This window comes from Schistocerca nitens, chromosome 11 (genome assembly GCF_023898315.1).
Source record: "Schistocerca nitens isolate TAMUIC-IGC-003100 chromosome 11, iqSchNite1.1, whole genome shotgun sequence".
Taxonomy (NCBI): Eukaryota; Metazoa; Arthropoda; class Insecta; order Orthoptera; family Acrididae; genus Schistocerca; species Schistocerca nitens.
The window spans coordinates 38,144,621-38,288,799 of NC_064624.1; the positions used below are offsets into that span (position 1 = coordinate 38,144,621).

The 144,179-nt window shown below is 40.0% G+C and overlaps 1 protein-coding gene across 6 annotated transcripts; it reads left to right on the forward strand.

Annotated features, from left to right (window-relative positions):
• Positions 1-6,974: 6,974 nt before the first annotated feature.
• LOC126213319 (zinc finger protein 726-like) lies at positions 6,975-120,376 on the forward strand. Of its 6 annotated transcripts, none has more exons than XM_049941007.1 (7): positions 6,975-7,193; positions 8,615-8,703; positions 23,847-23,909; positions 34,409-34,501; positions 35,412-35,492; positions 88,184-88,221; positions 116,549-120,369. In XM_049941007.1, exons 2-7 carry the CDS (start codon positions 8,632-8,634, stop codon positions 118,224-118,226), a joined length of 2,025 nt encoding a protein of 674 aa, XP_049796964.1. In that variant the 5' UTR covers positions 6,975-7,193; positions 8,615-8,631; the 3' UTR covers positions 118,227-120,369. The 6 variants fall into 6 exon arrangements, with proteins under 6 accessions (XP_049796964.1, XP_049796963.1, XP_049796962.1 ...); XM_049941006.1 differs by having other exon boundaries at positions 6,975-7,121; positions 116,549-120,367; XM_049941005.1 differs by lacking the exon at positions 6,975-7,193 and adding an exon at positions 7,500-7,603 and having other exon boundaries at positions 116,549-120,370.
• Positions 120,377-144,179: the final 23,803 nt, after the last annotated feature.

Genomic DNA, 144,179 nt, shown 5'->3' on the forward strand with positions numbered 1-144,179 from the left:
ATGAACAGAGACATCAGTCAACGAACGGAAAGATCATAACTATGCGAAAATAAAAAAAGTAAAATTTTCACTTGAGGAAGGACTTGAACCAAGGACCTCCTCTTCCGCAGCTACTGACGCTAACCACGAGACCACGGCGCTCCTGTAGTAACATTCTCCTTGATGATGGATATCTTGAGCATGGACTACTCAGTTTGTATATTTTGCTTATTTTTTTCATAGTTTCACACAACTTCTTCCTGTTTTCTCGATTGATATGTGTTCAGTTTTTCAAGGCCTATCCACTGTGCCAACTTATAACTAAATCTGAGGGGGGTGCGATGGGGAGATTCCCTTGTTAGAACATTGCTTAGATCTGTGTGGGACTCATGCCACATAGGATAAAAAGGGAAAACTGAACATACAAATTGAGAAAGGCAGTGGCACAAATGGGCACACTTTTGTGTGATCCACAGGACAGCACCTCAGAAAGGTTGATACACCTGAAGTGGCAGACTCCAGAAGGCAGCTGCAATTTATCTCATTAAATCCTCTTTAACAAATTTCCAGAAACACTGTTACATGAAGACTCCAAAGATACTTTCAACTCCCTACATTTCACTTCCATAGGACCCATGAACATAAAATCAGACTAATTAGAGCATGCACCAAGCCATTTAAACAGTCACTTTCATACTCAGTGCATGTGAGAAGAAATAAATGATCCAGCAGACAACAAGGCAGAGCATTTGCACAAACTAAGGCACATAAAGGTGAAACTCATCAACATGCAAAAAGAAGAAACAGAAGAAATCGAAACAAGAAGCCAACAGATGCAGACGACGAATGAAGTGCTGGCCACAATGCACCATATCAGCAGGATAATTGCAAAAACAAGACAAAAAAGAAATTAAGGAACTCCAAATAGAACTACAACAGCAACATCAGAAATCCTGGAGCAGGTACATAAATACCTCAGCCAGCTGTTTGAGACAGAGGAACAGAGCGACGTCATAACAGATGTCCTCATATACATCTTGCATGTCATTCTGACAGACAAAGACAAATTGAACCTGGAAAGAAGTATGGAAAAAGATGATGTCCATACCACCGTTAAATCCAGCACAGCTAGAAAATCAACAGGATGGATGGGATTCTCACTGAATTCTACCATACATACTGGGATATCGTCAGGTGGTCAAAAAATACCAGAAAACTTCAAAACGTAACACACTGTCTTAATGCTGAAGAAAGCAGCATTGTGAAAAATAGAGGATTACAGACCTATCACACTGACTACCATATAGCAGCACAATGCATGGCAGACAAATTAAAAGTGCTGATGAAGAAAATGATACACCCTCACCAGACATGCGCCGTGCCTAGAAGGGCCACCTATGAGGCTTTCGCCGAATATAGAGAAGTCATAGGCATTACAGCAGTAAACAAATCCGACGCTACGATTGTGCCAGTGGACTTTGATAAGGCCTTCACTAGAGTGAACCATGGTTATCCTTACAAGATTCTAGAAAAACTATGCTTGAATAATAATGAATATACTTAAGAGCACCACCTCCAGGCCATAAATAGACAGCCGTAACACAAAACTAATGGAAGTTCAGAGGTCGGTGAGACAAGGTTGCCCACTCTCAGTGGCATTATTTGCCATGGCCCTGGATCCACTTCAGCGGAAGACCAACACCATCACCGGAATTAAGTTGCCCGGCACTACAGTGAAATGTAAAGCTTACACTGACAACATAGGATCCTTTATAGAGACAAGACAGACTTTCCAAGAATACAATAAGCCCTCCAAAATTTTGAAGAAGCAGCAGGGTAAAAAATAAATCCACACAAAACGGCACTCGTATGAATCGCAAACCAGAAACTTAACAAAGGGAGCACATGGTACTTGAGACACACAAATGCCAGTGAAAACGTCAGCCCAATACTGGCAATCAGCTCTACACAAAATAAGGGAAATTGCAAGATCAAACGGAAACAGACTGATGAACCTATTCCAGAATGCAAGTCTCATCAGCGAACAACTACTCTCAAAAGTGTGGTTTCTGGCTGTCAAACCACCTACTGCTACCGACCAGCACTTCAAAGATCAGCGAAATTGTAATGTCCTTCTTCTATGCCCAGGCAGTATTCTTCACTTCGTCGAGGTACGTGAAAGGGAGGCGACACAGAACTGTCTGCTATTGCAGTCAATATTTGTTGATAATGTCTGCTCTTGGCACTTATGTGAGTCTGTAGTTGGGGTTACAAAATCAAATCTCTTTAGCAAGCAAGCTTAGATTCAAATTATTACTATCAGCTAGTTGCATTGTTCAGTGTTTGCCACCAAAGTTGATCATTAACAGATACTAGGTGGTCAATTCACATTTCAAAATGAAATGATATCTTTAATTGGCATAGCACATGTACAATGAATTCCATCAAAAGACACAGGCTTCAGTTAACACAGCATGATGTTTTGTCCATTGAAAATTATTCCCTTTAATATTAATGTGGAATACATCATCATCATCATCATCATCATCATCATCATCATCATCGTTATTCTTATTGTCCAGGGATATTCCATACATGGTTCACTTCTTGTGATGTTTGGTTCAAAATTGTAGGACACTACAGTTTTTCCTTAACTCGGTTTCTATTAACAGTGTTTCTTTGATATGATTCAGTACTATGAATGCCCACACTTGTTTCTGTCGCATGATGCAGAACAAAATTGACCAACTGAGCTGTATACAAAATAACAATTTCAGAACCTACCCTCCGAATAAATTTCTGTGGCCAATCACTGTCTCGTCTGCCCTTTGTCCTTTAACTGTTGTTGTTGAGTACTCTTTTCATGTTCTGCCGCTCACCAGGTACTGTTGATGAGTTTGAGCACAGCTTGTGGGTTTTCCTTGAGCTCTATTGATGAGTTAACTCAAGCCATCCTGCTGTCCCCTGGCCACTAATGACAAGTATAATTGTGCAACTTTGCAGGCAGCTGTGTACTGTTCATGAATTTTAGTGCACAATAGATCTTTGAACCATTTTTTAGCAGTTTCTCACAGTTCTGGCTGCTAAGTTGGTAGTAGTACTGTGTCTACTATGATCTTATTTCACTGCATCCAATTTTACTTCATCTTACTGTTCATTAAGATTAGAATAAAAATGTTTGGGATTACAGAAATGTCCGATACCACCCCGTATGCCTTGTCCAATAACGTCACCAATATGGCAGACTGAACCATTCACAACGTCTCCAGTACGGCACCTATGACATTATGTAAACAAGATTACAAACACAAAAATATACAAAAAAAGAACACACACATCTTAATCTATAAATATAATCAAAGTAACAGGACGAGTGTGGGAAATTGAAGGTTTTTGGGTGGGGACAAACTAAATACAAACACCTACAAACACACACCACGATCCCAAACCAAACACGACAATGACACAAAACCAATCAAAATTTCCCCAATTCCACTACACTCACAATATCCACAGGTATGTGTCACTTCCTTTCACCTACATAGCTCAACAGCAATTGCCATTACCACAAAAGAAAAACTGACAGCTCAAAAAATAACAACACTGCGACTACCCATATCATCAAAAATTGGAATCTGACACTTCACTTGACCTATATAGGTCAATCGCAGCTCACGATACCAAAACACGTAGCTACGACACCTCATTGGAATTGGTCACTTCCCTTGACCTATATACACCAGCAGCAGCTCACGATACCAAAATACCTACGAAGACAAATTGGATCCGGACACTTCCCTTGACCTCCTACATTGGTCAACAGCAGCAAAAGATACCAAAACACAGCTACGATGACAAATTAGAATCAGACACTTGGTCTTGACAAACGTATCTCAAATAAACTGGCGATACCAAAAAAATTGAAACAGAGTGCTTCCCCTAAGATACGCAAATCAACCACAAGTGCCGATACCAAAACACCAGCAACCAACACATGCAGTAAATAACACCGACCCAGCAACACACAAATACCCCACCAATCATCATCATAATATGCGAACAATAGATAAAAAAACGGCTGCTTACCACAAAAAAGTTCCAGCGTTACATACTAGGTCAGCCACCCCAATCCCCCCACGCCCGACAAACACACATCCAAAACAAACTCCCCCCCCCCCCCGCGCGCACAACCTTCACCCAATTAAACTTAGAAAACATATCCATACCTATCAAAAGAAGCTACAAATTAAATTAAATGACTTACCACACGACAAACAGCAAGCGACACCACAATAACATAAACACAACACAAACTTAACTCTTTACTCACTGAAACCAATTTCTGTTGTTCTATAAGAGTCACGACCAATAAATGCACACTTCAAGCAGTGATACCCAAATGAACCCAATACACCACATAATACGCGGACCACCACTTGAGGACACCACCAACCGCAACAAGAAGACATCTACAAACACAACACACTCAAACTAAAGTCCGCGTTGTCATGACGTCACTCACCACAACATCCTTACGTCACAGGTCAAAACTAATACGTGGGATTGGATGCCTCCATTGATCCAAATGTTTATATTTTCAACCCTTCAATTGAGGAAGAAATTGTGAAGATTCGGCATGACAGTGGGGATGAATTATTCAATGTTGATATAAGTGGTAACTCCTTCACAGATTCTGACAGTGAGAGTCTTGAAGTCATGTACCTCAATAAGTGTAACACACAGTCTTGTGTCAACAAGATGTAATTGATAGTCTGTCTGAGGAAGAAAGGGTGGTGACAAATTTCACTAGAAGAAAAATCATTTTAGTCCACTTAATCACGCATTTGAAGACGTCATGAGGATACAGCAGTCAGCCATGGAATGATCCAAGCACTCTGTCATTCTTCATGTTACTTTTGAGAGAAGCTACTGTACTGACTAATACACAAACAGGAGGTCTGGAGTCCCTGGATGTCTGTTTTACATGTGTGAAGTGCACAGGAGTGAAAGTACCGCATACACTCCATCAGACAGACAAAAATTATAAATGATCATCTGTTTATGGTATTGAAATATTCATAAATTAATAAAGATATTTCATACACCTGTATTTCATTGCTTTGCATATTTTGTTGCACAATTGGCATAAACCAGACCATTTTCTTTCATTTCATGAACTGATGGATTTAAAGTTTCCTTGAGGTGTATGAGTCTGAGCTTTATCTTTGATAATGATAGAAGCTGAAGAAATTAATTAAAATTTGTATTACAGCCATGACTTGAACCTTTTTTTTTAAACTTTATTCAATTGACTGTATACATACAAATAGAGCACATTAATAAGAAATGACACATTATATTTAATTTCAGATTTTATTTTTAAAAATTTCTCCTTTATTTCATTTTTGTTGACTATCTCTTCAGTGTTTGGAGTTCATTTTGTTTTTACACTTAGGATATTTTTCCACGTGTGTGTTTCTGTAATGCTTTCAGTCTTTTTGTGCAGTTTTTGAGTTAGGTTTTTTGACCACTTTCCTCATTGATGATTAATGTCAGCAAATAAACAGTTTTATGTTACTAGTGTAGGTCGGTTCAGTGACAGAGAGTTGTGACTCCCCCCCTGCACATCTAGTACTGCAGAGCCTGCCCCCAGGCACCCCATTTCCACCGCCTCTGATGGTGGCACTCTGGAGTCTGTTGACTGTGGCCAACAAAGCTTCAAGCTGCGTTTGGACTGTGGCTAACTCCTCCTGCATCTGCACACAACAGACAGTCCCTATCCATCTAGCTAATATGCGATTTACTATAAGAAACTTAAGGAAACCTACTGCCACCCAAGGTAAACAACTACACTCTAGTTGGCAGAAAGGGCACTCAACAATGAAAAACAATAAAAATCTATGGTAGAAGCTAGATCTGGTGCTTATTTTGCTGCTAGGGGCTATCAGGTAAATACTACAGGAAAAAACAGTGACCTACAGTAAACTGCTAGGGGCTATCTAGTGAATATTATTTAAAATATTAAACAGTAACCAACGGTGAGATACACCTAGTGATAATTCCTCGCATTTACAGTGTAAACAAACGTTTACGTACACGCGAAAATGACCTAATAAAACTATAAAAACGGCTACATTCACTGTATAGAGTCTAAATGACACAAATAAACCTAAATACTGACTATTGTACACTGACAGATGCAGGTACAAAACGAAACCATTAGCTAACAATAAGAGTTCAGAATGTAAAGCACAAATACGGACTCTACTTTATAGGAACCGATGGGCTTACAGTACACGATCACTAATGTCCACAACAGCTAAGGAATTTAAGCAGACAGCGAGGTGACTATTGGCTTTCTGCTACCTAAACTGTATGTACGAACTTACCGCGTATTTTACGTTTGCTTAACTGTTAACGGTCGCAGGTTGCGCTGGTCAAACGTATGCAAGTGAGCTTAGAATTCACTGTCAGTATGACTTTTCACAATAAAACGTGTAAAAACTGCTACTTTCAATGTAACAAAGCTAAATGACACTAATAAACGTGAATACTGAGTATTCAACACTAACTTAAAATGATTAACCTTCGTATTTACAATGTAAACAAACGTTTACGTACAGGCGAAAAATGACCTAATAAAACGTATAGAAACTGGTTTCATGAATATATCGAGTCTAAATGACACTAATAAACTTAAATACTGAGTACTGTGCACTGACTTAATTGATAATGCCGCGCATTTAACAATGTAATTTAAGAATGTAAACAAACGTTTGCGTACACGCGAAACTGTCCTTAACAGAAACTTCGCTTTTCCTATTCAGAAGCAAATAAAAACTAAAACCTTCAATTTATCAAGTCTATCTGAAACTAATGCACGTAAAAACTATAGAAGATACGGCAAAAACAATTAATTACATATCTCGTAACACTCTCTGAAGAAGACGTAAAATTCTGCTGTAAGCTGATGTCCCAACGAGCAACAAGAAGCATGGAGTACCCTCTCCTGCGCATGTCGGATTCACGCTAGTATTGAATGCATCTGCTGGTGTAGCGATACTGGCACTCTTCGTGACGTCTACTGTGAAGTCAGTTGCAACCTCATAGTGTTATGTAAATTTGTGTGTGACATTCTCCAGGTAATTTATAAGCGTTTATAAACAGCAAGCAGGAATAAGTGAAGAAATGTGTTTCGGAAGTAAATTAACATGGTACTTAATTTGTATCACAGTAACACTTGAGTTTGATGAGTGAGTGTAATAGTTCGCGAATATCTTGTGATGACTGATGTTTGAGGCTGCTGTCTTTTTTATGTTTTAATGTTTAATGGGTACATAAGGATGAGATTTTATTCTGTATTTAATTGAGATCACATCACCTAGTGTGCTCTGTGATGGTGTGTGAATGTTGTAATTTTTCAGGTTATGTTCATAACAACTAAATACCGAGTTGATAGTGCTTGTTTTTGGCCTGTCCGGTAAAATCGCTACGTGTATCTTCGTAAAAGAAACGGCTGAGAGTGTAACGTGTTGTCAGGAGCAGTTCGTCATTGCAGTGATCTCCTTCATGTACTTCGTGACTAACGATAAAAGGCGGACAGTGAAATCCAAACATTCGCTATGTTAGTACGGTTATGTTGACTTACTTAGCAGTAATAATGATTGTGATGATAATTTTCTGTGATGTGATGTAGACATATAGCGGCTCCAGATTGTAGGGCTAATGTAAGCACTATTTCAAGTGCCCACAGTTTCTACATCATTTCGTGGTTTGAGTATGTTCGCATGAAAGGAAATGCTGTAATTCTGTTGCATTTTGTTAGTTTTCACTGTGCTTTGATTACTCGTGTCGCTAGTATTCGTCTAATCATGTGTTAATACCAGTTTGTTGTAGTGTGTGGGTTTTAATGGAGTTCTGTATTAGAGTACTGTAACATTATTTACGAACTGGCGAATTACAAGGTACAGATTAACTGTAATTTGTCTAACATAAAGCATTACATGTCATCGAAACTCAATAGATCATTCATCGTAGTTACAGTTAGTATGAAGTCGTTTCAGTAAATCAGTTTTGTAAGAACATACTAACCAACGTTTAATCTTGATGGTAATCAAGAATGAGAACTTACGCATTGCAGTGTGCTGTCTACGGTACAGGTATATGGTTATCTTTAATAGCAGGTACAGATTCTAAAACGATGATGCTTACTGTAAATTGAGCATACATCCGTGAAAGAATACAGATGAAGGAAGTTTCGAGGTAGTGCCTATGTTGGAAATGCATATTCACTGATAAACAATCCGTATATACTAATTTTCATCATGTCCCTATCACACTGAAATTAACACAATGAACCAAGTGTAGAATGAAATATTCGGTGTTATTAAGTAATATTGCTGCAATTTATTGACCGCTTTGATTGTTTGTAACGCTGAAGTTATTTTACGATTGTTCACCCTTCATGACCTGAGAAATGTAAATGAGTTTATATCACTAAGCACACTTTTCCTCGGCCACTTTGAATCTGTTTCCTGTGTAATCAGCCATTTACTGCATGCAATAGATGAGTGAAAATACTGCCTTTGAGCTATACCTCGTGTACTTTTCTTATCTGATTGCTTTTTCTTTTCAGACTGTAGAACTGAAGCCATGGACCAGGAGCCAACTATGTGGATAAAAAAAGAGGGAACAGATGAAGGACAAACTGAGTTATGCTTCATGGTAAGTGGCTTACTTGTATTTCTTAATTGTTTCATTAATTTCTGTGTCCAGTATGATGTGTGAATACATACAATTGATGTCATACAGTTGGAAACATGAATAATTCTGTTTACTAAACTGATGAACTTTGTCTTAAATATGACATTTTGCACAGTACATTGAAATAAGACTCGTATTAAACCTCACATAGAACTGAGCAAGAGTTTTAATTTAATGTTTACTAAACATGGAAAACTTTTTTAATGCACAACCCAATTATACTGATAAACTGGTTGCCATAAAGTGGGTATATTCTGCTCTGATACACTTCTTTTAAATGACAACCTTAATGTGCAACTTAAGAATAAATATGACTATAGTGAATCTTAGCAGTACCATTAAATTTATAAATGGTATGGCTGCAGTTAATGCATTATTGCAGTGTATTGTGGTATGGAATGAGAATTGTAATTTATTTGTTGATAATGTAAAATAAATTATTTATAAATAATTTTGAAGTGACACTCGCATGGTCACTAATCTGAGAAGTACATTTTGTTTACTTTGAATATGTGAACAATATGTAAGTGGAACTGTCAGCAGTAAAGTTAGATTTCAGACAAATATCACATGGAAGCATAAATTGTTACACAGCAGAATGAATTTGTATGTTGGCAGCAAAGTTTTGATGGAGCCATGGGGTTACACATCAAATATTGACAGGTTTGTTCATAACCACTTTCTGCATTTGCTGCACATTGTTATGCATATTGTTTGTGAAACTGCCACAATGTTAAAGTTGCTGGTGTAAATAATCTTACATATACATGTCACTTAAAATCTGATGCAGCGCAACCGTTTGTAGGGTATTCACCTATCAGCAGCAAATAACTTCACTTGGTGCCACTAGTATTTTTATCCTGCCAACCAGAATTGAGGGTACTGACACAATCTCACAAACTACTTGTGTACTGTCTATGCTGAACAAGTCTGCTTCAACATCCATCTTAGGTGCAACTGCAGAAGTACTGTGATAGCATTACTGCAGTATTTGCATTTGAATATATATGAGTGCTTCATTATAGTTCATACAAACTATGTGATCAGCTTGAATTCATTTGACACGCAGTATCACAACACTAATCCTAAACCATCACTTTGAGGAAACGGTAGGAAAGTAAATACACGAAATTTTATGAAATACAGTAAAAGAGCGGTTAGACCCAACGTAGTTCAGTCTTTGGCTTTCACCGCTGACGTTGTGGTGTCACAGCCAGACACCACACGTGCTAGGTGGTAGCTTAAATCGGCCGCGGTCCTGTAGTACATGTCGGACCCGCGTGTCGCCACTGTGTGATCGCAAACCTAGCGCCACCACAAGGCAGGTCTCGAGAGACTGACTCGAACTCAGCCCAGTTGTACGGACGACAGAGCTAGCGACTAGACGTACAAAGCCTTTCTCTCTCATTAGCCGAGAGACAGAATAGCCTTCAGCTAAGTTAATGGCTATGAACTAGCAAGGCGCCATTAGCCTTAAAGTGATTGTAATTAAAGTCTCCTTTGTGCGATGTACCACAATGCTTGAGTAAAGATAAGTATTATACCAGCTACGTACTTTTCTTCATAGCATTAATTACGTATCCTGTTCCAGTACTTCACGCCCGTCTGCGTTAGTTTAGCGTGCCTTTTAAGCCACCTCTATCTACAAGGTGTTGGCCCAGCTGCCGACACATCAGACGTAATAATGGTTTGGCATACAGAATGATATGTATGCACAACACACGTCATGTAAATGAAAAGCAATTTGAAGAGTCATTGACCTTGGACCTAAACTGGAGAACTATTCAAAGGCTACAAGGTTAAAATGTGGTGCTAGACCCACTCCCCCTTTAAATATTGGTTGTGGTGGGAGTCTGATTTATAGTGCATCTCAAGGCCTAGCCTATGTTCGAAGGTGGCAGTGTGGCTGTGAGCTGACCAAGCCTAGATATATGAAAGCTAAGTAACCGATGTGGTAACAAATTGACCAGTAGCACAGCCCAATGTTTACCAAACAATCCAAATGGTGCCTAGAATGTAACTTTTACGTACAAGAAGACTTCTCTTACATTGTGTGCTGTGTTAGTGGGACTGAACTTCCTATGACCTTAAGAGATGCATGTAGACATTATATTAATTGAAAGCCACCTTCTTTGCCAAATCAATTAAATGTTAATTTTTAATTGGTATATATTTTGGGCATGAGCACATGCGGGAAAGTAATGACACAAAATTTTTATTCGGAAATTACTGAAGCATTTTAATTAAAAGAATCTTAACATTTAATGTATTTATTCTTCATGTTTTTATATTTATTTCAAACACAGTCACTGTGGCACTGAACACCTTTCTCCCAGTGAGACACCAGGTTGTTGGTGTCGTCACTGTAGAATGCTTGACTTCATTGGCAGACCCACAGCCTCACCTACGCTCACACTAATTCATCACTATCAAACTTGAGTTCCTGAAGGTGTTCTTTAGGTTTTGCAAACAGTTGAAAATTCAACCTGCCCCAACCTGCAATGTCGCTTATGCTCCTTGATCCTGGTGTTAATGGATCGTCCAGTCATCCCGACATAAACTTTTCCGCATGTGCATGGTATGCGGTATATTCCCGACATTGAAAGTGGGTCTCTTTTCTCCTTCGCCGATCTAAGACACTCTTTGATCTTCCTTGTCGGTTTGAAGATCGTCTTTACGCCATGTTTGCGCAATATACGGCCGATTCTGTCCGTCACTCTGGGAATGTATGGCAGAAAGGCCGTACCCGACATTTCTTTTTCTGGTTCCTTACTTCGCCGAGTGTTTGGCTCAGTTACACTTCTAATATAATTTGTGGAGTACCCATTGCTCCTCAGGACTGTTTCCAGGTGTTGCATTTCTCGTTTGAGGTGTTGCGGCTCACATATTCGTCCTGCTCTCGTTGTTTTGATGTTGTTTCGTTATTTACGAAAGTGCCACTCAGTGACGCTCTGGAGCACATCGGTTCCATTTTCCCGCTAGACATCAGAAAGCTCTTCCATGCATGTCTCACCACGAGCTATTTCACGTGGAATGGCGACTTCTACGAACAGCTGGAAGGCGTCGCCATGGGTAGTCCTCTCAGTCCAGTGGTGGCCAACTTCTTCATGGAACAATTCGAAGCACAGGCACTGGACTCGGCCACTTGCAAACCTAAGGTGTGGTACAGGTACGTCGATGATACTTTCGTGGTGTGGAGCCATGGTGAAGAACAGCTCGGTGACTTCCTAAGACACTTGAACAGCCTCCATGCCAACATAACATTTACCATGGAAGTAGAAAAGGACAAGAAACTGCCATTTCTAGATGTGCTGGTCACAAGGGACGGCGAAAACCTGGGACACAGCGTGTATCGAAAACCGACTCACACGGACCGATACCTGCACAAACTGTCAAACCACCACCCGAGCCAGAAAAGGGGCATGATTAGTACGCTCGTAACGAGAGCAGGACGAATATGTGAGCCGCAACACCTCAAACGAGAAATGCAACACCTGGAAACAGTCCTGAGGAGCAATGGGTACTCCACAAATTATATTAGAAGTGTAACTGAGCCAAACACTCGGCGAAGTAAGGAACCAGAAAAAGAAATGTCGGGTACGGCCTTTCTGCCATACATTCCCAGAGTGACGGACAGAATCGGCCGTATATTGCGCAAACATGGCGTAAAGACGATCTTCAAACCGACAAGGAAGATCAAAGAGTGTCTTAGATCGGCGAAGGAGAAAAGAGACCCACTTTCAATGTCGGGAATATACCGCATACCATGCACATGCGGAAAAGTTTATGTCGGGATGACTGGACGATCCATTAACACCAGGATCAAGGAGCATAAGCGACATTGCAGGTTGGGGCAGGTGGAGAAATCGGTCGTGGCAGAACACGCACTGAATGAGACCGACCACGTAATAAAATTCGCCGACACGGAAGTTCTGGCTGTAGAGAACCACTATCACACGCGCTTGTTCAGAGAAGCTGTAGAAATACAAAAACACGCGAACAGTTAGAACAAGAAAGAGGAAAGCCTTAAGGTCAACGGATCCTGGCTTCCCGTACTGCAGCGAACGACCGTCGCAGGTAGCAAGAGGAGAACCGCACCGGAAATGACCGCGGAGAAGCCCTCGGACGTTGGCGCGCCAGGTACATATAGTCTGCGCCCGCGAGCTCGGCTCCAGTTCACCACCGGCAATGGAGGGTGAAGCTTTGACAATGCCAGCCACTCGTGCTGGCGAAACGTCAGAAAAATCATTAGATGAACGTCGGCCGAAGAACCCGAGACAGAAGCCAATAGGCAGTTTGTCAACAAGTGGCCACGAAAGCCTCAACAATTTTGTAGTTGAAAATTCATTGGCTCAAACTGGGCCAGTATTGAGGATGATCAATAATAATGAATCAAAGGTGTCAGACTGTTGCAGGTGCAAAAAAAAAGTTGTGTATGGTCTGGCATTGTCATGCTGAAGGAGAGGGTGCTCCACATGTGGATGAACTATTTTAATTGGTGCTCTGTTGTCTGAGGGTTTTCTCACGTGCTGACACAGTTAAATAACACACACACACACACACACACACACACACACACACACACACGTTACACCCTGCAGTTCAGAACTCTTCAGCAGGAGGGTGCTGCATATTGTGTCAGCAAAGTGGTAACATCAACGTGTCGACAGAAGCGTCTGATCCCACATGTCAGCTTTGACCCGTGACGTAAGGGTGTTGTCGTGTGTGACGTCATGACAGTGCGGAGTTTGGTTTGTGAGTGTGGCGTGTTTGTAAATGTCGTCGTGTTGTGGTTTGTTGTGCTCTCGGGTGGTACGTTCAGGGTTTTCGTTTGTGTGGTATAATGGGCTCAGGTTGCTTTTGCTCATTATCCAGAATTGTTCGAGTGTCGGCTGTGTTTCTAGTGGAATTCGTTTCAGTGAGTTAACGATTTTGTGCGAAGGTTAATTTAGTGTTGTTCGCTGTACATCGTGTGGTAATTTAAGTAAAATTAATCGGTTGTTTTTTTGTTCAGGAATGGATACGATGGATAAAATTGACAGTTGAGCAATATAGGCCAAGGGAAGTGTCTGATTCCAGATGAGGAGGATTTTTTTTTTGGGAGTTTTGTGATGTCGGTTTGTTTTGTCATTTTGTGTGGTTTTGTATGTGGGTGTGTGTCTAAATTTGTTTATATTTAGTTTGCCCCCACCCAAAAACACCCCATTTCGTGCGCTTGTCCCGTTAGTGTCATTAGGCTATTTGTGGAAAGTGTGTGTGTTTGTTTTTTGATGTATTTTCATGCTTGTAATGTGTACGTACTGATTTTATATGCGCCATATTGGAATCGTGGTTTATGGTCGTGTCCGCCATATTTGTAACGTCATGGGTCAAAGCAGATGAGTGGGATCGGACGCTTCCGTATTTCCACATCAACAGTGTAATATGCATGACAACTGATATTAAGAACAGAATCAAAATTTTGGAGGCATTATTTTCTGGTACACCCTCGTAATAAATTGATGCATTTTACAATTGCCTCAAATGTTGCAGAATGGTTCCCTTGGCATTGCCCAGCATCCAGTTGGAAGTCATAATACTAAATCCATATACACAGCAGCCAAAACATTATGATCACTGATCTACTATCAGTATAAACTCATCCAGGCAATAGCATCTCACCTTGTCTTCTAGTCAGATACACGCACGTTGCATGGAGTATCAGTGAGCATCTTGTCTTGTTGTAAAATAGGGAATGCACACAATCTGAGTTTGACCGAGAGCAGATTTTGATGGCCTGAAAGCTCGGTATGAGCATTTTGGAAGCTGCACAGATTGCCGGGTGTTGAAGAAGTACTGTGGCAGTTGTCTTCAACACATGGCAAAACAAAGGTGAGACCATGGCCAGTCGTTATGGGGTTGGGCAAGTACTCCTCATGACAGATGGTAGACATCATAGGCTGGGCAGACTGTTAAAACAAGACAGGCAACAAACTGTGGTGTAACTAACATCAGACATTAATGCTGGGCAGAGTACAATTGTGTCTGGATGCACAATAATCCAAATACTCCTAATGATGAGTCTATGCAGCTGATGACCCACGCCATGACATCGACAACAACTGAAATAGGTATGTAACTATTGGCGCTGGATGTTGACACAATGGCAGAGCACTGTGTGGTCTGATAAATCCTGATACCTTCATCATGCCTTTGGGAGGGCGCATTTCCGTCACCCGCAAGGGGAACAGCCCCTTGACTCCTGTACTGTCGGAGCCTCCATTATACTCGGGGAAACAACCACGTGGGCACCCGTGGGTCCAGTGGAGCTTGTGTGAGGCACTGTGACACAAAAGAAGTATTGTAAACTGGTTGCAAAGCACATCCACCCCTTCTGTTGTTGTTGTGCTCTTCAGTGCCGAGACTGGATTGATGCAGCTCTCCATGCTACTCTATGCTGTGCAAGCTTCTTCATCCCCGAGTAACTACTGCAACCGACATCCTCCTGAATCTGTTTAGTGTATTCATGCCTTGGTCTTCCTCTATGATTTTCACCCTCTACCCTTCCCTCCAATACTAAGTCGATGATCCCTTGATGGCTCAGAACCTGTCCTACCAACCAGTCCCTTCTTCTATAGGGTGGCGCACGAAATTTGTTACCATTTTGATTTTGAATATAAACTTTATTGTCAATACAATCTGAAAGGAACATATACTACAATGAAGAGCTGTCCATGGAGATTTGATCTAACTCAGTACATGCTCAGTATGTCCACCATTTCGTTTCCTAACTTCCTTCAAACGAACACTGAAGTTAGTGAGTACCCTACGGCACATGTCTTCCATAATTTCACTGCAAGCTTAAAGAATAAGTCTTCTGAGCTCCATTAAATCACGTGGACGTTTCAGGAAATTTTTTTCCTTTATGTACCCCCAACGAAAAGAGTCACATGGATTGAGGTCTGGACTATTGGGGGGCCAATTTTGTCCGTCATTGAAGCGACCTGGCAACCTGAGTGAAATGATCTGCATGTCGAAATGCTCATGTAAAAACTCCAACACAGTGTTTGCAGTATGTGGCCTTGCTCCATCTTGCATGAATCACTGTGTGTTGGAGGGCAAGGCAGTAGCAAGAAGGTGTGGAATGAATCTATTGCGAAGCATGCTCAAATAATGTTCACTGTTCAGTTTCTTGAAAGAAAAAGGGTCCAGTAAGTCTGTGACTGGAAATTGCTGCCCACGCTGTAATCCTCGGAGCATAATGTCATTCATGAAGCACTTGTGGGTTTTCAGTGGCCCAAAAGCGTACATTTTATTTGTTAACCACACCATCTAAATGAAAATGCGCCTCATCTGAAAACCAAACATTGTTGAGAGTTTCTTCCCTATCCTCCACCCACTGAGCAAACACTAGTCTCTGCTGCTTGTGTTCTTCAGTGAGCTTCTGTGCACAGGTCATCTTGTATGGGTACAAGTGGAGGTCACTTTTAAGAATGCATTGAATGGAGCGATTGGATATTCCCAGTTGCACTGCTGCCTTTCCACACAATTTCCCGGGACTTCTCTGTACAGCAACTCGTACTGCTTCAATATTCTCCGGCGAACAAACAGGCTTAGGCCGAGGTCGCTTTGGATCCAATACTGTTCCTTCCTGTACAAATTTATCGTACAACCCGTGAATGGTCTTCGTCCAAGGGACCCATCGTGTGTTAAACTGTTGTCGAAAATGCCTCTGAGTCACAACAAGGCTTTTAGTTTCATGAAAAAGTAACACAATTGCCGATCGTTGCTGTGTCATCAGTCTTCCATTGTCAGTCATTGCTAGTCTCCTAGTGGCTGTATCGTGAATTACATGTCATTTCGTAACTCATTTGTTTTTCCAAGCTCTGCTGGTACTGCTGTAGAGATCCCAGCAGAGTATCTAATATGCGTCTTAAATTGTAAAACAAACAATTGGTAACACATTTCGTACGCCACTCTGTAGTTAAGTTGTGCCACAAATTCCTCTTCTCCCCAATTCTATTCAGTATCTCCTGGTTAGTCACATAATCTACCCATCTAATCTTCAACATTCTTCTGTAGCACCACGTTTCGAAAGCTTCTGTTCTCCTCTCGTCTAAACTATTTATCGTCCATGTTTCACTTCCATACATGGATACACTCAATGTAAATACTTTCAGACTTGGGTTGTGCAGTGTTCAATATAAAATTGAGCCACATTGTGTGAGCCTTGTTGTGAAAGATAAGCACAGCCTTCAACTTGCAGTTCACCTGGTCAGCAAAGTTAATTTCATTGTCAAAGCAGAACCTCGCAAATAGCTGGGAAACAGAAGCTATCAAGCATCCTCAGTTGCCTGAAACAGAAAAAATTCATAACAAATGCTGGCCAGCTGCCAGGAATGTCATTTCTCTGCTCGGAATGTGTCAAAAAAACGAGAAAAGTCATCCATGATAACTAGTAGGTGCCTAATACACACACACACACACACACACACACACACACACACACATACATACACACATGAGGAAGTGGACCTATATAATCCATACAAAGTTAATCCATCAGGCATTCCTAACAGGTAGACTCTAAAAGCCCCTTGAGCGAATTCAGGTTGGGCTCAGCTCCCTTACGGCTCTCTCACTCCTCCACCAACCTCTGGACAGCCTTATTCAGGGAGGACCAGGTGACATGTTGAGTGATCTTGACCCCACCAACCTCCAGGCTTGCTTATACTGGGAGGACCAGGTGATGTGTTGTCTGATCTTGACAACAGTTTTATAAATGCCTAAGAGGGTATTATGGAAATTATGAGCCAAAACCTAACTAAGAGCTTGATTGTCAGTCTCTAAACAAAATTCCTCGTGTTCAAAATAAAATCTGAATTTCTTAAGGGCAAACATAACCGCCAAGGCTTCCCATTCATACATAGGATATTTCATCTCCGCAGGTGAAAGTGATCCGGTGCATTGCTATAGGGCATCAACATACAACACCCCTGCCATTCTGTTCCTGCAGGAGGACAGCTACCAGTTTCTACTCCAGAAGAATTAGGTGTCTGTCTGCAAGAAGAACATGACCTCAAAATTGGGTTTGTCTAATACTAGTGGGTTACTAAGCACCACCTTAATGGCTTCAGAAGATTCTGGATGACTTTCATCCCATATGAAATTTCTTAAATCGTTAAGGCACCCCACTAATTTAATAAAATTCGGCACAGACTTTCGAAAACAAATTTGTCATGCCTATGAACCGTGCCACACCTTTCTTATTTCTAGGAACTAGAAATTTTCGCAAATCACTAGTATGCTCCTGGTCAATTTCAATCCAATCAGTGAAACTAAAATGTCCCAAGGATGAAACCTATGTGCCAGTGTCATTTTAGATGGTTTCACAGTAAGTCCCACCTCCCTCTGGTAAACCAGAACTGCCTCTAGATATCGCAGGTGTTCAGACAGACTAGAACTGTAAACAACCATGCCATCTAGGTAATTAGACACACACTTGAATGTGAAATCACCCATAACGCAATCTAGAAGGCAAGACATAATGGTAACTCCTGTTGACAAACCATAGGGCACCCTGTTAAAATTGTGGAGGCTCCAATCTGTACAGCAGGCAGTAATATACTTGGAATCCTCTGTTAACATGATCTGATAATATGCGAGATTGAGATCCAGGACAGCAAAATACTGAGCCTGACTGAACCATAAAAGAATTATGCAGATTGGGAAGTGGCACAGATTCCAAAACTACGTTTTCATTAACTGCACGATAACCCACAACAGGATGAAACACCCCACTGCTGCCCATAGGTACTGAGAATATGGTAGAAGCATAGGCTGAAGTTGAGGGCCTTATGACCCCATTGAACAACACATTATTAATCAAAACACATATACATTTCATCTTTGATGGAGAAAACCTCTCTGGAATGTCATTTTTAAGGCAAATATTGTACTGGATTTTATCGGTGATGTCCAATCTGTTAGTTACCATCTGCAGTAACCGATCAAAAACTTCCAGTACCAGCATCACCTGTACTGGATGAAGGTGACTGAGCTGAAATGGCAAACATTGCGGTAACACACTATGAATTCCTGTGGCAACCTGACAGGAGCACAATGTGAATGTTTCAGCTGGGTTAAATTTAAAATAAACAACCCTGCCTTGACAAACTAGCACAAACTCACTACCACTTATAAAAACACACTGCAAAATTAACTGAAAGATTTTTAGTTACTATCCACTCCACATGCCAAGAAAATTTTCCAATACTCAGTTTTGCCAACCAGAGGCAACATGTGCCCAGTGAGAGCTCAACATTGGGAGGACAGATGCAAACAAGGCAATTCACAGGTATGACGGAACTTCAAATGCCACAGATAATCTAAATGAGAAACTGAACTACCAGAGTTGAGGAGGGCACATATTCGTTCCTGGTTAAGTTGTACCCAAAGACAAGGCAGGGGTTCCCGTACCTCGGACTTGGCACAGATCCAGCCCTTAGGCAGTAGAACACTACCGTGCCTCTGCCATTCTGTGTGATGTCGGCTGTTTGATTCTCCTTCCATGTAACCAGACATCGCCATACAAAATGCCCCTCTTTGTTACACTGGAAACACATCCTACACTTTTTCCTTATGGGTGGTCCCCTTTTAAATTGCTTGGAATCTCGATCCCCATCCTGATAATGACACTTAAACCCCCATCACTGCTGGTCTGCGAAACTCAGACTTCAATAGCGGACACCAAAGCCTCTAATTCAGTAAAAGATGTGCATTTATTACTAAAGGTAATCCATGAACAGTCCTGTGGCCGCATTTTCTGTAATATATTATTGAGTATTTGTATCTCTGTGACTTGCAATTCCAGGTATGGAATGGTCATATGCATTCATCTATGAACCTAGGGAAAGGTTCATGAGGAAACTGCAATAGCCAAAAATGTTTATGCCTGAGTAGCCTCTTAATACGAGGTGACAATTTCAGGCCAACAATTGATTTTTACAACTCCCTTGATGTTGCACTTTCATGTAAAATTTGATTGAAAACGTGGCTTAACACAGGGGGTACAGCATCTGAACAACAACATTGTCAGTGATGGCCAAAGTGTCAGCATGAAACATAAATTTGACCATGATCCATATGATGGATTTTACCTGTCTTTAAATTCTACATTGAAAGTTCCATTATAGCTTGCAGCAGTAACATTATTTGGTACGGTAATTTCCCAAATGAATTCTCCTGAGGTCCTTAAAGGTCTCCGTAGCATTCCTACTACTTCCAGCAGTTATGTGTTGGTGGGAGAATCTTGTTCACCACCTATTGCTCCTAATTTGTCTAAATCAAGGCAGCTGTCCCTGTAACTGCAGAGCTAATGTAATCTGCTCAGAATAGAGATTACATTGTGCAATACCGCACAAGTGATTATCCCAATGGATCAATTGTGCCTGAATTTTAAGTATTTGCTTATGATGGTGCTGATTACTTTCTAAACACAGTACATTCTGACACAAGATTGTCATGGCCAGAGCTCAGGCAGCTAGTGCAACATATACCTCCATGGTGCAGTTGGTACTAATCACCAAGGGGTGGTCCACAAGTTTGGCAACACTGCCCTTACATGGAAGCTGACAAACTTTTAATTCGTAGATAAACTGTTGATTTTTCAGTGAGGACAAACTGGGACAGTTGTGGGACCCCATGTTCAGCAGTGGATACCTGCACACACACACCTCATGGTGAATGACAGTATGACACCTTCCCCCTTTACTTCCAGGAAAATAACCATCCTCTGTTTCCAACCAAACATCCAGCAGGAAAAGGGGAAATTAAGTGGAAGGACTGGATGGATTGGGGTTCACATCAGTCTCCATTGTTTATTAAAATGTTTTTATTTAAGAAAAATAACTAAAGTCAGATACATTAGCAGGATTACAAACAACACTCAGAACCTTCAAATTTAAGACATTACACACCTTAGTTTAGTGACAATTTAAATAAGGCAATAGTTAACGACTAAAGCTGTGTCTGACACCAGTTCTTAGATTTTAGATTCAAAATTTCCATCTTCAGAAACCGCAAATGAGCAAATGCTTCAACAAATGAACAAATAATTATCTGGAAACAGATGTCTCTTTAAGACAACACAGAAGCCTAACTCATCTCAAAGGTTAAAACTGAATAGCTATACTGGAAGACAGAGCAATTTATAGCTGCCTCGGGACTCCTAGAAAAAGGAAATTCTTAAAATACACCTCCAAGTGCATCTAGATAATTTAATAAAGTAAACAGGTGCACTGAGTTCTAGAGCTACCTTCAGGCAGACAGACAGAGCAAGTCTCTTTAAATCTTGCACCAGTGAGCAGTTAAGTAATTAACAAGAGAATGAGCATGCACAGATCGATATAACTGGCTTCAGACACAGTAAAAATTCTAAGGCATACTGTAGAAAATCCCTAAGTGATTCAGTATGTGAATGTGCATGCATAGCAGCTCAAGAACACCCTTTAAAAAGGAAAACCAGTAATTAGTAGTCAGAACCAACTTGTAGCAGTAAATAAATAACAGGTGAGAAAAGGTCACTCCATGACAACTTTAAAATAACAAACACTTGAACAATTAAATCTGGTAATCAGTAACTCGCCCTGAGGTGGAATAAATTTCTTTCACTCACCACCTCACAAATGGCCAGTGAACGAACACAAAAAACATTCAGTGCTCAGTAACACTTGATGGTTTTACACATTTTGCTTGTTACAGTCTGTGAGCATCAAATGTGCCTGTTACTTACCAACAGCCTATATTTTCACAAGTCTGGATGACATCTGAATGTGACGTGTGATTCACATAGAGATGATCAGCATGTGACCATTCTAACAGTGCTCGACAGTATGTACAACAAAGGCACTCGACCCAACGAACCCCCCAAAAAATCAAAATGTACAAAATTTTAGTACAAATTTCGAATAGTGATTTACGTAACTTGAGTGAAGGCAGCCCATCGGTAGCTGGCAGTGGTGAATTCCAAGAGGCTGATGTACAGAGGCAATGTTAAGAGCCATAGCTTGATAAGCATGCCCTGAGTCCAAGTCCAAAACAATCAAAGTGTGCCACAACAGTAGAAAACTGGAGCAGACTAAGGAGCATCTAAATTCCACTGTCATTCTCACTTAATACAACTGCACGGCCACGATAGTTGGGTAGATCAATTCGTCAGATGATTCTCATCAAAAACTCGGTCTAAGGCTAAACATGGTCACACTTAAAACAGTATTCAGGATTACCAAATCATCGAATCCACTGCTGAACATGGGGAATAGAATAGCAATAACAAGCTTGTCTAGTTGCTAGACACTACCCTAACCCCTTCCAAGGCAATGCCACAAGGTACTAAGTCATGCAACACAACTGAAATCGAGCAGTTTTTCAGATGAGAAAGCTTGTTGCATAATGTGACTTCCACAGAGAACAAAAAATAGCAAATACAGATAGCCAAGACCACACCAATGTAGTGTCTTATGTTAACACCTGTGCCTGCAATTATTAACTTGACAGAACTTTTGAAGGGCTACTAGTCACTCCATTCTGTCAATTTTGTCTGAATGGCAAATACTGCCGACGTACCCTGTGTGGCTCTATCGTGCCCCATGGCACCACGAGCTCCAAGCCAAAGAAGTGACATCACCAGGTGCAGGATGGGAATTCAAAGAGGTAGCCCGCCATGCCTCAGATAGTAATAATAATAAAATCATAATCATCATTATTTGTACTAGTATATTAGTATTATTGTAGGCAGTTAATTAATACAAAGGTCAATTAATAACATGTTGCTGTTTTCTTTCTATCTTCTGCCCAGCATCTCTCTTCAAGGCATCTTCTTTGCGTACACCATTTTGCTTCATTATTTTGTCGATATGCTCTTTCTGAAAGTTAAGTAGTCTTCTTTGTTTCTATCAGTAAGATGATTTCCAATAAAAAATTATTCTTTGGCTGCTAATTATCTAACATCCTCAACAGATCCCAATATCAGTTTAATGATTTTCTTCCTATGCTATTACTGTTTCATTTGTTCTCATTCCAGCACTTCCTTTGACATTATGGGTTTTTCAGTCTTGATATGCTGGTGCTGTTCCATAAATAATCTTTCCAGAACTTTGTCTTCTTTTGAGATCAGCAAGTAAACCCGTAGTTCAGATCCACAGAATAGGACTGGTGTAGCCTGTAGCTTACTCTCTCTTTTTGTACTGTTAGAAACATGCTTGTCCCAACAAAAGGAATTCATGAAGTTAGAATAGTATTAAGGAATGTGCCAAGGTAGGGTGTGTGTGTTTAATAATTTTATCATAAATAAGCATTCAGTGCAACAAGGTTTTGATGTAACTGTTCTAGACATTTTATGATTCTGGTCATAAAAGTAGTATGAGTGATGTGGTACTTGACAGTCCAGTTTCTGCTCCCCCACACAGTTGGTGTAAACTGCATTGTAATTTGATATGAACAACATCGATTTTATGAACAACATTGAAGTCATTGTTTCAGGTAGTAGCTGTGTTATTTTACTTGATTACACTACCATTATATGTATATGTAGATAATCAAGCTAGAAAATATGATTGAAAACAATAGCATAGGGAGAAGGCTGAAATGAAAGATCATAATGAATTTTCAAAGGCATTGTTATTAATCAGTCTTACAGTATTTTGCTGCCTCCCAGTGAACTATACCATAGTGAACTCATCACTGAGAATTTTGAACTCAAAAGAGAACACTTAACAATAACTACTATTTAAATGTGAATGTATGCTTTCCCGGCATATACAGCTGGCGAAGAGTTCTCGGGCTTCCAGCCGGGTGGCGGTGTCTTCAAACTGCGACGTTTCGACGAGTGACATACTCATCATCTTCTGGAGAAGTGCCAGAAGATGATGAATATGTCACTCGTCAAAACGTCTCAGTTTGAAGACACCGCCACCTGGCTGGAAGCCCGAGAACTCTTCGCCAACTACTATTTAGATATAAAGTAGTGTGACGGTTGGGGTTTATCTGTGTGATACATTTTATATAGTATGGGAGGACTGTGACTGCTTAAAAATACTTATTACAGTTTGTTATTTTTGCCACAGGCCCAAGTTTACCCATGCAGCATGAATGTAAAAGAAGAGTTGGAGAAGGGTGTGAATAAAAAGGTAATTTTAGAATTTATATGACTACATGGAAGTAATCTTGCTGAGCTGTGGTGAAAATAATGAGATGGTAATCAATTGTGTGTGTATCCACTTTAGCAGTCCTGTTTTTACTTTAGGGTAAAGATGACAGTGTTACAGTATTACAGTATGCTCCAGGTTGGAAACGAGGAAACAGGTAAAATAGAATATTTTGTTACACTTTACCCATATGGATTTAAACATTATCTTTGAGCAGGTGAAGTAGTTTAGCTTGTGTTTGTAGAATTGCTTCTTTACGTTATAAGCACAAATAAAAATTAAATGAGATAGCATTGATGAAGTCATATGAAAATTGGTACCAAGTCCCAAGACTCAAGCTGTGATTTCCTGTTTTAATGAGTAGTTCCCTTAATGGTTCCGTGTATGTGAACTCCAGCATTGGATGTTTTTATTCGCCATGTGATACTGCTGTGACAGTTACAGAATCATTCAAGAAAAATCTACACAAAGTAGTGCAGAAAAAGTAGGTGATCCTAACCTACTGAGTAGAGACTAAGATGTCTGTGCATACATTGCAAGTGGTATGGACAGGCAGTCTTGTGAAGTGCTTTTGAACAGTTTCCTGAAAGCTGTCGTAAGGTGCTAGTTTAACAGCCCATACAAAATTGAAATAGTTGAAACACTGCAACTATAAACAGGCTTGTCCTTACAGATGGTATTAGTAGAGAGAGGGGCTAGTGGCCATGATGCCAGCACAGCAACAATGGTAAATGAAACTTCTTGGCAGATTAAAACTGTGTGCTGGACTGAGACTCGAACTCAGGACCTTTGCCTTTCACGGCAATTGCTCTACCATCTGAGCTACCCAAGCACGACTCACACCCCGTCCTCGTAGCTTTACTTCTGCAAGGTTCGCAGGAGAGCTTCTGTAAAGTTTGGAAGGTAGGAGACGAAGTACTGGCAGAAGTAAAGCTGTGAGGAGGGGGCGTGAGTGGTGCTTGGGTAATTCAGATGGCAGAGCACTTGCCCGCGAAAGGCAAAGGTCCTGAGTTCGAGTCTTGGTCCGGCACACAGTTTTAATCTAACATGAAGTTTTATATCAGCACACACTCTGCTGCAGAGTGAAAATCTCATTCTGGATGGTAAATGAAGTTAATGAATCCTTTAAGAAGGCTAGGTGAATAGATTTGCTAGAAAGAGCAGGTAAGTAGTTGTTAGCATCCCATTTAAACAATGAGAATGTCATTTACTTCCAATATGATTTACATAGAGGAAGATGGGCAAACACTAAATGGACTGTAAATCACACACTGAATAAGTATGTGGTGAGTAACTGGATTACAGACAGAAAAGACCCACTGTGGTTTCATGTTAGAATTCGGAAAACACTGAGGAAGCAGACTGTTGTTCACTCGGTTCAAAAAAGTATGCACAGTGGTGACAGGCAAGTGCTAATGGAAATTCTTCTGTCTGTAAAAAGATCTATGCGTGAAGCATACAACTACCACCATCATACGTGAGCAACAGATTTTACAGAGAACATGAGACATTTCTGGTCAAAGACTTCTATCCAGGCAGTCACTGACCAATCTGGTGTGGCCTTGGAGGAAAGCAGATGATGATCACTAACCCCTCTCTGTATTGAGTTTTCAAGTTTGTGCAGGAGGATCATACAAACATATTGTTCTTTCACTGTCACACAGACTCCTGTATTGGGAACATAGTAATAGGATCCCTGGAGTAGAGAAACAACTGGAAGAGTTGAAAACATAATAGTTGCCATGTCCAAACAGAATCACAAATCATTTGTCCAGAGAGTACTCTACAGCATTGGCCTCGTACTTAGCTTGCATTTATTGCAAATCTCTCACCTAGTGCAAAGACCCAGGCAGCTGGGAAAAAGTTCAGGTGGCTTCTGTATATAAGAATGGTGAAAGAACGTACTTGCAAAATTACAGAACAATATCATAATGCTTATTTGCTCCAGAGTTCCTGAACATATCCTCAGTTCAAATGTAATTAATTTCTTTAAGACAGAAAAGTTTCTATCCACAAATCAGCATTGATTTTGTGCAATACTCATCTTGGTCCTCTGTAAAATTACATACTGTGAACCATGGATGATGGGAAACAGACTAGATTCCACATTCCTATATTTCCGGATAGCATTTGAACAGTGCACCACTGCATACGTTAAATAGAGGTATGAGCATATGGAATAGGTTCCCCGATATATGAATGGCGCAAAGACCTCTCAAGTAACAGAGGCCAGTACTTTGATCTCAACAGCGACTGTTTTCTCAGAGCCAAGAGTATCATCAATAGTGCCACAGAGAATGGTGCCATATCTATATATGAAATGATCTGATGAGCAGCAATCTGTGTCTGTTTGTTAATGGCATTGTGTGTTGGGAAGGGTCATCACTGAGTGACTATGAGGATACAAAATGACTTGGACAAACTTTTTATTTGGTGTGATGAATGGCAGGTGTAGATTTATTTTATTTATTTATTTATTTAGCGTATGGCAATGTACAAATCACGTATGAAAAATCTAAAAGTACATGACACACAAAACAGTTACAATATCACAAACAAACATCTAGGTTAGAAATATAATCGATTGCACTGTTAGTCGCATCCATGAAGTCCCTTGTTGGCCCAGGGTAGGCCCTCAGAGGGCATTCTGCCACGATATGGTGAATTGTCTGCCTGTCAGCGCAGCAGTCGCACTGTGGTGATGGCACTATGCTCCATTTGTGCAAGGAGTCCGCACAACGGCCGTGGCTCGTCCTGATCCTGTTAAGGGTAGACCAGATTTTGCGGGGCAAATCAAAACCCAGGTGTAGAAATATTCAAGTAAATGCAGATGAGTAGGAAAAACAATCCCATAATGTTAGAATACAACATCAGTACTCTACAGATAGACAGTCTGGTCAATAAAATGTTTAGGTATAACATTGCAGGGGCCGGCCGGATTGGCCGAGCGGTTCTAGGTGCTACAGTCTGGAACCGTGCGTCCGCTACGGTCGCAGGTTCTAATCCCGCCTTGGGCATGGATGTGTGTGATGTCCTTAGGTTAGTTAGGTTTAAGTAGTTCTAAGTTCTAGGGGACTGATGACCTCAGAAGCTAAGTCTCATAGTGCTCAGAGCCATTTGAACCAGAACATTGCAAAGTGATATGAAGTGGAACAAGCACATAAGGATGGTAGTAGGATGGGGAATGATCAACTTTTTTTGTATTGGGAAAACTGTGGTTCAGTTGTAAGGGACACTACATATAGAACACCATAGAATTGCCTAGTAGTAGTAGTAGTAGTTGTTGTTGTTGTTGTTGTTGTTGTTGTTGTGGTAATAGATGCCATCCACGATGCACCGTTTAGTGGCTTGCACAGTTTTAATGCAAATGTACATCCACAGCAGCCAGAAAGAAGATAAGCAAGCTGCAGATTCCATGTGAAATGCATTCTCAAGCTTTATAAGTTTGGAAAGCCCGTTTGTAAGGCTAATAAGTTGTTAACTGGCGTATCTGACAGAGCCAAGGATCGGTCATGTGCTTGTGTCAAGAAGAGAATACATGAAAGAAAGGTAAACATAAAATTAAACTAGAGGTGAAGCTGTCATCAGCCTGGAGGTTTTGAACACTGGAGTTCTCCATTGCACACCGTCCTGCTGACTACCATTTGCTGTTACCCTCTTTCCACCTCTGAACTGATTTACCCAACTAGTTACAAACTACCTGTCGTTCAGTGATCAAGGACCTTTGGATATGTAGTACCACAATTACCCATTGAGCCACCAAGTACTAGAAAAAGGCAGAAGCATTTAGCAGTAAAGTCCAGAGTTATAATCCATATAATTCCATATGGAATGCACTCCAAAAGTAGATGATGAACACACCAGAGGTCACATGACCATAAAGTGTAGTTAGCAGATTCAGTTACACAAAAAACGGTGCTGAACTGAGACCTCTCTGCCATCCGAATTGTTCATTTATGGGACAGTGGTTTGCACATGTATATAAACAGGCGAAGGTCATTCCAGTTTGTAAGAAAAGTCACAGGAAATACGTGCAAAACTACAGACATACCTAGTTGGTGCAAAAATCTTCTTGGATGATTTTGTGATCCTGTATGATGGCTCTTGAAAAAAATCAATTCATTTGCAAGAATGGAAATGGATCCCATAATTACTGGTCATGTGAAACTGTTTAGTCTGCTTCTCCACAGTGCTGCCACAATGTAGTCAGCCTGTAAAATGAGACCATAGTCTGAAGCAGTATCTGTGGGAAAGCTAGCAAAGTTGATGTGCCTTTCAATGACTCAGCACTTCTGCTATGCAGTTAGTCATTACTTTATGCTTTAAATTATATGAAAACAGTAAGATACATTAGAACTGAATGGTACAAATGGATAGGTGTGATGTACCTGCCATTACCACATTGTAAACTATACAAGTACCTTCTCTTGTGATGGTGTCCAACAGTCATAGCTAACCCACAAAACATATGGAATGAAAATGAATGTTTGCATAACTGCCTACTTATTTGTGGCAAAAAGTATTTTAAGTATAGTTATATGTTGGCAATATAAGAATACTATTGAGTCTGAGAATCCTACTTTCACTACTGTTTGGGGGTTACCACCAATAGCATGCGCTTTAATTTATTGCACAAATTTCATCCATATTCATTCTTGTCCTTTGTCTCCCTTCCACTCTTCTGACGCTACCATCCCAGAGGTGTGTCATCTGTCTCTTCAGTGTACATTCCATGGCTTGCTAAATATTTCAAGGGTTTCTGCTCAAGGTTTCAGTCAGCTTTGGTCCAAGAGTATTTTGATCATGACAACTTTCTTGGAGGGCATTACATTCAGGAACTACAACTACATCAAGAATTTACTGTTAACATGTTGATGGTAGTATGGTCTTCACTTTGTATGCAGTCTGACTAGCGTGCATTCATCAGAGGATCTCAAACAACTGCCTAGCCTAAGAAACGCTTGCTTTGTGTAGTGCACCACTGACCCATCAAGTATTCCTACAATTCTCCACCTCAGAACGCATTTCCAACAGTCTGCAGTTTGGGCAGTCAGAGAATCGATGAAGCCTTTGGTTGAGACCCTCCACTCACGCCAAACCAAAGGACTTGAATCAATTCTGGGAATTCTGATACAAACTGTATGTGCTACATGCACTCATGTGTGACACAGGGGATCTTCGCCATTTGTGCTACCTCTCAATATAAACTGAAGATGGCCTCAGAACCCAAACAATGGGTATCATTGGCACCAACATCAGCCACAACTTGTAGACAGCCACACCCTGTGTGTTTCGTGGCCACAGGCAGGATATTTTCCACATCTCAGATGAGGCTCCATGGCAGACATATTCAGTACACATAGGATTCATTTCCAGTCCTGGATGCTATTTCCCTAAGGAGCTCCATAACGCATTTGACGTTGGAGGTCCTGATTAACTAGAAAACTTCTCTCCACTTGGGCCTGTCTGGACCCTGATGAATGAACACCTGCCAGTCCACTCGCAGGGCCAATGGGTGAGGCAGCCTCCACATTCACTCTCTGCCTCAAACAGCACTAACTGTTACGACCCATTCCTCACCATTTGGTGAGGACAACTCAGCCACATTGGGTACACCACAAGGTGTTTTGACTGCAGAGCCCGTGGGCAAAATAGGTGGCACCTTAGGCATCCCATGTGATGAGACAGATTCTCGGCCCCCACTACTACAATAGGCAGCAGCCTGAATACTGCTGAACGTGGCAAAAAGCATCTTCAGCTGTTCGTGAACTGAGGCCAGCTCCTCCATCTGCACACAGTGTGCACACATTATATCCATTCCAGTACTACTATTCAAGAATTAACAGTAAAACACACAGAGAAAGCAATATATTTAGCTTGCTATTGTTCTGATGTTTCACCAGTGGAGGCTACTGCATTATTGCGCTGTGTAGATTTTAATTAAAAGAATTAAGAGCTGTGCAACAGACCACGAATACACTTTAAAGTTACTAAGATATGGGATTGCACCTCTTGACTACAAAAGCATGGAAGGAATGTAATCATAAAACGAGACGGGGAGAGGGAGGGAGGGAGAGGGAGAGAGAGAGCTACATATGAAGGGCTTATTTCAATAGTGGTACAAGTCCATTATCTTCACTTTTCTGCCTATAATGCTTCTGAAATTAATGATCCAAACAAAGAGAAAGAAAGATTCATGTCTAGCAAGAAGCCATATGCTTGAATATTTGTGGTACAACTGCAGATTTTTCAGCACTCATTTAACTTTAGGACTCTGTATCTCAAGATGAACAAAAATGGACTTGTACCACAATTGAAATAAGCCCGTCATATGTAACTTGATTCTGAAACAACCCTGATTAAATTACAGTATTGTTAGCAGTCAAATAATGTACAGGCTTCACCTTTGTTTCAAGTAATGGTAACCTAATGCATACATGCAAATTGATTTTGAGCGCTATGGGTGTTATTTCAGGCAGAATTTGGCTGCTCAGTAATGCATGGATGGAGTCACCATCACTGCAAAATAAATTTTTGTTCATATCTAATCTCAACATGTCAAATATGCATGTGTTGTCTGTTCTTTTGGACATGTCCAAGGGGACAGACAGTATTTTGATCCTGCAGCCACAGTGACTCAGGGAAAAAGGAAGTAGAGACATTAGTTGTCTGTGAGCATTAATTTACATCAATGGGGAGGGTTGAAAATTTGTGCTGGACCAGGAATTGAACCCAAGTCTCATGCGGACTGGGCATTGGCAGTGATGACTATGCCATCTGGACACAGTGGTCATCACATCTGCGTGGACTACTCTAGCATGCTTCCTGTCAGACCCAAATTCTGAACTTACACACCACTGATGCAGTGCTCATGCTCATGAACTTCCTTACACATGGTGTCTCACTGGTTCCTGTAAGAGTTAATGTGGTGTGCATCTACACTGAAAGGATCATTGGCTGACATCACCTTAATTATATATGTGGTGTCCATTCTTATCATTTAGCCAGCGTTGTGGACATGAATGTGTAATATCGGCATTCCCTATTTGTGATCATTTCTTGGTAAAAACAATTGTCACAATATGGTATAATTTTGCTTGCTGGGATCAACCCACAACAATGGGGACAAACATTCAGCCAGTGTGATATTCCTCCTCTCACTGTGCCATTATGGTCAACACTCACTCATTGTGTAGCTTCATCACTGCATCTGAAAGGGGCAACAATGCATACTGGGAGCATTAAGTGATTGACTATTGATACCTTGTATTTTCTACTGGTTTGAATAAAATATGCTTACCTTTCAGTAGGTAATTATGCATCCCCTACTGTGTTCTGCTGGTGTCGCATACTGCAGTTTGAGCCCCTGAGACAAGCAGTTGCTGGCCATTCAAAACAAACAAAAGACAACTCTGTAATATACGGGCACAAATCTATGCATTAAAGTTTAGTAAATGTGAGATTACATCTCTGAAACTTACTCATTGCTGCTACATAGGGACCCTACCATTTTCCAGAGATCAAAAACTAATAAAAGGTCTGATCTGAGTCTTAAACTCGGCTCAAACTTAGGTGATAGTAGTTCATCCACAGCTTGACTCTACAAATTAAAAGATGTTCTCTTGCCTCACTAAGAAATGTTCATTGCCTCTTCAGCCAACAGCCAAAAAGTGAGCCTAGGATGTCCTCTGAGCCCAACCAACAGATTTTGTTGTTGCACACGAACCACAGTCCACAGCTGGCCAATAGAACTTTACACCATATCTCAAATGAAACAGTGGCGGATACAGAAAAACCTCAAGGAGGGCTCACTAAAAATATCTTGAGCTACCTTTACTTCTACTGTAATAAAAGCTAATCAAGTCATATGGAAAGTGTAAGAAAGTTTTATTTAAACTGATTATACACATATACAAGACAATGCCATCTTTTGATATAAAAAAGTTAGAATTGTGGTTCTGTACATTAAATGATGAATTCTATGCACCTGTTCTTCCTGACAAATTGGTTAATTACATTGTCAGCAGGACAAGCAATGTCAGGGTCAGTGTCCAACAGAGCTAACCCATTAAGTCGATCCTCCTTCATTGTTGACCTCAGCCATGTCTTTGTACACCGCAGTGTTGAAAAACTTCTTTCTACTGTAGCAATAGACAAATATTTGGTACAGCGTGTGCAAAGTAGTCAGATCTAGGACAAAGAGACAAATCTTGCATAACAAAATCACAATCATTAAGGGCATTTATGCTCGTTGTATGTATTGAAGAGTCTGTCCCATTAGTCTCTTTTTAATCACAAAGTGTGAGTCGTCTTCAAAATACAGTAGTTCAGTTAAGCACTGGTTTAGTTTATGCACCAGATCATTACCATCATGTTCCAGTAGTTGTGATGAAAAAAGGATGTTGAATTTAAAATCATAAATATATTTTTCAGCAAAATGGTCTCTCATGCCAGTTGTAACATGGTCCAGTGTTGGAATAAAAAGTTTCTTTCCAATATGTCACAGATCCATTATTATGATCGCATTATGCTGAACGTCGAATATAATTTTGCTTTAGCCATTGCCCAATGTCCAAGATATGGTCTTGTAAGATTCTGCTGACTGGATATGTTATGCGCATGTCACATAGTGAAAATAGATTGATAAGAAACTTCCCCCCCTCTAACCTTCTCTCCCCCCCACCTTCTCTCCCCCCCACCTTCTCTCCCCCCACCTTCTCTCCCCCCACCTTCTCTCCCCCCCACCTTCTCTCCCCCCCCACCTTCTCTCCCCCCCACCTTCTCTCCCCCCCACCTTCTCTCCCCCCCACCTTCTCTCCCCCCCACCTTCTCTCCCCCCACCTTCTCTCCCCCCACCTTCTCTCCCCCCCACCTTCTCTCCCCCCCACCTTCCTCCCCCACCTTCTCTCCCCCCCACCTTCTCTCCCCCCACCTTCTCTCCCCCCACCTTCTCCCTCCCACCTTCTCCCCCCACACCTTCTCTCCCCCCCACACCTCTCCCCCCCACACCTTCTCTCCCCCCCACACCTTCTCTCCCCCCCACACCTTCTCTCCCCCCCACACCTTCTCTCCCCCCCACACCTTCTCTCCCCCCCACACCTTCTCTCCCCCCCACACCTTCTCTCCCCCCCACACCTTCTCTCCCCCCCCACACCTTCTCTCCCTCCCCACACCTTCTCTCCCTCCCCACACCTTCTCTCCCCCCCACACCTTCTCTCCCCCCCCACACCTTCTCTCCCCCCCCACACCTTCTCTCCCCCCCACACACCTTCTCTCCCCCCCCCCACACCTTCTCTCCCCCCCACACCTTCTCTCACCCCCCACACCTTCTCTCACCCCCCACACCTTCTCTCCCCCCCACACCTTCTCTCCCCCCCACACCTCTCCCCCGCACACCTTCTCTCCCCCGCACACCTTCTCTCCCCCGCACACCTTCTCTCCCCCGCACACCTTCTCTCCCCCCCCCACACCTTCTCTCCCCCCCACACCTTCTCTCCCCCCCACACCTTCTCTCCCCCCCACACCTTCTCTCCCCCCCACACCTTCTCTCCCCCCCACACCTTCTCTCCCCCCCCACACCTTCTCTCCCCCCCCACACCTTCTCTCCCCCCACACCTTCTCCCCCGCCCCACCTTCTCTCCCCCCACCCTCTCTCCCCCAATGTCTCTCCCCCCAACCTCTCCCCCCACCCACCCTGTCGCACCCAAACTGACCACCCTGTCTCCCCCGCCCCAACCGACCACCCTGTCTCCCCCGCCCCAACCGACCACCCTGTCTCCCCCGCCCCAACCGACCACCCTGTCTCCCCTGCCCCAACCGACCACCCTGTCTCCCCCGCCCCAACCGACCACCCTGTCTCCCCCGCCCCAACCGACCACCCTGTCTCCCCCGCCCCAACCGACCACCCTGTCTCCCCCGCCCCAACCGACCACCCTGTCTCCCCCGCCCCAACCGACCACCCTGTCTCCCCCGCCCCAACCGACCACCCTGTCTCCCCCGCCCCAACCGACCACCCTGTCTCCCCCGCCCCAACCGACCACCCTGTCTCCCCCGCCCCAACCGACCACCCTGTCTCCCCCGCCCCAACCGACCACCCTGTCTCCCCCGCCCCAACCGACCACCCTGTCTCCCCCGCACCAACCGACCACCCTGTGTCCCCCGCCCCAACCGACCACCCTGTGTCCCCCGCCCCAACCGACCACCCTGTGTCCCCCGCCCCAACCGACCACCCTGTGTCCCCCGCCCCAACCGACCACCCGGTTTCCCCCGCCCCAATCTACCACCCCGTCTTCCTCTCACACCTCTCCTCCCACCCCAATCTCTCTACCCTCCCACCCCTCTTCTCCCCTTTCTCTCTTCCCTCCCAGCCCCCTTCCCCCCTCTTCCCTCCCACCTCTCTTTTCCCCCTCTTCCTCTATATGACAGTGTCATGTAGGAACAAGACACAGATGCCCTGATACGTCACTCTCTTCGTTTTTCAGTTTCTTGAAGACCCATTAAGGGCTGATGACCCTAGTGTTTGGGTAAAGCAAGATCCCGAACTGAAACACCATGCTGCCGGATCTGAGCATAATGTAAGTTTTCACACAAGTGCTCTATTGTGTAGGAAGTGTAGTAAGAAACTCTAGTTAGATATGTTATTTATAGGGTATTACCAATAGCATTTTAACAGCACTTGTAACAAGCATATCTTTATGAACCATTACCCTTGCATTAATTTTTTATTGTGATTCTATGTAATGAATGCCGTAAGTACATATTTGGTGTCAACGGAGCAAGGAAGACTTCCTCTTGGAAGTAATTGTTAATCTTGTTACGTGTCTGTGTCACAGAGGTGTAACATGTGAAATTATGAAATGTGATGGGTATATATTCTAGAGTTCCCAGTCACTATTCACTGTAGTATTTACATCATTACTGAAATCCTGCTGTGGAATTCCTTATGATTTTCCCCCAGTACACATGACATAAATTTGCATTGTTCCCTAAAGAGCAGGCACTGAAAATACATTATGATATGGCAAGAAGCTGTGTAAATAACATTAAATTTGGGTAATTTTGATGCTAATGTGTGGAATGCCACATTCATTTGATTAATGACCAAAAATTCCTCTTGTTTATGGGTTTACTGTTGGAAGATTACTTGCATCTCTATATTATCTGAGTTTAATTTTGAAATGTTGCCACACACGTATATCAAATTTGTATATGGGACTACGACCATCTGATAGAGTAGGCCATAGTGCCTCTGAAACCAGAGTGGATTATGTAACAGGTTAAGAAAGTGAAAGTATGCCAAATAAATACTGCACAATGGCTGATAGCAAAATCAGGGGCAATAGAACTGATTTGGATGCATTCTGACACACTCTCCTCCCAATTGATAAGTTGGATGATACTAATGAGAAAGGAATATTGAGAGCTGTCATATACACACAGAAGATAGCAAGCAGTTATAATTCACAGATTGTTTTCTTCTTTCAGTCTGTTGAAGATCCATTGGGAATGTATTGGCCCAATAATTTTATCAAGGAGGATCCTGAATTAAATATAACTGAGAATACTGTAAGTATTTACATCTCTGATGTATTGCATGTATTCAACTAGTAAGTCTTTTGTTAAGTGTGTAGAGTAAAAGATGCATTGCAGTGGAATTGTCACATATTGTCAGTTTTCTGGAATTTGTTGCTGTTCGTAATTGTTGAGTACTCTTGTACTCCTGCACTTGACTTTCATATCACCTCTCACGTTCTGACTGTTTTAAATAGAAGTGGTTGGGGACTAGTAGCTGGTATAATCCTGTTCTCTGTAGCCCTTGTTGATATCAACTACATTGTATAATGGTTGTTTGTGATGGTCACGAAATTCGCATTTAGATGAAGTGTAAGTTCTAATAGTGTAGGTGATTTGAGAAATATTCCTACTTTCAACAACTTCTGATAAATAGAATTCAAAAGAACACTGGTGGTTCTTATATTTTGTGTGAATCATAGTTATTCTTGAGTTTGTCCTAAAATTTTTGTGGGATTTGAAAAACAGAGATGAAATTTGTGGGTTCTAGATCAGCCCCGATATGTTGACCACAACCTGTACATATTGTGGCAGCTTCTGTGGTACCTGTTGTATTACTTATAAAATTTTCATTCATAGAAAAACTCTGTGTATGTCTTATGTCTTTTGGTGAATGATTGTACATAGCTGAAGCCATGTATGACCTCACCATTTGAGTCCTGGCAGATCTAAAGAAGAAAGATTATTTTTTAAATATGCTTTATGACCTTGCTAAGGGAAGGAGAAGCTCACATTGATAAACGTGTCACAGGAATGAAATTAGACAAGTATTGGGGAGCATTCAACACACATTTGCGAAGGTTGGGTACTGGCTCACTCTTGATCTCATTGTTCATAAACAAACTTGCAGTTACAAAGCATTCTTCAGGCACGAAATGTTGGCTTCTTCAACACAGAAATGTGTGGTGGTTATACAAGCATACAGGTCAAGGAACCAAATGATCATGCTAGGGACAGCTCAGAGAGTGTGTAGAGGAGAGTAGCTGATTCACAGCTAACAGGCCAAGACTTTGTCACAGAGATTCATGTTGTGCCATTTTAAACAAATGAAAGGGATGCATTGGCATCGAAAGTAGACAGGACAGTAAGTGAAACAGTAGTAGTGTTGTTCCACAAGAAGGGTTTTACAGAAATGAGAATGCCATGCATAGTAGTCAGGGATGTGCATATGAGGAGTTTGGCTAAAACAGTGATCTGTAGTGTGTCCTAGGGCATAGCTGTAGTTATCAAAGTGGCTGGATTGCCATGAAAATACAAAAGGCCGTACTGGCCTTTGTATGCAGCCCAAGAGATCACAAGCCGAGCAATATGTCTCCATGGCACCAGGGCCCGAGGTTCAGGGATAGTGTCGACTGCATGGAGTGCTGCTCCCATAGCAAGCGTTCAGAACAGTGTGTTGCTGATTGTGTGGTCCGGAATACCATGTCATGTGGTTGGCACTGAAATCACTGACGTGTACCCCACTTGTTACTTTGAAAATATGTAACTTAGATTAACCCTTTCCACTCCAATGTCGAGTGCCACTCGACATCGCGAAATTTGTTTTCCGCTCGGATGTCGAGCCTCATTCAACATGACTTTTCTAAGCTCTCAGATGTATTTTGAGTCTACTAGGCATTATTGCTGCAGTGTGCTGCCATCTAGGAGAACTAGTGTTAACTCTGTCTCGAACAGTAGCAGCTGTGTTAAGTCAAAGATTGTAATTATTACGTTCAAGTCCACGCGCTCAAAATGGCTAGTTCTTCACGTAGTCCTTTCTGAGGAAGAGATTTTAGATCTTTTGGAGCACTCGTAAGTGAAAACGAGAGTGAAAATGATTTTGATTATGATAGTGATTCTTTTCAAAACAATTCGAGTGACAATGACAAAGAAAACAGTGACAATGTGCATGTTTCTAGTGATTCAGCAGAGGATTTGTGGCGAATGTGGAGCGACACTGACACTGAATTCACAGATTTTCCTTTTGACGAATCAAAGTGGGGTTTTATAACAGAAAGTAGTTCTGTTCCATCATCGCCCATCGGATTCTTTCAATTAATTTTTACAGATAACATATTTCAACAAATAGCAGATGAAACGAATAGGTATCCTACATCAAAAATACGTAAAGTGATACCACTTCCACAACATTCTGCATGATGGGACTGTTACTATGGAAGAAATGAAACGCTTCCATGGTGTGCTGTTGAATATGGCATTACAAAAGTGTAAGAACTTGCAGGATTTTTTTTTCAAGAGAATGGTTACAATCATCCAACTTCTTTCCTGACTGTTTTAGTCGCCAACGATTTATGCAAATTTTCTGGGCACTTCATGTCTTTAATCCGACAAGTGCTACACATGTCAACAGTCAGGTTCAGTCACATCTGAGTAAAGTGACAAATGTACTGAATTACTTGTCTGGCACGTTTCTCGAACTTTATCGACCATATCAGTATTTAGCTGCTGATGAATCTACAGTATCGTTCAAGGGTTGTGTATTATTCAAAATGTACAATCCTCAAAAACCAACAAAATGGGGACTCAGAGTTTATGTAATTTCGGATTCATCAAATGGTTATATCTGCAGTTTGATACCCTATTTTGGCGCTGTAACAACTGAGGCATTGATTTGTCCACACTTGAATTTTTCTGAGAGAATAGTTCTTCAGCTGCTAGCTAATATCGGAAATGCTACAGGGCAATCAGGGTATCATTTGTACACTGACCATTTTTATACAAGTGTTGTATTAGCTTATGAGCTGTTGAAACAGAACATTCATCTCAGGAACGATTTAGGCCAATCGCAAAAACCTTCCAGCTGCAATCAAGAAAGGAGCTCTGTGTCTAAGGAAGCACGAATTAAAATGCCTCTGCAACAACAAAATGATGGTTCTGGCATGGCAAGATAAACTAACAGTTCTCATGCTTTCTACAAAAGCCAATAACTCAGTGTCACTTATAGAAAAGAAACAGAAAGGAAAGGGAAGAAATAAAGAAACCAAATGTGATTATTGATTATACTTGAAAGATGGGTGGAGTTGATCGATCTGACCATTTTACTTCCAGTTACGGTTTTCTAATGAAAAGTCTCAAGTGGTGGCGAAAACTATACTTCTGGCAGTTGGAGGTAGAACTTGTAAACAGCTATTTACTATACAAGAACCATTGTAAGAAAAATAACTTGACAATACCGTCTCACAAAGCATTCTGTAAAAGTGTTATAAGACGATTATTTGTGAAGGAAGAACTCAAGGAGAGAAACGAGGACGTCGTTCAGCTTCTGATGATGAGGAACACTTGAATGGAAAGTTGCACATTATCAACAAGCTTCCTGGGAACAAGCATAAGGACTGTGCAGTGTGCTCAGACAGAAAAAAGAAAGGTGGCAGGTGCGAAACTGTGTATTACTGTGAAACATGCTCAGGAAACCCAGCTCTCCACCCTGAAGAGTGTTTCAAAAAATACCACACAATGGAAAGTTTTGTACTGTAAAAGCTTACGTAAATATATGAATGAAAGCACACATTTTGTTTTAATGTATACCCCAATTGTTTACCAGGGCCACATTGTTTCCACAAAGAAATCCGCGCAAATCTCTGCGGTGCACTGCTGCCCAGGCAGCAGCGATTTAAATAAGAGCACGCGGAGCCGCCATGTGTCTGCCTTATGGAGTGCAAATGGTTAAACAGTGGTAGACATCTGAGAAATCTATGAACAGGCTGTGTGACCATAACAGTGATCCTGAGTAGTACATGCAGTTGTGCAGTGAATATCTTAGCTCTGTCAGCTAGAGGGACATGCAAACTTTGTGGTCTTGGGAGCATAAAATGCAAGAGCTTAATAATGATGCAGATAAATAGGGCTGACCATTTTGATAGTGACACATGGCCAGCAAGATTCTGTATTAATTGTGGAATTGGGAATTTTATTAGGTAATTGCATGAGAAGCTAGAGCAAGCTATCAAGATAACAAAGTAATACTTTGTTGGAGAAGAAATTCAGTGCCAGGCTGTTACATCTGTTACTGGTAGGTTCAAACAACACACAAGTATAACGGACATACTTCAGGAACTCAAATGAGAATTCCCAGAGGGAAGGTGATGTTCCTTCTAGAAACACTATTGAGAAAATTTAGAGAACTGCCATTTGAAGCTGACTGGTGAACGATTTTGTTGTTTCCAACATACACAGCACATAAGGACTATGAAGGTGAAATTTGAGAAGTCAGGGCTGATTGAGAGGCACATATACAGTCTTTTTCACTCATATTTGTGAGTGGAATGGGAATGGAAATGACCAGCAGGGTTATGGGGTACCTTTCGCGATGTGCCATTAAGTGGATAGCGGAGTATAGATGTATGTGGAAATACTTGATAAAATAAGTAGCTGACCAATGTAGTAGGAGCAGCAATGATATTTTTCATAGCAGTAAATGTACATATACATACATAGAAAATAATCTATTACTAGTTCCCTTAATTAGCCATGTGAGTAGATTAGCACTAGTCACAAACAGCTGGTTGTCACTACACTTCACAGAGATAAATCCCTGTGGGAGCTTCTGCCTTAAGATTTTCAGTGTGGCTAATCCCACATCCATCCACATCTTCATTTATGGAATGCAATGTGTAAATTAAAGAATGAACAAATGAATAATGTTCACACCATATCTCTAGCCAGAGCAGAGGTTACAGTGTTGAAAGCAAATTTAATTTTCTGAAAAACATTCTGAAACATTCAACAATAGGTGCAACCCATCAAGACAAATTAAGATCATCATATTTCACTGAAAGAAGTTATACCTGTATAAGCAATTCCTCAGGATGTTTAAAATCAGAAGATTTCGCAAGGCTATAACTTTATTTATTACAAAGGTACAGAATTGGGGTCAGATTTTTACCTCTATACATGCCTGCAAAACCTTTATTTACAAAGGAAACATTATTTTCTCATTGCTCACATTTTGTGTGTGTGCACATACAACATTAAGGTACTTTTCACAGCTGTGTTTAGGACCAGATTCGTCATTTACTGATCACAAATATCAAAATCCTTTTCTACACATTTAAGCATCCAGACAATAGACTTGATCCTTGCATTTGCAAGCATGTCAGTTTAGGAAACTCGCTGCTGTTCCCGTGTAGCATCATAATTCAGCGAGTGTTGTTGGAAGAGGAGGCACATAGGTAGAGCCTTTCACAAACTCCCACCAATAAAAAAGATACCATACTGTGAGATGAAGCAAATTTCATGGTCAGGTCTGCAGCCCCTTTAGCTGATCAATGCAGGTTCCAATGCAGTGGTATACCATCTATATGAAAAATTATATTTCTGATAATTTCCCATCTCTTCTGTTTTTTGGCCATCTATGTGTTTTCTAATATTGTCAACTTTCTTCAGTTTGTTACAGAATTCGCTTCTCTTCAGATTCAGTTCAGTGCTATCTCATCAAACTGTTCATCACATTACTTACGTTTAGTAATAACTCCTGATCACTACCAATGATCACTACCAACAAACTTCCTGCCCCATATTGCACACCACTTTACCCTTATTAATGTTGCAGCTACCAGTTCAAGTCATCCCTTGAAGACTCATTTTATAAGATGGAAAAGCAATCAGAAATGACCTGCTACTGGAAGAAGTAGATACTACTGGTTACACAGTAAATGAAACATACTGCGTACAATTCCTTGGTGTCTGCTTGGGTTTCAATTGAAATGGGGTCCAAAAATTGGTAAACTTGTCAAGTTGATCCCCTCAGCATTACTCATCTACAGGCAATTACGATGGCATCTTTTGGAGTTTTCACTTGTTTTTGGAATTATCTTCTGGGAAAACCAACCATAAATAAATGAAATATTAATGTTATTTAATGTAAAAGGCAATAGGGAGTTCCATAGTGACATGTAGATGCAAAGTGTTCACATCACATTCCTACTACAAGCTTGTATAGGATAAATAGTGTTCATTGCTGCCATGCACTATTAAATTATCCTATAGGCTAGGACTGAGTGAAAGAGTGCTGGGAAGCATTTGTGCATGTAGACACTCTGGAGGAACATTCATTAATTGCAGGGCAGAGAGATATGAGCTTTTTGGTTAACTCGTTCTCATGCTGGTGCCTCCTTAATTTATTATCAATCTGAATGCCTAAGAACTTAACTCGTGGAACCTCATCCAGTGTCTGTCATTGATATCTCCTTGTATCTGTAAGTCATTTGAATTTGTTTGGAATTGCATGATGTACGTTTTTGTAAGTATAAAGGTTGAATTTTTGTGCTGTTGCCTGTAAACCAGTTGCAAGCATGTTCCATTATTCTCCTGGCTGTTTCTAGTATGAATGTGTTTGGCGATTATCAGTGTACTTGTTATCGGCAAGCATTGCAGATTTTGAAGGCATCTCCAATGATTTTAGCACAACATTTATGTAGGTCTGGATAAATCAAGTGCTGAACCCTGTGGGACATCATATGTATTGTTTCCCCATTCTGTATTCAGTTTTCCTCCCAAGGTATCATTTATTACTATGAACCAGTTTATTGTTGCTAAGCTGAGATTCTGTTCTTGTAAGTGTTATTCATTTAACACCACAACACTTGTAGTTTCCCCGAGTAAAGGGAGATAAAGGCTTTAATGTGATGCCAATAAGTTTTCTCCACTTCTACGTGACTTGTACAGTTACAGTACGAAAAAGTCATCCCAGCATTTGGAGACTGCTGTAAATAGTGAAGGAGAACATTTCGTTGATTATTTAAGTCTCTCTTATTTGTATCTGTTATATATTAAAATTTGGGAAATATGCCATGAAATACCAACCAAATAATTGCTGGAAATGGGTACATATGCCTTACCTTTTTTTCATTTTATTGGTAAATTGTGTTTCCTTTCATCTCTGTCTAACCAGTATGTATAATGTTCAAAACAACACTTGGTCTGTTAAGCCCAGTGTCTGAGTACAGATGTTGCAAATACGGATTGGTATTGTACATATCTTTTGAAACACAGTTAACTCAATGGATGTGTGCTAAGTCTTCAAGGATGAATCGTATTGTCTTTAGTTGTTGAATTTATAAAGAATTTAATATTTCCTCAAAATAATTCTGATCTGCAAGTAAGGTTATGGCTGAGTAAATGACAGAACATTCTTAATTTCTTGTCATAAAATGATGTGGCTCTGTCGAGAGGTTAATGTAATCTGTCCACTATTGATTCTCATAATATTTGAGGAGTAGTGTTTGGGTCAGCTGTGTTGTGGCAGTTAACCTACATAAAATCTAATTACTCTTGTTCTGAGGTATCTGTTTAAATAATTTTAATGAACAACCCAAAGGGTGCATTGAAACATAATCAAAAAATGAGCATATATTCTAAAAGTAATTTCATATGAAGAAAATGCGCTGAAGGATTGACAGACCCTGTAAATTAGTTAATAAATTTGTTTACTTCATTGTAGAAATGACTGAACTACTAAATATCCACCAATTGATGTTGGAAATAATTTGATTTTGTTGTATGATCAGTAGGCCTGGTAGTTTCAGTGGATAGAGATACAATTATTTCTTAATGGAATACAACAGTATACTTACACATTAAAGGTCAGTGGAATAAAAAGACAATTCAGCTGAGGAAAGAGTGATTCCAAATTTCCTCTTGGGCAATAACATGTATGAAAAGTGAGTTTCATTCATTGTTATAGTAACAGTTCCTTTTCTAAATGATTGATAATGGGTTCACACAATTTGCTGTGTGGAATTAAAGGTAGCTTCTGAATGAATTTTTTAAAATTATGTTTAAATCATAAATTATTTGAATTGCACCCTTCCTTTAAAATCCAAATACATAAGGAATATGTTAAATTAGGCATGCAATAACTGTATCTAAAACTTGAAATCTTGAAGATAAAAGTCAAAAACTAATTGCATTTGGGACACCATAGATTCTATTCACAGCTCACACAAATAGCATTATTCATAATGCAATTTTTGATACTCAAAAAAACTAAAACTATACATAGATCATACGATTTAAATACATAAGTCTTTCACTTTTTCATCATATTACATTTTCTTCTTAAAAGATTCATCTTGCAACACAGTCATAGGTCCCAATTCTAAAGACATAAGTAATATCTGTTGCTTTTTAAATGATCATTGGCTAATTTATTAATGTTCAAATTTGTTCTTTTCTAATAAAAAGTGCTGTCACTTTTGTATTTTGTGAAAAAATTGTTGCCTTTGGAATGGGTTTCAAAAACATTGTCATAGGTTCTGCATTTTCGGAGATGCCACAGAAATTGTTTTACACCTCTCTCATTTAAAGTTTATACAGTGACATCCAGGATTTATCAGATCAACATGCACATCCTTGACAGCATCTGTTCCAATTGTGTCTTCGTCTGCAGCATTTGATCCCTGCAAGAATCATTTTCCACCTCTGAATTCCAAGCACATCTTTGATGGGGTGCATCCTTAGTTACGCGAAGATGTTTGGTTTTTTCAAGCTTCAGGGTTTTTGTGACAATAATATTATTATAGCTTAAGGTAAAAAACAATAATAGTTTTGAATGTGAGCAAAAATGTTTCAGCTGAATGTGAGTTACACTCACTCAGTTGTCCAGAAACGCATCTTCCAGTACAATAAAACATGGTTTTTACTTGAATCTGAGTTTGTGCTCATTTATAAAAATCTGTAGCTCAACCAGCATACCATTTTCTGTGTTTCATCTGGTTCCACACTCCTCTCCTCATTGTACCATCAATAGCATCCATGATGACTTTACCATGTCATGCAGCAAAGAATAACAGTCCTTTTCCACTTTTAATACTTTTGAACACAAACTGGATAATGTGTACTTGTTTTCAAATAGAGAAGTATGGCCATCTCAACGAATTGTCAACTTTTTTGAGATGCGAGATCTTCTTATTTACATCAGGTATTATTTATAAGACAACACAGCAACAGAAACTGTTTCATGTGTTAGATCTCATTAGTGATGATGGCATGATAAAATGTTCCTGCAGCATCCAGGTGCAACCTGTGAAGCCTGTACTTATTCATGTTATGAATGAGCACTTTGACTTTTGTCTTCGTTAATCATAGACACACTATCTACAAAGTCAGTCTGTAGATCTCCAGATTTAAGAAATCCATTTTGCTCATATCTCCAATTCAGCAAATTGTGAGTTTTCTATGAAGCAGTGAAATATTAAATATAAAATTTCCTTATCAATTTGTAACACTACATCAGTGATGGTACCATTAACTTCTGCATATTTTTGTTGCCTGTCAACATCAATCCATTTTTTCCATTTTACTTATTTGTCAGTCAACTTCATTATTTAATGTGGATTGATGTTTAGGAGCTATAGCTTTTACACTTTATACATTAGTTCGTAGTACACATGAATTAACAATAGACTACATGTTCCAGTAACTCCAAGAGTTGGCATGATACCTTCATACATACATTGAGGTGTATTCAAAACCAACAAAATGTGTAATGAATGAAAGTATTTTTTATTTGTCCTATTTCTGTCTCTGCCTAAAATTGCTTATAAGCTCCCTGAGCTGAAAATACCATGTAGTGTTTTTGCAAAACTCTGTGTATCTTTGTCTTTGGATCTTTAAATATTTATGTCAGGTGCTTCACAGATTGTCACCTCTGCAGTAAAAAAAATAAAAAAATAAAATAAAAATAAAAAAACTGTTTGATTCTCTTTTTCTGACACCTTGTTATCCAGTTTGTGTTGTTAATGTGTGCTTAAACATTATGGAAGTTGTTCCACTGGTACAATTAATTTGTTTGTTACTGCATATTTCCAAGTTGGGGTCTCTGGATGTAGTTATTTCAATCTTTTCCCTGCTTTTCCTAAAGCTTATGGGGATTAGTATGAACATAAATAGGGTTCTGATGATTACACTCCAGTGACATGAGTGGTTGTGCATTTACTTCCTTTGTACATATTCTTCACAACTCTGTTTCCTCTTTATTTTAAATCTAGACATTTGCGAAGTTGTTCTCTTCCCTTTCTTCTGGAGTCTTGTGATATTTTCTTGTCTTTTTCTCTACATTGAACCAATTGTAATTGATTTGCTTATAGTTTTGCAAAATTTCTCTCTCTCTCTCTCTCTCTCTCTCTCTCTCTCTCTCTCTCTCTCTCAAATTTACTATCTGTTATCTTTAACAGAAAGCTAGTAATAATTGATGTGTCGGCAGCTGGGCCAACACCTTGTAGAATGAAGTGGCTGAAAGTGCACGCTAAACTAACGCAGACGGGCGTGAAGTACTGGAACATGAGACTTATTAATGAATAAGAAGAAAAGTACGTAGCTGGAATAATATACTTAACTTTATTCTCTTGTTGGAATACATCTCTTGAATAGTAGTAAGCTATAAGCCCTGATACAAATGGCGCCTTGCTAGGTAGTAGCTATGGCCTAGCTGAAGGCTATTCTATCAGTCTCTCGGCAATTGAGAGGAAGACTTGGTAGGTCTTGTCGCAAGCTATGTCGTCCGTACAACTGGGGCGAGGTCATGTCCGTGTCTTGTGACCTGCCATGTGGTGGCGCTAGGATTGCGATTACACAGTGGCGACACGCGGGTCCGACTTGTACTACAGGACCGCGGCCGATTTAAGTTACCACCTAGCAAGTGTGGTGTCTAGCGGTGACACCACAATAATAATGTGTAACAATGCACTAGCCTTCATATACAGATGTATTACTATGTAAATTATTCAGCAAATGAAACTTATTGTTTCATCCACAAAATTATTCTGTCATAAATTCTTTGCTTTACAGCATATCTTTTTTAAATTGCTTATGTTAAAGTTAACTAACAAAAAATTTAAACATTCTTCCTGACCTACCTTCTGTGTAGTAAGAATCCATGATGTTAAATTCTTCTTTGTATATCACAACTTAATCAGTATTTTTAGTTCCATATCTGGCAGCAAACATGATGAATTTAAACTTAAAATGCTTCTAACACTGTAGCCAAACAAAATGTATTTTGTAACATGGTCTACGCAGTTCAAATCAGCACACAGGAAGTGTCATACTGATCAGTACATCAGGTATGTAATGTGAAGACAAAGATTCTTCATATCATTGTAATTAACTGAGCAACCATCACAGCCTATACCCACACAATTCTCCAGGGACAGAGAAAGGCTTTCCATTCTCCTTAGAATCGTAGTACCTAATATTTCACCAGTAACGCTACGCTCTTCATCTTGACACGTCAGGTTCATCGTCAGTGTTTCCACTACAATCCTTGTCTACATCTACATCTACATGACTACTCTGCAATTCACATTTAAGTGCTTGGCCGAGGGTTCATCGAACCACAATCGTACTATCTCTCTACCATTCCACTCCCGAACAGCGCACGGAAAAAATGAACACCTAAACCTTTCTGTTCAAGCTCTGATTTCTCTTATTTTATTTTGATGATCATTCCTACCTATGTAGGTTGGGCTCAACAAAATATTTTCGCATTCGGAAGAGAAAGTTGGTGACGGAAATTTCGTAAATAGATCTCGCCGCGACGAAAAACGTCTTTGCTTTAATGACTTCCATCCCAATTCGCGTATCATATCTGCCACACTCTCTCCCCTATTACGTGATAATACAAAACGAGCTGCCCTTTTTTGCACCCTTTCGATGTCCTCCGTCAATCCCACGTGGTAAGGATCCCACACCGCGCAGCAATATTCTAACAGAGAACAAACAAGTGTAGTGTAAGCTGTCTCTTTAGCGGACTTGTTGCATCTTCTAAGTGTCCTGCCAATGAAACTCGAAAATCTTTTGTGTAATTTGCCGTCACCATCAACATATCTAGCAGCTAAATTCAGTTGGGCGATGTGCACTATGTACGTAGTCTCATCGAAGATTATGCTTTAATAATGAGAATCTTTGATTTCCTCCAGTAATCTCGATAACATCACTGTTTCACAGCACGAAATAAGTTCGTTACACTTTGTTTTACATATGCAAGTGGCATTCGCTTTAGTGGTCTGAAGGTGATGTTTTAGTTGCAAGTCTCCAGCGTCAGTTCTAAATCTTAGAAGAGCTTAGAAGTTTCCTGTGTTACTCACTATACTCTCACGATCATTATCATTTTCTAATAGACTCCCATCATGTCTAAGCCCCCCCCCCCCTCAGGGGAATATTTTGCTTTCCATGAGATATGATTGTTTTTATTATAGGTACAAGACAGTCTCAGTCTTCCCTAATGTTTTCCATTCTCTGTCTTGACATTGATTTATGACACAAAGTTTGCATTCCTCGTGTTGACAAAAATAATTTTGCATCTGTTGATACTTCAATGTGGTACTTGAGCTGAGAGTGAGTCTCATGGTCACCATCTTTACCAGTAAGTTTGGCAAACTTTGATAGTGGTTCAGTCACAAGTTTCTTGGCGATAGTGGATTTCTTTCCTCCAGCCATTTTATTGTTCACAAAAAGTGAACAGTTAATGCAAAAAAGTCCCTTATTAACTTGGGAGAACACCAGCCACGGATACTGTTTAAAATGATTATCATGCAATTGCCTATGTTCAACCCGCCCTTCCTTGTTGTGCTCAGAAGTAGGAAAGACAATCTTTTCCAGGTTTCCTTGGACCTGTGAGAAGCTTGTGTTTTATATCATCAATAATATCCTGATGGTAATACATCCTATTAATTGCCAATATCTGTGTGATTGAAGGAATCGGTCAATGAACTTCGTTGTGGAAGTTTTGACAAAGTGCTGGGCTGTGCCTTTACATCTGGTGGTGCTTTTGCAGATGAATGCTGACCAGAATCATCAGATGTTTCTACTTTCTTTTCTTTATTACATATCAGTCCATTTTAGTATATTGTTACAATGTAGGTAAATTAGATGCCAATTATTCTCGAATAAATACTTTATTCGCACTGAAAAATGTATCGCTGGTACCCTTAGCACTAATACACACTTGGCGACTCTCCCAGATTTCTAATATCACTGAGCACAATACTGTGTTAATAGCCAGTAATGCAGTTGTTCACGTTTTATCACTTCCAAGTTATCGCGAAGATTGTAGCTTTAAAACTGACTACCTGGCAGCGACTCTGCTTCTCATATATATGTGGGCTCAGTTGTTTTGAGAACATTCGCTGCCAGAATGTCAAATGTACTTTTGGCCACTTCTAAGTCACACTGGTGAAGTTGCCCCCTGAGCTAGGTGTTCAACAGATGCTTGTCTAAGTCACATGGCAGTGGCAGCTACAGCAGGCTTAAGATTAATGACAAAATTAGTAAATGTGGGCAAGGCTCTCACATTCCCACAAACAAGGAAGAGCCAAATACAGATAGAGAAAAGCTTACAATATTGGTTTCCACACAGAAAGACACAGTAAAAGGAAATTATTGACACAAATATATTTATGAACCTGCTAATATTGCTACTGCAGAAGTGCTGTATTTGTTCTGCACACATTGTACCACGCGGTTAGCTTTTTTTTTGACAAGAAATGCCATGAGCATCTTTCAGTTGAGTGGCCCAAAAATGAATTTGTTATGCCACTGCTTTTGTGGGTATAAATTTGTGATACTGGATATGGTGGATGCAGAGAAAGTCCACCCATCAGGTAGGAGATTACAGAAAAATCATGGAAGAACAAATATGGATGTAAAAATAGCGAAATAGCTGTAAACTTAACTTTGGTAGCATGCATAGATATTCACGGACAGCTATAATTGTACCAAGAGTGTGACTGCATCATTAGACCATTTGACTAGGATAAGTGAAGGAGAGTAAACCAGCCATGAGTTTTTACTCTGTTGCACATAAAACAAGTGGTCACTGATTTTTACATCAAAGGCCATTCCTTGTGCCTGTTCATTATCACGGAAAATTTCTCTCTAGTTTTGGGTTCCTAGGACAATGACCATGGGTGTCCAGATAGCATATGTGAGTTGTTTTCTATGACTTATGAAGGATTGCTAGTGGTGCAAGCAAAACAATTATATTTATTTTTATTTGTACAGATTTAGGACAAATTCACAATTACATTCAATTGTGAAATAATTAAATTTGGAACTTACATAGCATCCATAATTCACCCACATCACTACTGGGACTGTGGCACTCGAGGGAAGCAGAAAGTTGTCATGATATGTTACATGTTTTCTATTTTGTACAATAATGATATAGCATTGTTTTGCAGAATGAAGAAATGTTTATTTAAGGAAAAGTAGTGGACTTCTTGGCTTCACCTGGGTGTGCATTTACTCCAGTTCTAACACCCTCGACCTGCATTCCCTTCCACTCCATTCTCTGTCCATTCAGCCCCCCCCCCCACCCCCTCCCCAGGGGCCTTTTAGGGTGATTCATTGACTGAAAAGGTCAAAGTGATGGTATACGGATGCAATGTGAAACCGTAGGTCCCTCCCCCTTCTGGTGCTTAAAGTATCCGGAATTTGGGCACGTCTTTGCATTGCAGCACTATCCTTATCTGTAGAGAGTGTGGATGAGTATCTCTTGCAAATGCCCCGTGTGCCTCTGCCCCCATCTGTGTCCACAGTGGAAAGCACCACACTCCCTGCTCACCAGATTACACTGTTTTCTAGGGAGTGAAGAAGGTACAAGAATACAAGACTCTGGACAAACCTACTGACAAAGAGGCCAAAAGGAAAGCATGTACACCATGTCATATGCTACAGCTACAAAGACATTTCCCTTTTGTTGATGGTATTCATGTCTGTTACTCTTTCTGTAGTGGGCCCTCAGGCCATCCCCCACCCCCTGATGGTTTGACTGCTCCCCTTCTCTTTCCATCCACCAGGGACGTTTGTCTCCACCTCCCAGCCTGAGATGACTAAGCTTCTTCTGGCTTCTCTTGCCAGGAAGGGATCCTTGGGGACACTTCCTTCCCTGGGTTGCACAGATCTACAACTGGACACCAGCAACTGGCTGAAGGCGCCACAGGCTGTTGCTCACACTGCTTTACGATAATCATTTTTATCTGAAACTGATTCAGAGAAGCCCTTGGCATCATCAAAATCCTCTAAGGAGAGAAAAGACAAGAAAAGTAGTTCAAGGAGGAGGACCTTCCAGTGGACCCCCACACTGGCAGATCCCACCTTTTCAACTCCTGTGGCCAAGGCAAAGATTCCAGCAACCCCTGAGGCCCCAGTTTGCTCCACACAATGGAACTCGGAATGGAGTTTGCGCAGATGTTGTGGATACACTGTTTAGCAAACTTTTGCCTCTTGATACACCTTTGGAGGCTGTGGCTGTTTGGGTAAAGTGCATTTCAGCATAGTACTGTCTGCAGTGTTTACATCCCTTCTGATGATAAAGCATCTCATGACATATTGTTTGCATTGGTTTCCCAGCTCCCCTCCCCCCCCCCCCCCCCCCAAAAAAAAAAACTTTCCTAATTTTGGGCAGTTTCAATTAACATAACCCTTTGTAGCTTTTAACTATGATCACTGGCCATCGTAAGGACCTGCAGGCCAGGGTGGCCGTTGGTTCGAGGTGCTACAGTCTGGAACCAAGCAACTGCTACTGTCGCAGGTTTGAATCCTGCCTCAGGCATGGATGTGTGTGGTGTCCTTAGGTTAGTTAGGTTTAAGTAGTTGTAAATTCTATGGATTCATCAGTGTCCTAGCCCTCTGCCCTGATAGAGCACCAGGGCCAGGTCACATTCACAAGCATCGTATCCTTGCCATCTGTAACTGGATCTGGAGCGAGGACCAGTTCCCATTGCAACAATTAGAAAGCATCATTGTGCTGAAAGGGAGTAGGCACCTCTAGAGATGGGCTGTTATCGCCCAGTAAGTTTCACCAATGTTTTCTGTAAATTGCTTGAATGCGCAGAGAGCTGACAGTTGTGTGGCTCTTTGAGTCTTGGACTTCTGGCTGCATCCCAGTGTGATTTTTGCCAAGGCTGTTCCATTACTGATAATATGGTTTGCCTGCAGTCTGCCAGCCAATCAGCTTTTGCCCAATGTCAGCGCATTATAGCTGTCTTCTTTGACCTGCAAAAGCTGTGCGACACCAGGAGGTGACACCATATCTTTGCTGCCTTACACAAGTGGGGTCTGTGGGAGCCACTCCCAATTTTTATCTAGAATTTCCTGTCGCAGTGTATGTTCTGGGTTCTAGTTGGTGCTTCCCACAACACTCCACATATCCAAGAGAATGAAGTCCTGCAGGGCTCTGTACTGAGTGTCCCTATCTTTCCACAAGCCATCAGTGGTCACCTCCAACTGTGAGGTCATCAGTAGCAGAGGTCATGAGTATCACCCTCCTTGTATGCTGACTATTTCTGCCTCTTACTATTGCTCCTCTAGTGTGTGTGTCACTGAATGTAGACTGCAAGGTGGCATACGAAAGACGTGGTCATGGGCACTCGCCCATGGCTTTTCGTTTTCAGCTGCCAAGACCCATGTCATGGTTTTCTGTCAACATTGTATGGTTCATCCACAACCAGAACTTTATTTTGATGACAGACTTCTCAATGAGGCTGGAACTTACTGCTTTTTAGGACTGGTCTTTGATTCTTAGTTGGCATGAATTCCCAATCTTTGGCAGTGTAAGTGAATGTGTTTGCTGCACCTCAGTACACTTTGTCACCTGAGTAACACCAGCAGGGGTGCAGAGTGCACTGCCCTTCTGCAGCTTTACAAAGCCATGATACAACCCTGTCTTGGTAATGGGAGTCTGGCATATGGTTTGGCATGATCCTCAGCCTTGTGGATACAGGATCTGATGCACCACTGTGGGGTTTGATTTGCAACAGGAGCGTTTTGAACTAGTCTTGTAGACAGATTACTCATGGAGGCTGGGGTTCATTCATTGTGGTGTCAGGAGATGATGCCTCAATGGCTGACTTAGTTTTATGTTTAATTCTTGAGGAGGGCTTTTACCACTCTGTTTAAGGGAGGGCAACTTAACCTTATTGCCTCATTGAGGGGTTGGCAGAACACTCTGTTGCCTCCTCCATCTCTCTCTCCCTCTCCCCCCAACCTACCCCCCCTCTCTCTCTCCACCCACTTCCCCTCTCCCTACCCCCCCTCTCTCTCTCTCTCTCTCTCTCTCTCTCTCTCTCTCTCTCTCTCTCTCTCTTACTCCCCACTCTGCCCCCCTCTCTCTGTCTCCCTCCACCCTCTCTCCCCCCTCCATCTCTCTCCCCTCACCCCACACTCTCTCTCCCCTGATTTGGATGCATTCTGACACTCACTCTTCCCAATCGATAAGAATCTCTGCAAAGTTGGATGATAATCATAAGAAAGGAATATTGAGAGCTGTGTCATACACACAGAAGTTAGCAAGCAGTTATAATTCACAGATTGTTTTCTTCTTTCAGTCTGTTAAAAATCCATTGGGAATATCTTGGTCCACTGATTTTATCAAGGAGGATCCTGAATTTAATTTGGAAATGAATATAACTGGGAATATTGTAAGTATTTAAATCTCTGATGTATTGCTTGTAGTTAAATAAGTCTTTTGGTAAGTTTGTAGAGTAAAAGTTGCATTGAAATGGAATTGTCACAGATTGTCAGTTTTCTGGAATTTGTTGCTGTTCGTAATTGTAGAATATTCTTCTGCTCCTGCACTTGACTTTCATATCACCTCTTACGTTCTGACGGTTTTAAATAGACGGGGACTAGTCATTGGTATAATGCTGTTCTGTTGCCCTTGTTGATATCAACTATATTGTATAATGGTTGTCTGTGATGGTCCCTAAATTCACATTTAGATGAAGTGTAAGTTCCAATAGTGTAGGTCATTTGAGAAATATTCCTCCTTTCAATAACATCTGATAAATAAAATTCAAAAGAACATTGACTGTCCTTATCCTTTCCCTAAAAATTAATTGGGTTTTGATAAAGAGATAAAATTTGTGTGTTGTAGATCAGCCCTGATACTTAGGCCGCAACCTGTACATATTGTGGCAGCTTCTGTGGTACCTGTTGTATTACTTATAAAATTTTCATTCATAGAAAAACTCTGTGTATATCTTATGTCTTTTGGTGAATGATTGTACATAGATGAAGCCATCTATGACCTCACCATTCAAGTCCTAGCAGATCTAAAGAAGAAAGATTAATTTTTTAAATATGCTTTATGACCTTGCTAAGGGAAGAAGATGGTCACATTGATAAACATGTCACAGGAATGAAATTAGACAAAGATTGGGGAATGTTCAACACACAATTGCAGAAGGTTAGGTACTGGCTCACTCTCGATCTCATTGTTCATAAACAAACTTCCTGAAGTTATAAAGCATTTTTCAGGCACTGAAATGTTAGCTTCTTCAGACACTGGAATGTGTGGTGATTATACAAGCATACAGGTTGAGGATCCAAACTATCATGCTACGGACAGCTCAGAGAGTATGTAAAGGAGTGTAGCTGATTCACAGCTAACAGGCAAGACTTAAATGTCACAGGGACTCATGTTATGCCATTTTAAACAAATGAAAGGCATGCATTGGCATCACAAGTAGACAGGACAGTAAGTGAAACAGTAGTAGTGTTGTTCCACAAGAAGGGTTTTACAGAAATGAGAACGCCACACATAGTAGTCAGGGATGTGCAAATGAGGAGCTTGCCCACAACAGTGCCCTAGGGCATAGCTGTAGTTGTCAAAGTGGTTGGATTGTAGTTGGTGACCACTTACCATGAAAATACAAAAGGCCATACTGGCCTTTGTATGCAGCCCAAGAGATCACAAGCCGAGCAATATGTCTCCATGGCACCAGGGCCAGAGGTTCAGGGATAGTGTCCACTGCATGGAGTGCTGCTCCCAATGCAAGTGTGCAGAACAGTGTGTTGCTGGTTGTGTGGTCTGGAAAACCACGTCATGTGGTTGGCGCTGAAATCACTGACATGTACCCCACTTGTTACGTTGAAAATATGTAACTTAGATTAAAGAGTGGTAGACACGTGAGAAATCTATGAATAGGATTTTTGACCGTAACAGTTATCCTGAGTAGTACATGAAGTTGTGCAGTGAACATCTTAGCTCTCTCAGCTAGAGTGCCATGAAACCTTTGTGGTCTCGACAGCATAAAATGCGAGGGCTTAATAATGATGCAGAGAAATAGGGCTGATCATTTTGATACTGGCACATGGCCAGCAAGAGTCTGTATTAATTGTGGAATTGGAAATTTTATTAGGTAATTGCATGAGAAGCCAGAGCAAGATAGCAAAGTAATACTTTGTTGGAGAAGCAATTCAGTGCCAGGCTGCTACATCTGTTACTGGTAGGTTCAAACAACACACAAGTATAACGGACATCTTTCAGGAACTCAAATGAGAATTCCCAGTGGGAAGGTGATGCTCTTTTGAGAAATGCCATTGAGAACATTTAGAGAACTGCCATTTGAAGCTGACTGCTGAATGATTTTCTTGTTTCCAACATACATAGCACATAAGGACTATGAAGATAAAATTTGAGAAGTCAGGACTGATAGAGGCACATATACAGTCTCTTTCCCTCATATTTGCGAGTGGAATGGGAACAGAAATGACCAGCAGGGTTATGGGGTACCCTTCGCCATTAGTGCCATTAGGTGCGTAGTATTGTATCCATGTATGTGGAGATACAAGGTAAAATAAGTAGGTGACTAATGTAGTAGGATCAACAGTGATGTTGTTCATAGTAGTAAATGTACATATACATAGATACAAAATAATCTATTAGCAGTTCCCATAATTTGCAATATGACTAGATTAGCACCAGTCACAAACAGCTAGTTGTCACTATACTTCACAGAGGTAAATCCCTGTGGGAGCTTTTGCCTTTAAGATTTGCAGCCTGGCTCATCCCTCATCCATTCACACCCCATCTCTTGCCAGAGCAGAGATTACAGTGTTGAAAGCAAATTTAATTTCATGAAAAAAATTCTGAAACATTCAGTAATAGATGGAACCCATAGAGACAAATTAAGATCTTCATATTTCAATGAAAGAAGTTATACCTGTATAAGCAATTCCTCAGGATGTTTCAAATCATAAATAAAGATACAGAATTGGGGTCAGATTTTTACTTCTATACATGCCTGCAAAGCCTTTATTTACAAAGGAACCATATGATTTTCTCATTGCTTACATTTTATGTGTGTGCACATACAACATTAAGGTGCTTTTCACAGCTGTGTTTAGGGCCAGATTCATCATTTACTGCTCACAAATATCAAAGTTCTTGTCAACACATTTAAGCATCCAGGTATTAGACCTAGTCCATGGATATGCAAGCATATCAGTTTAGTAAACTCACTGCTGTTTCCATGTAGCATCATAGTTCATCCAAAGTTGCTGGAAGAGGAGACACATAGGAGGAGCCTTTCACAAACTCCCACCAATAAAAAAGATACCATACTGTGAGATGAAGCAAATTTCAAGGTCAGTTCTGCAGCCCATTTAGCTGATCAATCCCTCAGGCAGCTTACTGGTAAGAAGTGCTCTTTTGTGCAGGTTCCAATGCAGTGGTATACCATCCATATGAAAAATTATATTTCTGATAATTTTCCATCTCTTCTGTTTTTGGTCCATCTATGTGTTTTGTAATATTGTCAACTTTCTTCAGTTTGTTACAGAATTCCCCTCTCTTCAGATTCAGTTCAGTATTATCTCACTAAACTGTTCATCACATTACTTAAGTTTAATAATAAATCATGATCACTACCAACATATTTTCTTTTTCATATTGCCCAGCACTTTACCCTTATTAACGTTGCAGTTACCAGTTCAAGTCATCCCTTGAAGACTCATTTATAAGATGGAAAAGCAATCAGAAATGACCTGCTACTGGAAGAAGTAGATACTACTGGTTACACACTAAATGAAACATACTGCGGACAATTCCTAGGTGTCTGCTTGGGTTTCAATTGAAATGGGGTCCACAAATTGGTAAACTTGTCAAGTTGATCCCCTCAGCATTACTCACCTACAGGCAATTATGATGGCATCTTTTGGAGTTTTCACTTGTTTTTGGAATTATCTTCTGGGAAAGCCAACTTGAAATAAAAAACAATCTATGTTATTTAACGTAAAAGCCAATAGGGAGTTCCATAGTGACATGTATGTGCAAGTTTCCCTAGGTCAATGGAGAGGTTAATGCAAGGTGTTCACATCACAATCCTGCTACAAGCTTGTATAGGATAAATACTAATTTGTTCATTGCTGCCATGCTGTATAAGATTATCCTATAGGATAGTACTGAGAGAAAGCATGCTAGGAAGCATTTCTGCAAGTTGACATTCTGGAGGAACATTCATTAATTACAGGGCAGAGAGATATGAGCTTTTTGGTTAACTCATTCTCATGCTGGTGCCTCCTAATTTATTATTGATCTGAATGCCCAAGAACTTAACTCATGGATCCTCATCCAGTGTCTGTCATTGATATCTCCTTGTATCTGTAAGTCATTTGGATTTGTTTGGAATTGCATGATGTGTGTTTTTGTAATTATAAATCTAAAAACAAAGATGATGTAACTTACCAAACAAAAGCATTGGCATGTTGACACACACACACACACACACACACACACACACACACACACACATATATACAGACTGTTGCCCATTATCCTTCCCACCACTCCCACAGTGGTATTCCGCCTTCCACTGAACCTACACAATATACTTGTCCATCCTTCCACAACTCCTGCTTCCAACCCCTTACCTCATGGCCCATATTCCTGTAATAGACCTAGATGCAAGAAGTGTTCAATATGTCCTCCACCACCGCCACCGCCACCTACTCTAGTCCAGTCACAAACATCACCTATCCCATCAAAGACAGGGCTACTTGTGAAACCCGTCATGTAACATACAAGCTAAGCTGCAATCACTGCTGTATTCTATGTGGGCATGACAACCAACAAGCTGTCTGTCCACATGAATGGCCACTGACGAACTATGGCCAAGAAACAAGTGGACCACCCTGTTGCTGAGCAAGCTGCCAAACATAACATTCTTCACTTCAGTGACTGCTTCACAGCCTGTGCCATATGAATCCTTCCCACCAACACCAGCTTTTCTGAATTGCACAGCTGGGAACTTTCCCTGCAATACATCTACATTCATGTAACCGTCCTGGCCTCAACCTTCATTAGTCACTGCTCTCACCCATCCAGCCCTTTTCTTGTTCCCAATCCACCACTACGCAGCTGTCATTCCACCATCACACCATGACTTGTACAGTTACATAATGAAAAAGTCATCCCAGCATTGGGAGGCTGCTGTAAATAGTGAAGGAGAACATTTTGTTGATTATTTAAGTCTCTCTTATTTGTATCTGTTGTATATTAAAATTAGGGAAATATGCCATGAACCATATACGAACCAAATAATTGCTGGAAATGGGTACATATGCCTTACCTTTTTTCATTTTATTGGTAAACGTGTTTCCTTTCATCTCTGTCTAACCAGTATATATAATGCTCAAAATAAAACTTGGTCTGTTAAGCCCAGTCTCTGAATACAGATGTTGCAAACACGGATTGGTATTGTACATACCGTTTACAACACAGTTAACTCAGTGGATGTGTGCTAAGTCTTCAGTGATGAATCATATTGTCTTTAGTTGTTGAATTTATAAAGAATTTAATATTTCCTCAAAATAATTCTGATCTGCAAGTAAGGTTATGGCTGAGTAAATGTCAGAACATTCTTAATTTCTTGTCATAAAATGATGTGGCTCTGTTGAGAGGTTAATGTAATCTGTCCACTATTGATTCTCATAATATTTGAGGAGTAGTGTTTGGGTCAGCTGTGTTGTGACAGTTAACCAACATAAAATCTAATTACTCTTGTTCTGAAGTATCGGTTTGAATAATTTTAATGAACAACCCAAAGGGTGCATTGAAATATAATCAAAAAATGAGCATATATTCTAAAAGTAATTTCATATGATTAAAATGCGCTGAAGGATTGACAGACCCTGTAAATTAGTTAATAAATTTGTTTACTTCATTGTAGAAATGACTGAACTACTAAATATCCACCAATTGATGTTGGAAATAATTTGATTTTGTTGTATGATCAGTAGGCCTGGTAGTTTCAGTGGATAGAGATACAATTATTTCTTAATGGAATACAACTGTATACTTACTTATTAAAGGTCAGTTGAATCAAAAGTACAATTCAGCTGAGGAAAGAGTGATTCCAAGTTTCCTCTTGGGCAATAACATGCATGAAAAGTGAGTTTCATTAATTTTTATAGTAACATTCCTTTTCTAATGATTGATAATATGTTCACACAGTTGGCTGTGTGGAATTAAAGACAGCTTCTGAAAGAATTTTTTAAAATTATGTTTAAATCAGAAATTATTTGAATTGCACCCTTCTTTTAAAATCCAAATACATAAGGAATGTGCTAAATTAGGCATGCAATAATTGAATCTAAAACTTTAAATCTTGAGGATAAAAGTGAAAAACTAATTGCATTTGGGACACACGGCTCGCACAAATAGCGTAATTCATAATGCAATTTTTAATACTCTAAAAAACTAAAACTATACATAAATCATACGATTTAAATACGTAGGTCTTTCAGTTTTTCATTATATTACATTTTCTTCTTAAAAGATTCATCTTGCAACACAGTTGTAGGTCCCAATTTTAAAGACATAAGTAATATCTGTTGCTTTTTAAATAGTCATTGGTTAATTTATTAATGTTCAAATTTGTTCAGTTCTAACGAAAAGTACTGTCACTTTTGTATTGTGTGAATAAATTGTAGCCTTTGGAATGGGTTTCAAAAACATTACCATAGGTTCTGCATTTTCAGATATGCCATAGAAATTGTTTTATACCTCTCTCATTTAAAGTTTCTACAGTGACAAACAATCCAGATTTTATCAGATCAACATGCACATCCTTGACAGCATCTGTTCCAATTGTGTCTTCATCTCCAGCATTTGATCCCTGCAAAAATCATTTTCCAACTCTGAATACCAAGCACATCTTTGATGGGTTGCATCCATAGTTACAAGATGATGATTGGTTTTTTCAAGCTTCATGGTTAGTGACAACAATATTATGATAGCTTATGGCTAAAAATAATCATAGTTTTGAATATGAGCAAAAATGTTTCAGCTGAATGTGAGTTACACTCACTCTGTTGTGGTCTTCCAGTACCATTAAACAAGGTTTTTGCTTCAATTTAAGTTTGTGCACACTTATAAAAAATCTGTAGCTCAGTCAGCATATCATTTTCTGTGTTTCATCTGGTTCCACACTTCGTTCCTCATTGTACCACCAGTAGCATCCATGAAAACTTTACCATGTCATGCAGCAAAGAATAACAGTCCTTTTCTTCTTTTAATACTTTTGAACACAAACTGGATAATGTGTACTTGTTTTCAAATAGAGAAGTATGGCCATCTCAACGAATTGTCAACTTTTTTGAGATGCGAGATCTTCTTATTTACATCAGGTATTATTTATAAGACAACACAGCAACAGAAACTGTTTCATGTGTTAGATCTCATTAGTGATGATGGCATGATAAAATGTTCCTGCAGCATCCAGGTGCAACCTGTGAAGCCTGTACTTATTCATGTTATGAATGAGCACTTTGACTTTTGTCTTCGTTAATCATAGACACACTATCTACAAAGTCAGTCTGTAGATCTCCAGATTTAAGAAATCCATTTTGCTCATATCTCCAATTCAGCAAATTGTGAGTTTTCTATGAAGCAGTGAAATATTAAATATAAAATTTCCTTATCAATTTGTAACACTACATCAGTGATGGTACCATTAACTTCTGCATATTTTTGTTGCCTGTCAACATCAATCCATTTTTTCCATTTTACTTATTTGTCAGTCACCTTCATTATTTAATGTGGATTGATGTTTAGGAGCTATAGCTTTTACACTTTATACATTAGTTCGTAGTACACATGAATTAACAATAGACTACATGTTCCAGTAACTCCTTACCTCATAAAAAATGCTCTTTCCATTGTCATTTTTCAGTGCATTCACCAGATAATAAGAGTTAGCATGATACCTTCATATATACATTTAGGTGTATTCAGAAGCAATAAAATGTGTAATGAATGAAAGTATTTTTTATTTGCCCCATTTCTGTGTCTGCCTAGAATTGCTTATAAGCTCCCTGAGCTGAAAGTACCATGTAATGTTTTTACAAAACCCTGTGCATATTTGTCTTCGGATCTTTAAATAATTTAGTATCCCATCTGTCAGGTGCTTGACAGATTGTTATCTCGGTTGTAAAAAAATTAAACTTTCCTTCTCTTTTTCTGAAACCTTGTTATCCAGTTTGAGTTGTTAATGTGTGCTTAAACATTATGGAAATTGTTCCACTGGAACAATTAATTTGTTTGTTACTGCATATTTCTGAGTTGGACTGTCTAGATGTAGCTATCTTTTCACTGCTTTTCCTAAAGTTTATGGTGATTAGTATGAACCTAAATAGGATTCTGATGATTATACTATGGTGACATGAGTGGTTGTGCATTTACTTTCTTCGTACATACTATTCACAGCTCTTTCTTCCTCTCTCTTTTCCTTTATTTTAAATCTAGACATTTGCTAAGTTGCTCTCTTTCCTTTCTTCTGAAGTCTTGTGATATTTTCTTGGCATTTTCCCTGCATTGAACCAATTGTAATTGATTTGCATATAGTTTTGGAAAATCTCTCTCTCTCTCTCTCTCTCTCTCTCTCTCTCTCTCTCTCTCTCAAATTTACTATCCATTATTTTTAACAGAAAGCTAGTATTAATAATGTGTAACAATACACCAGTCTTCATATACAAATGTATTACTCTGTAAATTATTCATCTACAAAATAATTACCCCATAAATTCTTTGCTTTACAGCACATTTAAAAAAAAATTATTTGGGTTGAAGTTAATTAACAAAAAAATGTTAATTTTCTTCCTTACCTACCTTCTGGCATATTTTTTTACCAATTATGGTTGATACACTTCATTGACCTTCTTCTTATCAAGACTCTGTCCCTCGGATTGACCAAACTATGCTACCCATTACACCAGAGTTACTGGCGGCAAATATTTCTGGCCTTATTTCACCTCTTGAGTGTCGTTCTAACAATTGGTTACCTTAACCCTTTCACTGAATCGTAAATTTCCATAGGGCCCCTTGCCCTGCACCTTGACTCAAACACCATGGTAGTAATTTCATTACTATGCTTCTTGCCCAGTTTTTTCTATCTGTCAATTTCCCACTTAAAAGCGAAGATAAGTCGATTATTCTTCATACTATATCACTGTGCATTCTACTTCATTCTTCTGCTTTTATGCTTGGGTTATCGAACTCAGTGGAACCTGAACTATGGCTGGGTCTGTACTCAGTAGTTTTCTTTGTCTTTTTTGTGCCAGAACAACACCAGGCTCAGCAGAACAAGTGCCACTGCAGTGGTTGGTATGACAGTGGTCAGTGTTGTCTCATTCTGGTGCTGATTTTCACAACATGAATTCACATGCTGCAATAACGTTTCCAGGAAGATTGGTCCCTCCTGCTGGTTCAGAAGCATGTTTATAGACTTCATTAGTTTTGGTCTCAGAGTTTGATTTAAGCTGGTTAGATTTGCGGCAGGTGGCACTTCCATGGGGTCTTCTGGCCTGTACAAATGTGGCTGGGAAAGGCGCAAGTGAGTTATACCTGCAATCATGGTGGACAGGCAGAAAGTAGGTTCCATTACATTGCATGCTGTTCCATTTAATAAGAAAGCATTCACCTTTCATTCTACCCTCATTGCTGATCTACCGCTCCACTTGTAAAAACTAGCTGCTACTATCATCTTGTCAAAGCTAGGGTACAGCCTATGTACCTCGACCTGCTGAAAGTACAATTCTGGCTGGACCACTTTTTAATTGCATTCTCTTTCCTCCTTTGTCCCATTACCAATTTCACTGCACAGGAATCCTGCCCCACTGATATTACCATACGCGAACAGACTATGATTTTCTCTCGGTGACATTTTTGTAAATTTGCCTCCTCCACTGCTACATATCTTCCTTTGTCCTTTGTAGTTAATAACAGTTGCTGAGTTTTTACTCTTACAAATTTCTTCAGTATTCCCCATGTGACGAGTTATGCACGAATTATGTAGCACTCGTGATGTGCTTGTTTCCCTGCTACTGTTACAGAAATGAAAATCTAAACTTTTCTTCCATCAGTTCTCATTGATGCTGTGGCTACTCCAAATTAAAGGGCAAGTCTTTGTGCTCAGGTTCTGAAACCAATCTCAACTTCGGTGATAGTTCCTTCTGTACTTTCCTTAGACCGTTTAAATACTGCTCTTCTTGCAACAAATTTACCCCTAGCTGAAACACTATCTTCTACAGACTGCAACCATTTGAATAACTACTTCCCTCTAAGACTTCTACTTGGGTTTGTAGTTCCCTGATATTCGGAGTAATATGTAATACTGCTGCTTTTGTACTTCAGCTTTCTGCATTTCCATGCTGCCAGTCAGTTTTATGCATAAGTTCAAAATCAAATTTGCGTAGTCATGCTGCCCATCCTGTCAGCCTATTGGGAAGGATTCTTTAACCTCAGCAACCATTTTAATGCCACATGATCTATTATTACTCTAAATGTTTCACCATACATATAAATTTGATATATGTGAGTCCATAAATAAGGTTAACATCTCATTCACCATTGCAGAATAATTTCATTCTGCAGAATTCAGCTGCCTTGAGTGTAAGCTACTTGATGTTCTGCAAATTGCACCTCTTTTGATAACACAGCCTGGTGCATGGTTTTATGCATCACATAATAAAACAAATTCTGTATTAAAATCTGGAAGTGCCACAATTGGACTCAATGTTTAAGCTTCTTTTAACTCCTCAAAAGCATGCTGACACTGTTCTGACCACACAAACTTAGTACCCTTCTTTTAACAATTCTGTAACCTACTGGCAATATCCGCATATCCTCTTATCAACCAGTGCTAATAGTTCACAAATGCAGAATGATTTCAACTATTTGCCAGATTATGGTACAGGAAATTCACATACACTCTAATTAACCTTAAGTCTGTCTCAACTCCATCTTGTGATATGTCCTAGGTATGCTATCTATTTCATCACAAAATAGCACTTTTTTGTACTCACTGTTAACTTCACTGCTTTGAACCTTAAGAATACGTCCCTTGATCACTGCATATACTGTTTGCTATCACTTCCATAGACGATTATGTCATCAGGATACATAGCATTTCCATAGTTTCAAACTTCTGAGTATTGCGTCCAACAATCTCTGAAATGTTACAGGTGCATTTTTTAATGATGATGGCATTCTTCTGATTTGGTAGTGTCCCCAGGGTTCCAGAAATGCTGTTTTATGTCAGTCCTGTGATACAGGCTCTATCTGGTGACACTCACTCTACAAATCCATTGTTGAAAAATATTAGCATAGCTCTAAATGATCCATAGTTTCTGTGATGTTTGGCAAAGAGTAGGCATCCATTATGGTTTTCGCATTTAGGTGTCTGTAATCAAACAAAAACCTATATTTTTTGCACAAATATTCCTGCCCACTGTCGACATCAAATTCTTCAATTACTCCATCTTTCTGATGTTGATCGATTTATAACTCCAAAATTGGGTGAAAGTTGCTAGCTATTCTGTACGGATTGTGGTAGACTGATGATTCATTTCATATTGGTATGCAGTGTTGTGTAATATGCAGACCTGACAATGGTCCTTTTGGCAAAAATAAATCATTGAATTCCAAAAGTAGTTTTGTCATCTGTTCCCTATTGCTTCCCTGTAGATGCTTCACTTTTGCTCCTAATACAGTTTCAGTGATGTCTGGCAGTTCTCTGTGGCTGACACCCCACATGTTAGATTCTTCTTCCTCCAAGATATTCACATTGGCACGGTAGCCAGTCCGTTGTGGTGGGGCGGCCATGTACCCTGTTGGTTGTAGCCCCCTGACAACACAGGGATCGCTCTAATGATGCCTGCAGCGTTAACTCCCCACATTGCCAAGTAGTAGATGCCCATCTCCATGGGGCATCAAGACTCCCAGCAATGGCTATCCTGCCAGGTGGCCTTTGCTGTGGCTGGGTTGCGCACGTGGGGGAGGGCCCTTGGTCGGAGTAGGTGGCATCAGGGTGGATGACACGCAATGAAGCGTGGCACATCTTCTCTTGCTGGTGGCCAGCCACCAGCAGTCTCTAAGCATTCAAAATCTCACTTCAAGGCTAACGTGTATGACCCCAAATCATTCCCCTCCCTGGCCCCACCATGGGAGGAACGAAAGGCTATGAATGACAGTGAAAGGTATTTGCCCCGGTATCTCGTCTGTACCAGAGCTGATGGGAAATCGTTTGTGTCCGAGAAGCCTCAGTTCTTTGTAGAATATTTAGAGGACAAGTTCGGGGAGGTGGAGGGCTTGTCCAAAATGTGGTCAGGGTCAGCCTTAATAAAAACAGCATCCTCTATCCAGTGACGAGCCTTGCTCGCTTGTATGAAGCTGGGGGATGTTTCTGTTACTATCATTCCCCATAAAAGCTTAAATATGGTCCAGGGCATTATTTTTCACCGAGATCTACTTTTACAGTCCATTTCATCTGGCACGTCCACCGTGGTCCGAGGGATCATCAAGTTGCCACCAGTGCCTTCTCGCTGTGCTTTCAGCCTCATATGTCGCGATTGTGGCCGACCATCCCATCCTGATACTCCATGTGCCCCACCTCCCATCTGTGTCAACTGTGGAGAGCACCATCCCCCTTGCTCGCTGGACTGTAAGATTCTACAGAAGGAACGGAAAATAATGGAATACAAGACCCTGGATTGACTGACCTACACTGAGGCTAAGCGGATATTTGAACGGCTTCATCCCATGCGCATGATGTCGTCTTATGCCGCCACTGTCACTCCTGCTCCAGTTCCATGAGCTGCACAACATACAGTCAGCTTTCAGAGCCAGAGGACCACACCTGCCCCCTTCTCTCTCTGTTGCTACCGCACCACTTACCTTGGGAGCAGAACCCCCTCAACCACCGGGACACCAGTCCCCACTTCTAAACTGGAGAAGCATAAGTCTTCTTTGGCTTCTCTCGCTCGGAAGGGATCCCTTGGGTTACTCCCTTCTCAGGTTCCTACCAGCCGCCAGCGGCACAGCAGACACCCACCAGTGGCTGAAGAAGCCACAGGTCGCTGGTCGTCGAGCTTCACGATCGTCTTCGGTCCCGGAGACTGACCAAAAAAGCCCTCCAAGCTAGGGCAACCAAAGGAACAGTGAGGGAAAGCGACATTGAAGACCCCTAAGACCAAGGCACCTGCAGTGGCACATACTCCACCGCTACCTACAAGCTCTGCGGATGAGGTGGACATTCTTGCGTCCGCTGAGGACCTCGATCTCGCCGGTCCCTCGGACGCGATGGATGTTGCTCCTGTCAGTCCTCGATCAGTGGCTGCAGATGACCCAGTGACGTAATTTGCCTCCTCAGCCCCTTCACGCCTTTCTCAGCCATGGACAATGTCATCCTCCAGTGGAACTGCGGTGGTTTCTTCCACCATCTTGCTGAGCTCTGACAACTTCTCAGCCTTCACCCTTTCTTCTGCATCGCTCTTCAAGAAACTTGGTTTCCAGCGATGCGAAACCCCGCTCTCCGTGGCTATCAGGGTTATTATAAGAACTGGGCAGCTTATGAAAGGGTATCTGGTGGTGTCTGCATCTATGTCCTTCACTCTCTTCACAGCGAGTGTATCGCTCTACAAACACCTTTAGAGTCTGTCGCTGTTTGGGTGTGGACGCCACAGGCTGTTACTGTCTGCAGTCTCTATCTTCCACTAGATGGTGATTTCCCGCAGCATGTCCTGGCTGCGCTGATAGCCCAATCGCCGCCACCTTTCCTGTTACTGGGCAACTTCAACGCCCATAATGCTCTGTGGGGTGGGTCAGTGGCCACAGGTCGAGGTGCCACCGTTGAGCATGTATTAACACAGCTCGACCTTTCCATTTTAAATGATGGTGCCTTCACACCTTTCAGTGTGGCGCATGGCATGTACTCAGCCATCGACCTTTCAATCTGTAACCCTAGCCTCTTACCGTCTGTCCAATGGAGTGTGCATGACGACCTGTGTGGTAGTGACCACTTCCCGATCTTTCTGTCACTGCCACAGTGTCACTCTTCTGAGTGCCCTTGCAGATGGGCTCTGAATAAGGCTGACTGGGACTTGTTCTCCTCCACTGCCGGCATTGCACCTCTTTCTAATGAAGCTATTGATGCGGTGGTTCACTCGGTCACCACCGGCATCGTTACTGCCGCAGAATCTGCCATTCCCCATTCTTCTGGGTCTCCTCGTCGAAGGACTGTGCCTTGGTGGTCGCCTGTGATCGCAAAGGCGATTAAAGATCGCAGGCGGGCGCTCCAGTGTCACAAGTGGCATCCCTCATTAGAAAACCTCATCGCCTTCAAACGGCTCTGTACGCGGGCCTGCTGCTTCATTTGCCAACACAAGCAGGAGTGCTGGGAACAATATGTCTCCACCATTGGCCTCCATATCTTTCCATTGCTGGTTTGGGCCAAGATTATTTGCCTCTATTCCTATCGGACCCCTGCCAGCGTCCCTGTCCTCTCACTGAATGGAACAGTTTGTACTGACTCCAACATCATTGCAAACCAGTTAGCAGACCATTTTGCTCTGAGTTCTGCTTCTGTAAATTACCCACTGGTCTTCCCCTCCATTAAAGAGCAGTTGGAACGTCGGAACCTTTCATTTCACACCCGCCATCCTGAATAATACAATGTTTCATTTAGTGAGTCAGAATTCCACAGTGCCCTAGCCGCTTGCCCTGCTACAGCTCCCGGGCCAGATTGCATCCACTGTGAGATGCTGAAACACCTCTCAGTGGGCTGCCAGTGACGCCTCCTCGACCTTTACAACCATATCTGGGTCGAGGGTGAGTTTCCGTTGCAATGGCGGGAAAGCATTGTTATCCCCGTTTTGAAACCTGGCAAGAACCCATTGGAGGTGGACAGCTACCGCCCCATTAACCTCACCAACATTCTTTGCAAGTTTCTCAAACACATGGTGAGCCGGCGGCTGAGTTGGGTACTCGAGTCTCGGGGCCTTCTGGCTCCGTCTCAGGGTGGGTTCTGTAAAGGCCGCTTTGGCGCCGACAATCTGGTGAGCCTGGAGTCAGCCATCCGTATGGCCTTTGCCTGCCGTCAGCACCTCATCGCTGTCTTTTTTGACATGCGGAATATGTATGATACGACATGGCGCCATCATATCCTCTCTACGCTTCATGATTGGGGTCTTGGGGGTCCACTGCCGATTTTCCTACAAAGTTTTCCGTCACATCGTACCTTCTGTGTGCAAGTCGCGGCCTCCCATAGTTCCTCCTGAGTTCAGGAGAACGGGGTACCACAGGGATCAGTCCTAAGTGTCTGCCTGTTTTTAATTGCAATTAACGGGCTCACTGTGGCAGTGGGAACATCTGTCTCAGCTTTCTTGTATGCTGACGACTTCTGCCTCTACTTCAGCTCCATTGGCATTGCAGCTGCTGAATGTCAGCTGCAGGGCACTATCCGCAAGGCGCAGTCTTTGGCTGTAGCGTATGGCTTCCAGTTTTCGGCTGCCAAGACCTGCGTTATGCATTTCTCCCGGCGACGAAGAGTTCACCCTGAGCCGTGGCTTTATCTTGCCGGCGAACTTCTTGTGTCGTGGAGACACATCGGTTTTTGGGTGTGGTTTTTCATGCCCTGTTGACTTGGATTCCACATATTCGGCAGCTTAAACAGATGAGTTGGCGGCATCTTAATGCTCTACAATGCTTGAGCCACACCAGCTGGGATGCCGACCGATCTACCCTCTTACGGCTCTACCAGGCGTTAATCCAGTCCTGTCTGTGTTGCGGGTGCTGGACCCAATCCTTCACAGCGTGATCTGACTTGCCGTTGGTGCTTTCCGGACCAGCCCTGTGGACAGCATACTTGTGGAGGCAGGTGTCCCTCCACTGCGTATATGGCGCCAATGTTTACTGGCCGCTTATACTACGCATGTTTGTAGCTTGCCCGGGCATCCTAATTATCGTCTCCTGTTCCCTCGCTATGTCGTCTATCTCCCACAATGTCTGCCCCAGTCGAGTTGTACGATCGCGGTCCGTGTCAGAGAGCTTCTCTCCGGGCTTGGGGATTTCCCTCTTCCACCTCCGTTTCGGACCCCTCTGCGTACAGCCCCGTGGTATGTGCCCTGCCCTTGCCTTCGGCTTGAATTGGCACAGGGCCCGAAGAACTCAGTCGCTCCAGAGGCCTTCTGCCGCCGCTTTCTTTCCATCCTTGCCACGTATCAGGGCTCTGGCGTTGTTTACACTGACGGTTCGATGGTTGCTGGCTGTGTCTGTTATGCTCTCACTCTAGGGGACCACTATGAACAACATTCATTGCCGGCTGGCTGCAGCGTTTTCACTGCTGAGCTGGTCGCCATCTTTCGTGCCCTAGAGTATATCTGCTTCTGCTCAGGTGAATCCTTTGTTATCTGTGGCGACTCCATGAGCAGTTTACGAGCTATCGGCCAGTGCTTCCCTCGCTCTCGTCTGGTGATGGCTGTCCAGGAGTCCCTCCATACTTTTGCCCATTGTGGCCGCTCTGTGGTCTTTGTGTGGACCGCTGGTCATGTCGGCATCCCGGGCAATGAACATGTTGACCGCCTGGCCAAACAGGCCACCAGTGAACCAACTCTGGACATTGGCCTCCCGGAGACTCATTTGTGAGCATTCTTACGCCGCAAAGTTTTCACGCTTTGGGACACTGAATGGCGCGATCTGACCACACCCAACAAACTCCATGCTATCAAGGAGACGACGACTGTGTAGCAGTCATCCATGCGAGCCACTTGCAGGGACTCAGTTGATCTTTGTCGGCTCCGCATTGGTCACACCTGGCTGACGAACAGTTATTTACTGCCTCATGAGGCTCCACCTCTATGTCGCTGTCGGGCGGCTTTGACGGTGGTCTACATTTTGTTGACCTGTCCCCTTTTAGCTGTGCCCAGGCAGACATTTACGCTGCCTGATATACTCCCTGCCCTTTTAACAGGTGACACTGCCATGACAGGCTTAGTTTACGTTTTATCACTTAATCTAAGTGTTTGCCTTTTTTGTGTTGAGTCTGGCCTTCGGCCTAAGATTTTAGACTGAGTTTTTAATGTATTTCTCGGTGGTTGCTTCCCCCTGCTTATACCACCCGAGGAGATCATGAATGTAAAATTAGAGAGATTCGAGCACGCACGGAGGCTTTCAGACAGTCGTTCTTCCCGCGAACCATACGCGACTGGAACAGAAAAGGGAGGTAATGACAGTGGCACGTAAAGTGCCCTCCGCCACTCACCGTTGGGTGGCTTGTGGAGTATAAATGTAGATGTAGATGGCTTGCTTTTCCTTTTTTGTCTGTATGGTCGGCCAACCAGTCACACTCTGTGCAATTTTAATTCCTTTTGTCTGGTCTCTGTCTAAGTCTTTCTTGTCCTGTGTCATCTGCAGTCTTTTCCATTGTTCGTTTTTATTCTTGCGGGTGTTTGAAATTTTGGAAAAAGGGACCAATGACCGTAGCAGTCTGGTCCCTTCAATACCACAATCCAACCAACCAAATGCCCACTTTTAGCCACTCTATGGTGGACTTTTAACCTTCCCAGCACCCTACCTTTGGTTTTGGGTAACAATGTTTCAACAGCAGATTTACTTTTGCGTTTTATTTGTGGGCACTTAGTCTGCTCTCTAAGGTCGTCACCCTCCCTCCATTGTAACTCTGTCACACTTTCTTTGAATTTCTTTGTCTTCGTGGTCGTCTTTTCCCTACGTGTGCTCATCTCGCCTTGTCTTTTTGGGGTGGACATTTTAACGTGTTGCAGAGTGGCTTGCTCATCCTCTTTTATTATTGTGATCAGCCAGCCCAGACTATATGCTCTATGGTTTTAATACTCTCTTCTACTTTTCCTTGTGATGGATGTTTTCTCCACTTTTTGTTCTTTCCATTTGTTTTCTTTTTAGGTGTGGTGTCGGGTATTTCTGTTCCGTGAGCCTTGCTTCTGTCAGGAAAAAGGGACTGATGACCATGTAGTTTTGTCCCTTTATACTCAAAACCAACCAACCAATCAACTTGTTCTTCATAACATTGTTACATTCCATTCTGGATTTTCCATTACTTGTATCTATGAAGACTTGCAAGACATCAGCGCTGTAGTTGATCCGACATTGAAATTTGCCCCATAATTCTAATATTTGGCAGTTATGGCCAATTTAAAGTACAGCTTTTAAAGATGCATGTGCGAAATTTGTCTGTTATTTGACCCCACTTGAATAACAACAAGTACTGAGCAACAAGTACTACACTGTTGAGTGGGTAAAGGGTTTTGGTGTTGCTTTTAACACGTTCAGTAAAAAGTAACACGTTCAGAAGTAGTGGTCTGCACCATGCCATGATAAGAGGACTGTAGAACAATATAAACATAATACGTGATTTAAATGGCAGAGAGGTGGTGTCCGGTGTTACAAGAATTGCATAGTGTAGCAAGGTGACGCTTGCAGCTAGTTGTTTGAAAAGTGCAAATAATACACATAAAAGAAAAATTAACTTGGGGTAGTTGGTGGGATATTAAGAGAGAGACTTCATGGTGGTGGATTGAAACATAAATCACAAAAGGAAAAGTAGTTCCGGCAAAACAGCCACCAACGCAAGTGAGTGGAATAATGTTGGATTGGTTTGATTGGTTTTGTAAAAGGACATATGTCCATAGAATAACATGTGTCCTGAATGGCAACATATGTGCCCTGTGGAGTACATTGCTCTAACAACATACCTTATGTGCATCTTCTGACAATATTACAATAAAAATGAATAACATGGATAAAACTAACTACAGTTCTGTCTTCATCATTGATGAAAAAGTAGAATAAACACTGCTATATTATTAGAAGAGAATGTGGAGTTGAATATTGGGTAGTAATATTGACAGCATGTTTCAAGATCATGTACACAATACAGAAGTGTGTTCAAAAGAAGGATTCTAGGATGTAAATATGTAAATTAAGTTAAAGCTGTATAAAGAATACCATGCCTTGATGCACAATGAAGTCAATTTACTTGATAACTCCACGTAAATAAGCGTACCAGCCAGGCGAAAGGAAGGTAAGACAGACGGTACTTCATGGAAACAAGCTACTTTCAAATATGAAGTCCAGTCAAAAGAAGTGCATCAAAAAACATTGCTTGATGTAGTCTGCATCACCCAGCAATGAAAACTCTCTTCAACATAAACTGGACAGTGGAGTGACCACTCCTGCAAATGGTTGAGGAAAATATTTGTGTAGGCCACATGTCATATCAAATGATGACAGGTCTCTGATTCAGGATCTCAGTTTGAGTTTCTCAAAGTAAGAGTAAATCTTCGAAAGAATGTCTGTGCCACATTCTCAATCTGTGCAGAATGTAATGATTCTTTATGATCGCAGCTTCAGATGAGATACAAATGTACAACATAAAATTTAGTCAGTTGTCATGAAAAAGCAGAGAGCCTACAAACTGCTAAAAAAGCAACACAGAAATGGTTACAAAGGAAAAACAATATATATGTTACATGTGTGGACCTACAACAGGTTCTACTTTGTCATACATTGGCACATTCCATGGTATTCTGCCATAGACAGCTACCGTCATATAATTTCATGGTTCGTGACTATGGTACTTAACTAACACGGTAAATTTAGGGGTTGGATCTGGTGCAAGGTATGGTTCAGCCAAAATAGTTTCCTGTCCGATTAAGTTTGTGATGCTTGAAGAAGGTATGGAACACAAACTAATTATATGGTCTGACCACCATGTTGGGCAGAACAAGAACTGGAGAATTTTAACACTGTATTTCTATCTGGTCAACTGCAAGTACTGTGTAGAAATACATAAAAAGTTTTTATGTTCGAGTCATAGTTTCCTACATTGTGACAGGAACTTCGCAATGATTGAGGAAAGGAAGTGTTAGAAGTTATGGCTCCTTTAGAATGGAAGCATGTCATTGCTTAAGCCTCTGTAGAGCCTTCAAAGTTGACCATTCAGGAGATGATGGAAGAATTCAAGGGAATAGGATCCATTTAGCTGGTTCTCAAAATGCCACCTGCTTTGAAAATTATTGCTGTGCTCTGGTTGAAGCTATGCAGTGATGATCCTCAAGACATAAGTGTGTTTCATCCATGTGAAAGACATTGTATTGTGAAACATAGTTTTGAACATGAAGTAAAAGACATTCTGTTGCATTTTGGTTTTTGGTTGTCTACCATGGGGTACTGAAACTTGTAAGAAGAAGAAAGGCAGTCTGTTGGATGTGACGAAATACAGGGAATCAAAATCCAGGAATTTTATGAAAATATTCATTGTGCCAACTGAGTGTAATGTGCCAGCTTTGGGTCTCACCTTGATAATAAACTCATCTTTTATTACTTTTTTAAGACCAAAGTAATCAGTTTACAATAAATGTTAGTCTGTATCTTGCTATAATTTTTTTTATTTAAAACTTTGAGATTGTAGGCAACCTTATCATTATAGTAGAGTGTGATATACAGTAATGCTGTATATCAGTTGCTGTACACTGTTTTTCCATTTTAATAATTATTTATTTTCTAAAACCTATCTTTAGTGCAATATTAAAAAGCACAACCATTTTCAACAGTCTGCATTTGCAAACAATAAATATCTGCTATTACATTATTATTAACGGTTTTTGTCGATTTCCTAAAATCTTGGAAATGTGCCCTATAGCATTATTCATGCACGTGCTTCATTTTGCTATGATTATGTGCATCTATCAGGTGACAGTAATTGAGAATATGATTGATTGGTGCCTTCTTCCAATCACTAGGAAACTTCAATGGGCTCAGACGTTTGATATGCTGCTGTTGGAGAAGGAACAAGTTCAGTGTAATATGAGCAGTATACAGCCATCTCATATTGTCCAGGTGCCTTTTTTCTATTAAGTGGTTACACAGTATAAATTGAACAGAAATTGATCATCTCAAAATCTGTCATTTTGATGTTGATGTGGTACTGAAAGGAGGAACTCCATTACAATATCCCATAACGAAATAGATTTGAAAGAGCAGATTGAATGTTTTGGCATTGTGTGTCATCTTCAGTTTGTGTGCCAATCACTGATGGTGATTTCAGTCCAGCTACTGACACTGTGAGCTGACTCCTTACTGTGAAAATTCCATCAAGATGTGTAATGTTAATATTCTGAAATTGGTCTTATGATGTATTGAGTTTCAGGGTAGTGTACAAAGCTGATTTCGGAATGTCTCTCTACAGTCCCATGCATGGGTGAAGGCCATCTACCACTGAGCATCTACCCTGTCAAAACCACCAGCTGTCTACAGTAGATTTTGTCAGTCAAGCAACATTGAAAAGTATGAAGTTAGGCATATATTGCAATAGTTAATGTATACTTAAACAAGTTGTTCAAATGAATTTAATGCAGTGAAAACTAAATAATAACTAAATGTAAGCACAGTGGCAAAGTTAAGTTGAATGGTTTATAATGTCAATGTAAGACACAAAAGTAGAAATGGCCAGACTTTAAATCATTAAATTGAATTATATAGGATCACATAGCAAGGTTGAACACTTCAGATTGAAGATAATGCAGTTCAATTATGTGAATAATTACGGATATTTGACAGATTCCCCAGTTACATAAGATAATGTGAAATCAGAACTAAAATCTAAGTTCCAACTGAGTGTTAATCATCAGTGATATGTGGCACTGTCAGTCGAAGTTCAGTACAAAACAGAACTATCAGTTGCGCAAAGTGAAAGTTCAGCAGTCACAAAAACGTACAACAATTGAATGTAATGAGAAAATGCCAAAATCCTCACGTATTGCTCAAAGTCTTATCATCCATGCAACTTTAGAGAGCTGAAATGGCACAACTGGTTGGCTGTCCAGAGACTTCTGTTCAAATACTGTATGCAGACTTAACAGTAACAGTTCACTGGCCCAGACCATGTGAGAAACACAGATACATTATCAAAGACTATGAGGCACAGCAGCACTGCTTATTTAAAACCTCAAGAAACCATACCATGCTAGTCATTTTCAAAACATCTTAAAAAGGTAATTCAAGTAAGTGATTGAAAGTACATTGTTTTTACTGAAACTAATGCAACTTGAAATAAGCACCTTCCCATACTGGTCACTTTGGAAGCTTACCAAACATTCTAAGATAAATATTACATTAAATATCAGTGAAAACATGATAAACTGCCATCATATGCAACTGTTAATGCAACTGTTAAAATAAGTCAATACAAGGAAATATTTATATAGAAACAAGTTAGTCATATCAGATGAAATCATAATTTCCTACTCATTTACATGGTGCTTTAGGTTACTATGTAGCACATACCAAGTTTGAATTACAACCAATTGAACTGGAACCATCTTGATCACACTGCATAATAGTTAATTTGTCAAAAATGCCTGAACACAAATTCACTAAGGATGATGGATTTAATTTGATTTTGGCAGAGAAGCTGAGACACTGCCCGCACCGAAACAGTTTATTGTGCAGTATTGCTCCCTGTATATCTAGTAAAGCCAACCAGTGCCCTTAGATAGTGCAAGGCATCTCCCTACCATTTCTTTGTTAGACACAATTTCTTCACTTCTAGTTACACTGAAAATTCTGTCTCTCTTGCTCTCCAGTGCCATGCATTGGAAATAGGTGTGATGCAATTTCTTCACTCTCATCACAGATGCTACATTTATGGTCTTCAGTTATACCCGTTGTATGTAGGTGTTTTTTGAAATTCCCATGGCTGATCATCAGTCCAACTATGAGTTTAATCTCTTTCCTGTTCAAGCCCAGGATTACAGAGCTTCTTTTAAAACACTGCTTTGGCATCATTACCTTACCATGTTTTTGCTTAGAGATCTTGGTCCAGTATTCTATGTGCTGTCTTCTAAGCCAGTTCCATAGTTCTAGTTTGATCATAGCCTTGGTGATTGTCGGGACAGGTTCCGGTCCAATGAATGGAGTCTTTGGCCCCCATCCTGGCCAACCTGTTGGCTTGTTCTTTGCCACCAATCCCTGAGTGACCAGGGACCCACATTAAGTTTACGCTATTGCTTCCCCTAGCTCCACCAGAACCCTGTGACATTCTGCTATAATCTTATATCTCTTGCAGGAGCTGCCAATGATTTCAGGGCTACCTGGCTGTCTGAATAGAAGTAGATGCTATGGTCCTTGTAGCACCTACATATATTCTCCTCCACATACACTCTGATTGCAGTAATTTCAGGTTGGAATACAGAGGCCAGTTTTCCTAGAGAGATGATGCCCTCCAGTCTTTGCCGAAACCTGTACAACCCAGCCCCAGCGCCTTGGTCTGATTTCGACCCATCAGTGAACCAGACAATGTCCCCTGTATCATGTCAAACTGTTTTCCCATTGCTCCCTGCTTCCAATTATTATATTGTGTAAGGCTTGTTGAAGCAGTTGGGCGTTGTTATAAACACTACTGGCCGATAAAATTGCTACACCATGAAGATGACGTGCTACAGATGCGAAATTTAACCGACAGGAAGAAGATGCTATGATATGCAAATGATCAGCTTTTCAGAGCATTCACACAAGGTTGGCGCCGGTGGCATCACCTACAACGTGCTGACATGAGGAAAGTTTCCAACCGATTTCTCATACATAGACAGCAGTTGGCCGGCGTTGCCTGGTGAAACGTTGTTGAGATGCCTCGTGTAAGGAGGAGAAATGCGTACCATCACGTTTCCGACTTTGATAAAGCTCAGATTGTAGCCTATCGCAATTGCGGCTTATCTTATCGCAACATTGCTGCTCAGGTTGGTCGAGATCCAATGGCTGTTAGCACAATATGGAATCGGTGGGGTCAGGAGGGTAATACGGAACGCCGTGCTGGATCTCGATGGCCTTGTATCACTAGCAGTCGAGATGACAGGCATCTTATCCACATGGCTGTAACGGATCGTGCAGCAATGTCTCGATCCCTGAGGCAACAGATGGGGATGTTTGCAAGACAATAACCATCTGCACGAACAGTTCAATGTCGTTTGCAGCAGCATGGACTATCAGCTTGGAGACCATGGCTGTGGTTACCCTTGACACTGCATCACAGACAGGAGCGCCTGCAATGGTGTACTCAACGACAAACCTTTGTGCACAAATGGCAAAACATAATTTTTTTTGGATGAATCCAGGTTCTGTTTACAGCATCATGATGGTCGCATTCATGTTTGGCGACATTGCAGTGAGCGCACGTTGGAAGCGTGTATTTGGCGTGATGGTATGGGGTGCCATTGGTTACACGTTTCGGTCATCTCTTGTTCGCATTGGCGGCACTTTGAACAGTGGACGTTACATTTCAGATGTGTTACGGCCTGTGGCTCTACCCCTCATTCGATCCCTGGGAAACCCTACATTTCAGCAGGATAATGCACGACCACATGTCTGGATACAGAAAATGTTCAACTGCTGCCCTAGCCAGCACATTCTCCAGATCTCTCACCAATTGAAAACATCTGGTCAATGGTGGCCGAGCAACCGGCTCATCACAACACGCCAGTCAATTCTCTTGATAAACTGTGGTACCATGTTGAAGCTTCATGGGCAGCTGTACCTGTACATGCCATACAAGCTCTCTTTGACTCAATGCCCAGGTGTATCAAGGCCGTGGTTACGGCCAGAGGTGGTCGGTCTGGGTGCTGATTTCTCAGGATCTATGCACCCAAATTGCGTGAACATGTAGTCAAATGTCAGTTCTAGTATAATATATTTGTGCAATGAATATCCGTTTATTATCTGCATTTCTTCTCGTTGTAGCAATTTGAATGGCCAGTAGTGTAGTCGGGCGGCATTTCCCGAGCCATTCCTATATTTGCATCACTGTTTTAGTGTGTGTGTGTGTGTGTGTGTGTGTGTGTGTGTGTGTGCATCTAGATATCCTAATGCAATCCAGTTTTTACCAGTTTTGAGTCTGTATGCACCAGCTGCTGCCTTCATCTTAACCCAAAGATGTAGTGGAGGCATGTCCAGCATGGCTTACGTCCCAGCGATTGGTGTGCTATTAATTCTGCCTGTTACGGCGAAGCAGGTCAGTCTCTGCACCTTAGCAAGCTCCTTAGCTGCAACCTGCTGTTGTACCTTCTTCCACGACAATACGGCCCCATAGGAGATCCTAAGTCTAACTACTGTGGTGTGTGTCCAGTGAATAACTCAGGACCTTAGGCCCGAGTTTTTGTCACAAGCCCTTCTGGTACTCACTAGAGTACAATTCGCCTTGGAGCACATGCTCTTAATGTGAGGGGTCTGTGATAGTTTTTCATCTAAGATTACCCCTAGATATTTCACTACCCCCTTCACAGGTAGAGTGTCATTGAAAAGGTTTCGATTCCAACTTTAGTGTTGGATGTGTTTCTTCGTGATTGATACCACAACAGTCTTGTTAGGATTAACGTTTCGGTCCTATTTAATGTACCAGTCTTACACATTGTCCAATGCATCTTGTACCATATTCCTAACTGTATCAGTAAGTTTGCCAGGTATTACTAAGACAAGTTCATCTGCGTATCCTTGGCAAAAGCATTGCCTGGAATTTAGTTTCTCAATGAGTTCATTCACCACTAGATTCCACAATAAAGTGGACAAAACTCCTCCTTGTGGACAACCTCTAGTGGTGTTAATTACCATTTTTTCATTCATCATGAGGCCTCTACCCTCCTTCCACTAAGCATGGCCCTTGTCCACCTACATATAGTGGTCACTAGGTCATCCACCTCTGTTGCCCTAACCATGGAATCGAAGGTTGTGTTACTAAAAGCCCCCTCGATGCCCAGGAAGATGCAGAGGGCTATTTCTTGAAAACAAAGTCCTTTCTCCACCCTCCCAACAAGTAGATGGAGAGCTGTCTCACTTAATATACCTGGTTGTGTGTGTTGGGGTTTGAATGCAGAGGAGCTCTAGTTAGCCTCCTCTCCCCAACATGTCCATTAACCAGACTGATTGGTCTCATATCCTTGGCCTTCGTATGATCAATTCCCCTGGCTTTGGAATAAAGACAACCTTCACTGCCCTCCAGGCATTGGGAATGACTCCCTCTGCTAGGCTAACCCTGAACAACCTGCACAGGACTCTTACAAGATTCTCTCCTACTTGTTTCAAGAGAGCTGGAAAGATTCAATCTGAGCCAGGTGACTTGACCCATTAGGATGTTCCCACCGCCCACTGGATTTTACTGAGCTTGCCACACTCTCAGTCCTCTCTTTGAGTGCCTGAGAACTATTGTCTTCCAGGGGTTGCATTCTGGTCTATGTTATCCACCAGAGCATATTGAGGAAAATTACTTTTGAGGAGCAGTTCTAGTGTCTCATGTGCTGTCTTTATATATTCCCCATCTTCCTTCCTGAATGTACCTCCTGGATTAGTTGGTACTCTAGTGAGTATTTTGTGAAGCCTGGCTTGAGATAAGCACCTTCCCATGCTGGTCACTTGAGAACCTTACGAAACATTCTAAGATAAATATTACATTAAATATCGGTGAAAACATTATAAACTGCCACCATATGCAACTGTTACAGTAAATAAATACAAGGAAATATTTCTGTATAAACAAATGTGTCATATCAGGTGAGATTGTAATTTCCTGCTCATCTACATGGTGCTTTAGGCTACTATATAGCACATACCAAGTTTGAATTACAACCAGTTGAACTGGACATGTCTTGAACACACTGCATAATAGTTAATTTGTCAAACTATCTAACACACATTCACTAAGGATAAAGATAATGGTGTAGTGTAAAATATGCTGTCTTTTGGTGTGTGGAATTGTGCAGTATATTTAGTTCTGGTCAAATTAATTGAGTAGTTTTAGTCAAATTGTAATACCCTGGATCCAGTTGAGTTCCATATCAACTATGTATTCACTTTACAGTTTGATGTATTGTTTATGCTTTTGGCAGTTTTGGCTTACTGGTAGTACAATTTAGTGGTATTGTAATCAGTTTTTATAAGAATTAATTAATGAAAAACTATACAGTGCTATATTTAACTCCTGAACTTGAGATGCATAGTTTGATATAACACTGTTGAATTTAATTTTAGTGTTTTTCTATGTAATAGTTGTGAATAATATTTTGTAGCTGGAAAGTGACAAATTTGCAGTTGGCTATGCATCTGATTTTTCGACAGATCTGTCAGCAGAGTTAGCATATTTGATTTGTTGAATCCTTTGTTTATTGCTGTCCTTCAATTATTTTGGCCGCATTCATCTTTTTTTTTTTTTTTTGTCAATGAGTTTGAGTATGTTTAAATGTGTGACAAAAATTCTACTTGCCATCAGAGCACTGATCTTGGAAAAGTCCTAAAATTGCTCATAGATACTAGTGCAAAAGTTATATGAATTTGAATTTAAATACTCCCTCATAGTTGTCAGACTTTTCTCACAGGAAAGTAATTCCAATGGATAGTAGGTTATGGGCATTTCTCTTGGCTTAGGAGGAACATAGTTCACCAGAGCAAAATATTAAATGCATAGATGTTAGTGTTTCAGTGTTAAATGGGAAATGTTCAGTGTCAATCAATCCTGTGCACTTGATGTTAGATTCACATTGCTATCTCACTTGTTGTATTTGAAAGTTTGAATGTATAACAAATTTTCAGTTACCTTAATTATTTGTTCAAATTAATTTCCAGTGGTGCTCACAAAGATTTGATACAATATTTGTTTCTTAAAAAAAAAAAAAAAAAAAAAAAAAACTGCCTCCAAAATTGAGGTGTGTTATACTCAAATTTAATATAACAAGTCCAGTGTTTGAGTCAAAATTCCCAGTTGCCTTAAAAATGGCCATATATTCAATGCTGCAGGAAATCTATTTCTATCTAGCAACATTGGGTTCAATTGGCAGCAGCAGTGCACCAGCGCAACGAACATGTTACAGGGATTCACAAGCTTGCTAACAGTGTCTCCCTCATGCCCCACAATAACAAACCCAGAGCACTGTCTAGCCCGTGATGTGTCATTGCTGTCCACAGTGCCAGCGAACTTGAATTGAAAGGATTTGTGTTATTGGAAACAGAAGAATATTCTCTATAGTAGCTAGTTTCACAATGGAAAAAATAAAAGGTATTCATATGATGCAGGCTATAAATAGAAAGTAATATCATATGCTGAACAATGTGGAAACAGATCAGCTGAGCAGCATTTCAGTCCTCCAGCAACAGAAAAAACACTTGCTATTGGCAGGCTAGTAACGGAGAACTGAAAAACATGAGGAAGGTTAAATGTGCAAATAGAGGGCTGAATACAAAATGGTCAAAACTAAAAGACGATGTATTGAAATGGATTTCAATTACTACAAAAATGACTCAAATACATGCTTGTAGGCTAGTGCTGCAGTGGAACTTAACAGATATTAAGGGTGAAAATGTTTGGTGCTACAGGTTTATGAAGCGTCATGGACTTAGCATGCAAACCAAGACCTAAACATCTCATAAAATGCCATAAGAGTATGAAGAGAGAGTATTATCGTTCTGTCACATTATTATACAACATTAAAAGAAAACTAATGTGGAACTAAGTTAAATAGTGAATAAAGACTTGATGTGCCAAGTAACAAAATTTTTACCATGAAAGGCGATAAAACAGGAACTATAAAAACAGTGAACATGAAAAAAATGCACTACACTGATGTTCTTTCGTGTTGTGTTGATGGTACTAAACTTAATCCAGTGACCATTTTCAAGTGCTGAACAATGTCGAAACCTGAAATACTACCAGGTGTTGTTAGCATACGTGACAAGGGTTGGATGAATGAGGCTGGTATGATATTATGGATTAACATTGTGTTGAAGCGAAGGAAAGTCATTTCACTGAAGAAGAGTTCTCTTCTTGTGCTAAATCACTTTAGTAGTAATTTATAAAATTCCGTGAAAGAGAAATTGAGACAGTTAAATACAGAACTTGCTGTTGTTGCAGGACGACTTACTACACAATTGCAACTTCTTGATGTCTTGACAAATACACTAGACTGAGGAGCCAAAGAAGCTGGTACACCTGCCTAATATCGTGCAAGGCCCCAGTGAGCATGCAGAAGTGCCGCAACACGACATGGCATGGACTCGGCTAATGTCTGAAGTAGTGCTGGGGGAGGATTGATACCCTGAATCTTGCAGGGCTGATAAATCAGAAAGAATATAAGGGAGTGGAGATCTTTTCTGAAGAGCTTGTTGCAAGACATCGCAGATATGCTCAATAATGTTGTCCTTTGGCTCCAAATGGCCATATCAGTGATGTTTTGCTGAATGGTTTGCACACTGAAACTTTTTGATGGCCCAACATTGAAACCTGGAGCAAGGATTTCACTTCCATCATGTTGAATGATTCTCTTCATTTGTTCTTCGTCTCGTTCCTGCAGTACCTTTTTCTGGCCACAGCGATGTCAGATATTTTATATTTTAATGGATTCCTGATATTCACGGTACACTCGTGAAATGGTCATATGGGAAGATCACCACTTCATTGCTACCTCAGAAATGTTGTATCCCATCCTCCTGCTCTGGCTATAACACCACATTCAGACTTGATTAAATCTTAATTATCTGCCATTGTTGCAGCAGTAAGTGATACAACAGCTACATCCTGCACTTGTTGTCTTATATAGGCATTGCCGACCGCAGTGTCATATTCTGTTTGTTTACATATATCTATCTTTGAATATGCATGCTTATACCAGTTTCCATGGCATTTCAGTGTATTTAAATTGTATATGGAAGAGGATTGGAACAAATGGATGATACATTACGCCCAACATGAATTCATGACAAAGGGAGTTCTAAAATGATCTACAAACAAGCAACCATGTCAGTCAATAAAGCAGTTGTGATGTAGGGTGAGAGAAAACATCATTGTTAAGTCTATCAATGGGTCAGCATAAATAATGCTCTTAATGGTAGAGAAGACCATCTTATATATAAAGAGGACAATGATGCTAAGGAAAGTGGAAAGTTCCGATAATGAATTTCAGTGATTTTAAAGCTCATTTTGGTTTTATAAACTAAAATATTTTTTAGCTGACTTTGCAATGTAATAAAAAATGGTAAAAATATACTTTTCTTAAATATTGCTTGAACATTATGGTGCACCTTACAGTCTGTAAAATATGGCAGTTGTTTTCTTGGAATGCACTTTGATTTGATCTGATGAGCTCACATCAAACAATGTACTTAAGGATTGTTGCTGCTGTCCCGAGGGTCATCAGATTGCGTTTAGTGGTCTGCGGAACAAAACAGTATTTGTACTCTGCCACTGTTGTTTACTATCTGCTCCTTTCATCTCACCGTGTGTGTAAACACAGTCCTATTACAGTGGCACCCAAAAATGTTTTATAGAAAGCATTAATTACAATTGCATAAACATAAGAGTGTAACAGAAAAAGCTGCCATTGGGTAATTGGAAAGTATGAAATTGTTATGTATTTAGTAAAAGTTTAAACAAGGTTATGTTGCATCAAGAGAAAAGTAATTCTTTTGACTCAAAAGTATACTGTAGGTCTAAGTATATAAGAATAAAACTATTTTGGGATCTGAAGAACAAATCAGTATTTGATGCATACGGAGGGGCTTTGATCACAGCTGCACATGAATTTGGCATTGAATCCACAAGCTTCTGTAACAGGTCAATTGGGAGTTCAGACCATGGGTCCAGTAAGATACCAGCAAATTGATTTAAGTAGCTTCTACCATGAACACATAAAGTCAGCACGTATCAGAGGTGTTCAGTTGGATTTAGATCCAGGCTCCGGCTTAGGCACTCAAAAAAATTTCAGATTTTGGTCTGAAAAAAATTAGAAAATAGACAGAGGTGTGTTTCGAATTGTTGACCTCCTGAAAGAGCCAGTTATGTGACATATTCTGTCTCCTACAAGGAATCATATTCTTTCTTAAAATGTGTCTGTACAGGAAACATCCCCACATCATGACACTTCAACCACCATGCTTAGTGATCTATGCCTGATCCATGTTTTGTCCCTTCATTTTTTTTTTTTTTTTTTTTTTTTTTTGTAATGTATACAGGGTGAGTAACTTGTCACCTCGAATAATTCTGAAATTATAAGAGTAGCCGAAAAGTTTGTGGGACAAATGTTGCATGGGACAATGGGGGGCCACAATATGACGTTGGTGTTGTGTTGCTAGATTGGGTCGCGTCAGAGATATGAAGGTAACCTTTTTTTTTTTTTTTTTTAATGGAATGCTATAGTTTGGTACTTATTTGCTAATAGTGGCTATTGAGACAAATCCAATGATGTGCAACAATAAGGTCTTTGAAGGTCAATGAAGGTCAGAAAGGTGGCTTGAATGTCCATAATGTCCATTTACATTAGGTCTGTTATTGAAAGTAATACCCTTAGAAACAAGGAACAGAATGTGGTATCAACACGATGGGTGTCCGGCACATTTTTTGCTGATGGCTAGAAATGAGCTGCAGAGACAGTTCCCAAATCATTGGATTGGACGCAGAGGTGATGTGCCATGGCCAGCTGGTTCACCAGACTTGATGCCTCTGGATTATTCCTTGTGGGTATTCGTAAAATACATTGTTTATAAAGATGTACCAAGTACACCTGAAGATACGCGAGAGAGAATTGTCAGAGGATGTGCTTCGATAAGTGCCAATGTAATAAGGAATACCACCCAGTCCATGATATGAAGATTGCAGCACTACATTCATACCAATGATCATCACTTCGAACACCATCTGTAAATGGACGTTTATGCCACCTTTATGACCTTTGTTGACCTTCAAAGACCTTACTGTTACACATCATTGGATTCGTATCTATAGCCGCTATCAGAAAATATGTAACAAACTACAGCATCCCATTTAAAAAAGAAAGTTGACCTTTATATTTCTGAAGCAACTAAGAACCAACGTCATATTATGGCCCCCGTTGTATCTTGCAACTTTTGTCCCACAAACTTCTCAACTCCTACCATACTTTAAGAGTTATTCTTGGTGGCAATAGTTAGTGACTCACCCTGGATACTGGACACCATCAGAAAATAAATACATTAAATTAATTTTTGTCACTCCATAAAACCTTAGACTTATTCTTGGCATTCCAAGTTTGGGGTTTCCTTGCAAACTCTATCCTGTCCCTATTTTTTGATTTTATGGGTGGGTTTGTGTCATTTATCATGTAAATCACCTGTTACTAAGTGACTTTTTGCAGTAGATGTGTGTCGGCTTAGTCCATTATGTTGCTTCAGGTCATCCCTGATTTGTTGAGATGTTTCTCTTGGAGCAGCAGCTGATCGCTTACAAATCATTCTGTCCTTCCTCCTCACTTTTCAGGGATGACCTCACCGTGGCTTATTGATTACTGTTGTTTTCTGTTTTTGCCATTGACTGTGAACACTTGTTGGTGGTTGTGATATGCGATAGTCTCTAGCAGTGCTAGTCTGCTACCTCCCAATCTTGAAGACATGCAAAACAGCTTGTCTCACATTAAGGAAGTGTTCTGTTCTGCTATACTTCTAGTTCTCTACAAGTAAACAATCACTGAGTGAATACCTGAGTCATGGTAGTTAATGAACACCATACCATTAAGGCAAGTTACTTACTTTTGAGCTAAAGGAATATATACTTATATTGTTGTTGTATGATCTTGCTTGTTCACTAGATATGTAACCACAGCAGTGTGCAGCTCTTGATGGAGTGACACTTACATGCATTACTCTTTTGTGACAGCATACCAACACAACTGAAAAATACTTCTGAGCACTGCTGTAGCCTAACGAAACACTCCAAATACTGTTATCTGCATATTTGCAGTGCTCACTGTAACTTGTTTGCAGCACATATACAGTCGCTATGCTTTTACTGAGGAGGTACTACAAATGTGGAACAATTTCTTTTTCCTGCTCAATTACAGGCCACCTAAGATTTTACATTTATTTATGCTAATTCTTCATCTGTACACATTTTTCTTTCCACGCATCTGACGTCCAATTTGTATCTTGTGTTTTTGGAACTGTTTTGCTGTGGAGAATTTACAAACTCAGTTCTGTTTCTGTATTTGGGTTGGTTTTAAATATCTTTCTTATTTATACAAGTTTCTTGTAGGTCTTTGTGCACTCCTGTAAGCCAATGATGGTTTCTTTTTTTTTATGGTTTCAGTACTGCTGCAAATTTTTTGTTTCCAGTATGCTAATACTCATTAGCCTTCTTTGCCAAATTTTGTCTCCAGTTACTTTCCTACATATTTATCTATACTTCTGTATTGTTTCTGAATTTAAATGTTTGTGCTGGTGTTCTGTTTCCTAATATATTTCCTTTTTTCGTAATTTTCACTATTTTTGTTGATTCTAAAATTAGTATTTGTGATACAGGTGTGTATTCTGGCCAAATGACTGCCTTGCAATTCGGAGGTTCTGTAATTTTGGAGAATGAATTATTGCTATAAACATCTTCTGTTAACTGAAATGCAAAGTCAATCTTTCATAGTCTTCCTCTTGTGGTTCCATTTTCCCCACAATTTGGCTACATGACTTCTCATAGATCCTTAAATTTGTCTTCCCCTGATCCTCCCACACTTCGTATTTGATTGGGATGTTGCAGTCCTGTTGTTACCCATTATTGCTTCACTGCTTCTTGTCGGAAGAGATGAGTAGTCATGCTTAGCCTACTGTTTTTCTTTCTCTCTGTTCTGTGCTTTCTCTACACTGTCAGTATTGCTAAATTATCTGCAAAAGTCGGAAAGACAATTTTGATGTTATCCATTTTCTAACCAAGTAGTATTCAACTTCTGGTATTAGATTCTGACAACTGCTCCATGTGTTCAATGTTCACTTTTCTAGTATTATCTGAAAGAAGAATGGATTTAGTCCATTGCCTTGACTAAAGTCTGTTCATAACTCCAATGAGGCAGTAGTTCTTTCAAGAGAACTTGTGTTGTCTTCTGTATTTCATATTCTTTAAGAATTTTGAATAAAAGCAGTCTTGCTTTGTAGTCATAAGCCTTCTAAAATTTTGCAGATGTATTCCAATAGTATTTTGCTCCTTTAGTCCTTTATCATTCTGCCCTTCACAGGACCATCCTGCCCTAAGCCATCTCTGATATGTCTTGAATTTTAGGATTTCTGCTGTTGTTTCCTACTTGAACTTTTCATAGAATTTCTTTGGATGTTATGTGAACATGGTTATCGGTTATTCTAGGCCAGGTATCTTACTTTTATTATTCAGTGATAATGGTTAATGTCAACTGGTGTGTGTCTCACTCTGAAATTCATTATCTTTTTAGAATTGTGCTTTGTTGTTGGCACATAAGCTGTCTGATGTTCTCAAATCATATTATTGTTGACCTCATATCTTTTTAATGGTGTATGCTAAATGTCTTTTTCTTACCATTTTTCCTTTTTTCTTACATCCACAGTCAGGCAGACATTCATAAAGAAAAACATTTTCTCCCATGACTGTTATGGAATGTACTTATTCAAAATTAATTTGGCAGCTGTACGATTCTCAGGTGGTAGCTCAGTGTGAGGTCTGAATCCTTTACAATTCCTTTTCAGGTAATACGTTCCTTGTGTTAACCATGTTTACAGATTCCATATTCATTACAAGATGGGAGTCTTCATAATCTGTATGCCTAGACCATGGTAGTACTTCATGTACTAATTTCTATCAAAGTCATGTCATACTGCATGTCTTAATATCCACTCCCCAAGCACTACGCATGACATTTAATAACTTTGACTTAGTTCATAGTAAGCTGTCACTTGAGTATGGCATAAGTCAAAATTCCAGTTGTGAATAAATACATTTAATAGAAGTTTAGGCAGAAAATGTTCTCATTACCATTCTGTACCAGTCTGGAGATAAAAGTTTAATAAAATTTGTATGTTTTCCTCTGGAACTTTATCAGGTGCTTCTCAACATTGTTCTGAAGACTGTTTTACCTTCTTCATTGTTCTTGTTATCCTGATATATTGGTGCATGTTCATTAATTATTATGTACGTCTAATCTAAATATTGAATTATTACAGGGAGAGACTTTTTCTGGAGGTAATGAAAAATTTGGTTCCGTTTGCAACATAATTGCCATTTATGAATGTAGAGCCTAGTTCTGGAATAGTTTCGCGAATTTCTTCCCTATGTTTTCTGTGCAGAATCTACAGTTCTCTGGATGTGATATTTCTTCATCTGTGAATGTGTTATTTTGTAATGCCAATTTTAACTTGTTATCCATTTACAATGTTTGAAACTGTTTTGAGTTTGCCAATAGTGTCACTTATTATGATGGATTCATCTGTCACTGAATGGCAGTTTTCATAATGGAAAGAAAGTGAAGGAAAATTTTACACAAGGTGTAAATGCATGACAGATTAAAGATGTTTTTGTTTACTTTCCTGTGTGTAGTGTCTAGTAGGAAGTATGGCTACAGCCAAATTACTGGCTTCTGTAGTTATTTACAGTACTAAAGACAGTGAGAAAATGGATAGCAAATTCTTACTAACATTCTGTTTTGTTAACTGTCACAGTTTATCATGTCCTCTTTAATGATATTTTCAAGCCTAACATAGGGCAATTTGTGGCCCAATCACATGTTGGTGGGCGTTAATAGAAATCTATTTATTTACTGTCTCATCAGTTGTAAATCACTGGCCATTTCTTCAAATATTTCAGGTGGAAACCTCAACAAGATACGCATCTGATAGTGCAAGGTATGTTTTCATAATTCACTGCAGAACTTTTTGAGAAATATAAATTTTTATTTATTTACTGTGAAAGTACTTCAGATATAAAATGCACTACTGTAATTATTCATTAATGCTGTTTTGCAACAACCATTATGTGACTATTCCTAGATAAATACAGCAAACGTCTGATAGTCATACAGGAAAGTAAAAGTTCAGGTGCCATATCCGCAGCTGTATTGTGCTTAATGCAGAACGTCACATGAAAATCACTGAAATTCAACAGATTCATCTTGATGGGCACAAGTAAATGTCATACTGCAGTAGAACAAGTAAGAAAAAAGTGTTACTGGTTATATATCCAAAAGTTGGAGCTGATTCCCAGCCTTTCAGATTAATGAATATAGAGGTGAACACCTATTTCAATGCAGTGCCGCAGTGGTGCACAGGTAACACACAAGCTTGTTATGGTGACAGTTTACAGGCCACCATCAAGAAGAATTGTAAGTAGCTGGTGCCAGTTTCAGTAAGGTTGTGAAGACTTAGCTGGAGAATCCTCATTATCTTCGTTTCTCTTTCGCCCTGGTGTGTTCCCGAAGGCTGCCCCATTCATTAGATACATTACAGGTGACAAGGTAATGGATAATTCCCAGCTCCGGGTCAACAGGTAGGGTTCGCACATACTCTCTGGTACAGGCCAGGCCCAGAGAGGGGTGACTGCCTAGTCTGTTACCTGCCGAAATGCCAATTGGCTTCTCTGTCAGGTGTTCAGGAGGTGTGACCTGAGGTGTGAACATCATTTACGGTGGGTGAATTCCCCCCCCCTGAAGAGGCCCCCAGTTGGAAGGAGCATGCCATTTGAGATGTTGGCCATCATATGGGATTTTTTTTTCCAATGACTCAATCACCATCTTAGTGTGTGTCTACTAAATGTAAACAGAATGAGGGTAAAGATTTGAAGGCCCTCCCAGCTGCACGTCAGTTCCTCATGGTATCACGTACCAGAGGTGGTCGGTCCTTCACTATGGTTAATGCGTGCATTATTCCGAAAGGTGTTATTGCAGTTGCATGCCCTGTGAAATCCTGTTCTCATTTATGTAATGCAACTTTACTTCTGAAGAGGTATTGTGGTTTTCAAGCCCAACAGCTGCTTTCAGCATCACTCCTCCAGAGTTATCCAGTTTGTGTTGAGGACCATTGTACACTGAACTATTCACATGGTGTTCTTTACATTCTGATGTTAAGATGGCCGCACCGAGGGAGAAATCCACACTTACCTCTCTAATCATGGCATCACTGCAGCCCCGTTGAGTAATGAAAAAGATGGATGCAAACTTAATGCCCACATGCACTCCTTTTCTACCGTTTTCTTGAGTAGTGTTCGCCTCAAAGATTAAGGCAGGCTATGAAGTCATTCCCCCCATGAACCATGGACCTTGCCGTTGGTGGGGAGGCTTGCGTGCCTCAACGATACAGATAGCCGTACTGTAGGTGCAACCACAATGGAGGGGTATCTGTTGAGAGGCCGGACAAACGTGTGGTTCCTGAAGAGAGGCAGCAGCCTTTTCAGTAGTTGCAGGGGCAACAGTCTGAATGAAAGACTGATCTGGCCCTGTAACACTTACCAAAACAGCCTCGCTGTTTTGGTACTGCGAACGGCAGGAAGCAAGCGGAAACTACAGCCATAATTTTTCCCGAGGGCATGCAGCTTTACTGTAGATTAAATGATCATGGCGTCCTCTTGGGTAAAATATTCTGGAGGTAAAATAGTCCCCCATTCGGATCTCCGGGCAGGGACTACTCAATAGGACATCGTTATCAGGAGAAAGAAAACACGTTCCACAGATCGGAGCATGGAATGTCAGATCCCTTAATCTGGCAGGTAGGTTAGAAAATTTAAAAAGGGAAATGGATAGGTTAAAGTTAGATATAGTGGGAATTAGTGAAGTTCGGTGGCAGGAAGAACAAGACTTTTGGTCACGTTAATACAGGGTTATAAATACAAAATCAAATAGGGGTAAGGCAGGAGTAGGTTTAATAATGAATAAAAAATAGGAGTGCGGGTAAGCTACTACAAACAGCATAGTGAATGCCAAATTGTGGCAAAGATAGACACGAAGCCCACACCTACTACAGTAGTACATCTTTATATGCCAACTAGCTCTGCAGATGATGAAAAAATTGATGAAATGTATGATGAGATACAAGAAATTATTCAGGTAGTGAAGGGAGATGAAAATTTAATAGTCATGGGTGACTGGAGTTTGACAGTAGGAAAAGGAAGAGAAGGAAACGTAGTAGGTGAATATGGATTGGGGCTACGAAATGAAACAGGAAGCTGCCTGGTAGAATTTTGCATAACTTAATCATAGCTGACACTTGGTTCAAGAATCATGAAAGAAGGTTGTATACATGGAAGAACCCTGCAGGTACTAGGTTTCAAATAGATTATATAATGGTAAGACAGAGATTTAGGAACCAGATTTTAAATTGTAAGACATTTCCAGGGGCAGATGTGCACTCGGGCCACAATCTATTGGTTATGAACTGTAGATTAAAACTGAAAGAAACTGCAAAAAGGTGGGAATTTAAGGAGATGGGACCTGGATAAACTGAAAGAATCAGAGGTTGTACAGAGTTTCAGGGAGAGCATAAAGGAACAATTGACAGGAATGTGGGAAAGAAATACAGTAGAAGAAGAATGGGTAGCTTTGAGGAATGAAATAGTGAAGGCAGCAGAGGATCAAGTAGGTAAAAAGACGAGAGCTATTAGAAATACATGGGTAACAGAAGAGATACTGAATTTAATTGATGAAAGGAGAAAATACAAAAATGCAGCAAGTGAAGCAGGCAAAAAGGAATACAAATGTCTCAAAAATGAGATCGACACGAAGTGCAGAATGGCTAAGCAGGGATTGCTAGAAGACAAATGTAAGGATGTAGAGGCTTATCTCATGAGGGGTAAGATAGATACTGCCTACAAGAAAATTAGAGAGACCTTTGGAGAAAAGAGAACCACTTGGATTAATATCAAGAGATCAGATGGAAACCCAGTTCTAAGCAAAGAAGGGAAAGCAGAAAGGTGGAAGGAGTATATAGAGGGTCTATACAGGGATGATGTTCTTGAGGACAATATTATGGAAATGGAAGAGGAGATAGATGTAGATGAAATCGGAGATATGATACTGCGTGAAGAGTTTGACAGAGAACTGAAAGACCTGAGTCGAAACAAGGCTCCGGGAGTAGACAACATTCCATTAGAACTACTGACGGCCTTGGGAGAGCCAGTCCTGACAAAACTCTACCATCTGGTGAGCAAGATGTATGAGACAGGCGAAATTCCCTCACACTTTAAGAAGAATATAATAATTCCAATCCCAAAGAAAGCAGGTGTTGACAGATGTGAAAATTACTGAACTATCAGTTTAATAAGTCACAGCTGCAAAATACTAATGCGAATTCTTTACAGACGAATGGAAAAACTGGTAGAAGCTGACCTCGGGGAAGATCAGTTTGGATTCCGTAGAAATGTTGGAACACGTGAGGCAATACTGACCCTATGACTTATCTTAGAAGTAAGATTGAGGAAAGGCAAACCTACGTTTCTAGCATTTGTAGACTTAGTGAAAGCTTTTGACAATGTTGACTGGAATACTCTCTTTCAAATTCTAAAGGTGGCAGGGGTAAAATACAGGGAGCAAAAGGCTATTTACAATTTGTACAGAAAGTAGATGGCAATTATAAGAGTCGAGGGACATGAAAGGGAAGCAGTAGTTGGGAAGGGAGTAAGACAGGGTTGTAGCATATTCCCGATGTTATTCAATCTGTATATTGAGCAAGGAGTAAATGAAACAAAAGAAAAGTTCGGAGTAGGTATTAAAATCCATGGAGAAGAAATAAAAACTTTGAGGTTCGCCAATGACATTGTAATTCTGTCAGAGACAGCAAAGGACTTGGAAGAGCAGTTGAACGTAATGGACAGTGTCTTGAAAGGAGGGTATAAGATGAACATCTACAAAAGCAAAACGAGGATAATGGAATGTAGTCTAATTAAGTCGCGTGATGCTGAGGGAATTAGATTAGGAAATGAGACTCTTCAAGTAGTAAAGGAGTTTTGCAATTTGTGGACCAAAATAACTGATGATGGTTGAAGTAGAGAGAATATAAAATGTAGACTGGCAATGCCAAGGAAAGCGTTTCTGAAGAAGGGAAATTTGTTTACATCGAGTATAGATTTAAATGTCAGGAAATCGTGTTTGAAAGTATTTGTATGGAGTGTAGCCATGTATGGAAGTGAAACATGGACGATAAATAGTTTGGACAAGAAGAGAATAGAAGCTTTCGAAATGTGCTACAGAAGAATGCTGAAGATTAGATGGGTAGATCACATAACTAATGAGGAGGTATTGCATAGTATTGGGGAGGAGTTTGTGGCACAACTTCACTAGAAGGGGGGATCGGTTGGTAGGACATGTTCTGAGGCATCAAGGGATCACCAATTTAGTACTGGAGGGCAGCATGGAGGGTAAAAATCGTAGAGGGAGACCAAGAGATGAATACACTAAGCAGATTCAGGAGGATGTAGGTTGCTGTAGGTACTGGTAGATGAAGAAGCTTGCACAGGATAGAGTAGCATGGAGAGCTGCATCAAACCAGTCTCAGGACTGAAGACCACAATAACAACAACAACAACAACAACAACAACATGAAGTCATTACAGTCCAACCATATATTCCAAACCAGATGATTCTAGGCACTACAGTCTGGAACGACGCGACCGCTACAGTCGCAGGTTTGAATCCTGCCTTCGGCATGGATGTGTGTGATATCCTTAGGTTAGTTAGGTTTAAGTAGTTCTAAGTTCTATGGGACTGATGACAGCAGTTAAGTCCCATAGTGCTCAGAGCCATTTGAACCATTTTGAACCAGATGATTCCCTACAGGTTTCAACATTATAATAAAACACGTATCCTGTCAAAACATGGCCAAATGTGTTACTCTTGGCAGAGATGCTCATGAGGGCAGCTGTTTGCCTCCTCTCTGCTGTATCAATTGCAATCCCATGAATGTCCCATGTGTCTCAATGAGCAAGCCATCCAGGAGATCTGAGTGAAGTGCATCAAACCCCACTCTGTGACTTGCAGTTGTTAGCTAGTCAAAATCCGTGCATTTTAGCATCTGGCATGTACAGACCCATTTTTGCTATGCCGTGCGTAACGGAGGATATGCCCATCCATACTTGCAACCTCAAGTTCAGTATTGCAGTAGTGAAATCACCCTGGTCACAGTAGCATCCCTGTCTCCTACTACAGCTGTGCAACAAGCCATCATATCTTTGCCCCTGGTGGCGAAATCACTTGCCACTCAACTGTCAATCTGAAAGGACAAAAGCAATACTCCTACAAAGACTTTCTACAGCTAAAAACAGTCTTCATCTTTCAACTAGAAAGTTCTAAGAACACAAACAAAAACAAACAGTCTTCTCCTTCCCTGACTTGGAGATCATCGACAGTGGTTTTGGCACATATACCCTCACCTGGATGACCTCCATTTTGCTGGTGCCGATTTTCTGCCATGGAATTCAGATTGACGCAGGGAGAGTGCCAATATGTTTGTAGATCTCGTGGAACAGGATTCTCCATCCTCTGCCCCCTGTAGCAGTGAATTTTTGAAGGTGAGCTCTCAGCAGCCACCAAGGTGACTAATCTTCATTTGTTCCCTCCTCCCCAATCCCCATTATGACTGTTCTCCAATGGAACATTCATGGCATTAAATCCAACAATGAGGAATTACAGCTGCTCTTGAAATTGCAGTGTCCACTTGTTTTTTGCTTCCAAGAAAAAAATTGTCCTCATAACCCGTTTGATCTCTCATGTTTCCTTCTGGTCCTCTGTGGCCTCCCCCCCCCCCTCCCCCTCCAGGGCAGAATTCCCACCTCATGGGGGAGTCACACTGGCCATCCATCTAACATGTGACTGCTAGCTGTTGCAATCATAATTTTCCTTCCTCATTTCACCTTTTCTCTTTGTAACATCTACACCCCTCCATCATTTGCTGTTACCAAGTCAGACTTACTCTAGCTCATTGGTCAGCTCTCTCACTCCTTTTTGCTGCTTGGCGACTTTAATGCCCACCATCTGCCTTGGGGCTCTTAGAGAACCTGTCCAAGAGGTTCCCTCTTAGCTGACCTTCTGAATCACCTCTTACCACTGGAGCACCACGTTTCTTTCAGATTCGATGCACATTTATTACCAGTTGGACCTGATGTTCTTCACTGTCCAGTTCGCCTGCCATCTTGAATGGCCCGTTCCCTCTGACACATACTGAAGTGATCACTTCCTGTGTGCTATCAATTTGCCAACTCCTACCCTACCTGAGTGCAAATTCAATTGGCAGCTTTCTGAGGCTGACTGGGGGCTTTACCCCACCATCACGACCTTTACACAGCCGTGATGACCAGGTAAAGTATCTTCCAAACGTTATCCGTACCGCCAAAGAATGTTCCATACTGTGCACTTCGAGTTTATTGTAGTGGGTCCAGGTTCCTGGTGGACTGAGGCATGCAGCGATGTGATTCACGTGCAGAGATGTGCTCTCCACATTTTGAACCATCATCCTGATACATCTGCTGGAGGGCTGGTATCCTCTGTAGTCCTTACATGTGGGGCTTCGGAGGCCATCTGCCCCATTTACTAGAGGAAGTTTTGAAAGACAGTTTTCTGAAGGTTTATATGGTTTGACTTGTCACACACATTTATCCAGAAAAATGTGGTGACTGAATGCTCGTCCTGCATATCATTGTCTTTGCTATCCCCATTAACCATATTATGGAATCTCCCAACAGACATCTCATCTTCCTTTTCGTCAAGAATTTTACAATCTGTTACAGTTACACACCAACGTGTCTCCTCATGGGCGTCTTCAGCATCGTTCCTATCATCTTTCCTCATGAAGCATAGGCAGTGGCTCACTTTTCCACTGCCAAAACCTTTTGTATGAATATTTGGCAGCGGAATGAGTTTCTTACACCCTCTTTACATCTTGGGACTTTTGTTCTTCCATTCACTGAAACTAGAAAATTCCTGGGGCTCATGTCTGATAGGAAATTACATTGGTCCTCCCATATATTCTTACCTGGCTATACATAGTACCCAGTTCCTCAGTGTCCTACATCTCGTAAGTGGTACTTCCAGGGGAGTGGATCGACCACCCTTCTCCATTTTTTTTTTATCCCATGTCCATTCATAACTAGACTGTGGATGTTTAATTCATTCTTCTGCACCTCTTTCCATCATTTGCTGCTGTCTTAACACACTCCACCATCATGGAATATGTTTCACCACTGGCAGCTTTTTCACCAGCCCAGTTGAGAGTCTATGCAGAAGATGCTGAACTAGTAGTCATACTGGCATGATGACCTCCTCAGTGAATAGGCATGCCGTTTCTCTTTCACGCCTGACCACTTATCCTATTTCCTCTTATTTGATGACTCCCTTGCCTGCTAGTACGGGGCATGCCATTCTTCTCAGTTATCTCCTGGAGTTCGCTTTTGGCTTCTGCTTTGGCAGCTTAATTTCACGGTGCCTGCCAGTTTCCTGATGGTTGTCAACCCTTCGCCACCTTGCCTTCATGTTGCAGCTCATGTTCATTGTGGACTTCATTTTCTTCACTTTTATGAACAGGACCCACTGTAGGAAAAAACGCATGAATAGTATGCACTAATCTGCCGTCAAGGTACAAAATTCGTTGCAATATTACACTCTACACGAATTGTACTGACTGGCAGTTGGTTCACCAGTTGATAACTCAAATTTAACAGTATTGTGCACCATCACTTGTCCCTCTGAGAAACCTAGTAGCCATCCTATTAAATGTTCGTGACTGAAGTCCGCAATGTGTTTTGTTTCTATCTCTGATTTAAACATATTAACGTTTGCATGCACCTCATATCTCAAATCTTTTAACAAAACGTTTCAAGTATACATATGAATTGCCAATGTTGCAAGTGCCAGGAAGTATTGACACAACTTCCCCATTTCCTAGATGCAATTTATCATTAACTATGTGGAGCTGCTACTGCTGGTTCAGTTAAAATCCTGTATTTGTCACTCTATGAGGCTTCCATTCACGCTTTCAGGGTTTTACATGCATTGGTCATGTGTGATATTGGATCACATGTTTTTTTATAGTTTCAGGGTATATTTTAACATTCGACGTTTTCAAAATTATTAACTGTAACAGCGTAGGCAATCTTTCAAATTCCTTGTTCCCAATTCTTATCGCCTTCTTGGTTAAACATATTGAGTGCTTACCTAACAAATATGGTTTTGCCCTGATGACCCTATATGTTCTGTCTTAACTCAGAAATCCTCCTCCTCCTCCTCCTCCTCCTCCTCCTCCTCCTCCTGTTTCTGGTTTCATCCATAGTCCATGACAGCTCTTTCAGCCTGTCAGTTACTGGCTTAAATGTTACTGGGAGACCCTGGTCTCACTGCAGTTGACCTAACTTTCATGAAAGTAACTTCTGTCGGATTGCCTTCTGTACCTCAGTTCTTAACATTACACTTTTTTGACAACATGCTGCTGCATACTAAGCCATTTTTGAGACCGTTTACAACTTATGTGTACTTTGAGACAGTCGGTGGTAATGGATGTGAAGTGCCTTAGCTATCACATTCTTGTTCCACACATATGCTAGTTTTGCATTGACTTCTTTAATTTCTTGTTGACACACAGTTCACTTTCCTGTATTCGAGCATTCAACACCTCAACATTCATAGCATCTCCCTTGACAAGACATTCAGTTCCATTAATTTAGTGTTGATTGCCTCCATTTTTTTGTCAAACGCACGTACTTTGCATCCTCTGGATGAATGTGCAACACGTGTAAATTTGTACATAGTGTACAATATACTGTAACAGGTGCATTGCCTTTTTGAAGAATCATTTTGAAATTTTGTTTCTATTGACCCTCATTCAATTTACTAGTTTCATCTGTAACCAGCAAGCTATACTGAGAGTTACTCCAGCAATCCACATACATAACGAATTCATTGAGTGACATGTCAGTTCCTACCTGTACTTGGAAAATATGCTTTAAATTCAGATTGTCCTGTTCGAAAGTTGTAAGGTTGGTGTATCCCAGACCAACAGCTTTGGTATGCTTAAGTATGTCTCACTGAAATAAAATGTATTGTCTTTCATGTGGTGAGCAAAGCAGAAATGTCAGCAGATATCCTGAATTTCCACCGAGATGTTGCCAAATATGAATGTGCTGTTTGGTTTTACGTTTTCAGGTGGTGCAATATCACTACTTTTGCTGGCAGTTTAGTATGTTAGTGCCTTAAGTCCATGCAAAATCTCCTGCAGTAGCTGATATTTTGACTGAAACAGAATTTTGAAAAATATGTACATGCTGTAAGTGGACTCCCACAGGATATGTCAACAGTGTAAGAACTAGATTATTTTCTGCAGCATGAAACCCTAATAACCAAAGCACCTTTAATATCAGGAAGTAATGATCTAATCATCTTGTTCTTTTGGTTTCTACCTTCATACTGCAGGATCAGTCATTTAAAGACCCTTGTGGTGAGACTGTTTCGTCCACTTGGTTATTGTGGTAACTGTTTATTTACATCGAAATGGAGGGATTTTATAAACTGTTACTTACAGCTGGGTATATAAACAAACTTAAATGAGATCGTAATTCATTGCCCATGTCTGGTAATGTTGAAACATATATTTCCACTTCCATTAATGCACAGAATGCATAATGGAGTCGAGCTATGGTAGTTTCCAATCAGTGGAAATTTTGGCAAGCTATCGACAGTAGACTACTGCACAATGTGCTTTAGAATTGGAGGATATGTGACTGCCATCTTTGCCAACACAGTAGCTCATCCTGTACCGCTTTTTATTACAATGTTAAAAATCAGCTCCTGTAGATCTGTGCTCCATCTGTTGTTAAATATTTTAACTGTACCAACTGAATTCCCTACAGAGATGGTAAGATCACCTGGTAACATTAGGGGAGAGCAAACTTTTCTGTGGAACAAGGCTGAAATCTGTCACATTGCATGGTCACTGTCATTCATCCAATGCGAATATTACCTTGTCATCACTAAATTGATGGTTCTCAAGAAATGCTACTTATTAGAACTCCCTATTCGAAATTACACTGACAATAACATGCTTACACCTACTGGTATTCAAACAGTAGGTTTGATTGAACCGCATTATGTTGACATCAGATGCCTGCTGCTGCAACAACTTCACCTTTCGTGCAAGGAAAGCACATAGCGTTAGTGAGAAGCTTATTTGCTAATTTTCTCTGTTCATCAGCATCAATACTGAAATTGGCTCACAACGGATTTTTGTTGCATGACATTCTTATCCTTTAATATTTGTCACAAGTGAGCGAATTATTTATCTGTTGCTGTAAGTATATTTTCGCCACATCTACTAATATTATAGTTGTAATGGTACTATTATTATTTTATTATTGTTATTTTGTGCACATTTGTGTGTTTATCAAGAACATTTATACACTTTATTAACTGTGTAGTCCATAGACCCACTGGCTGAATTGCATCACTCATTTGTTTTGTGTTACTTGCAGCACTTAGATCACGCAATCCAATGGTAGCTCTCATAGTAGCAGCAGTAGCACATCAAAGTACTGTGAGCTGACATGTTTTTACAAGAAGTGGCTTGTTTTAAATTTTGTCAGTGTTCCTTACCTTCAACTCGTATACTTCATATATGTTTGTGTATTTACCACGCCAACTCTGGTATGGATGGATATAGTAATTGCTGTGTTCAGATGTGAATCAAGTTGGTGATTCTTCTCTCACAGCTCCAGGCAGTGTTGTCCACCAATTGGTCCACTGCTGTGGTCACCCTGGGTACTGCCCGCACTGAGATTGACCTCTCACTTGTGGTTGAGTGGGAATCATTCCAGCATGTGGGTGGCAGTGAAAGAATTTCCATGTTGCCAATCGGATAGCTGGCTCAGTTCGTCTGATGAACAATTTGGTTTCTGTCTATGGCTGATGAAATCCATGAGCCAGGTGAAGTCGGTTGCCATGTTCCAGAGGAAGCCTCTCAGCGTGCAATACAGGACATTCACTGAGGGTAGTCTTACTGGTGATTGGAAGCTCTGGTGTTAGGTGTGTAATGGCACCATTTAGAGACACGATTGCATAGGAGGGGAAGGGGAATCCAAAGTGCATACTGTGTGTAGTCTCTACAGATGAGAAATGGGTGCTCCCAGATGCCATGAAAAGCATGGAATAGCCAGCAGTAGGTGGTGGCTCACATTGGTGCTGACAATATGTGCCACATTGGATTGGAAGAGGTTCTCTCTGGTTTCAGGCGACTAGCTAGTGAAGACTGCCAGTCTTGCTTGTGAGATGAAGGCGGAGTGCACCATCTGAAGCATCATGGGCAGAACTGAAAGTGGTTCTTCTGTACAGAGTGTAGTGAAGGTCTGAATCAGACAGTTCTGCAACTGTGTAGGTTGCAGATTCCTCGACTAGCGCCAAAAGGTGGTGGATTTACGGGTTCTGCTAAGCGGGTCAGGAGTCAACTACACAAAGGAAGCAATTCCACGAGTGTGGGGATGTGCAGAGGAGACTGGGCTTTTTTAGGTTAGAGGGTCTCAGGTAAGTGCAGAAAGGGCTTCAGTTTAAAAGGCTGCAATTAGAACACTGAAAGAGGGTAGATACACCACAATAAAGACATGGAAATAAGTTCAGCTGAAATTTTTCAAGACACCTAACCATGTTTCAAAGAATAGATGAAATTCAGTTGGTGGTGTAGTGTTCATTGCTGTTCGAAGTAGTTTACCTTGTAGTGAAATTTAAGTAGATAGTTCCTTTGAGGTAGTACAGATAGCGATCAATTAAAAGTTCTGGGTTCAGATGCCATGGTCTATCTGTAAAACTACTTCCTGACGTTTTGTTGCCAACTGCAGGCAACATCTTCGGAGGTGAGTCAGTGATGGGTGCCAAGCCATGGATTTCCCGTTTATATAGCATGCATAGAGGGCACCAACATATGTGTCACATCGTTGGAACAAAGTCGACCGCCATATCCTGACTAACTTTAAGCCTTCCTTTTTTCTGTTGAAATCATTGTGGTGTTCCTGAATTTCTATAGCTTTCCTGTACATACGTGAATAATAATCGATGTTCTGGCTAAAAATGGTTCAAATGGCTCTGAGCACTATGGGACTCAACTTCTGAGGTCATCAGTCCCCTTGAACTTAGAACTACTTAAACCTAACTAATCTAAGGACATCACACACATCCATGGCCAAGGCAGGATTCGAACCTGCCACCGTAGCGGTCGCGCGGTTCCAGACTGTAGTGCCTAGAACCACTCAGCCACTCTGGCCGGCTATGATTAGTACAGGTGGAGTTTATACCTACCAACTGGAAAAAAATAAGTTCCCTTCACGGATGCTCTGACTTGGATGAAACAGATGCTGAACAGCTCAAAGAAAACTTGTAATTTGAAATAGGTATGCCACTCATATATTGGCGAAAATAAAAGTTTAATGTCAGTGGTAGACATAAAGCGTCGTTGAAACCGTGCTGAATGGTGTGTGTGAAAATTATTTTGAACATTGGTTTCAGAAGCACACTGAAAGTGTAAATGGTTGCGAAAACATCGTTGACATCTTAATAACCATGGCCAAACAGGGAGTATAACAGGTACAGGGATTAGTGACCACAATGTTGTTGAGCCATTAGGAGTTCACAAGAGTGAATACTGTAACATCAAAACTCACCAAAATAAACGCATAATATATGCCCTTGAGAAAGCAGATAAAAATTCATTTGACACATCCCAAAGAGACAGTCTCCGCTCCTTCAGATAAGTCTTTCTAAACATAATCCAGATGCGGTTTAAAGTAAAATAAGTAATAATTGAGAGATACATATCAAATAAATAATAAGTGGTACTGACACAAAGCAGGTCAGACCAGTGTTGCAGAAGCAATGAAATACACGTCAAATTTAAAAGAACGTAAAATGCATAAGATTGCCGAAGTCTTACAGAAGCTCGAAATTTAGTGCAAACTTCAATGATAGATGCTTTTAATAGTTTCCAGAACGACATTCTGTCTCGAAATCTGGTAGAAAGCCAAAGAAATTCTGGTTGTATGTAAAGTATGCAATCGACAAGGTGCATTAATACCTTCACTGCGCGATAGCAATGGTAAAATTATTGGCGACAGTGCTACTAAAGCGAGTCACTGAAGACGGTTTTCATAAATTCATTCACAGGAAAAGCAAGGTATTCCTGAATTGTAATCAAGAATAACTGCCTACATGAGTAACTTAGAAGTAGGTATCCTAAATGTGGTGGAGTAGCTTATCACTTAAGAAAGGCAATGCCTCTAGTCCAGACTGTACACCATTCAGGTTCCTTTCAGAATATGCTGATACAGTAGCTCCATATTTAGCAGTCATATACAACTCTTCAACTGCAGACTCTTCAGCATCACTTACTCAATCAAATGTGGTAGAGTATACAACTCCAGTTACTGCAACACCAGGCAGTTTGGCAACTCCTCGGACTGTACGGAGCAAGAAGGCACCTCAACAGCTACCTTGACAACTAGACAGACAGAAGCCAGGTTGGGTAGTAGATCGAGAAATGCAAGATCGCCAAGGAACAGGAACACTTTTAATGCCTGGATCCAGAACTTATGTAAGTGAACCAACTCAGTGCATTTTAAAGGAGGATAATCAGAGTGACCAGTTAAAAACACCACTAAGGCTCATACAGCTAAACATACAGTACCTTAGAAATAAGCTTAATATTTTACAGGTTTTTGTAAATGAACAGTCACCTCATATAGTAGTGTTAACTGAGCATGGATTAAAATATGATGAAATTATTTACTGTAAACTAGAGGGCTACTCCTTAGCAAATAGTTATTATAGACAGCAACATAAGGGTGGTGGCGTGGCAGTTTACATTAAGTGAGAATCTCGAGTACAAGAAAATAAACTATCTAGACCAGTACAACAAAGAAGGCTTGATTGAAGTGACAGGCATTGAAGTCCACACTAAAGAGTGTAGAGAGATTATGAGAAAACATGAAGTTATTGGGATTTATCATCCACCAAAGGCTGATGTAGTTAGCTTCATAGACATTTAGTAGAGTAGTGGGATGTTGTGGTCCCAGTGATCTAACTATACTTGGTGATCTGAATATTGAGGCAAAATCTTCCAGTTTGTTTAATATGAGGTTAATAGATACTCTTAACCCATATAATCTCATAAATGTAGTAAATAGTGATACCAGGGTAACAAAGTCCACATTTAGCAGAATTGATTACGTTATACTATGTAAACATATTAAAGACAGTCTTAGGTGCTGGAATATGGATCTTCACTACTCTGACCACAAATGCCAGCTTGTAGAGTATGTAAACACAAGCATCCCAAAAATGACAAAAGTTATCGAAAATAAAAGAATCCTAAAAGAGGGTAACATCCTTGCCCTAAGAAATAAATTAGCTATAGAGGACTGGCATCTGGTTTACCAGACTGAAGGATCTGAAAACAGATTGGCCAAATTCTATGATACTATGCTAAGACACTTTGACAGATGCTGCCCTGTTAAGAAAATACAAAGTGTGTTCACCCATAACCAAAGTGCAAAAACCAACAGACTGATACTTCCAGCAAATATGATAAAACTCAGTCAAAACATCCAGGACCTGGATGTGTTACACAACTCAACAAACCTGCAGGTTTTTAAGGCCAAGTACAACGAAGCCAAGAAAATCTTTTAGAAAGAGCTTTCAGATCTAAGAAAACAGATATACAGCAGTGAAATAGCTCAATCAGACAATATAGCCAAGACCTCGTGGAGAATTGTAAATCAGTTTCGCAAAGCCACACTGAAGCCAGAAACTGAAATTGTAAATATAAGACATGAAGGAAACACAGTTAAATATCCTAATAAAGTCTGCAGTGTTTTCAATAAATACTTTATATCTGCAGCTGTTAGTCCAGTTAATAACACAATTGTGAGTAGTGAGGTAAAGCTCTGCCCCTTTGAAGAGCCACCCTTTGAATTCAAACAAGTGAAAAAGAAATAGGCAAGATAATAAATAACCTAAAGAATAAGTTCTCATCTGGATGGGATGGTTTGAGTAGTATCGTGATTAAAAAATGTAATAAGGAATTAGTTAAAATAATTACCCACCTGGTAAACTGCAGTATCAGAGAACATACATTTCCAAATGTATTGAAATGGAGCACAGTTAAACCAGTGCATAAAAAAGGATCCAAGGAAGAGGTTTCAAATTTCAGGCCCATATCATTAATACCTGTCTTCAGCAAAGTATTTGATTTTGTGCTGCTGACACAACTTAGTGACTATTTCTTGAAAAATTAGTTCCTAACAGAGACACAACATGGATTCTGAAAAGATCATATTACTATCACAGCAATTACGGAATTTCTTCACAAAACGTATGATACCCTTGAGGAAGGAATGCAAGCAACTGGCATATTTCTAGACCTTACTAAAGCCTTTGACTCGGTAAACCATGAGTTACTTTTCAGTAAACTTGAGTCATACAATGTAAATGCTGCATCCATGCAATTGCTGGCTACATATTTATTTAACCGCAAGCAGTGTACAAAGCTGACTTACAAAATCAATAATCAGATCATTAATTTCCAGTCCAAATATGAGACAGTCACACAAGGTGTACCCCAGGGTTCAATTTTGGGCCCTTTCTTTTTCCTAGTGTACATAAATGATATAGAGCAACCTTTCAACTCCCAATTGGTAACTTATGCAGACAATACCTCAGTTATTTCTTGGTAAACAAAATAACGAGTTAACGTTGGTAGCAACTGAGGGACTACATCAAATAACTGCTTATATCCAAGATCAAGGTTTGAAAGTTAATATCAGTAAATCTCAGTTATTGCCGTTTAAACTTACAAACTCACACCAAACCTCTGTCAGTAACATAGGTGGAATTGAAGTAGTGGACACAGAAGGCTGGCGATTTCTAGGTATTCACCTAGATGAAAATCTAAGATGGGTAAACCATATCAAATTTTTATGCGATAAAATCAGCAGTTCATTACATCTAATCAGCCCCTTATCAAAAGTAGTCCCACATTAGATGTTAAAAACAATTTATTATGGAACCATTTTTGCACTGATTAATTACGGTATAGAGATATGGGGTTGTGCTGCCGACATACATATGAACAGAATATTAACCCTATAGAAAAGAGCAATCAGAATTATCCATGGATTAGGGTACAGAGATTCATGCAGGGAAATCTTTGTTCATCATAAATACCTCACAGTCTACACACTGTATCTTCACAAATTAATTATATTTTTTGTTACACATCAAAACAAAGCAACAAAGTGCTTTGATATGCATGCCTATAATACAAGAAATAAAGACTGCTACTACAGACAAAGAACAAAATTTAAAATAGACCGTAGTCCATGCATTAGTGGTCAAATATGGTCCAACAGATTACTGAGCTCTATAAGGTACCAAAAAGGGAACTTATTCAAAGTGAAACTGAAATATTTCTTGATTGACAAGTGTTTATATTCTTTAAGTGAATATTAATATTAAACTTAAATAAATTATTTTGCATGGAGACACCAACTGGTGTTTTTTGCAAACGTCATAGAATTTTTTTTTACAAGTTTAGTACATTCATATATATATATATATATATATATATATATATATATATATATATATATATATATATATATATATATATATATATGTGTGTGTGTGTGTGTGTGTGTGTGTATGATTACATATACATGATACAAATGTACCATTCTACCTAATAAGGTACAATATTGGGTGTTACATTGCACCTATTACAAATATTCAGATTTTACACACACACACACATATATATATATATATATATATATATATATATATATATATATATATATATATTGTAAAATCTGAATATTTGTAATAGGTGCAATGTAACACCCAATATTGTACCTTATTAGGTAGAATGGTACATTTGTATCATGTATATGTAATCACATATGTATATATGACTGTACTAAACTTGTAAAAAAAATGCTATGACGTTTGCAAAAGACACCAGTTGGTGTCTCCATGCAAAAAAATACAATAAATAAATAAACTGCAGAAAGATCTGTACCCGAAGACAGGAAAATTTCAGAAATTACACCAGAACCCAAGAAAAGAATTGGGAGTAGTCCAATGAAATGCACACCCATACCACCAACGTCGCTTTGCAGTAGGATTTTGGAAAATATAATCTGTTTGAACATTATGAATTACCTTGAAGACATCATTTATGGACAAATAACCAACACATATTCGGAAGACATAATTGTTGTGTAACACACCTTGAAGTATGACTTGGTTCTTTCAACGTCATATGAGTTATTGATTTTGCTGCAAAGGTAGTATAGGAAAGCAGCACACAGATGTTTTGTAGACCGAATTGAAATTTGATCAAATAAATACTTTTCTTTTGAGAATGGTCCTTATGATTGTGATGCACAGTTAGTTATATGATGTAGTTCCATGCAAGTAATACAAAAGTCCTCCAAAATAGTGCATTCAATTTAACAATTGCAAAGCTAGCAACAGAATGGGATGAGATCTACAGGGAACCTGATGCTAATTTCAGATTTAATGTGAAAATAATTTCCTTAAGGAAACAACAAAAAGTTATTGTAAGAAACAATCTAAAAAGCTGTGACTTATTAAAGAGATGAAAATATGATGTATATAGAAAACCGAAGTTTATCTTACAGCCACAAGGAGTGATTATCCAGAAAAAGCCAAACATTAGAAAAACTGTTGCACTGTATTAAGAAAAATTATTAAAAAGTCAAGAAGTGTGTGCATTATGTCTCTGATTAGCACCTCTGATAATAAAAATTAAAACAATTTGGGATATTGCTAGAAAGGAGACAGGACAGTTGAAATCACAGAAAGATTGTATTCCTATCAAACTTGATGAAAAGTTTAATAAAAATCAGAAGTAAGAAGTAATGTTAATAATCATTTTTTTAATATTGTAGGGACACTAGGATTCAGCTGTTCATTAGGAAATACAAGGTTGTACATGGAAGAAGAAATACCTATGCAATTTGATAAAACTGAAATTCAACCCACCTCTCGAACTGGAATTAGGAAAACGATAAATTCACACAAAGTAAAAGCTCTCATGGAATTGATGGCTACTTCCAACAGAGTACTAAAAGCCTGCTGTGAGTAGGAGATGCACAAACGGTTTAATTCATATGTAAGTGGAAGAATGCAGAAGGGTGCAAATTAACAGTACAGATAGTGTGCAAAGTCAGCAGTCCTCTATTGGGGGATGTATCAAGAATGGTCTTCAGTTTTGTTCCCCCATATTTTTGTTAATATATATTAAAGACGACCCATTTATACCAAAATTTTAAATTTTCGTGGCACATGCATTTCATATATCATGGAAAGGTAATACATACAAAAGATGACCAAATTTCGAGTTTAGTCTTTCATAAATATAGTTCTTTCATTGATTACAGATCATACAATAATGCTGGCAAAAAGTATAGTTGCCTTTCAAAAACGAGCGAAGTAAGTACTTGACCAATTTCACATGTAACTGGCTTTACTATGCAAAAAGTCAGTGTGTTACGCAACATGTATTCAGCCATGTAACCCACAGACCATGCTTGTCAGAAATATAAAGCTGCTAAAATTGAAGCTGGTGCTCTTAGGGTCCTGCTTAACCATACCCACGGTAAAAACATTTTTTATATAAGAAAACTTACCTTTTCTTGTAGTTTTACTCATGTATATTAATTTATACCATTAACTTCTTCCATCTGAGTGTTTGCACGGCTCAACATTCATGTAGTTATTGGCTGACACCACGTCTCCTGTACTCTAAATCTCTGCTTTCGTTGGCTGGCGAGATCACGTGACACAGCTATACGTGGCCTACAAAAGGACGTCACAATCTTCATTTCAGTGCTTTGGAAGCTACTGTGATGTAATTGGAGTTCGTGTTCATACTTTCGTGATACGAAAATACAGGGTGTTTCAAAAATGACCGGTATATTTGAAACGGCAATAAAAACTAAACGAGCAGCGATAGGAATACACCGTTTGTTGCAATATGCTTGGGACAACAGTACATTTTCAGGCGGACAAACTTTCGAAATTACAGTAGTTACAATTTTCAACAACAGATGGCGCTGCAAGTGATGTGAAAGATATAGAAGACAACGCAGTCTGTGGGTGCGCCATTCTGTACGTCGTCTTTCTGCTGTAAGCGTGTGCTGTTCACAACGTGCACGTGTGCTGTAGACAACATGGTTTATTCCTTAGAACAGAGGATTTTTCTGGTGTTGGAATTCCACCGCCTAGAACACAGTGTTGTTGCAACAAGACGACGTTTTCAACGGAGGTTTAATGTAACCAAAGGACCGAAAAGCGATACAATAAAGGATCTGTTTGAAAAATTTCAACGGACTGGGAACGTGACGGATGAACGTGCTGGAAAGGTAGGGCGACCGCGTACGGCAACCACAGAGGGCAACGCGCAGCTAGTGCAGCAGGTGATCCAACAGCGGCCTCGGGTTTCCGTTCGCCGTGTTGCAGCTGCGGTCCAAATGACGCCAACGTCCACGTATCGTCTCATGCGCCAGAGTTTACACCTCTATCCATACAAAATTCAAACGCGGCAACCCCTCAGCGCCGCTACCATTGCTGCACGAGAGACATTCGCTAACGATATAGTGCACAGGATTGATGACAGCGATATGCATGTGGGCAGCATTTGGTTTACTGACGAAGCTTATTTTTACCTGGACGGCTTCGTCAATAAACAGAACTGGCGCATATGGGGAACCGAAAAGCCCCATGTTGCAGTCCCATCGTCCCTGCATCCTCAAAAAGTACTGGTCTGGGCCGCCATGTCTTCCAAAGGAATCATTGGCCCATTTTTCAGATCCGAAACGATTACTGCATCACGCTATCTGGACATTCTTCGTGAATTTGTGGCGGTACAAACTGCCTTAGACGACACTGCGAACACCTCGTGGTTTATGCAAGATGGTGCCCGGCCACATCGCACGGCTGACGTCTTTAATTTCCTGAATGAATATTTCGATGATCGTGTGATTGCTTTGGGCTATCTGAAACATACAGGAGGCGGCGTGGATTGGCCTCCCTATTCGCCAGACATGAACCCCTGTGACTTCTTTCTGTGGGGACACTTGAAAGACCAGGTGTACCGCCAGAATCCAGAAACAATTGAACAGCTGAAGCAGTACATGTCATCTGCATGTGAAGCCATTCTGCCAGACACGTTGTCAAAGGTTTCGGGTAATTTCATTCAGAGACGACGCCATATTATTGCTACACATGGTGGATATGTGGAAAATATCGTACTATAGTGTTTCCCAGACCGCAGCGCCATCTGTTGTTGAAAATTGTAACTACTGTAATTTCGAAAGTTTGTCTGCCTGAAAATGTACTGTTGTCCCAAGCATATTGCAACAAACGGTGTATCGCTGCTCGTTTAGTTTTTATTGCCGTTTCAAATATACCGGTCATTTTTGAAACACCCTGTATGTAGTGTACATGTTTCCACGCATTAAAGATCTTTCAAAAACGCTTTGATTTTTGCTAGGTTGAGATTCTTAAAGTGACAAATTTCTATACAGGTTTATTAATCTATAACTATTCACGGGATTGATATGGTTTACAACTCCTATGGAAACGATATCATCTTTTAACATGGAAAAATGTATTGCCACCCAGTAAAAAATTTTTCACTGTAGAAAGCGCGTTTCTAGCTGGGAAGTCTGAGAATTTTTTCTTGTCTTGATATACACCCAGTTAAGAAGGTTTAAGTCTTCCATATGAAATGAAGTGCCTATTGAGAAGAACCGCCGTGCACAGGTTATACAGTTGTTTTATCAAAATAGCAACACTGCATTGCAGGAATATCATTGAAATAAATAGTTGAGAAGAGGCCCCATGTCAATAAATGTGTTGAAGAATACAATCAAGGAATTTGAAGAAATAGGTGAATTGAGTAGTGCAGCAGCTTCAGCTTATCATCCAGCAGCTGCCTCAGATTCTGCAGTAAGTGCTAGAGTTCTCACAGTATCCCTCTCCCCCTTCCCCTCCCTCTCTCTCTCCCTTCCCCCTTCTCTCCCTTCCCCTCCCTCTCTCTCTCCCTTCCCCTCCCTCCCTCTCTCCCTTCCCCTCCCTCCCTCTCTCCCTTCCCCCTTCTCTCCCTCCCTCCCTCCCTCCCCCTCCCTCTCTCTCCCCCTTCTCCCTTCCCACTCTCTCTCTTCCCCCCTCTCCCTCTCTCTCTCTTCCCCCCTCTCTCTCCCCCCCTCTCTTCCCCCCTCTCCCTCTCCCTCCCTCTCTCTCTCTTCCCCCCCTCTCTCTCTCTTCCCCCCCCCCTCTCTCTCTCTCTCTCTCTTCCCCCATCTCTCTCTCTCTTCCCCCCCCTCTCTCTCTTCCCCCCCTCTCTCTTCCCCCCCTCTCTCTTCCCCCCCCCTCTCTCTCTCTTCCCCCCTCTCTCTCTTCCCCCCTCTCTCTCTTACCCCCCTCTCTCTCTTACCCCCCTCTCTCTCCCCCTGCCTACACACACACACACACACTGCCTCTGACTGTGCCTCCCCCCAGTCAACAGTTCAGAAAATTTTATGGCATATTTTACACTAGTATCTCTATAAGGCTCCCTGTGTGCTGCTAAAGAACCCCCAAGATAGGCTACAACGCCTTCTTTTTGCCTTCATTTTTGGCATCCATGGAAATGGATGACTTTTGGCTGGGGAATATTCTTTGGATGGACAAGGCATATTTTACTCTGCATGGGGCTGTGAATGCACAGAACTGTCACAGATGGGGGTTTTCCTCCCATATCTTTTGCAGGACCATCCCTTGCACCCAGCTTATGTGATATTGTGGTGTGATTTCACAAGCCCCCTTCATTCTCAGTCAGTGTTCCTTGGGGATAATGACACGTCGTGCACCTCTTAGGTGAACATTCACATCTGAACTTCATGAGGACCTTGTTATGTAACGTGATTCCAGCATTTCTGGAACACACGTGCACCATTATTTTGATGATATGTCAGTTGTTGGGTGAACCATTGGTTTCATGTAAACTTCAATATCACCTGCATTATATCTTCACAGTTTCAAGATATGTGGCTTTCGAGATCCCCTGATGTAAATTCATGTGACGTGGATGTTGGGGTATGTGAAAGATTTATTGGCGATGTATCCAGATACTCCAGATCAGAAAGATATCATATGATGACAGTTAATCTGATAACACTGGATATGATGTAGGCAACTATTAACTATGTCATACCATGTCATGGACACAACATGTTGCAGAGTCAGTAGACCATTTTGAACATGTAACTTCTGATCATATCCTAACAAAGTTACCGGAACCACCATTATCATTGGTCTGATCGTTCTCCTATTTTCCTGCCCTGAAATCTCATTCTCACTGCTTATAGCGCTATATTTTCACCTGGTGGCGGAAAATGAAAAATTATATTTCAGTGTGCTTGGTGAGGACACCAGTTAATATGCATCCTGCAATGTCACAGCATCGTGCAATGTACAGAGCGCATACTGCAGCACCCAGAACACTGTCAGTTTAATTTTAATCACTTAAAACGCTTTGGATCGACTTCTTATAATGATAACAGGGCGTTGTTCAGACAATTTTACCCTCAGTAAATTCATAATAAAGTTCCTATGACGTCTTGCAGAGGTAGCACACTCACTCTATGATTGATACTCAGCAGGGGTTTTTATCAACAGCTTGTGTTTATTGTTGTGATTAGTGTGTAATAACTGTGGTGACTTCTGTCAGTGTCTTTTACAATATGCAGTGTGTGCCATTTGTGTCTAACCATTCAAACCAGCCTGAACAGACTTATTATTCTCCATGAGTTTTGTCTGCAGCTCGTGGTCTAGTACCTGGCATTGCTGCTTCTGGATCATGGGATCCTGGGTTCGATTCCTGGCTGGGTTGGGAGTTTTCTCTGCCCAATGACTGGATGTTTGCACTGTCATCATCATCATCATTCTTGACAGTAGCTACATTGAACTGTGTAAAAAAAGACTGTAAAAATTGGAATGATGGCAGTGCAGTTGAGCGCCCCACAAACCAATCATCATCATCATCATCATCATCATACATGAGTTCTGAGAGTAAAAGAACTGTACTTGAACGTATATTTGGATAAATGATATATGAAGTTCTGGATGACAGTAATATTCATCAAGATTACATGATTGAAATTGGTGATACAAATTCAGAAGAGGGTCTGGGTGATGCTGGTGGAAATGATAATGATAACAGAGGACATAGTCATATCACCATGATTCCTGCTTTTATGGTAGGGGAAACTGAAATGGAGAAATGCACAACCCAAGCAATGTTTGTGCTAGACAATGTAACATTGCTGTGAGATTCCTGCCCTGTGATTTAGTGGTAATGCGTTGGGTAGAAATGCAGACATAGAACAAGAAATCAGGTGTACTTTTCCCTCAACGTATTTTAGATGAGATTCAACAGTGATGAAACAAAATCTGGATAATATAAAAATGTTCAAAAGAACATACCTTCTTTGCTTGATATTGATATTTCTGAGATAAAAGCTTTAATAGGCTTGCTTGTATTCACAACAGTCTCCAACCCTAGCATCAAGTGCACTGACAATGTTTCCTTAGTAGGTGGAACCAGATGTAGTATTTTCACGGTAATGTAAGAAACGATGCACCAGGGTAGCCGAGAGCACTAATGCACTGCTTCCTGGATTAGTGTAGGCGTGCTGACCCCGGATCGAATCCGCCTGGCGGATTATCGACGAAGGGCCAATGTGCCGGCCAGACTGGATGTGGTTTTTCGATGGTTTTCTACATCCTGCTAGGTGAATACCAGGCTGGTCCCCACGTTCCGCCTCAGTTACACAGGTCGCAGACATTCGCACTTTCCCATGGATTACACTGGATGCAGACAGTTGGGGTACACTAATTATGTCCCGGGGGGGGTAGTCTTTGGGAGTTGCGACATCATCGTAATACTAGCCTGTATACGTAATGACACTTCGCAACCAGCCTCAGCCAAAAGACCGATTAAAGTTTGCAAAGTCCCATTAATCCCTCGACGCAACTAGTTGTTGGGTAGAGGGGTACCAAAGTAGAGAGATCGAGTGTAAGAAGCTGTTTTTGTTCATAATGACAAAAAGAAATGGCTCTGAGCACTATGGAACTTAACATCTATGGTCATCAGTCCCCTAGTACTTAGAACTACTTAAACCTAACTAACCTAAGGACATCACACACATCCATGCCTGAGGCAGGATTCGAACCTGCGACCGTAGCGGTCATGCGGTTCCATACTGAAGCGCCAGAACCGCACGGCCACAACGGCCGGCTCATAATGACAGCTCTTTGGTTTGAGAATCGAGAGAACAAAGGAGGGAATGAAATTGAGGTAACAGCTATCATGCCAAAATTTTTAACAAATGTGGTGTAAACCATCAGCAGTGTTATTGTCCAGGCTGTAGTATGTGTGTTGATAAAATACACGTGCACTTCCATCGTCACTGCAACCATCAAAAAGAAACACAAAGTATATCTAAAAGCAAAGTATATCAAAGCTGACAAAAATGTTCTTAACGCCTTTTTAAGAGACAGTCTTCACTCCTTCTGATGTGAACATGTAAGTGTAGAAAAGTTGTGGAATGTTTTATAAGAGATAGTATCGACAGCAATTGAGAGATATATACCACATAAATTAATAAGTGATGGTACTGATCCCCTGTGGTACACAAGACAGGTCGTATCGTTGTTGCAGAAGCAACGAAAAAAGCATGCCAAGTTTAAAAGAACACAAAATCCTCAAGATTGGTAAAGTTTTCCAGAAGTTCGAAATATGGCGCGTACTTCAATGCGAGATGCTTTTAATAATTTCCACAACTAAATTCTGTCTCGAATTCTTGCAGAAAATCCAAAGAGATTCTGGTCGTACATAAAGCACACCAGTGGCAAGACGCGATACCTTCACTGTGCGATAACAACGGTGAAGTCACTGATGACTGTCACTAAAGCAGATTTATTAAACACGGTTTTCCAAAACTTTTTCACCAAAGAACACGAAGTAAATATTCCTGAATTCCAATAATCAAGAACAACTGCCAAGATGAGAAACATAGTAGATATCCTCGGAGTAACAAAGAAGCTTAAATCACTTAATAAAGGCAAGGCCTCTGGTCCAGATTGTATACCAGTCAGGTTCCTGTCAGAGTAGGCTGATAAATAGCTCCATATTTAGCAATTATATACAACCACTCGCTCACAGAAAGATCTGTAGCTAAAGACTGGAAAATTGCTCAAGTAACACCAATACCCAAAAAGGGAAGTAGGAGTAATACGCTGAATCACAGGCCTATATCACTAACGTCGATTTGCAGTAGGATTTTGGAACATTCCCTCGAAGGAAAAGAGTTATTGACACATAGTCAGCACGGTTTCAGAAATTGTTCTTCTGAAACACAACTAGCTCTTTACACTCGTGAAGTAATGAGTCTTATCGACGGGGGATGTCAAATTGATGCTATATTTTTAGATTTCCAGAAGGCTTTCGACACCGTTCCTCACAAGCATCTTCTAACCAAACTGTGTGCCTATGGAATATCCCCCGAGTTGTGTGACTGGAGTAGTGATTTCCTGTCAGAAAGGTCACAGTGCTTAGTGATAGACGGGAAGTCATCAAGTAAAACAGAAGTAATATCCGGCGCTCCCAAAGGAAATGTTATAGGCCCTCTATTGTTCCTGATGTATATTAATAACTCAGGAGACAGTCTGAGTAGTCTTCTTAGATTGTTTGCGGATGATGGTGTCATTTACCGTCATGTGAAGTCATCAGATGATCAAAACGACTTGCAAAATAATTTAGATGAGATATCTGTATGGTGCGAAAAGTGGCAATTGACCCTGAATAAGGAAAAGTACGAAGTTATTCACATGAATACTAAAAGAAATCAGCTAAATTTCGATTATATGATAAGTCAAACAAATCTGAACGCTGTAAATTCAATTATATAGTTAGGGATTACAATTACAAATAACCTTAATTGGAACGATCACCTAGATAATATTGTGGGTAGAGCAAACCAAAGACTATGATTCATTGGCAGAACACGAAGAAGGTACAACAGGTCTACTAAAGAGACTGCTTACACCACACTTGTGTGCCCTATTCTGGAGTGTTGCTGTGTGGGATCCACTTCAGGTGGGACTGACGGATGACATTGAAAAAGTACAAAAAAGGGCAGCTCGTTTTGTACTATCGCGAAATAGGGGAGATCGTGTCACAGACATGATACATGAATTGGAGTGGCAATCATTAAAACAAAGGCATTTCTCGTTGCGACGGGATCTTCTCATGAAATTTCAATCACCAGTTTTCTCCTCCGATTGTGAAAACATTCTGTTGGCACTCACCTACATATGGAGAAATGATCATCACGATAAAATAACAGAAATCGGGGATCGCACAGAAAAATTTTAAGTGCGCATTTTTCCCATGTGCTGTTCGAGAGTGGAATGGTAGACAGCTTGAAGGTGATTCATTGAACCCTCTTCCAGGCACTTTATTGTGAATAGCAGAGTAATCTCGTAGATGTAGATGAATAGTTTATCAATGTACCTGCCACAAAAATTCTGTACGGTAAAGATTAGGGATATGACACAAGCACAGAGTATCTACACAATGCTCACATGGTGGTCTCTAAAACAATTGATAAATAATTAACATCAAAATTTATTTCTTGCTAAAGCTTTCCAGAAATTCTGTTTCTTATTGGGGTTTGTTTATGGTTGACTGGCATAGCATAAAATTGTAATTGTAAGTTCTATTTCTAGTACTTTGAGAAACAGAAAGGTAATTGTTTGAAACCTTACTTGCATATTTTTATCTCTTTCTTATATTTAGTGATTAAGTTGTCAACTTGTAGAATCTGGCACACCATGATGCCAGTTACATTAAGAAAATCGTGTGATTCCAATAAAGAGTTTAAAAACATTCGAAATTTACCAGATACCATGCCAGACAAAACTATATACCCAACACAATGCAAAAAAGTGAAAAGGTACAGTCAGAACAAAAGAAAACACTGGAGCCTGCACACCTTCAGTAGTTCGTAATCTTTCATGTCCAATATGATGCACATACTGGGGACATGTAAACCATCACGGTTCTGTTCTGTGGGAAAGGGTTTAACTGCAGGTATAATAATGGGACCCAGATACTACAGAAGTTCCTTATGCATCAGCTGTTATCACTGCCACTCAATATGTAGTGTTAGCCTTCAGTATTTAATGGGTGATGGTGTGGCCATTCATGTGTGTTTCCTTTAGTCAACGGTGTTCTGCAATGCCAGGTGACCAGATGTTGGGGAAGATGTAATAATTTTCAAAAGGGCTCACTCCAAATGTAGTGGAAAATTTACAACCATTTCCATCTGTTCAGACTATTTCCAATTGTGCAAGGCTTCATGTAAGTTGCAGTGCCAAAAACACAGTTTTAGATTAGAACCATCTGCAAGTATGTCATTCACATTCATTCATCAGTGTGCAAATTTTTCCCCCTTGATTGATGTGACGTTGCTTATCGTTCATGAACAGTCATTATCCACCTGATTACCATCCATACTAAATACCTTATGAAAATATTGGTGCTTGTGCTAGTTCATGACTCATGAATCAAACAAAAAAATGTTTACTAGGTGAAATAAATTTATCATTTCCAAAGGTGAAAGTGTTGGTAAAACAAAGAGAAGGAACTTACAGAGATGGAAGAGGAACAATTAGAAATTATTTATCTTAAATAAATCTGAAATTCCTTGAACTTAAGAATTTTGAATTAAAATATGTAACTGATACATTTTTTGATACATTTAATAAATTGGTGTAGACTATTAACCTGTAGCACTGTATTTTAAAAAGATTGTAACAGGTGAAAGTGAAGTACTTTAATTCTCATCTAAAAATTCAGATCAAATCAGCACTGACACAGATGAATCATTATTGAATTTCCTGTGGTTATTTTCGTTTTAAACCACTTTTATCTCATCAGTTCTTTGCTTATGGTGGAATATTATAATTTTAAATCAGTAACAGTTACTAAATATGTAATTTCTTATGCACTTTTATGACTTGTGGCCTATAGTACTGGATTTATTGTTTCTTTGTTGTATGTCTCAGTATTTAACATTCTCCTCCTCACTCTTCAGATTGACAGAGAGTACTGGTGGGAGCTGCGGCATACCATGTGAAGAAACTTGTCACCATAGACTGGTCCAGGATGAGTTGGTGATAGACAAGGAGAAGTCAACACATGGGTTCGGTACCAATACAGAAGATGTGACTACTGATAAGGAATGCTCAGTTGCCACCCGACATGACTGTAGTACAAGGGAAAAGGAATTATATGTATACAGCTGTAATTTCTGCCAACAGAGCTTTCCTTCAAAATACAGACTCATAATGCATGTGTTTACGCACATTGATGGAATGCAACCACCTTCGTATGTTTGTAAGTGGTGTGGTGAGGTATTTCACAGTAATGTTAGTTTGAAAAAACATTTGAGAATAAGCGATAATTTTCATGTCTTAACTGCTGACAACCATGAAAAATATGGCTATAGTGATGAGCATCAAAGCAGTACCTTGTTGGATAGCGAGCCAGACGTTTCTGTCACAGAACACAATGAGCAGTCTTCATGTAAGGAAACTTGGAAACCTTCAAAAGAGTCCTCTAATGACAAGTGTAACACACATATGACAGATGATAGAGAGAAAACAAGTAATTATGGAACTTTATCTGCAGCTATTAATGTCAGTGCCCAGGCTGATCTACTTACTGCAAACAGAACCGACAGAGGTGGTACTTGGGGCAAATTGTTTTCTAGGTCAGTTGATCTGAAGGCACCCGTATTAATTCAGACTGGAAAGAAACCTCACAAATGTGAGATTTGTGGGAAATGTTTTGCTTTGCCACGCAGTCTCAAGATACACACATTCATTCACACTGGAATCAAACCTCATAAATGTGAGGATTGTGGGAAAGCTTTTACTATGTCACGCGATCTCAAGAAACATTTATTAATTCACACTGGAAAGAAACCTCACAAATGTGAGATTTGTGGGAAATCTTTTACTGTGTTAGGCGCTCTCAAGAAACACGGATTAATTCACACTGGAAAGAAACCTCACAAATGTGAGATTTGTGGGAAATCTTTTGTAAGGGCAGACAATCTCAAGAGACACACATTAATTCACACTGGAAAGAAACCTTACAAATGTGAGATTTGTGGGAAATCTTTTGCTAGGTCAGGCGATCTCAAGAAACATGTATTAATTCACACTGGAAAGAAACCGCACAAATGTGAGATCTGTGGGAAATCTTTTACTTTGTCAAACAATCTGAAGACTCACAAATTAATTCACACTGGAAGGAAACCTCACAATTGTGAGATATGTGGGAAGTCTTTTGCTTTGTCAAGCAGTCTCAAGATACATACATTAATTCACTCTGGAATTAAACCTTACATGTGTGAGATCTGTGGGAAATCTTGTACTATGTTAAGCGATCTCAAGAAACATATAATAATTCACACTGGAAAGAAACCTCACAGATGTGAGATATGTGGTAAATCCTTTGCTAGGTCACGCAATCTCAAAAAACATGTATTAATTCATACTGGAAAGAAACCTCACAAATGTGAGATCTGTGCGAAATCCTTTGCTACATCAGGTGATCTCAAGACACATGCATTAGAACACACTGGAACTCTACCTAAAAAATGTGGTATCTGTGACAAAAGTTTCACTCACTTGAGTACTCTCAAGACACATGCATTACTTCACATCAGAAAGAAACTACAAGCATGTGTTAGTTTACGCAAATAGGTTTTTTTCTGGTTGGTGGCCTCAAGGCCTATAAAATAATGGATGTAGCAGGGGGACAATAAATTGTAATTCTAGTGAAATAACATTAAAATGTGGCAGAATTGTGAAAAAAGTGCAACGATGGGTGCTGTAGGGCGCTAACAGATAACATGACATAAAAATCGATATATGTAGCTTGAGATGTCAAGAAATGGTATTACTAAATATTCCAGAAACATGAATGAAATGTGTTTTGGTCATTAACACTGTTACTTTTTCCTGTCGATCTTGAGACAAGAAGATTGTGACTAGTGATAAATCCTTACATTTGTCAGTAATCATAAGTACCATGCAATATTCAGTATAAGGCCAAGGAAATGTGATGACGCGCTGCATATTCTTCCAAACATAATCATCATGTACTACTCGTGACTGTGTATTTTAGAGACAGTGACAGTAAAAATATATTCATGGCACTTCGTTCATTCAGGCTAGTACACTCAACACTGGAGAAACATGATTATAACAATTATTTTACTCATATATGTTTTCTCAAGAGATTTACTGTGTCATTAATAGTGTTTAGCTACATTTGTGTTCTGTTAGTAGTAATCCTGCATTAGTAAACGTAACAACAAACATAGCAACCTTCTTAATAGCATTTTAGTCCACCTTTGGAACACAGTACTTCGACAATTCTACATGATATGGACATGACACATCATTTACATGTTTCTGGGTGTATGATGCACCAGTTGTATTCCACACGTTCAGATCAGCTAAATGGTGTGGTCGAGACATCAGTGTTAGTTACCACGCTACTCAGAGAAATGTGGAGTCGTTCTGCTCATGTGATATGGACAGTTATCCTGCTGAAAGATGCCTTCACCATGAGACAGCACATCAGGAATGAAGGAATCTATGCAGTTGCAATAAGGGTCACATAGTCTGCAACTGTCATGATGCCTTCAATTACTACCAGATGTCCCAAAGGAGCCAAAGTGACTCCCCCCATAGCCTAATGGGCCCTGCATCTGGTGCCATTCACCTAGATGACAGCATATCTGGACGTGGCAGCTGACCTGGTGTAACTGGAAATGTCACCCATCCTGACATTTGACATTTGCATTGACCTTCATTCCAGTCTGAATAATCCCTTGCCCACTACAGTCGCAATTGAACATTTTGGTGGATCGATATGGATACATACAGTGACCATATTTTGTGGAGCCCCATGTTCAACAATGTACATTAAATTGTGGGTTCAAAAACGTGTATGGCTGCTCCAGCATTGTTTTTCTTCATTATATATGCCACATATTGCCAAATGTCAAGCTTGACAGAGCAGGCAAGCGTCTGACCGCCATGATTAGTGATGAAGTATAGATGCATTACATCTTTTCATAAGGTTAAGGATTTATAACCTTTCAGGCACCTTCCACAGATGTTCACAACAGTAGCATACATCCAGCCAGCCATCTTCACCACTGTTGAGGCGCTAGTCCCCGACTGCAATGCCATTATAACTTGCCCTTTGCTAAAGTCACTCACGTCATAAAATTTACATGTTCGCAGCCTATCTAACTGATAGAACAATTCCTTATAAATCTCTGGGCTGCTCATACACTTGTAATGTGCTTACTGCATCATTTGCATAAAACGTGGTGTTCATTCTCCTCGTGGGCAGTGTTCATGACATTTTTGACCATCAGTGCATCTTCACGTAAATGGGTCAGATGCGAAAATGTGTAATCTAGTAAATACACTGTGCTTGGTTGCCATTTACACCAATGCACAATAGCTATATTTTTTGTGAAATATTTTTGTTTCTCAAAGCTCTGTACATGATTCAGAGATAATGTAGATAAGTGTTATGCACCAAAGCTCTTAATTATTTGTTCAACATTTAATACTGTGTAAGTTCTACACAAAATGAAATAGTTAAACAAACATTAGGTGTTAACGGTTTGATTCCAGTTATTTCTATACACAAGAACAACACTTGGGAGAGATCAGAATGTGAGCACTAAATATTTCTTGTGTTCTATTCAAAGGTGTTTGAATAGTGGATATTTTTCTTAATTTGTGTAAATGAACATGACGTTTTTAGAAATCTGTACTTATACTTCATTTCTAATTTCAGAACGATTGTTTTTAATTTTGTTTTCCTACCTATTTGTTATTGTTGAAAGTGGTTTAGTATGTTCCATTTAATGTAACAACTGGAGATAGTTATAATTACGTGATTGGCATTGTTCTGTGTTGCTACACCTTATCTGTGACACTTAGTAGTGATGCGATTAGTTTATTACATCTTAGGACATCCACAAATGCTGTATAGGTTACTCATAATAGCCAACATCCACTTACATTTGCATTAAATATAATTTTCCAATAAAAGGAAAGAAAAACCGGGTTTCGGGACAATAGCCTTATATTCAGATGAATCTGAAAGCACAGGATGGTCTATTGATAGTGACCAGGCCAAATATCTCAAGAAATAAGCGTCAAACGAAAAAACTACAAAGAGCGAAACTTGTCTAGCTTGAAGGGGGGAACCAGATGGCGCTATGGTTGGCCCACTAGATGGCGCTGCCATCTGCCAAACGGATACCAACTGCGTTTTTTTTAAATAGGAACCCCCATTTTTTATTAGATATTCGTGTAGTGCGTAAAGCAATATGAATGTTTTAGCTGGACCACTTTTTTAGCTTTGTGATAGATTGCGCTGTAATAGTGATAAACGTATAAGTACGTGGTATCATGTAACATTCCGCCAGTGTAGACGGTATTTGCTTTCTGATACATTACCCGTGCTATAATGGACCATTTACCAATTACGGAACAAGTCGATATCGTGTTGATGTATGGCTATTGTGATCAAAATGCCCAATGGGTGTGCCAGCCTCAGTGGCCGAGCAGTTCTATGTGCTTCAGTCTGGAACTGCTACGGTCACAGGTTCGAATCCTGCCTCGGGCATGGATGTGTGTGATGTCCTTAGGTTAGTTAGGTTTCAGTAATTGTAAGTTCTAGGGGACTGATGACCTGAGATGTTAAGTCCCACAGTACTCAGAGCTATCTGAACCCAACGGGTGTGTGCTACGTATGCTGCTTGATATCCTGGACGACGTCATCCAAGTGTCCAACCCTTCGCCGGATAGTTACGTTATTTAGGGAAACAGGAAGTGTTCAGCCACATGTGAAACGTCAACCACGATCTGCAACACATGATGATGCCCAAGTAGGTGTTTCAGCTGCTGTTGCGGCTAATCCGCACATCAGTAGCAGACAAATTGCGCGAGAATCGGGAATCTCAAAAACGTTGATGTTGAGAATGCTACATCAACATCGATTGCACCTGTACCAGATTTCTATGCACCGGGAATTGCATGGCGACGACTTTGAACCTCATGTACAGTTCTGCCACTGGGCACAAGAGAAATTGCGGTATGATGACTGATTTTTTGCACGCGCTCTATTTAGTGACGAAGCGTCATTCACCAACAGTGGTAATGTAAACCGGCATAATATGCACTATTAGGCAACGGAAAATCCACGATGGCTGCAATAAGTGAAACATCAGTGACCTTGGTGGGTTAATGTATGGTGCGGCATTATGGGAGGAAGGATAATTGGCCCCCATTTTATCGATGGCAATCTAAATGGTGCAATGTATGCTGATTTCCTACATAATGTTCTACCGATGTTACAACAATATGTTTCACTGCATGACAGAATGGCGATGTACTTCCAACATGATGGATGTCCAGCACATAGCTCATGTGCGGTTGAAGCTGTATTGAATAACATATTTCATGACAGGTGGATTGGTTGTCGAAGCATGGCCTGCACATTCACCGGATCTTACGTCCCCCGATTTCTTTCTGTGGTGAAAGTTGAAGGATATTTGCTAGTGTGATCCACCGACAACACGTGACAACATGCATCAGTGCAGTCAATACTTGTGCAAACATTATGGAAGGCGAACCACTCGCTGTTCAGAGGAATGTCGTTACACGTATTGCCAAATGCATTGAGGTTGACGGACATCATTTTGAGCAGTTATTGCATTAATGTGGTATTTACAGGTAATCACGGTGTAACAGCATGCGTTCTCAGAAATGATAAGTTCACAAAGGTACATGTATCGCATTGGAACAACCGAAATAAAATGTTCAAACGTATCTATGTTCTGTATTTTACTTTAAAAAACCTACCTGTTACCAACTCTTCGTCTAAAATTGTGAGCCATATGTTTGTGACTATTACAGCGCCATCCATCACAAAGCGAAAAAAGTGGACCAACTAAAACATTCATATTTCTTTATTTACCACGCAAATATGTAATAAAAAATGGGGGTTCCTGTTGAAGAAAACGCAGTTGATATCCGTTTGACCTATGGCAGTACCATCTAGTGGGCCAAACATAGCGCCACCTGGTTTCCCCCTTCAAGCTAGACAAGTTTCGTTCTTTGTAGTTTTTTCGTTTGATGCTTATTTCGTGACATATTTGGCATGGTCACGATCAATGGACCACCCTGTATACTAAAAAGTGTTTCGACTATACATATTATGAATCTCTAAGAAACAGTAAAATTTGTAGTAACACGTTAAAAAAGGTGCACAATATAGTCTGAATTTCTATAGGTGTCAGCTATGGATGGGTCATACAGTGTTTCTCTGGTACATGAGGTGTAAGCAGAAAATGAACATATTCACTGGGTGTGCGGAAAACCACCCAAAGAACTGAGCCTACATAAAACAGTACATACCCATAAATTAAAGAGTGTAATTGCACCTATTAAAATAATAACCTAAACTTATCACTACAGAATAAACTATTGTACAAAAATTGTCAAGGACAAGTCAGTTGTAGGTTGTGGATCCAGGAGTACAGGGTAATCAAGTTTATTGTTTAAAAAAACAATGGAGAGTACTTTAAAACAACTGACTGGTGTTTACATCAGAACTTTACTTCTAAGGCCAGACTGAGGGTCATAGTGCTGGAGAATGGGATAGAAGCGCACCTCTGATCAGACTGAAAGCTGGTTGCCAATAGTGAGCCAAATTGGTCCTGGCTATGCTCTATGGCCCAATGTGACCATTAACAGCGGCCTGATTGGTTGCTGGATGGTTTTCTAGAAGGTTTTCCTCACTAGCAATGCTTCTTGGAAGTGTGTCCCATCAGCAACCTCACTGTCAGAATGGTATGAATGTGAACAAGGCATATAAAGCGGTAACTGGTACAGAACCAGCACCTGTGTAGCCACAGCTCTGCGGTGAAACGTATTTCATAAAGTGTTCCCCACTCAGTCTGTCAGTCTCACTCCCCATCCATAGCAGTAGGCTAATTATTTCAAAATTACTAAAGTAGTAGTTAAGTGTTTGAAAATGCCTCTTTGGACCAGTGGCTCTTGCTAACGGATACAACGTTCTAATAGGGCAAACAAATAATCTCCAAAATGCAGTAAAAAAAGTGGACAGGAATAGAAAACTCCAAAGTATTTAAGAAGTTACAGATAATAGTACAATAATTTAGATTTCGAATTGGCTGATTTTGGTTATTGTAGAAATATACGCAGCGAGCTGAAATGATCCACTGATAGTGTTGTGGTGGTGCAGAGGCAACAGGTGTGCTGACCATGTACTGAGACAGCATGAGGGCTGCCAAGATAACTGGTACAGAACCAGCCCCTGTCTAGCTGGGCAGTGGCTAAGCTTGTGCAATGGTGATGCCAGTGGGCAGTGATGGAGTATTGTGGTTGGGAATGACAGCATTGGGGCCACCAAATGTTGTTACCAGTTGTGAACGTCTAGCCTCATAGATCATGAAATACTGTAACACTGCATCAAAGGGGTGCATCATCGAAGGCTGGCTGGTTATTTCCATACAAGAGGAGGTCTAGCTCAATAATATTAATAAGATTCATTACTTTTCCTATAATCTCTGCAGTTTGTAGTATAAAAGTTGAAATTACGAAGTTGTTGAAGGATACATTACAAACTGATTATATATCCATAATAAACCAATCTCATTAAGACAACTGTAACACTTTCATGGTTTTATTAAATCTTATTTCATGTTCTTAATTGACATTAATTGTTAAATTGTACGTCATTGGTTTGGTCCTTAAGTCAGTGGAATGTAATGCTGTCCCATGTTACAAAATACGCAAAATGACAAAATTATACAATGGAAACAAACTAATACATATTAGCATCCCATCTCCTAATGCTTAGTCGTAAACGAGAGTCTTGACTGAATTGCGCTAGGATCCAAAATCCACTTAAGTATAAAATTACCCAACAGCTGCTGCTCGTCCACCACTGGTTTTGGTGATCTGAATAGTTCACAATATCCTGGATTATGTATGATCCATATAACCATTCTGATGACAACTACAGTGACTGGAAGAGAGGTGACACTGGGTCAACCTCTCTATGTAGGTATTCCTGCTTACTCCACTCAGTGATGTGTGCAGTGCTGTGGTCAATGGTAACTTGCAGTTTTCCCAAGCTAGTATTCATCAGTGGTTTGCAGAAGGCGAGCCTTTGATTTTTTTGATTGAGTAGGCAGGCTGTCGGTTGGGAGCCAGCACAAAAGATGTTTCGGGAAAATTAGCAGAAAAATTTAAAAGCTATTCTGTGTGTAAGTGAAATTAGCAAATAACCTAATGGTGGGTGTGATACATCGTAATAAGAACATTGAATAAAAGTCTACCATTAGAGGAACTCGATAAGTCTGGACTGTAAATGCATGGTCACAGCAGAGAACTGCTACTATAGTTGACTGTGCTACCAAATACAGTAGTCTGTTCCCAGTGGGCATAAATAAAGATGGGTGCATTTCAGCAACAGTGCGAGAGTAAGGGAAGTCTTTAGTTTCCTCTAAAAGCATTGCAATTTCACAATTCACGACACTAGCGCAGAGTAATAAGGTAGGACTATTGTAATAATTAGCATGAATGCACAGTTGAAACTCGAACTACATGACAGTGTGATGGACAACCCTTGCAAGCAATCAGGATGTCTGTTTGCCAAACATTGCGTTCATAGGCAGCTACACAGGCGACAGGGAAAGAGAAGGTCATAACACTCAGATTTGCAACTGGTGCAGGTCATGGGCAGGGATATCTACACATTTAAAACATCTGTAGATCAGGACAGTTGTACAATAGCAGCAGTACAATACTACAGCAAGGTTGATTCCTACATGGAGTAGATCATTACCATGTGTTCTGATGCACGAAATGAATTATTAGTTATGGTTTGCTGGAAGGTTTCAGCTGGCACTAAATTAGGGTGGCAGCTCTGTTGCAGTCTTGGATGAATGGTTCTGTGCAGGGTGTTAACATGCAACTGTTGCATGGATGTTATACAACAAGATCTGTAAGGCTTTGGTCACTTCGGAAGTTTGCACAGTTCCCTGTGTACAGTTATTAAGTCACGCTGGATCGCGTTTTTAATTTCTCACTATTTCAGTATTGATTGTCAGTTGGTAACAAAAAGTTGTCTTCAATGTGATTGAGCTGCACATACCAGGATACTATGATTTCATGATACTGCATAACAAAGAATGAATCTCCCTGGGGAGCTTTATCACAGCGATCGTCATCAGTCTGATCAGGGGTACCATATTTGTTTTCAGCACAGCTGCAATTCCATTAAACCCAACTCGCATGGCATTGCAGAGTGGTACTGTGACTGTTTGTTCATAGGATAAACAGTGTGTGTAATGCAGTGAAGGAGAACTAAATCAGTGTGAAAAGACAGAGATGGTAGTACACATTGTCTGGTCGTTTCTGCTTGCATGCTGAAAGAGATAGCGCTCATGTAGAGGCAATAGCAACAGGGTACCAAGGTTCGATGGCTTCGCAACCACAATGATTAATCAGCAGTATTTATAGAGTGTTTGCAGGTGCTAGTTGTCTTGAAACTTCGCAAAAGTTTAATATTCTTTCAAAGAAATACTGATGATTTATGTTGAGTAGGGCTGAATGTTGAGGGGACTGAATTCACAGCCAGTTGTTTTTGGCATGCTATTAGAAAGTACAGAAGACGTTATAGCATGGCATATTGCAGCATTAGACCAACAGTTGGCTAATGTGTATGATTTACTGTAGTTGTGCTAATTCTATACTTTTTTGGGGAAGTAAATGTGAGTTTCTATCACCACTTTTCTGAAAATTAATGAGAATGAAACCACATTTTGGAAGTGTCTATTGTGTAAACTGGCATGAACATGGAGATGTTAGATTTAGGACAAGGATGTCGAAATGGAAGCCAATAGACATACCCAGTAATGTTAACTTCCTTGGTGAGCTATGGGAAAGAACAGAGGGCTTAGCTGTTAGGCAAATGGCCAAACCAGCTTCAATTGTCTGTAACGAAATTAAAATTGAGAGTACTGGTTACATTTATAATTATAATGTATTAAAATATAATGGGTGGTGCAATGAGGATGGGAGGTGAACAAGGAAGGGAATCATGATCAACTGTCCAAACTTATGATGGCTAGGACTTTAATCTTGTGACTGTTGAAGGACCTAACTGGTTGACGCCAGTTTTAATTAAATTAGGTGATAAAAACAGATCGCAGAACATGACAATATGGCCAGCCGGAGTGGCCATGCGGTTATAGGTGCTACAGTCTGGAACTGCGTGACCGCTACGGTCGCAGGTTCGAATCCTGCCTTGGGCATGGATGTGTGTGATGTCCTTAGCTTAGTTAGGTTTAAGTAGTTCTAAGTTCTAGGGGACTGATGACCACAGTAGTTAAGTCCCATAGTGCTCAGAGCCATTTGAACCATGACAATATGAACTGGAAAACATATATATTAACAGGAAAAGAGGTTACATCACGCACTACAATTACTGCAACTTACATTTAATCATAATGGGAAGCAAAAATGAAGGGCAGGAGCTTGTTTCTCGATGAATCAGACTTTTTCGTCTCTCATCAGCCTATCAACGTGTAATGAATTTACGAGTGGTAGGAATCGAAGTGAGCGTGCTGCTGCCATACAAGATTTGTGTCATTAAGCCATAGAATTTTATTCTGCTGCCATAAAAGTATGTCAAAGGGAAATGTGTTAAGGGAATGTAAAATGAGCAGGAACGCCTATAGATATGTGAGGTAAGTAAATGAATTAAAAGAGGCGAAGCATTTAAAGTTTTTCTCAGTGATGCAGTGCTGGCAAGTAGCACATAAACCTTGTAGGTGTATAAGGCGCTGGGGTGTGACTAATTGTATAGCTACTTATAGTGTACTACATGTCAATGCATAATGTGGTACTTATCAGTGGATATGAAAGGGTGACAAAAATAACCTGTATCAGTAATGTATGCATATCCACTGCTCTTTTGGTTAGTGACAGATAGGGAAGCACAGAGCAGTTGAACAGATTGCAAGAAGCATTGTAAATCTTGCCATAAACGGAATGGTGGTCACCAGATGAGTTTGCATTCACGTCATCAAAATAGCAGGGCCTAACTGGCAGGTAAAACACATCACTAGAGGGACAAATGCACAAAATTGTGGGTTAGTGAGTATTTAATTAGAGCATGAGCGTAACTGATAACACTGGTGGGGGCCACTTTGGGAAAAGAATTCATTATTCATATTTCTTCTTGAAGGAGTGAGCAAGGCTGAAATTGTTGTGGTGCCAGGTGCATCAGCCAGGAACTGCTTGATAAATGTGGTTTTGTACTGCTGAATGTCACATTTTAATCAATGGAGGATGTAGATAATATCTGAGGTCCGCTTTTGCACAATGGTGGCAAGTAATGTAGAACAGCCGGCCGCTGTGGCCGAGCGGTTCTAGGAGCTTCAGTCCAGAACCGCGTGACTGCTATGGCTGCAGGTTCGAATCCCGCCTCAGGCATGGCTGTGTGTGATGTCCTTAGGTTAGTTAGGTTTAAGTAGTAAGTTCTAGGGGACTGATGACCTCAGATGTTAAGTCCCATAGTTCTCAGAGCCATTTGAACCATTTTGAATGCCATGCTTTCAGAGTAACTGTCGCAGTAACAAGACCAGTTAGTCCATCACTGTGTAGTTACAACAATCAATGGATTTACCCTTCTTTGTAGAACTGTAAGTAATTCTTATTCGTCCATACGACAGTGAAGATGTTACTGTTGCTTGACATTGCTTGTCGCTTAACCTCATATAGAATGGGGCATAGGTACACATTACCTTTCACAAACCATTGCTCTGAAACTACATTTCACACCTTCTGTATCTTTAGTGCCTTTCGAGTATCATTGTTTGGTAATGGAGTTAAGTCATTTGTGATACAGAAGTAGTATATAATGCTTTCGTTCTCCTGACCTACCGTTGATACCCCTTTATTTTTGTCATGCTTGATCTATGGTCTCAAGATGTAACAGTGTCTTCTGACAATGGACATACCTGTGATGTTCAAGATTTCACCTCTGAAGTCTATTGTAAACTAGGTGGAGAATCGAGGAAAGTATAGTTTTTAAAGGTGTAATACATTTCCTATTATGGCATATGGCAAAATTGGTAACCATAAATCGCTTGTTGCACCAAATCAATCCACATGTGGTACTATACATTCCACCACAAATTACGAAGACAAGGACTTACTTTTGTTGTGTTATCCTTCAGATACAAAGAATATAAATCATCTGACGTGCAAAGGTCCTGCCAAACAGTAACTTCTGCTACTCTATATGCACGTGTTGGCCTGACTGCTAGTAATATCTTGCAGTGTGAGTTATTCTTTGTTTACAAAAGGCTAACACAACTTCGAGATAATACTGTCTTATACATTATAACGTCCCACTAGTGTATAATACAAGAGTCTTGGGTAATTTCAAATAGCTGTGGTTTGCAGATTTTAGGCGAGTGTGTCAAGGACATGATCTCTGTAGGTTATTCATTGCATGAATTAGTTCTTAGTGTTAACTCCAAACACTTGATATGGAGATTGTCTGGTTGTTGCAAATTTGGTTCTTAACTGTTATATGAATGAATGTACTTATTTCTTGTCTCTTCATGTATTTAATTAAGAAGTTTATGTGCCTATTATGGACAAGAGAACTGTGAATTCTAAAGTAAATTTTGATAGTAAAGTGGAAATAGCATGACATCTGATAATAAGTGAAAATTTGTTTAGGTTTTTTTCGTACGAAACTCGGCAAAAGAAAAATATGTATTGCTGTAAACAAACCATTCGATCAATAGCAGCTACTGGAAAGACAGTTTGTTACTTAACGTCTCCAATTATCTATTTTACTTCAGTGCCGCTTATGACCTGGTTAAGTAAAACATTGTTCTACCTCAAAACTATAATTCTCAACTTATAACAATGTAGTACTGATTAAACCTCGTTTGCAATAGTGTAAATGTGTTCGTAAAAAGTCCGTTTCACATAATGTAAAATCTTTAGTGCACATTATGCAAAACTAACAAACAGTTATTTCATGTATCACCACAGTGCGTTTCTCATTTATAGGATGGTTTAAAGCTTTACTGAGTAACATAGAAATCTCCTGATGATGTTGAATAGTAGCCCCTCACATTCTCTTTTACTGGTACTTTATTATTATAAAACAACTGATCTCTCTAAACTCCTGTCCACATTATAAGCAGTTATTTCTGGTCACCCTTTAATCATTTACATTATCAGTGCTGTAGTTACTTTGCTGTTAATATACAGTAACTTACAGTACAGCAAGGCACACTCCCATTTTAGAAAGCAATTTTTGCACCATCTTGCATAAAAAAACTGCAAAAGGAAGATGGCCAACTAGCCTCAATTGGAGACTGGTTCTACAGTCTAGCACAATTCGTTTGCACTAGCCACTCAAAATGACTGACTGAATGACAGAATTATTACTCACAACTACATCACCGAGCGAGGTGGCGCAGTGGTTAGCACACTGGACTCGCATTCGGGAGGACGACGGTTCAATCCCGTCTCCAGCCATCCTGATTTAGGTTTTCAGTGATTTCCCTAAATCGTTTCAGGCAAATGCCGGGATGGTTCCTTTGAAAGGGCACGGCCGATTTACTTCCCAATCCTTCCCTAACCCGAGCTTGCGCTCCGTCTCTAATGACCTCGTTGTCAACGGGACGTTAAACACTAACCACCACCACCACCACAACCACATCAATAAAATAAATTTCTGCCCATAGTGAAATCACTCATAGACAGAATAAAGCACCACATAAAACTCGTTCCAACAAACAATACCTCAATCCCATGACCTTAAGGCATAAGGGTGCTCATTTCTCAAGGCATAATGAGGATGAGGTGACAGCAACTTGTCCTTTTTTCCCTGCATTTCTGTATGATACTACATGTGCCTTGCTATAAATTATTTTGAGCTGAACTAAGTGACACTGCAGAGGGTGGCAGAGCTTGACCATGGTACAGCTGTAACCAGTCAGAATGTACTACCTCTGTATGGTCAGAAAATGAATATCTGCATAAACAGAAGTCACTCGTGTGATGGAATAAGGCTTTTCGTATTGAGGCATGAATTTTTTTAGTCTTCACTTTCTTTACACTGAGAAAGTACAGACCCTTTGTTACTTCATTCATCTTGTTTCTGGGTAGCTTATATTTATTTTGCTTTATCTGCTTCCAGATAGCCTTTAGGTGACAACTTCTGCCAGATCCACGACAGATTGGAGTTTATCATATTCAGATGGGGGGCTCATAGACCGTCCATATACTTCCTCATAGGATGTATACCTAGTTGATTCATGTACATGACTATTTTATGCAGAAGTTACATAAGCGACCTACTTCTCCCAGTCACTGAGTGGTTTATGTAGTAAGACAAAATCCGAGCTGCTGTTTGATGAACACATTGGAGGTGGCTATTAGCTTTTGGATGAAAAGGAATGTTTCTCTATTTTTGGGTTCATAGTTATTTGTACACTTGTAGAAACAGGGTGTACATTAAATTAGTCCGCTGTTCAGTCAACATGTCATCAGGGCTTCCGAATTATAAACCTTAACTATTGACAAAGGCACTCATTACTATTCCTGTAGTCATACCTGCTACTTCTACTAGAATTAGATATCTAGGAAAAGATCAGTGACAGATAGGATATATTAATAATTTTGTGTGGTCTGTGGGAACAGTCAGACAATGTCTAACGCAACATTCTGCAACGGGTTTGTAACGTCTGTAGCGTCTAGAAGTGTTTGCAAGGCAATTTAAGTCCATGGTGCGACTGACCTCTGACCACAAGGGAAGTAGTTTTGTATGTACTTCTTATCAATACCGTGTGTCTATTCTGGCATTCATGGCTTTTTGTCCATTATGACATGCCTGCGAACTGTCATGATACTGAGCTATTATACATGCAACTCTTTCTGCAATTATGACTCTGTTGCTCAGGGGGATTTATGTGGTATACAATATAATCAACTGTGACAAAATGTGGAAGAGAATTGTACCAGTGACATTGTACATCTCTCAATTCTTCTATTAAAACAATGTCAGTATGAATCATTTTGACCTTGTGGCTCAGTGCATCAGCATTCAGGTGTGAACGGCCTGGCTTGTGGCATGTGCCATAATCCTATTCTGATAGCTGTAATGCCCAACGAGTCAAATAACTTCTGGGGTCCTTTAAACTGAGCCTCTACAAAAGATCAATATAATTAGAGACCACAGCGAGTTTTCTTCTGTAGAAATAACATCTGCAATAGTTGACCCCGAATTTAAGTGCTAGCAATTATTCCTGAGAAAGACCAGCACTGATAGCATATTCGAGGTGCCTGTTCAAAGGATAAAAGGCTTTTCAGAATCAGTACATTAATGTGAACCTGTCAAATAATATTTAATTTTCTTCATAACCTACTCAGATCCTTCTGTCCACTCAAGGACTGCACCTTACTTTAACAATTTAATAAATCATTTGGCTGTCATAGCATAATCCTTTATCAAAGACGATAATAATTAGTGAAGGCAAGAAAAGTTGCATCTCCTTAGCGTTAGTGGGCCTGGGAGAGTCTCAACTGCTTTGGTTAGCTGTGGATCTGTCTTAACCTCATCTGAACTGATAATATGTCTCAGGTACTTAACCTTTGACTGTGCAGAAAAAAAAACTTTAAATTCAAATGTGTATGCTGTAACCTTGATAGAACGTACCTCAATCTCACCAAATGTTCCTTAGTACTCCTTGAAAATATGATGTCATCCAAATACACCAAAGATGTTGTAGGCTTCAATTACCTTATTAACAAGTCAGCGAATCTTTGGAAAGTGACAGACGCATTTCTAAGGCTGAGAGGCACGTGTAAAAACTCATACAACCCTCATGGAACCACAAATGCGTTTTTTTTAGGTATTCTGGTGGAATCGGAATTTGGTGGTAATTAGAATGCATGTAAAAGGTAGTAAAATACCTACTGTTTCCCAATCTGTCCAATGTTTCGTCGATATGGGATAGAGGGTAGGTATCAGTGGCAGTTACCTTGTTTACTGCTTGTATGTTAATGCATAGGCGATAGGCTTTCTCTCTACTGATTGCCTTTGTGGGTACCACAAAAGTAGGGACCAAGCATGGGTTCACAGAGGAATGACCTATCCTTACAGTCAGCTGTTGTTGTGTAACACCCTGAACAACAGATTGTAGATAAAATAGGAATCTGTCCAGTTCCGAGCCTGTCCAGTTTCTAAGCAATTGGCCTGATGTATTAAGTTCTAATTTCGTGTTGTACAACGTCAGTAACTGACATACACTGCTGTTCCTCGAACAACCGAGCATATTCCTTTAATACCAAGTACAAAAGATTTCTTTGACACTGGAATGTGCTAACTCCTCATAGGCCCGATTTTTAAGTAAGGTCGCTACTGTGCAAATTCTCCTTCTCTCAGCTGCTTCTTGCTCTTACACTTTCACTTATTTTCACACTGAAATTCTGATGTAGGAAATCCTTCTCTAGAATGATACTGAAATCCCTTCTGCGTCTTCTCCCAACTTACCTAGCAAAACCATAATTCTTACCATCCATCTGCAGGTTTACAAAACATTTTCCTACGGGAGTATAACTTCTCTCTTAATCCACTAATGTTACAGCGCAACGATTTAAGTGTACTCTTATCATTAAGAGAAACAAATAATGCTCTAATTTCAGCCCCTGTATCTACTGACACTTCGGCAGCTCTTCCTCTCATATTGTCCTCTAAAATTATGTAAGCCACCTCATTTACACTTCTGTCTTGGGCTAGATACATCACCCACGTTACGTGGAGGATGGGTGGTGGGGCCTGATCCCCCTACTTGCATATCAGCGTTTGGAATTCGTGTCGTTTGCAAAAACGTGGCGCAGCTTATTGCTTTGCGACAGAGTACAGGTGAACCTTGCAGCCTCCTTGCAAAAAAGTGTCGGTCTTACTGCCTCATGCAGTGAAGTATGTGAGGCCACATATCTGCAGATTTATTCCACATATGAAGACGTCAATTGTTCTGGCTCTAGCTACCTCAGTTAACACGTCATTACATGTGGCATCCCACCCTAACACATATGTGCCACCTGACACAGCTCGTATTTGATCAACAAAATCTTCAGTCAGCTTGTGCCTTAAAGTGGATAAATGATCTCTGTAGTAGCTGACTTCTCATTTGTTGTAATAGTGCTCTGCTAAATCGTATGCCAGGACTTCAGGGAAAGATAATTAAAAAGATTACCAAGGACTGTCCTCAAATTTCCTTAAGTGGTCCACTGCTTTGGGATCTTAGTATTGAACCCTGTTACATCTGGGGCAGATGCTATTGAAGGTGTTGTCACATACGCAAGTGACATCCTAGCAGGTGTGTCTGCCGACTCCAGGACGAGACTTAAGGCAAACGCGAGTGATGTGCTTGCTCAGATGCAGCGTTGGTGCAAGAGCAACAAACTGACTATAGCTGTTCATAAAATCACATACATACTTCTGAAGGGAAGGTTTTCTCTTAGTAGGAATCCTTCCCTGAGGCTTGACAGAATACCTGCAAAATGCAGCTCTGCTAGTAGATATTTAGGCTTTCTTCTAGTCGAGAAAAAAACTGTATAGAACACTAAAAATCTGTTACTCAGAAAGCGGCCAAAAGTATGCATAATATTGTCTGTGCTGGTACTGCTGACTACAAATTACTATTTCATGTGGTGTGGTCATATCACGAAGCTAACTGTGACACCATTATGGACTTACTGTCAGCATCTTGACACATCATCTTAGATTAATCAGCAACAAAGCAACACTGCGACGAATTCAGTGGAGCGTACTTCTGCAGCTCACTGTGACTTTCGCACTACACCTTCTAACAACCCTACCACAACAAAGGTCAGCATTTAATAACGATTGTGGTGTTGCTCACGCTGCTAAATACTGCATTTTCTGACAACAACAGTCATATTATGTGGCAGGTGTCATTATTGCACATTTAATAGTCATTTCATATAATAATGAAAAAACTAGGCACTCATTTTTTCGCGTTTTCCACGCTGGTCTCGTATTATGAATGAATGAAACTCACTGTCCATTTCACCACTGTAGTTCCTGTTCTCCTAGTAAAGTTTTTCCTCTAATAACAGGTCCATAGGTATTTCCTTTACATAGTTTCTTTAAGCTGGTGGGTTCTTTATCTGAAATTATTACATAGGCTTTACTGTTCAGTTCAGTATAAATTTCTATACAAATATTCAGTGTTATATTGTATCACCAAGAATGATCAATCACTAGTAGAATGACGTAAAAGAAACAATATGAAAGATTATAATAGTCTAAAAATTATTTATATTCAATAAAATTCTATGTATTGCAACACACATTAAATTTCTCATTTCCTAACATTACTTTTAAAAAAATCTTGTTTGTGACATGTCATAAGCAAGTTTTTTTATCATACATAGGCCTTCAACATTCTGATGTGAAAGTAATTGGAATTTTTACTCTACTATAATATGGTATGATAGTGTATAAAAAAATTTGGAAATTAATTTCAAAGTTATTCAACCAGATACAGTTTACTACATTAGCATGGAAATTTGTGACAAAGAAAAGTATTACCAGACAGCATTTAAGAAAACAAATGCTTGTTGATCTGTATGGAAGAGCATAAGGACATGGTACAATTACAGACACTGCAACAAGGGAGGAGCGATACTTCAAAATATGTGGATGGAAAAGAAAGATAGGAATAGGTACTACTGGAGAGTTCAGCCTAGCCCCCTCTCATCAGCAGAAGAAAAATAGAATAGAATCACTGACAGGCAGTAGGGTAAGCAATAAAAGGGGAGGGCTCAAAAAATATAACTGAGAGCAGAATGTCAACAGCCACCCACCAATATAAAGTACAATGCAGACATGGCAGAACGGATGAGTGTGATAATCTCCCTACAGTAGCTTAAGAAACCCATCACTGATATATATTGTCTATCCCAATATTCACCTCCCCCCCCCCAATACAGATCCAATCTAACTGTAGCATAAAAACCTACAATATGACATGTACAAAGGAAGAAAAATTCTCAGGGCTACACTGAGTCTTACAAAAACAGAAAAAAATAGTATCAAAATGAGAAAAGTAGAGGTTGGATTTTACAACAAGCATCCTCTTGATTTCATCAACATAATATGCAAAATATCAAAAGGTATCACACTAATTCTAAACATGTTATATAAAAAGACAAAATTAGGAAAAATGACAATTGTCAGTATCTTTGTGTTGCCTCCATAGGCAGACAGAATGGTTCATCAATAATACACAAAAGAATGATTTAATTCCACAGTGTGGAAAGTCCTCAATTTCAAAAATCCCAACTGTCAAGTGGGCAAATAAGCAGGCATAGCCTGTTCATAATATTCCAATGCCAGTCTTTTTCAACATATAGGCACAGAAAATATAATAACAGCAACAAAATGTTTTCAGCTAAATGACATCAGCACGTGAAGAAAATAGTAGTTAGCACAAAATATGATTGTCAAATGTCTAATAACTAACATGAGTAAACTATAACTACAATAGCCCATGTCCTACCACACAAAGAAAATAAAATGCAGAGGCAACCATCAAAATATTTTCTTACATCTAGGTATATACTCAATGAATAGTATGTATATCACATGTCATCAAAATAGAAATTACATTGAGTAAGCTTCAGTACCATATATAGTTTCCATATCACATGGTAGGAAACAAACTTCATAAACAATATAAAATGTGAAAAATTTTCCTTGTATTCCATGTTATTGAGATTTGCAAATTTCATTCTAGGTATCAGAATTATAAGGTTTCCATTCACTTACATTTCTCAAACCAAATAATTTCCTAGATTTTAGATAGATTAATCTGTAAGCATTTGGGTGAGGATTTTCTTTCACCTCAAATGGTCCTATATAAATGTCAAAAAATTTCTTTAGTTCTGAAGTCATAAGTTTAGATTTTTCTTTCATTTGAACCACAACCAAATCACCAATATTAAAGTGTGAAAACCTGCCTTTTGCATCGTGTCTTTTCTTTCTGTAATCTGCTTGTTTTTTCATGGTGTCTTTTACAATTTGTTCTCTCTCCTGAGGTGACAAAATTTGACAAACTGTAAAGTCTATGTGTTCAGTAATAAAGCTAGTGGGTCTTTTGTTAAACATAATTTCGAATGGTGAAAAGCCAGTGGATATATGTTGCAAACTGTTCATTATGTCTTCGAAATCACTTACATATTCAATCCAATTTATATGGTTCTTACTACAATATGTTCTGCACAACCTCCCTATCTCTGTCATGTACCTTCCTGCTGGATTACTGGACGGGTGATAAACTGAAATCAAAATATGTTTTATGTTCCCATTTTCAACAGTATTTCCATACTTTTGATGTAAATTGTGAGCCATTGTCTGACAAGATTGCTTGTGGAGTACCTACCTTATTGAAATAATCACTGGTTAATTTAGATGTAATCTGTTTACTTGTGGATTTCCTTAATAGATACAATTTGATTAATTTTGAGAATATGTCAACAATTACAAAGATAAAACTGTAACCTTCTTTTGACTTGGGGAGGGGTCCGTAAATGTTGCAAGCTGTCAGCTCTAAATTTTTGCCGGGCAAAATATTTAGCATCATCCCTCTGCATGTTTGATTACTCACCTTTAATCTTTGGCATCAGTCTCAGGTTGCTAATTTTTTCTTCACTCTTCTGGCAATATTATAAAAATAGACGTTTTCCTGAATCTTTTTTATGCATTTGACAGAACCACAATGTCCAAAGCTCTCATGTATATACTTAACTAATGTGTCTATGTGCTGCTCAGGCCAACATAATTTCCAATCATCCAAATCAGGTCTTAATCTTCTGAACAGAATTCCTTTGTGTACCTTATAATAATCATCTACCTTTTGCTTAACTCCCAAATAACTTTTTACCAATTTCCATCATGATTTTGGTGTCTCCTAATGTCATTGCAAATTTTTAAAGTTTCTCCTTCCACTTTTACCCCTTCAAATACATAATTTTGAAATTTTTGTCATCAATGCCTGTTTCATTATCAAAATTTAGCCCAACTGGTGACCTAGAAAGTGCATCAGCAATAACACTTTCCTTCCCCTTAATATATTTAATTTCGTAATCAAATTGTTGTAAAAGTAATGCCCATCTGGTGATTCTACTATGATAAAGCCTACACTCCTGTAAGTAACTTAGTGCTTTGTGGTCAGAGTAAACAATCACTTTGTGTCCAAGAAGATAATTTTTTAATTTGTTGAAAGCCCAATGTATAGCCAAAAGTTCTTTTACAGTCACAGTGTAAGTCTTTTCATACTTTTGTAACACTCTACTAGCAAATGCGATGGAATGGTGTTCAATATGATCTCTTACGACTTTTTCCTGAAATAAATGTGCTCCTAATCCTGTATCACTGCTGTCAGTCATTAAAGAGAAGGGTAAAGACATGTCAGGCCTATATAGAATTCTGCTCCGTGAAAGTTGTTTCTTTATCTCATCAAATGCTTTTTGACAATCAGATGACCAATCCCAGACAGTATTTTTCTTTAATAGATCACATAAACAGGAAGCATTCATAGCTTGAGTACTGACATACTTTCTGTAAAATCCAGCAAGACCAAAAAAAGATTTTAATTGTTTTTTATTTTTAGGAACAGGAAAATTCTCTATAGCTTCAATTTTTTCTCTGTCAGGTTCAATTCCCTTTTCCGAAATAATGTGTCCCAAAAATTTCAATTCACTTACTCCAAATTTACATTTTTCTAACTTTAAGGTCATACCCCCTTCCCTTAATTTTTTACACACCTGTGTTAGCAATTCAAAATGTTCTTCCCATGTTTTTCCAGAAATCAAAATATCATCTACATATACAGTAAGTTTAGACAATAGTTCATCCCCCAAAACAAGATCTAATGCTCTGATAAACTCAGCAACAGAAACAGTTAGTCCAAATGGTACAACACAGTAATGATAACTTTTTACCCCATACAAGAATGCAGTGTATTTTCTAGAATTTATTTCTAAAGAAATTTGGTGAAAGCCTGAAGTTAAGTCTAAGCTACTCATGAATTTCACACATTCAAATTTATGTAACAGTTCATCTATATTTTCTAGATGATCATTTTCTCTTTTCAAAAATTTGTTAAGTTGCCTAGAATCAAGTATAAGTCTAACACCACCTCCACGTTTGGAAACAACCACCAAAGGATTATTATAATCTGTTACTTCTTTCGATTATACCCCATGCTTCCATTTTTTGTATCTCACTCTCTACGTCTTTTCTTTTTGCAAAAGGAATACTATAAGGCTTGAGGAAAAAAGGTTCATGATTTTTAAGGTGTAAAGTGCACTGATAATTCCTGACTCTTCCAGGTTTTTCATTGAATCTTGAAATTCCCACAATTAATTTTTCAACTGTCTCTTTTGATCACTGTCCAAATTAATTGCTTCCTCTACTTTGCTTTTAACTAGGTTTTCATAATTTTGACCAGAAAAATGTAGCTCAGGCTTGTTATCAAAACAATACAAATTCTCTTCATAGTCTATGATTTTCCTGTCATGATTGCAACCTTCTCCACAGTGCATAATAAAAAGTTGTGTACACACAATAACATTGCTTTTGGGTTCACACACAATTAACTTCATCTCACTCCAGCTAAATGCAGCACTTACCTTTAACACCTAGTCAATGCCAAACAATATGTTCTCTTCTAAACTTGGAATAACAAGACAATCCTGCTCAAATTTTACATCTTCTATTTCAAATGATAAAAATACTTGACATTTGATGACTTTACTGTGTTTGCCTGTAGCTCCTCTTATCTTTACTCCCATCACAGGGCCCTCAACAAAATCAACACTGTCTTTAATTTCATTTCTGAATTTTTCTGAAATAGCTGTAATAGGACTCCCTGTATCAATGAGACATTTACCATCCCAATTTTTTACTTTAGCTTTAATGTATGGACATCCTAATTCACATTTTTCTACTTTCTCTTTTAATGGTTCATGTAACAGGTCATTTTCAATTTCTCTAAAATTACCCTCATTATTTTCCTGATCAGTTTTTAACAGCTTCACACACACATTGACACTTTCATTATCATCATCTATGGATACAACAGGTTGAGCATACAATAGATATTCATTACATTTTACACTTTGCCACCTTCTACAAATTTTAGCTAAATAGTTCCACAACTCTTCCCTATCTGTTTTGTAATTGCAACTGTTCCATAATATTTTTAAAAAATTTTCACCTTTTCCTTCATAACTTATATGTAGGTTTAAATACTTCATACTATTAGCTGTCACAACATTACAGTCCTCTGCTACATTAAATTGGTTACACTGACTTAACTTTACCTGTTCTTCAGATGCATGAGTGTCCTCTTCCTCATTACTAACCACATGTACCTCATCATAATACTCACAATTATCAACTTCATTATCACATAGCTTCACTACTTCACTTGAAATAATCTCGACGAATACTTGATACTCACCCACAGCATTAATCTCACCATTACTTACCTCTGTACAACTCTCAACAACATCATTAGCTTCCATATTTTCATCAAAATCAAAACTTTCCTCATCATGCATCCTATACACAGTCACATTAAGTTCCATCTCTCTCTCTTCACATAACTTTTCATTTTCATTAAATAACTTATTCAAATCAGAGCTGTAATGTTCGTCAGATACTTCAGAATTACATAGATTATTATTCTCTACCCAATTATAAAATTCTGGCACAATTGCAATATCCTCATCTGGCTTGTTTTCAGAAGTAGTTACCTTATTGCTTTGAACATGATTATTTTCTCTTATTGTATCCCAAAATTTCTGATCAAAATTTAAAGTATTAATTTGGTGTTGAACATGAGTGTCTGTTATTTGTGGTGCGTATTTGTTTTGTCTTCCACTGGTTTTATTATAATAATAAGTTACATTTCTCCTTCTTCCTCTGTCTGTAAATTCCCAGTTGTTATTGTAGGTCATATTGTGATTATATTTTCTCGCCCCAAAACTGCAGACCCTCATTGAGGCGGTCCAGTGTTTTCCTGCCTGTTTTCTCTGTTTGATCTCCAATTTTGTTTCCCCTTGTTTCTGTCATCCCATCTGTTTCTGTTTCCAAAATTTCTATCCCTGTCCCTGTCATTACCATCATGATCCCTATTGTTTCCCCCGTGTTGTTCATATCTGTTGTCTCTGTATTCTCTTCTCTCTCCATACCTGTTTGAATACCACCCCCCCCCCCCCTGTTGGTGTTCACCATTGTTAAAATTTTGCATATTTCCTCTTTCTAATGCCCTATCCAATTTATCCACATATTTTAAAAATTCTTCCACAGAATCATCAGACACATGAACTAAATCCCATTGCAATTTTTCAGGTAGCCTTCTTTTCAGCGCATCTATTTGTGTCATTTCATCAAAAGGTTTATCTAAATGTATTAATTCTCTCAATTGATCTTTACAAAATGCTTTCAAAGTGCCCACTCTCCCTCTGAAAATAGGTCCAGTTAAAAATTCAGATTTAATTCTCCCCTTCTCAGATTCTGACCAAAATTTGTTTAAGAAGCTTTTCTCAAAATCTGCAAAGGTTTCCCACTGATCGAAATTTTGGTTAGCCCAGGTTAGGGCCTCCCTTTCAAGAATTTTTTTGACAAATTTAATTTTTTTAATTATCAGACATTCCTGGCACAAAATTATCCTTGGATTGGTGCAAAAAATCATCTGGGTGCAAATTATCACAGGGAAAACTTTTCACTAACAGGTTCGACCATACTGGTCCATGATTGTAGAAATTCTTGTTAACAGCATATTCTTCAACTTGATTTATTTTAGTTTTCAATGTGTCTAATTTATTGGTAAGATTTGATTCTAAACTGTCAACCTTTTTCTCAACACTACTGACTGCATTAACACTGTTTACTTTCAAGTCATTAAATTTTTCATCTAGTGATTCATTTTAATTTTGAAGTTCCTAAATTTCACTTGCTCTGTTACTATTTTCAGCAATGAATTCATTTTCAAAAACAATTAATTTTTTATCCACATTGTCTACCCTCGATTCTACCAGCTTTATGTTACCTTCCAGTGTATTTTTGACCTCAGTTATCTCAGTTTTTATTGCATTTAATTGCTTAATCAAATTCTCCCGTAACATTTTGTCAATTTCAGCCCTCATTTCAGATCTTAAATTATTTATGTTTTCATTCTGCTTACTCAGAAGCTGCATAATTAATTCTAACTTATCAATTTTTGGATCTCCCCTACTATTTCTTCCCCTTCATTAATTTTACCACTAGAAATGACAATACCAATTAACAAAATTCGTTAGAATTTTTACTTAACTTATAGCTGAAGTCTTCTCCGTCGGAATCCAGTCGTAGTGTTTATTTTAAATCCTTTGTCGTCCCATTGTTTTTTGCGTCCATTTTTCGTCCTGTGGTTGTCTCCTTTTGATTGTTAAGTATTTGACAATATTTTTCATAACAGATTCACTATGCACTTTTCCTGAAGCACATCTACACTAAATTTTTGAATATTTGGTGCTGCCTATCCTGGCTGAGCCCCCACGTTCTAACAACCCCACCACAACAAAGGTCAGCATTTAATAACGATTGTGGTGTTGCCCACGCTGCTAAATACTGCATTTTCGGGCAACAACAGTCATATTATGTGGCAGGTGTCATTAGTGCACAGTTAATAGTCATTTCATGTAATAATGAAAAAACTAGGCACTCATCTTTTCGCATTTCCCACGCTGGTCTCGTATTATCATGGCTCAATCGTTGAAAATCTGGGTGGTTATGATTCCAAGTTCAGATGCAAAGAGGCCTAGGTTTTATCGTGCTATATTCAAAAGTTATGTAGATGCGCTTCACAAAACATTCTTCAAGATTAAACCTTTCAAAGTTAGCACAATGGTGGTGTAAAAAACAAAATCTGCACTCCGAATTTAAGTTACACTTCCTTTTACTTGCTTTTATTGCAATATCACGTAAACACAAAACATCACTTCACAATACAAAACATACTTGAAAACATCTTCCTCACAGTCACTGTTAAATTTCACATTTTATAAGCGGACTACAGTACGCGTCTGTCCAACATGTCATCCAAGACTTGACCTTCTCAAGGTCCGACTGTCTAACAAGTTAACAACTAACTAATAATCGCTTACGTCCCCAAAAATCAGAGTTACAAGTACTTCAAAGATCATAGTGACAAAAGAAAGAATACACATAAGAATAATATCATTGCAATATAAACATATCGATGAAATCAAATCTGAATGTTGTCTCGTAAATACGTTAACTACTTTACAGAAACACAGTAGAATATTACTGGTATCGAGAGGTTCAGGCGAGGTCGGGTAATGGTTGTGTAATTCAAGTACCATTACAACCTGTAGAGAGTTAATTGGTGATAGTCGGGATATGTCTGATGAATATCGTGGTATATTACAGGCCAGTGCTGTTTTGATTAGGGTGTGAGCAGTATAATCATGTGTATGAGACCACAGGATGCATATTAGTGACAAAAGACATTTATGAGCCTGGAAGTTAGATGAATAGCAGTCTGATTGGGACGCTAGAAGCACTGCAAGGAGTGTTTAACGCATGTTGTCAAGCATCAGGAACAGATTCAAAGTGCGCGACGAGGTATGGTGCATGAGATCGAGGTCGAGGGCATGGTCCATATCTCAAACATCTGCACCATGTGGGATGTAGTAACACACGAATCTGTGAATGAGGAGAGGAAGGTTATGGTGATCATGTCGTTCTCAGATGTCCCCTTTCTCAGGTAGAGAGAGATTTCAGGTAATTAGACTGCAATCTTCAAACAATTACAAGTGACCAAAATTTTAGGTGTAAAGTCAGTATGATTTCACATTAGATATCCAAAAGGCAACTGCTTAACTTTCAGTCTACAAGATCAAGTGGACGCTCTGAGTATCAAAATAGTGTCAACAGTTCACAAAAGTATTTTCTGAGTTATAAATAATAATAGGCGCATACACATATTAAGTGACTATCCACATGGGTATACACTGACTTGAGGATTGTCGAAGCATGCACATACCAATGGTGTTGTAGAATAGCGTATCAACAATAGGTTTAGAAGTAGGAGTAGCTGTAGATAGTTGGCAAACCTGAGGTTCTTAAGATCCTGAGTTAATTCCCCTTATTTTACGTTTTTTAAAATTAATTATTATTTTTCTAATGTTCTGTTTCAGTTCTACTTTAATATTACCAATGGTTGCTGTTAACATGATTTACTACCACAAATGTGATATGAAACATTGTATGTCACCATTATTAACGAATTTAGAGTTTCCAGAAAACTGATCTAAGATTCGTAGTAATAAACTGAATTGAATTGAACTGAATTTCTTCAGATTTTATCAACATGTTAAACATACTTACGTCTGTCATCTGACAACTTTAACCTCACAATGTTTAGTAAAATTCCATTCGGCCAAGTCCAA

Excerpts from the sequence above, each read along its gene's own strand:
- LOC126213319 (XM_049941005.1), top strand. The coding sequence starts at position 7,549 with ATGTACTTCGTGACTAACGATAAAAGGCGGACAGTGAAATCCAAACAT. Across the intron at positions 34,502-35,411 it reads CTGCCGGATCTGAGCATAAT|TCTGTTGAAGATCCATTGGG; the intron begins GTAAGTTTTCAC and ends TTCTTCTTTCAG. Across the intron at positions 35,493-88,183 it reads TAAATATAACTGAGAATACT|GTGGAAACCTCAACAAGATA; the intron begins GTAAGTATTTAC and ends CAAATATTTCAG.